At 43.1% G+C, this 144,179-nt stretch overlaps 5 protein-coding genes across 7 annotated transcripts in view; 1 reads left to right on the top strand and 4 right to left on the bottom strand.

Moving 5' to 3' along the window:
* LOC109866316 (tyrosine-protein kinase Fyn) overlaps positions 1-5,437 on the bottom strand; it is a 72,286-nt gene extending 66,849 nt beyond the window's left edge. For 2 of the 3 annotated variants that reach the window (XM_031800378.1, XM_031800380.1), the window contains exon 1: positions 5,261-5,428. The gene's annotated coding sequence lies outside the window, so the exon portion shown is untranslated. Of the gene's footprint in view, positions 1-5,260 lie in introns of all 3 variants that reach the window. The other variant, XM_031800379.1, reaches the window with a different exon arrangement.
* Positions 5,438-9,128: 3,691 nt separating this feature from the next.
* On the bottom strand, positions 9,129-23,361 carry si:dkey-119m7.4 (solute carrier family 22 member 6-A). The gene is made up of 10 exons (XM_020455282.2): positions 22,623-23,361; positions 15,311-15,414; positions 14,638-14,792; positions 14,290-14,458; positions 13,753-13,876; positions 13,340-13,446; positions 12,317-12,528; positions 11,681-11,789; positions 10,903-11,115; positions 9,129-10,381 (listed from the first exon to the last, which is right to left on the bottom strand). Exons 1-10 carry the CDS (start codon positions 23,028-23,030, stop codon positions 10,294-10,296), a joined length of 1,689 nt encoding a protein of 562 aa, XP_020310871.1. The 5' UTR covers positions 23,031-23,361; the 3' UTR covers positions 9,129-10,293.
* Positions 23,362-35,285: 11,924 nt separating this feature from the next.
* ccn6 (cellular communication network factor 6) lies at positions 35,286-48,740 on the top strand. The gene is made up of 5 exons (XM_031800177.1): positions 35,286-35,501; positions 42,655-42,937; positions 43,371-43,625; positions 44,267-44,460; positions 47,725-48,740. The coding sequence occupies exons 1-5, from the start codon at positions 35,454-35,456 to the stop codon at positions 48,004-48,006; spliced, it is 1,062 nt and encodes a 353-aa protein (XP_031656037.1). The 5' UTR covers positions 35,286-35,453; the 3' UTR covers positions 48,007-48,740.
* tube1 (tubulin, epsilon 1) lies at positions 48,257-59,423 on the bottom strand. The gene is made up of 12 exons (XM_020455283.2): positions 59,044-59,423; positions 58,695-58,768; positions 58,411-58,463; positions 58,205-58,265; positions 58,001-58,116; positions 57,574-57,695; positions 57,239-57,426; positions 56,938-57,110; positions 56,476-56,616; positions 54,059-54,199; positions 49,265-49,439; positions 48,257-48,997 (listed from the first exon to the last, which is right to left on the bottom strand). Exons 1-12 carry the CDS (start codon positions 59,066-59,068, stop codon positions 48,839-48,841), a joined length of 1,428 nt encoding a protein of 475 aa, XP_020310872.1. The 5' UTR covers positions 59,069-59,423; the 3' UTR covers positions 48,257-48,838.
* A 4,583-nt stretch (positions 59,424-64,006) lies between these two features.
* Positions 64,007-95,426, bottom strand: LOC109866715 (laminin subunit alpha-4). Its single transcript, XM_020455521.2, has 40 exons — positions 95,021-95,426; positions 91,398-91,499; positions 90,482-90,609; positions 89,989-90,069; positions 89,499-89,713; positions 88,693-88,793; positions 88,290-88,470; positions 87,051-87,134; positions 86,765-86,916; positions 86,331-86,441; positions 85,741-85,852; positions 85,292-85,456; positions 85,004-85,197; positions 83,654-83,770; positions 80,478-80,626; positions 80,002-80,143; positions 79,799-79,892; positions 79,588-79,704; positions 79,267-79,452; positions 79,009-79,145; positions 78,499-78,663; positions 77,619-77,764; positions 77,118-77,280; positions 76,762-76,895; positions 76,436-76,607; positions 76,122-76,253; positions 75,861-76,003; positions 75,545-75,674; positions 75,294-75,431; positions 74,071-74,204; positions 73,737-73,892; positions 73,199-73,352; positions 72,652-72,845; positions 68,673-68,862; positions 67,266-67,421; positions 66,615-66,774; positions 65,822-65,952; positions 65,641-65,734; positions 65,384-65,503; positions 64,007-65,184 (listed from the first exon to the last, which is right to left on the bottom strand). Exons 1-40 carry the CDS (start codon positions 95,135-95,137, stop codon positions 65,039-65,041), a joined length of 5,643 nt encoding a protein of 1,880 aa, XP_020311110.1. The 5' UTR covers positions 95,138-95,426; the 3' UTR covers positions 64,007-65,038.
* Positions 95,427-144,179: the final 48,753 nt, after the last annotated feature.

Raw genomic sequence — 144,179 nt, 5'->3', positions numbered from 1 at the left:
CCGCTGTGCAGGTATGATCCGCAACTACACTGTGAATGTTTACCCGGTGTGTTCAATAAAGACATGAAAACGTAGAATTGTTTGTGTGTTATTAGTTTAAGCAGACTGTGTTTGTCTATTGTTGTGACGTAGATGAAGATCAGATCAAATTTTATGACCAGTTCATGCAGAAATCCAGGTAATTCCAAAAGGTTCACATACTGTACTTTTTCTTGCCACTGTAAAAACCAATAGAAGAATCTTAAAATGAATTATGAAACTCACAGGCAGCCAGTACAGAGTAGAGGTTGACCGATTATGATTTTCCAACGCCGATACCGATTAATGGAGGACAAAAAAAAGCCAGTCAGACTGCTCTATCAAATCATAGACTTAATTATAACATAATAACACACAGAAAAGCGAGCCTTAGGTCATTAATATGGTCGAATCCGGAAACTATCATCTCGAAAACAAGACGTTTATTCTTTCAGTGAAATACGGAACCGTTCCGTATTTTATCTAACGGGTGGCATCCATCAGTCTAAACATTCCTGTTACATTGCACAACCTTTAATGTTATGTCATAATGGCAAAGTAGTTCGAAATGAGCCAGGCGGCCCAAACTGTTGCATATACCCTGACTCTGCGTGCAATGAAAGCAAGAGAAGTGACACAATTTCACCTGGTTAATATTGCCTGCTAACCTGGATTTCTTTTAGCTAAATATGCAGGTTTAAAAATATATATTTTTTTGTATTGATTTTAAGAAAGGCATTGGTGTTTATGTTTAGGTACACGTTGGAGCAACGACAGTCCTTTTAGGACACGCTAGATAAACTAGTAATATCATCAACCATGTGTAGTTATAACTAGTGATTATGATTGATTAAGTTTAATGCTAGCTAGCAACTTACCTTGGCTTCTCACTGCATTCATTTAACAGGCAGGCTCCTCGTGAGGCAGGTGGTTAGAGCGTTGGACTAGTTAACCGTAAGGTTGCAAGATTGAATCCCTGAGTTGACAAGGTAAAAATCTGTCGTGCTGCCCCTGAACAAGGCAGTTAACCCACCGTTCCTAGGCCGTCATTGAAAATAAGAATATGATCTTAACTGACTTCCCTAGTTAAATACAGATGAAATAAAGGTGTAAAAATAGTCAATAAATAAAATACATTTTAAAATCGTCAAAATCGACATCCAAAATTACCGATTTCCGAGTGTTATGAAAACTTGAAATCTGCCCTATTTAATCGGCCATTCCGATTAATCGGTCGACCTCTAGTACAGAGACCTTAAAACCGCTGTACTGTGTGCTCTCCATCTGGTCTTGGTCAGTACCCACGCTGCAGCATTCTGTAGGTTTTCCAGTTGACCAATGGCTTTCTTGGGTAGACCAGACAGGAGAGCATTACAGTAGTCAAGCCTGCTTGTAATAAAAGCATGGATGAGTCACTGTATCAGCCTAAGAGAGAAACGGCTGTGACTTGGCAATGTTCCTCAGGTGGTAAAAACCTATTTTGGTCACATTCCTAATGTTTGATGTGTTCGATACCATTCCATTGATTCGTTCCAGTGATTACTATGAGCCTGTCCTCCCCAATTAAGGCGCCACCAGCCGCCTGTGATGTCAACATACACCCCCTAGTGAAGCTGTCATACTCTGGATTCATCCATGGTTAAACATTTACTCATCTGTAAAAATCTGTTAATTTTAGCCCATCAGTACGTCAGTGTAAACCACACAATCGGAACAAAAAAACTGTAAAACACAGAGACAGATTTCATCTCCCCACACTAGATTTGTCACACAAATGGCATCATTGTTGTTGTGTGTGACCTTCGGAGCACTGGGCTGATGCTGAGCACAGAGCGGCTACTGAGCTCTGAGGTTAGGGGGACGACCCACGCGTGAGCCCCACATCGGACCGAACGTGGGCTTAGAGCAGAACAGCAGCTATGCGATTACATCAGCACTGAACACAACACAGGCCCCTGGTCATGGCCCTTTCAAAATGGCCTCTGCTATTTGAGGAGAGGGCGAGGCGACAGGAAATGTCACACAGAAGACCGTGACTACAGTGGCCCCAACCAGATTGTCAAAATAGAGTAGAAAGTGGTTGGGTTGTGTTATGCACATCCAACTAGCATAAATCCAGCCAAAATGACAATACAAAGACCTGGATTGATTTAGCTAACAAAGGTGGCGATGTTGGGCAAGATATGAACCAAAGCATCCCAGTTCAAATGAAAGCACCTGAAAAGGACAAAAACCCAGTCCAAAGAAGCGACTGTGTAGCGTGATTTACTGTATGAGCAGGTCAGAGCAGTTTTGTCTCTCTGTGGTGCGACAGCAGAGAGTAGCAGCATGCCATGCTGTCACAGGATCAACAGTGAGCAGCAACATGGTGGTTTGGCAGCTCTCTCTCTCCAGCAGAAGAATGGGAGTGAATGGGAGAAAGTGTACAGTTCTGTATATCTGACTTACAAACTGCACTGTATGCAGACTGACTGGGAGTGGGCTCCAGGTGCCAAGTGGTGAATTACACAGAGGAAAATGCTCTGCATACCTCATTACTATCAGGTTAAATTACCCAAAAGAGCTCGCCTCTGTAGGGAAGTTCATTATGACAAGAGCAGAATGCACTTGCCCTTTCCAAGCTGAAACTTCTACAAGGACAACAGTGGCTAAAATGCATTATGGAAAAGTCCAAACCTTTTTTTCAAAACTTTAAGGAATATTGAAGAGAGAGGAGGGAATATTTGCTCTATCTTGTGCTGAAATTAGACAAAACAAACCTCATCCGTGTACATCGGGGAGGGGCAAATTTGATGGGGGTGGGGGCTGCAAGATAATCTGAACTCATCATGAGGGGCCTCAGTTGCTCCCGAGTCTGCGTACCCACATGTGCAAAAGAGGGCCGCCGCCCATGGAACGTAACCTTGTGAACCACGTTGAGTTGGTGTGTGTGTGGCTTCTATGTAAGATGATATTTCAACATGAGCAGGGATTTCTGTAGTTTCCAAGGTTACCATTGTGGATCCTGCAAACAAAAAAAACACACAAAAAAAAAACGCAGGAGCACCTTGCAGACAGCTTTTCACACCAAACAATTACACTATGCATCCATGCCTGGCACCTGAAATCAAGCCGGCAATATAGGCCTATGTTCTGCAATTGTAATACGAGCAACTGTTCTGTGAAAGACTTGCAGTAAGTTTAGTCAGCGAGTTGCCGTGCCAACCCAAGTCATTGGTCAAAAACCAACAGCTACAGGAACTCTGGAAGTTGGGAGAATAGTACAAGCCTAGGCGAGTTGTCTTAACATTCTTAGCTTTAGTAAAAGAAAACAATAACACACATGAGAGAGTTATTCACATCAATACTGAAGAGCAGCATATGTGATATGTAGCCCAAGGGTTAGTGAAGAATTAAGCAACTTGTCTCGCCATCAACTAAGATGATGGAGAGACCAGATACAATCGTTCCGACATCAACTACCGTACCGGAAAAAACAACTGTAAGGTTTGGTAGAGGAGGAATATTGATCTGGGGCTGTTTTTCATGGTTCGGGCTAAGGCACATTAGTTCAGTGAAGGGAAATCTTAATGCTATAGCATACAATGGCATGACATTCTAGACGATTCTGTGCTTCCAACTTCGTGGCAACAGTTTGCGGAAGGCCCTTTCCTGTTACAGCATTACAATACCCCCGTGCACAAAGTGAGGTCCATACAGAGATGGTTTATTGACATCGGTGTGGACGAATTTGACTGGCCAACACAGGGCCCTGACCTCAACCCCATCGAACACTTTCGGGATGAACTGGAACGCTGACTGCGAGCCAGGCTTAAATCACCCAAAATCAATGCCCTAACCTCACTAATGCTCTTGTGGCTGAATGGAAGCAAGTCCCCGCAGCAATATTCCAACATCTAGTGGAAAGCCTTCCCAGATGAGTGGAGGCTGTTATAGCAGCATAGCAGCTGGCAACTCCATATTAACACCGATGATTTTGGAATGAGATGTTCAACAAGAAAGTGTCCACATATTTTTGGTAATGTAGTGTATCTAACCAGTCTTTGACAAAACCTTCCTACAGGGTATGAAGGAAATTGACCCAATATAGCTTGGTATGGCATCTGACCTTTGTTGACAAGTAGTTAAAGAATAAGAAACTAACAATACAACAGTACTCCCATTTGCTAAGGTAAGCATAATGCAAAACAATGAAAATGTATTGGCCTATGTAAACTAGGCCACAGCTATGTAATACACAACCCGTTACTATGTCTGCGACCTGTACTGCACAGAGGAATTTTCGTAAGTGCATTCATGACTTGATTTTTTTAGGAAGGATGCCTTGTATTGTATTGATAGAAGAATGTGGAGGTCAACCAGCACAACTGACCCCAACTAACAACGGAAAGTGGCAACCAATTTCACAACAATGGGTTGGTTTATTCTCAAAGACTGCATATTCTCAGGAGTATTCAATGGGGAGGTTACTATCCAACCCACTTCATGTAATTAAGATGATTTGAAATATGCATGAATAGCATTGTTATTCTGAATGAGTCATATCCAAGTCTTGTAATATTTCTAAATGATTGTAATGGAAAAAAAGTGGGTCATCAACAAAATGCTGTGATGAACACAGAGTAAAGGATGTGAAGGAATACAAGTTGGCAACATACAGTACGACGGTCTTCACAACCAAGTAATAGCAAGCTTGTTCACTGGTTGACTATAGCGCTTCACCATATAAAGACTCGTCAACCAATAGAAACCAATCAAGAAATCAACATTTGCTTCATTGTATCCTTCATCGTGATGCCATCTTTTATGAATGAATTGGGTAGAATGTTGATAGAGATGGTTATCACTAGGCTACTAGTGCTGTATGGTAAACAAATTCACCAAGCGGCTCAATGCGACAAGGCACGGAAGGTTGACTGTTTTTGCAGACACAGCACATTGATTTTTATTTCTAATGAATACACATAACGCGTTCGAGGATCGAGGGCAGGATACTTGCGACTGGTCAATGCAATTTGCACGTTCTTATTATGGCAACGAAAGCCTATACATATATTTCGGAAACATCTGATCTGTAACATCAACCTACAGACAAGAGACAAAATGCGTTAACCACAAGAACACACTAAATTGACCCCATTTGCTGTTCCAATTGATACAATCAAAGTAATTAATTTAGTTCTGTTAGCTATAGGGAGCGATTCAACCTAAACAGGATAGTAAAGGATAAACGTTTCCTTACCGATTCGAAGGCGTTTAATTAACCGGACGAATGTATTCCATTGTAGTTGTAGATGAGACAGACGCTTATAGTTTTTGTGAAAATAATGGCCAAATAGCTTGCAGAAATCCAGCGCTTTCTTCGTGCTACCCCACTCCCTCGCTGTAGCTGATGAGTGTGATGGCGTTGTCTTTGCAGGGCCACAATTAAACTAACGGGACCAGTGGAGTGATTGACAACACCGCCAGCCAATAGAATGGGAGGATTATTTTAGTGAGGAACAGGGGATTGTAAACAGGGCCACGTTCAGTTTCCAAACGTGCTCGAACGTTGCAGATAGAAATGGCATAAATAGAACCTCCGTGATTCCTTGTTCTACATGTCAGAGAGGCGTGTTTGCTTTAACATGTTGATATCTGAACATTCCAAAAATGTTGTGACCTACTGAACGCTCCCAGGTTAGATAAAGTCAACAGGCTAGGCCTATGTGGAGAGCGTTGAAGTCGAGATACTATTGCATTAGAAGTATTTCCATGACATCAGATTAATTTGGGGTCTAGACTAGGACAAGGCGTGGTTGACCATAATGAATGTCAATCAATAGATGGAGGGATGACGTGTGCCTACCTCACATTTAGGCTATGAAAAAAAAATGATTTTGTAATGGAAAGCTGGCATCAGTTCAATTAGGACAGTGCGTGGCCAATTAACATGCCTATAGGCCTACACGAATACCAAATGTTAGATACTTTTCGAGTTGAGAAGATACAAAATAACTGCTCAATACAAGGAAAAAGTGTAGGATAATGCAATGTCCTCCTCCTCACCACCATCATCATCAGTGTGATTCAATCAAAGGTTATTGGAATTCAGTCAATTATTCCTCGCGCTGACAACGCGCTCTTATAACCATTGCGTTGGGGCGCCCTCTGCTGCTTAAAGACAACAATTACCAGTTTTCATCACTCAAACTTCCCCCCAGTTATCCCTTATTATAAACCAGGCAGTTTGGGTCCTGTATACAGATTGGCTGAAAGCCATGGTATATTTAAGGGATAAACATTACCTTGGAAATAATGGACGACACACTCTGCGTCCTCCCTTTGCAAGGTTTATTTTTCAAAGGTAATGTACAGAACAGAGGTGTTTATCCTGCTTATACCACAGTTGCCAAAGACAAAAATACTCAAGCACAAATTTACAGGTAGAAAATAATAATTTGGTTGATATTTTCATTTTTATAAGCAAATTCACACTTTCTCATCTTTTGGTTGCTAGAGATGCGACCCAGTCGTTCGTTCAATTGGTTCTGTGTTTATGGGCACGACCCAGTTGTTTGTTCTATATGTTCCGTTGCCATGCTCGGTGGCAACCTTTTTTAGCCTTGCTTGCTAGCTAGCCAACTAGTTTGTTTAAGCAGTATTCTATTGACATTTGGATACATAATTTGGATACATCCAAATGAGTGATGATGCCTGAATTTGCCTGGCGTAGATAGACAAGTTTGCCTTCTCATCAGGACACTCAACACGGTTAATTACGAGGAAATCACAGTGCATATCAAACACTAGGCTAGAAGCTAGCTAAATAGTTTGTTGCTAGCAGAAAAGGCCTATATGACAAGCAAATAAAAACGTATCAGTTGCTGGAAACAGCTGGTGAAACTAGAAACGTGGGAGGAATGGGCAGCATAGTGCCACTTGCGTCATGACGGCAACAGTATGAACCGGAGAAATTCCCGTTCATCACATAAGTATATATACACCTTTTCGCTTAATTATACCTTGATAGAATTCAGGAAATTAGATCTGGATTATTCGAATACCAGTGAGACCCGATATGGAAATGTAGTCACACTTGTGAAACTTCTGTTTTCAATCTCATGTCTTTATTCTAGAAACAGGGATCTGGAAAGTAATTGCATAGGCCTAGTGTAAACATTCTCAGTGTAAGGGGGTGCGTGCTGGTGGCAGGGGAGTCAGGCGCAGGAGATCGAACTTGGTATAAAGGTAGCAGTTTAATAAATGCTCTAAAATTCCGAAAACCAAAATATACAAAATTAATACAAGTGGGTAGAAAACCCGTCGCACACCAGAACATAACTTGCACATAGTTTACAAACAATCACGACAAGGACATGAGGGGGAACAGAGGGTTAAATACACAACATGTTATTGATGGGATTAGAACCAGGTGTGATACAAGACAAGACCAAAGGAAAATGAAAAGAGGATCAGCGACGGCTAGAAAGTTGGTGACTTCGACCGCCGAACGAACAAGGAGAGGGACCAACTCCGGCAGAATTCGTGACACTCAGATAATACCAGAGCAAATGCCAGTGTGGGCATGATAATCTATGGAGAGGTTAGCCTACAGCTTGACCCTTGTTTCAGACTAGCTTCTCTGTAATTTCGAACAATGGAGCTTTTCACATCACGTTTTACAATGACAGTAGGCCTACTTTACATACATGCATTGCCACAGACAATGCCACCACAACCATGAAATATTCAGTCAAAGCTCTCACAGACAAAGAAGGGTAGAACAGCTCCCTGCATGTCAGTGTCGTGGGGGGTGGGGTCAAGTGGGTACTTGCAGCTGTTGCCTCAGAATTCTCTGTTATAATTGAAATGGCAATAATTGAAATGCCAGTTGTTTTCTAATGCCCCATGAGCAGTGAATCATTGACAGCCATGCTACATGCCTGTGCCAGCTACTCAGTCAGTCAGAGAGCACAGAACCTGCAGTTGTTCCCCACAATGAGGTGGAGTCTATTAACACTGGCATCTAGTCAACCCCTTAGCTGCCCCTCACCATTGGCTATAAGCCTTTTTGAAATGACACGCAGCATAGTGGACATTGTGTAAACAGAACTATCTTATATAAATGAAGTTGAATTCCTCTTTTGCCCCCCTCACAGCGTGGATACAATTTTCCAGTCGTACTTTGGTTCTGTACATCTGAAACGCATACGTATGTATGTATTATGTATGTATAAAAGTGCTGATTGCACAGAACAGTACTAAGGTAATGCACATATTGTAACACAATATCTTTGATCATAATGCTTGTGCTTCCTTGCAGTACTTATACTGTATACAGCACCTGATGTCAGAATAGAAGCAAGTACCACTTTTCTCCAGAGAGTGGCAGTGATCAGTAACACAACGATCCCCGACTCCTATTACTTAACACATATCACAGTGGGTTAGCCTACATGACTGCAAGGCAAACACTGTATTTCATCAAAAACAAGAATTTGTAGTTTTTCTCTCTTAAGCCTTACAATGACAACGGAACAATTCAGACCTGTCAAATCATTCACTGTAATAACAAATGATAAGTTCCAACCCAAACCACAGTCCTAAAATTACTTTTTTCTATCCTGCTCCACCCAATGTTGAAGATCACAAACTAGGATCTGTTTCTCTGCTGTTAGTGCTGCCGTTCCACTGCTTTACGTCATACACTTAGTGTAACCGCTCAGAATGAAAGCCTTCAGCAGAAGTATTAATAACGTAATGGAAATGTGAAATGTAAACTTCGTGTTTGAAGAGAGGGCACTGTCATGACGGTTCATCATTCAGTCCATCCATCCCTCACTTGTACAATGGCTTCCTTGTCTTGTATTTAGGTCTCGCCACAGCATATCTGCTGACCCTATAGAGACCTGTGACTGGGTCATCTTGGAGTTGACACTGGGACCTCGAGGTTCCATGGCCGGGTAGAAGGTCGCACGCAGATGGTTAGTATTTCAACATGGTAATCTGACAAACACTCCGGGGAGCAGCCTTGCTGTGCTGGAGAACGAGTCAAACTTACTGCACAGAAAGACTCATCATGATCATGGATCAACCACTTCAAACACATTCACGTCTAAAAGTCAGAGTTAGTCAAATACAAAATTCACAGAGTTTATTATCAAATAGAAAAAATGGTTCCCTATTCAACTTGCATATATGTGTGATATTTAGCATAATTGGTTCTCTCTTCTCTTTCACAGTGTGGACACTTGGGTCTTTATATGAAATCACAATGCATGATGAACAGTAAGGCATTTGCTGGCTGGAACTGAGTTCACATCTCAAGGTGAACCTGTTAGGTATGAGCGGTGCTGTAGGGGTGTGTAAACTGATAGGACAGGCACTCAGGAAGACCTACTAGATAACAGACAGGGAAGGGACGGGGGAGTGAGTTCCGGTTCAGGAAGCACCAGCAAATATTTGGATAAAAAGAGCACAAGGCTATTCGAACCACACAAAGGTGTGTCCATGACAGTATACACTGAGTGTTCAAAACATTATAATATCCTAATCCTAATATTGACTTGCTCCCGCTTTTCCCCTAAGAACATCCTTAATTCGCCAGGGCCAGGACTCTCCAAGGTGTCAAAAGCGTTCCATAGGGATGCTGGCCCAGGTTGAGTCCAATGCTTCCCACAGTTGTGTCAAATTGGCTGGATGGCACCTACTACCATACCCAGTTCAAAGGCACTGAAATATTTTGTCTCGCCTATTCACCTCTGAATGACACGCATACACAATCCATGTCTCAATTGTCTCAAAGCTTCATAGTCCTTCTTTGACCTGTCTCCTCCACTTAATCTACACCGATTGAAGTGGTTTTAACAGGTGACATCAAATCGGCTTTCACCTGGATTCACCTGGTCAGTCTGTCATGGAAAGAGCAGGTGTTCCTAATGTTTTGTACACTCATTGTATACAGAAGCTAAGAAATTATATTTGGTGCATAAATGAACTGTTTCTAGTGTACTTCATTATCAACCAATATATGAACTGATAGTCACCATAAATATCTATATACTGTAAATCTTTTCACAAAAAAATAACATTTTTGCAATATAAAACAAAACTGTATAAACATGTTAGTTAAGTGACACCATTGTCTTATGTACAAAATAGGAAATAGCTTTACGAGCTACAACTATGTTCAAGCGCTCTTAGCAGATAGCTTACAATGCACAGTTGATTTCCTTGGGCTAATGGTCTTTCCACGTAGAAGTCATCCGGTGCGGATTGGTGGCTTGTCCCACTCTAAGTTCTTCCGTTTATGATGTCTGGGTTCCTTGTTGGACATTTATCATAGAGGTCTGGTTTCATGTTCCCTTCTTCTGAGTCCTCACTAGAAGAGACAAGGGGATATCCGTGGATTACTATTAACATCACATGAAGATGACACCAGTTCAGCACCGTAATAAAGCAATAAGGCACAAGGGGGTGTGGTATATGGGCAATATACCACGGCTACGGGCTGTTCTTAATCCCAGCCCAGGCACTGTGGTATATTGGCCATATACCACAAATGCTGAGGTGCCTTATCGCTATTATAAACTGGTTACCAACGTAAATAGAGCAGTAAAAAAAACCATTTTTCATACCCGTGGTATACGGTCTGACTTACCACAGCTGTCAGCCAATCAGCATTCAGGGCTCGAACCACCCAGTTTATAGTAATAGGTATAGTACAATAATAAAGGTTGAAATGGCTACTAACCCAGGCTTAGATGTTCATCCCTGGTTTCAAGGCTGTATCTCCAGAGTATAATATTGACAGATAAATACTAAGGAATTTAAAGTGTTAAATACTATGTAATAGAATATTCCCTCTCTCTTCCCCTTCAGTGGACAAAAGAGGGTAAAGACCTGATGCTGGATCCCTCCACATCCTGGATGTTGTCAGCCAGGGGCTGGTGGACTGTCTCAGGCAACAGCAGGGTGAGGGCTGCCCCTAGCAGAGTACACAGGCCAAACAGAACCATTGGAGCCTTCTTACTGACACCCCTCAACAGGTAGATGATTGGGGCCAGGACTCCCCCTGCCCGGGCACACATGGAGCCCATACCGATCCCACTCTGCCTGAGGATCACATTGGAGACTTGTTCAGCCAAACTAACGTCACAACGTTATATTTAAAGTGCTGTAATAAAGACTGTGGCTCAAGATTAGTCTCGACAACATCCCAAAGCAATTACAGTATGTACTGTGATTGTTTACGTCAAGGCAAATGTATAACTTTGCATATCGAAAACAGAATACAATGAAAGAGGATTGTTAATACAGTCAAAACCCCCTTGAGCAGTTGTCTCAAACCTTATCAGAAGCTTGCACTGACCCTAACATAAATCTACTGAGCCCAAGTTGGCTATTGCAATGGGGGAAACAAGTTATGTTACACACTGATGCCAGTTATCTTGCTCAAGAAATACCTCAGCCCCCTGTCCACGACAAAAGAAAGGTCACAGAGATATTGACTGAGTAGCGGAGGGGATTATTTAAATGACTCCAAAGAGGGTTAGACTCATTTTGTGACCTCATGATCTACACCTGTTTGACTCTGCTGGGAACACACCCAGACAACAGCAGTCCATATTTGTCAGCAGAACACTACTTTTGACCGGAGCCCTATGGACCAGACGCTCACCTTATGACAGTAGGGAAAACCTCTGCTGAATAGACGTAGACTATGGACAGGGAGGCAGTGATCCCAAACTTTCCCACCATGGCCAGGATTGTTCTAATAATGGAGAGATCTGAGAGAGAGAGAAAAGTGATGGGGTTAGACGTTAAAGGGGTAAAGAGCTGTGTTGTGTATATGCATAGCACCTGCAGCTCAAGTCTACATCCCTGTGGATCAATTCATCGCGTTCCAACTGGAGACCGTAAACACCTAAGGAAGTGGCCTCGAGTGTGAGACTGGCATGACTTCCCTGAGGGCCACAGGTGGTAGTTCTTCAACAACTCTTACTCTACATCCAGGAGGTTACGCTCGGTATCTACAAATACATATTGTGGATGAATACCTTGAATACCCTTTTCAGTTTCAACCAAAAGCCAAGTGCCAAGCCACAAAGACTTTCCATTGACACTAGCTAAACCCTAATAAACAGGGCTATAAAACAACACAACTACGGCATCATTCAACGTCATCATTCAGTCAACTGGAGTATTTTCAGTGCTAGGGGGATACTATAACTGATCATGTACCTCAGGATGCTTATAAACAATACTTCAAAAGGCACATTAAAGGCAGCAGAGTTTCCTCTGGAAAGCTCCGTACCATCGGGAATGAAGACAGTGAGCAGGCAGGCTAGGCCTCCCACAGCGAGGAAGGCTATCTGGGATACCCTCCTGGAGCGGTTGAGGGTGAAGAGAGTGATGGTGCGAGCAGGCATCTCCACCAGGCCAAAGATCAGCTGGGTCAGGTAGATGCTCATCCCAAAGTCAGAGATGTTGAGGGACAGGCCATAGTAGACCAGCACGTTGACAAACCTGGACAGGCAGAGGTGGAATGGTAGGGGAAACACTGATGAGGCAAAGAAGGGGTTAATAACACACTACTGTCACAGCAGTGAAACAAGGACTTCCTTATTCCTCTGGTTTGCCACAAGTCTACCATGCAGAATAGGGAGCTACAGTACACAGGGCGAGAGATGAGAGGTTAATGTTGCATTGAATAGGAAATTAGAAGAAAGTGTCGAGGAAGCAGCAATGTCTCTCTAGCCACAGGCAGGGTAATACAACCCTGGCATAATCAAGGGACTTTTCTACAAGAGTAAAATGACAAAGAAGGCCTCCTCTAACTTGGACTGGATAGGGAATACAACACAACATTTCACAATAGTGAAAAATGTACGTCTATTGGCCATTTTTTTTCTTATTTCTCATGGCCTGGTAAGCTACGTAAAGTATTCACATTCGAATACTAATCCTCCAGTGTCACCTAAGTGAGTGACACACTGCAATTCGAATGGCTTACTCAACAAGCACAGTGACCTAAGGAGGCCTTGAGAAGCTTGGTCGGTGAATAGTTCTGCAAACTCCATTGGCATACCACATCAAGTGATCAACCCACAATGAAAAGACGAGATGAAGATTAGAGTGTGTTCGACTGGTTGGCAGAAGCCCAATTGAAACAGTTGATGATGTGTTACATTTCTTGTTTGCCCCCAAGAGGCATGTGTCCTGACAAAGATCTACTGTATGTCTGTTTCTCCCTCGATGACAGATTGTATTTGAGCCTTAATCGCTGTCAACTTCACAAGCAATTAGTGAACTGTGAAAAGAATGGCAGGATACACACCACAGGTAAAACATGATCAATGAGCTCCTCCTCATTTTTGGAGTTCGGACCAGGTCAATGACTGTGTGCTTTGTCCTCTCCTCTATCTTCACCATGTCTTTGTACCCCTGGAAAATAACAAGAGCAGATTAGCCATGAGCATTTCACAGTGATGGTTATACGTAAAGGAATGAGCTCATCAAAGCGATAAGCACACCAATGCAATTTATATCATGTTCATGCCCCCACGGCATGCCTTACAGTGTAGGGACAACATGCAAAGCAATTTAACATCCTCAGGCTTTAGCACTATTGCTCTTAACATTGCTTGTGTATAGAAGTGTTGTTTTGCAAGTGCTTTTTATCAAGGCTGTTGGAATCTCTCTCTATAGCAATTAGCCTGTGGACAAAACAACATGACCAACAAACCACACCTGACATATCTCTATGTCCTCCCGCAGGGGTTTGCCGTTCATCAGAGCTGCTTTCCTGACCAGATCCATGGCCTCCTCGTACCTCTGGTTGGCCATCAGCCACCGAGCCGACTTTGGTAGGACCCTAAGAAGGTAGAGGAGAGGTGTTCATTTGAGCCACACACATAATCAACTACATATGCCAATGGGCATTAGTTTGACCCCATGGGAACAAGAGATAAACATGAAGTTACATTTAGCCATGAGGTAGGAAGTAGGCCAATACTTGTCCTAGAATATCAGGGAAAATATGCACACAATCGTGCAATTTAGATATACTTAGATATTCCCAATTGGCATGTAATGACCCATCTGGCTTGGATTATTGAAGACAAAAGGGTTCCTCTTCATTCCCTTGAAATTCTCCTTTAGTGGGTTGGCGTGCTAGCTTGGAATCCAAACTGAATGATCCTTTCATTTTACTGAAGATAATGAAAGTGGGTGATATTCCGTTTGTAGTCCAGGCTATAGGCATACTGCAGCTGGCCAGTGACTCACCAAATGTAGAAGATGAAGAGGAAGCCTGGTGCTGAGATGGCCAGCTGGAGTTTACGCCAGTCTCGGATGAGGTAGGCCAGGCCTGCCAGGATGATGTAGCCAAACCCAAAGAAGTAGTCGGTGATGATCCCAGCTAGCATGCGGTGCTTTGATCCTGTCCACTCTGTGCCTTTGGGCCACAAACAAATCAGAATAGAGAGTAGAAAACTAGCACCGTATCATCTTCATTTTGCTAAGATCACAAGTCAATAACTTTATGAATATTTACTGTATGTGCGTGTTTGTGAGTGTGTGAGAGAGAGAGAGAGAGAGAGAGAGAGAGAGAGAGAGAGAGAGAGAGAGACTGACCTAAAACAAATGCGTTCATGATGACAGCAGAAATAGTGGTTCCAACAACAAAGCGCAGGAAAACATACACATAGAAATTTGGGGCAAACGCAGCTCCGACCCCACAGGTTGACTGGATAGTCAAACCAACCAGGATTATGTTCCTGCGTCCATACCTGAAACAAGAAAGACGGGGATTATACATTTTTAAATGACTAGAAACTGTTTCACTTGAGGTGTACTCACTCACTCACGGTACTGTACGGGTGTGTTGAGAATGAATTGGACTGATAGGGAGTGGGAAATGTGCTGCAAATTAGATGCACTCTTTAATATCCCGTGTTAAAATGTGTCAAATGCTTTTGACTTGGCTAGCCTGCAAGAGCTCTGAATATGACTGCTACTACTGAAAATAGTCTGTGCAGACATTTCTCTGTGTACTTTCTATAAATATTCCGAGTTACACAAATAAAATGTGCCAGCAAATGTAAATATCAATACAAGCTGCAAAGCGTTCATTGAGCTCAATTTTTGTTTTACTTCACCTAAAGTGGGACTGAGTTTGTGTGAGTTTCGTTTAGCATGACCCTGCATTAAGTTTGTGACCTACCTAGAATACATGTCTCATAGATCATCAGGCTAAATGAGTTTTTTTAAACACATGGTGGAAAATGCACAGTTGTTTTATACGTACTTATCAGCTAAGAAACCAAACAGCACAGCGCCAACCAGAAGACCAAACATGTAGATTGAGGAACCAACATTGTTTAGATTGGCGTGGTCACACACCAGATCCCACTGTCAAGGACAGAGGGTTCAAATTAGTTGAAAAGCTACGTCATATTGGCAAGCACCAATTGCACAGCCCTGTAACTGTATTTTGACTGTGGTGTCCAAATATTTTGCCCATGAGCTATAGAAGCCTATGAGCACATGCTTCTCAACAGATTACATCTAAGTGTCCGTCATGGCTCTCACATCAATAATAACAGATGAGTCGTTCCATGTAATATCAGCATGCCATTACAACCACCATCTCAGATTGTTCTGAAATCGTGTCTGTATTTACAAATCAATAAGATTAGCGTTCCGGCAACTTTATTTAGTTGAAAATCAAATAAAAGGGTCAAAAGCCACTGACGCACCCACCACCAATCTCACCCCTACAACCAGTGTACAGTATCAGTTCTCTATGTCTGACAAGTAGTAGGGAGATGCAGCTTGGAGTATTGCTTCTTCATCCTAAATAATGTATTCCCTGTGAATCTGATGTTTTTCACCACTTGTTCAGAGAACTTAGCCATTGGAGTCCCTAGTTTGCATTTCTTTACCAAAAATGTGTGTGAAAGTACAAGGTACCCTATTGCAATCATGTTAGCACATCGTGAAACTGTTGTACTGATTAAAGAAGCAATAAAAATGTCCTTCTTTAGACAAGTTGAGTATCTTGAGCATCAGCATTTCTGGGTTCGATTACAGGCTCAAAATGGCCAGAAACAAAGAACTTTCTTCTGAAACTCGTCAGTCTATTCTTGTTCTGAGAAATGAAGGCTATACCATGCGAGAAATTGCCAAGAAACTGAAGATCTCGTACAATGCTGTGTACTACTCCCTTCACAGAACAGAGCAAACCGGATCTAATCAGAATAGAAAGAGGAGTGGGAGGCCTAGAAGGCCAGCATCCCGGAGTCGCCTTTTCACTGTTGACGTTGAGACTGGTGTTTTGCAGGTACTAGTTAATGAAGCTGCCAGTTGAGGACTTGTGAGGCGAACATACAAATGCTGATGTTTTCAACTCTCTAGAGACAGCAGGAGCGGTAGAGATACTCTGAATGATCCGCTATGAAAAGTCAACTGGCATTTACTCCTGAGGTGCTGACCTTTTGCACCCTCAACAACCACTGTGATTATTATTTGACCCTGCTGGTCATCTATGAACATTTGAACATCTTGGCCATGTTGTGTTAAAATCTCCACCCGGCACAGCCAGAAGAGGACTGGCCACCCCTCATAGCCTGGTTCCTCTCTAGGTTTCTTCCTAGGTTCTGGCCTTTCTAGGGAGTTTTTCCTAGCTACCGTGATTCTACACCTGCAATGCTTGCTGTTTGGGGTTTTAGGCTGGGCTTCTGTACAGCACTTTGTGACATCAGCTGATGCAAGTAGAGCTTTATAAATCAATTTGATTGTTTGATTGATTGGTCTACACTGTATTTCTGATCAATTTGATATTATTTTAATGTACAAAAAAGGTGCTTTTCTTTCAAAAACAAGGACAATTCTAAGTGACCCCAAACTTTTGAACGGTAGTGTATATGTAATGTGATTGGTGACATTTAACATTAAAGCCAACCCTTGGAAGTTGTGGGAACATACGTTTTTTTCCCCCATTGGTTCTGGGAACGAAGCCAAGTTTCCTGACCCGTACAACTGAACGTTTTTTTCAACGTTCCGAGAACGGAAGAGAACATTTTGCCGCTTTTGGGAAGGTAGATTTTTAGTTGCAGGGAGGTTCTGAGAATGTTCTACTATAGTTCCTTAAAAGTTTTCATGTGAGGATTTAAAAAAATAAATAACAAATATTGCCTTTTTCTCCCCAATTTCGTGATTACGATCTTGTCTCATTGCTGCAACTCCCCAACGGGCTCAGAAGCCAGCCGCACCAATGTGCCGGAGGAAACACTGTTCAACTGACATCCAAAGTCAGTCTGAATGCTTCCTTGTCTCTTCGCTTCAACTCCCCAACAGGCTCGGCAGAGGCAAAGGTCGAGTCATGCGTCCTCCGAAACATGACTCGCCAAACCACGCTTCTTAACACCAGCTCACTTAACCCGGAAGCCAGCCGCACCAAAGTGTCGGAGGAAACACCATTCAACTGACGACCGAAGTCAGCCTGCAGGCTTCCTGTGAGGTTTTATTAACGTTCTGAGAACAGAAATGGTTCTTTTTAAGGTTTCTTAGAAATCTCATAAATCAAATTTCTCAACATACAAGTATTAGGCACCATTTTAAAGATAGAATTATCGTTAATCCAGCCACAGTGTCTGATTTAAAAAATGTTTTACAGAGAAAGCTCCACAAACGATTATGTTAGGTCACCACCAAGTCACAGAAAAACCCATCAATTTTTCCAGCCAAAGAGAGGAGTCACAAAAAGCACAAATAGAGATCAAATTAATCACTAACTTTTGATGATCTTCATCAGATGACACTCATAGGACTTCATGTTACACAATACATGTATGTTTTGTTCGATAAAGTGCATATTTATATCCAAAAATCTAATTTTACATTGGCGTGTTATGTTCAGTAGTTCCAAAACATGCGGTGATTTTTCAGAGAGCCACATCAATTCACAGAAATACTCATTATAAATGTTGACGAAAATTCAAGTGTTATGCATGGAACTTTAGATAAACTTCTCCCAAATGCAACCTCTGTGTCAGATTTTTAAAAGAAAATTACGGAAAAAGCATACCATCCAATAATCTGAGTACGGAGCTCAGAGCCCAAACCAGCCAAAATAAATATCCGCCATGTTGCGCAGTCAACATTAGTCAGAAATAGCATTATAAATATTCACTTATTCACTGATCTTCATCAGAATGCACTCCCAGGAATCCCAGTTCCACAATAAATGTTTGATTTGTTCGATAAAGTTCATAATTTATGTCCATACACCTCCTTTTGTTAGGGCATTTGGTAAACAAATCGAAACGCGCGTGCAACTTCCAGCGGAAAGGTCGGACGAAAATTCCAAAAAGTTATATTACTGGTCGTAGAAACATATCAAACTATGTATAGAATCAATCTTTAGGATGTTTTTACCATAAATGTTCAATAATGTTCCAACCGGAGAATTCCATTGTCTGTAGAAAAGCAATGGAACGGGAGCTACCTCTCATGTGAATGCACGTGACTGAGCTCGTGACTGCTGGCAGACCTCTGACTCATTCCCCTCTCATTCAGCCCCCCTTCATAGTAGAAGCATCAAACAATGTTCTAAAGACGGTTGACATCTAGTGGAAGCCTTAGGAAGTGCAACATAACCAATATCCCACTGTATATTCAATAGGGGCTGAGTTTAAAAAACTACAAACCTCAGATTTCCCACTTCCTGTTTGGATTTTTTCTCAGGTTTTTGCCTGCCATATGAGTTCTGTTATACTCACAGACATCATTCAAACAGTTTTAGAAACTTCAGAGAGTCTATCCAATACTAATAATAATATGCATATATTAGCATCTGGGACTGAGTAGGAGGCAGTTTACTCTGGGCACGCTTTTCATCCAAAAGTGAAAATGCTGCCCCCTAGCCCAAACAGGTTAACTGTTATGAACACCAAGCACAGGACACATATACATTAATTTTCTTATGCATTAATCATGCAAACACATGTATTTTTTTATTGTGGCACGGCATCAGGGAAATTCAAACCTACTATCTTATGTTCTCTACCCATGGAATTAGTTCACTGCTCCACCAGTATGGAGCTAACATGTCATGTTTCTTTTTATTCATACAAAGTTGTTCATTTTGGTCAACTCAAACAGACCCCATTTCAAAGGAAACTAGCACTCATTAAGATCAGGTGTGGCCAATTAGTGGCCAACACACTTAACAAGATAGAGGATAGTTCCTCAATATGTGCTGAGAATGTTCCAAAGCCAAGCAACTATGCTGCAACATTCCCAGAATGTTGTGGGAAGGTTATATGCAAAATAACCATAGGACAACCACACTCTCACCAAGCTCTAAGAAACATATGGTTCTCAGAACGTTATGTGCTTGCTGGGTGTGTGTTTGGGACTATATCCAGACCATTAAAACCATTAGAACTGCTGTAGTTTAATGGTTTGCTTGTTCACCAAGAATGGTTTAACTAATCCAGAAATTTTGTGAAGGGAATAAACCACACACAGAGCAGCCATTTCCTGGACACAGATTAAGCCTTAGAGAAGGACAAACTGAATTGCTTTCATGGAGGACTGGCTTGAATTGTGAGGATGACCACACATTTTATTTTCATCATGAGGTTTTCTACCCACAGTTCCAAAGAAAATGTTGTAATCCATTTAAACACAAGACCAGCTGGATAAAATGGTATGGCAGTAGCAGGGACAGTGGCATCTCCAATGGCATTGAGGAGTACACCACATCTGTCATTGGCTTCATCAATAAGTGCATCGATGACGTCATCCCCACAGTGACCGTACATATATACCCCAACCAGAAACCATGGATTTACAGGCAGCATCTGCACTGAGCTAAAGCCTAGAGCTGCCGTTTTCATGGAGCGGGACTCTAACTCTAAGCTTATAATAAATCCCGCTATACCTTCCGACAAACCATCAAACAGGCAAAGCGTCAATACAGGACTAAGATCGAGTCGTACTACACCGGCTCCGACACTCGTCGGATGTGGCAGGGCCTGCAAACCATTACAGACTACAAAGGGAAGCACAGCCAAGAGCTGCCCAGTGACACGAGCCTACCAGACGAGCTAAACTACTTCTATGCTCGCTTCGTGGCAAATAACACTGAAACATGCATGAGAGCACCAGCTGTACCGGAAGACTGTGTGATCACGCCTTCCGCAGCCGATGTGAGTAAGACCTTTAGACAGGTCAACATTCACAAGGCCGCAGGGCCAGACGGATTACCAGGATGTGTACTGCGAGCATGCGCTGACCAACTAGCAAGTGTCTTCACTGACATTTTCAACCTCTCCCTGTCCGAGTCTGTAATACCAACATGTTTTAAGCAGACCACCATAGTGCCTGTGCCCAAGAACACTAAGGTAACCTGTCTAAATGACTACCGATCCGTAGCACTCATGTCTGTAGCCATGTCCTAGGCTGGTCATGGCTCACCCTGGGACCAAACACCTCCCTCTGCAACTGGATCCTGGACCCCCCCCCCCCCCCCCCCGCTGATCATCAACACGTGCCCCTCAGCGATGCGTGCTCAGCCCCCCCCCCCCCAGTCCCTGTTCACTCATGACTGCATGGCCAGGCACGATTCCAACACCATCATTACATTTGTCAATGACACAACAAAGGTAGGCCTGATCACCGACAACAACGAGACAGCCTATAGGGAGGAGGTCAGAGACCTGGACGTGTGGTGCCAGGACAACAACCTCTCCCTCAACTTGATCAAGACAAAGGAGATGATTGTGGACTAAAGGAAAAAGAGGACCAAGCACGCCCCCATTCCCATTGACGGGGCTGCAGTGGAACAAGTTGAGAGCTTCAAGGTCCTTGGTGTCCACGTCACCAACAAACTAACATGGTCCAAGCACACTGTGACAGTCGTGAAGGGGTCACAACAAAACCTATCCCCCTCAGGAGACTGAAAAGATTTGGCATGGGTCCTCAGATCGTCAAAAGGTTCTACAGCTGCACCATCGAGAGCATCACTGCCTGGTATGGCAACTGCTCGGCCTACGACCGCAAGGCACTATAGAGGGTAGTGCGAACTGGGGCCAAGCTTCCTGCCATCCAGGACCTCTATACCAGGCGGTGTCAGAGGAAGGCCCTGAAAATTGTCAAAGACTCCAGCCACCCTAGTCATAGACTGTTCTCTCTGCTACCACATGGCAAGCGTTACCGGAGCGCCAAGTCTAGGTCCAAGAGGCTTATAAACAGCTACTACCCCCAAGCCATAAGACTCCTGAACATCTAGTCAAATGGCTACCCAGACTATTCACATCACCCCCCCCCCCTCTCCACACAACTACCGCTCTCTGTTTTCATCTATGCATAGTCACTTTAATTAACTCTACCTACATGTACATACTACCTCAACTAACCGGTGCCCCCGCACATTGACTGTGTACCAGCACCCCCTGTAAATATATATATATATTTTTTACTGCTCCTCTCTAATTACTTGTTACTTTTATCTTTTATCTCTTATTCTTATCCATATATTTTTTAAACTGCACTGTCGGTTAGGGGCTCATAAGTAAGCATTTCCCTGTAAGGTCTTGTTGTATTCGGCGCATGTGACTAATAACATTTGATTTGATATAGTGGGCAAAACCTGATACTTTCACACTCATTTATCGTAAATAATGTAAGTGACTTCAATTGGTAATTTCTCTGAACAGGTGAACAAAACATCACAAGATACACAGGGAAGCAATAATCCAAGAATCTCAGAGAATCTCATAGAATCTCAATTCTATACTACAATCTGAGAAGAATCTGAGATGGTGGGTGTCAATCTTTTTGAGGTGGAACCACACCCCATGGAATGTAAACGAACGGGTCATGAGTTGACATACATCCTATTTTTTAGACAGCCTTTAACAGTCGGCCTCCCGGTGGAGGTCTGATCAAATCAAAGTTTATTGGGTGCGTATACAGTTCTGCAAACGTTATCGCAGGTGCAGTGAAATGCTCATGTTTCTCGCCCCAACAATGCAGCAATATCTAGCAAAAAAATAAAGTACAATAAACTAAGACATTAAGAACAGGCAATCCTAGGTGTTTGTAAATCAAAAACCTTCAACATGTTCTGCGGGCTGGGACCATTCCACTATGGTTAGTGTCGCTGTGTGAAGGTCCCTCAAGATACACTAGACCCAATCAGTTCATTCAAGTATCCCCACATCCAACCCTGAACCACATACTGTTTACTAGTGGGTTATGGGGGGAATGAACTTCACTGGCCAGGCTTTAGAGAGAGAGAGAGAGAGAGAGAGAGAAAGAGAGAGAGAGAGAGAGAGAGAGAGAGAGAGAGAGAGAGAGAGAGAGAGAAAGAGAGAAAAAGAGAGAGAGAGAGGATGCCTGCACCACAGGAGTCTAGATCAGGTTCAGATATCACCACCACTACACAGTTACATAGCTGTAAAAATGAGTTCCACATAACCAATTGCAGAATGGCTTCAATTCATGTGAGAATGTGTGACCAGAAGGTGTTCATCACATTTGAACCCCCCAGACAGACAGACAGAGAGAGAGCCTGCCACGGCCATTTTCCTGCCGTGTCTCTTACTCACCTCGGTTGCCACGGTGCTGTGGAAGGTCTCCTTGCTGAATTCCCATCCCCCTTGGCAACCCTCAGTGGCGTGGCTGTCACTAAGGGCCAGGGCAGTGCTGTGATTCAGCTGGGCCAGCGGGGTGCCAGGGATCCCCCCAGGGGCAGAGCAGGACCGGCCTGGGTCACCGTCTGGGCCGGTCACCAGGCTGAAGTTGAAATTGGGATGGTCTGAGCTGGCGGTCAAGGGCCAGGTGGTGTTGGTGGAGCGACAGAGATGAGGGGGGACGGCCCCTGTGAATATGGATATCAGCATGTGGAACGCCAGCAGGATCTGGGGGAGGCAAATCCACACATACAGGCTCTTCTGGAACTTGCCAAAGCCCCCGATATGAGAAAGAATCTCATCAAAATTCATGCTTCTTTCCATGGCTGCTATTCCAATGCAGACCTTACCCTAACGTATCACCACGGATACAAGAAGTAGGCAGGCTGTTGCTGTCGTCTGCGGTGTTGTGAACCCGCAGCACTTCACTAGCAGGGTAAATATAACTGTCATCTGCAGGGGGAGAGGGAACTAGATCATGGGGTGGAGTCCAAGCTCAGAAGGAGGAGTTGCTCTTTGTGATAGCTGAGTGACTGCATTCGCTCGCTCTCCCTCTCGCTCTGTTTATTTGCATGGTGAGAATCTTATATTATGGAAACAGTGGTAATAAGTCATATAGAAGCCCATAACACAACATACAGACATAAAGTGAAGGCTAAGTCAAATGTATCAGAGGGACTCAAATTTCAAGAGGGATGTACAATAAAAGTCAACGCAAGCCCAAAGTTATCGTGCAAACAACTCCTTAGAAAGTGTGTGTGTGTACATGTATTTTTGCTTTACATTACGGTTTCAACAATCAGATTCCCAACAATGACGTGGGAATATTGCTAAGCTGTAAATCCACTTGCCTGTCCACTGAGACACCAGAGTTGCAAAACACCACCAAATGCCCCCAGTTCTAAAGAAATGCAAATTCTCTCTGGCACCCAATCATTCATCTGGCATGGGGATGCCAACAGGGGAGAGCTGGCTGGGGCTAAGCTGGCCAGACAAAAGCAGCAGATAAATACCATGGCAGGGGACTTGTACATGACACAAAATGAAAGGCGTGTACTCTGGCAACTCCATAACTACCCATTTTCCCTGGCTCTTATCATTTCATCTTTTCCCCTGTTGTGGTGTCACATGTTTGAACATGGTGAGCGCTCTTTTCTCCCAATGAGCCACAGCCCATCGCTCTCAACTAGGGAGGAACTCAATCATGTCTGGATGTTGAAATGACTGCCACTGACTAACATGATCATATTCCTCAGACTCACATGTGAAACTAGCATGTGAAGATTTCCTGTGTTTCTGGAGTGACATGAAGACAGCGTCTATGCAATAGATCCTGTGAATGGCAGTGTTGGGAGAACAGGAAGCCAATGAGAAACAATTAGTTTGTCAATTGTTTGTCCCTGATAATGATCCAAATGCATGTGTAGTTCCATAAAGGGCAAATGCTTTCTTTAGAATGATGGCTAGCGGAGTAGAACACTTGAAAAATGAAAGGGGAGCCGGCACACTCTAGGAGCTCAGATGCAATAATTGAATAACCTAATAACCAATGTTTCGACAGACAAGCTGTCTTCATCCGGGTATAATGAAAAACACTGCGGGGTGACCGGTTAATATGGTGTTTATATAGCATACTATCATAGATACAATTTGGCTACGTAAGCCTACAAACATTTACAATAGCAAAATCACAAGAATGGCTACGTTGAGACCGAAGGGAGCAAGAGTCTTTAAATTAAAGATCCAGGCAACACCTCGTTTTAACAATAAATTGTCGAGGTCACCCTCTCTCCTAGGGAGGGTGACATGTTTGATGCCGATATAACATAGGGATGAGATCGAGTAGTTTGCTTCCAAAAAGTGGGCCGCAATTGGGTAAGTTGAGTTTTTGCGCCTAATGGTGCTACGATGGTCCGAGATTCATTTTTACCACAAGGACAAGTTATAAGATAAATAACTGTCTTCGTGGAGCACGTGATAACACCTTTGATTGGGATCTTTTTCCCTGTTTGGGGGTGTTTGAAGGATCTACATTTATAAGTGCCATTACATTGAGCACAGCCATTACACTTGTAGTTTCCATCCAGTTGGGGCACAAATAGACGTTGTGCAGGGATATCTTGGGGTGGTAAATCAGAGTTTACCAATTGATCACTGAGGTTTCTGCCCTGTGAGAATATGATCAAGGCAGGGTCAGAAAACACATTACCGATACTGTTATCGAATCTTAGAATGTGCCAATGTTTGTGAACGATTCCCTTAATTTGTTCAGAGGACTTTGAATAGCGGGTAGTTAGAACGCAAGAATGCTTCTTTTTGCGAGACTGTCCTTGAAAAAGATCCTGTCTCGGTTTGTTTTGAATGTTCTCAATGGCACTATTAATCTGACCATTTTTGTACCCCCTCTCCTTGAATTTTCTTTGCGTCTCAGCCATATTCCTGTCGAGATCGGATTGTTTTGTGCAAATTCTTTTGATTCGACAGAATTGGCTGTAGGGCAAACTGTTTTTTGAAGGGAAGCGGGTGACAACTATCAGCCCTCAACAAACGATCAGTAGGTTTCCTGTAAAGATCAGTGTATAGAACGTTATCCTGACACAAGATCAGAAGATCAAGGAAACTGATTTGATGTGTGTCAGATTGCATAGTAAATCTCAGATGCTCAGAAAAAGAGTTAAGAAAAGCATGGAACGCCTGGAGCTGTTTTGCATCACCCCTCCATAGAACAAAAATATCATCAATATACCGTTTCCAAATAATGATGTTAGGCAAGAAAACGTTTTTGAGAGGATTGAAAATGGACTGTTTCTCCATGTAACCCACATACAAATTAGCATATTTAAGAGACATGGGGGATCCCATAGCAGTACCCTTCGTCTGAATAAAGAAATAATTTAGAAACATAAAGTAGTTGTGTGTGTGAATACTATTTCAGCCAATGTTATAATGCATGCATTGGAAGGTAGTTCATTAGGGTCACGTTGCAGAAGAAAATGTTCCATAGCTTCAATACCGCCCTCGTGTGGAATATTCATGTATAACGACTCAACGTCAAAAGTAACTAACAAAGTATTATCAGGGAGAGGATCAATATATATCATAATGCTGGTATCCATTACAAAGGCAGGGAGGTGTTCTACGAGTGGTGTAATAAAAAAAGTCGATAGAGGGGCCGTTACTGCATCAATGCCCGCTACAATAGGGCGCCCTGGAGGTTTTGTAACATTCTTGTGTAATTTCGGGAAAGTATAGAAAGTAGCAATTTTAGGGTGTTGAATAGCCAAAAAGTCATATTATGTTTGGGATATCTGACCAGAACTTAAATACCCATCTAGGACAGTAAAGATAGTGTTCTGAAATTTGGCAGCAGGGTCCCTTCTGAATTTCTTGTAAAAGGTGTTGTCAAGCAGTTGTCTATGACACTCATTTACATAAACAGTCCTATCCAAGAGTAAAACCGACCCACCCTTACCAACAGGGCAGGTAAGGACTGACACATCGGATTGTAAATCAAGCAAAACTTGTTTTTCATCCTTAGGTAAATTATGGAAAGATATGTACTCCTGTTTGTTCTTAAGGAGATGAACAACATATTATTCAACGAGTCTGCAAAATGCCTCAATAGAGTGATTGCGATTGTAATGAAGGTACAAAATAACGCATACTTCTAAAAGGAGAAAGAAAAAAATATATATATGTTTTTGAGGGTTAGAATAGTAGAATACACAAGGTGCAATTTCAAACTTTGCTTCTGCATTGGCAGTTTTTCTCTTGTGATGTCAGTCACTGACAGTCACTAAATTAGCCCATGTCAGCGAACATTTTTTAGAGGTAAATTAGTGTAGCGGCCAGCTATCTAAACTTATAGTAATCATGGTTGAATTAACGACTGGGGTCCCCCCCTCTCCCACAGATATCATATTAAAAACTGCAACCATTTCTCTCTACTCCATGTGTGGGTGTGGGTGTGGATGTGGGTACACAGACCCGTGAGCCACTGTGGCCCTCCATGATGAGTTCATAAGTGTATGTCATATCCATAAAATAATACATTTGTTTACAAACCATCAAAAACCGGTAGTCGAAACCGGCAGACCTGCCTTGAGAGCAGTCTTTGTTTCCACTTATAGCAAGATTGACACGTGAACATTCCTTGACGTTTACAATTATTTGCATAATTCCTCAAATCTAAGCGAATCAGATAAACAACCAATCTTACAACCTTTCATAAGCCTCATTATGTGAGGATGCATTACACTTCTGTTGAAGCATCATGCTGTTAGTTCTTCAGTCCAACATATTGTTGATCACAGATAGTTTCTATAACGGAAACCACTACTCTACTCCGGGTTTATTGTGAGATCCTGTGAAAGGTGTGTGTGTGTAATTTATGAGTGGCTGAGCTGAGAACAGCACAGCTTTGGACAGGAATGTCCCCCAGGGCCCCCCTGTCTAGGGGACCTGTCAGAGATGGCTCCTGGGAGGAAGAGGAGGTGGCCCTCTGTTTTGATGTTTTATAAAGTACTCAGTGAGGTCTCACCTACATTTTTGTTAAATAGTTTTTAGCGATCACCAACGGCAGAAACAGAAGTGTGAATAATTGCGCTGTAACTGTCAAGTTCAAGACATAAGGTAGTATATTTAAGACGAGAGTGAAAGTAAAAATAACTACTCAGTTTGAACCAGATACATTTACTGCACAATGGGGTTCATGAAAGAAGCTCTTTCACAAACAGATTCCTGTTTGTGATATAGGATTCCCTCTGGTTGTTCTGTGTGCCCCCTTGTGGTAGGAGAAGTATATTTTATGCAACAGGCAGCTACAAAACTGTCGGCAGGGTTACTGTTTCAAAAACCTTCCGGACGTTTTGCTGTCATGCACTGGCCATAAGAGAAACACTTTCATAACCCCATGCCATATGATATGAATATTTTGGATGAAAAGTAAAAATAACCATTATGTATGGATATTATGAAAAATAACTTTGGTTATTACTTTATCTTATAATCAATACATGACACTCTTGGAGAGATCATTCATAGAAGGAAGTCTTGCCTAAACAAGTGGCTGCATTCTATATCAGTGTGTGTGGGAAAGAGAGAGAAACTGTCTGTTAGTGTGTCAGGATGCCACAGGCCCTTCCACCACTTCATTAAGAAACTAATACATGTACAGTGGGGCAAAAAAGTATTTAGTCAGCCACCAATTGTGCAAGTTCTTCCACTTAAAAAGATGGGAGAGGCCTGTAATTTGGCCCCAGGCCTCTCTCATCTTTTTAAGTGGGAGAACTTGCACAATTGGTGGCTGACTAAATACTTTTTTGCCCCACTGTATGTGTTTGTGCATGTGACGCCAGCCTCAGCACCTCCGTCCCAAGCCCAGTATCCTGTCCACAGACCCCATCCTTGCGTACGGCACAAGACGAAGGGGGACACATCAGCAGCTTGTGCCCCCACATCCACTGGGGCCTGTCTCTGTCTGTCTGTCTCTCGATCAAGCCGGTCGGTTGTTTGTTCGATTGGCACCGTTGCCAGCCAAGCCTACTGGTCGTTTGTTCCATTGAGGTTTGTTCTATTGGCACGTTGCTATGCCAAACAAAGATTGTTGCTTTGCAGGCTCTTCTCCCTTGCTAGCTAGCAAACTACACAGCTAACACGATCCCTTCAAACTGATGCTGGAGAGACAGCAAACCAGCTGCATTTTGTTTCGTTTGAACTGTTATTCTATTGAGATGAAGTATACATGATTTTGCATGTCTTAGAAAAGCTGTCTGTCTTGTCAAGACATGTGGATTCTCTTTGGGCTGGTGGAAATCACATTTCAAAATGTTGCAAAGGTCTGTTTAAATCCCTGCTGTTGCAAACCAAATGCTAGTATACAAGCAAGGGGAAATAATGTTTATATGCTTTTTTACAATGGAGATCGAGTTTATGGATTGCCTGGCTGGGAAGACGAGTCAGTGGATCCACAGTGATTTCTCAGATAGAGCAGTAAACAAGTAGCCTATTTATGCGTTATTGGCCAACCCGTTGTCAACAAAAAAATGTGCCCCGCTCAACAAAATCCAACACTTCCAGACCGCCTTCAGCTCTTTTATTAGAAAGGACCGACTTTTTTTTAGTTTGTGAGACTTGTTTTTCCAGATGAAGTCAAGAAAGGATTTATTGATCTCTTTACAAGTAGCAGGATTTACACATAAAGATAATGAGGGGTACACAAAACGAGAGTCCCTCTGCCTTGGAGAGAAGTACTCTCCCAAGAATAGAAAGATCTCTTTGTAGTCAATTATTAAATATATATATATTTATTTAAATTTTAGGAGAGAAATTCATATGTTGTCTGACTAAATGGTTTTTTGACAGATGTATTCCTAAATATTTAACACAGTCCTTTACAGGAATATGTTCTATTTCTTTATCATCAGAGTCAAATAAACACAAGATTTCACATTTAGAAACATTCAGCTTTAATCCTGGTGCAATAGAAAAGGCAGTTATAGCATTAAGGGCATGGCCGACCTGGTCTTTGTCTCTTAAGAAAAGAGTAGTATCATCAGCCAGTTGGGAAATTTTCTTTGTTGAAAATGGTTAAGCCATATACATTTGCATTATTCAGAATATCTAGAGATAGTTCCACAACCAAAATGAACAAAAATGAACTGGTTGAAAATATATATATATATATATATATTTTTTTTTAACCTTTATTTAACTAGGCAAGTCAGTTAAGAACAAATTCTTATTTTCAACGACGACCTAGGAACAGTGGGTTAACTGCCTGTTCAGCGGCAGAACAAAAGATTTGTACCTTGTCAGCTCAGGGATTTGAACTTGCAACCTTTCGGTTACTAGTCCAACACTCTAACAACTAGGCTACCCTGCCGCCCCAAGTATTGATCAAAAGATGTTTGATCAATACTGATTCAATATGGTATTTAATTCCAAATAATGTGTTTAACAAGTCGGGAGGTCTTCAATTGTTACTGAAATGTAATTATATTCCTGAAAGATTACCTGCTAAATTGGCTAGGTTTCACCAACAAGCTTTAATGGCCTGGAAAATATGTTTCCTGCACAATTTTTCCCCACATAAAGCTCTTTTGTGGAATAATTCAGACATAACTATAAGGAATAAGTCATTGTTCTACCCCAGCTGGCATGAGAGGAATATTGACTTTGTTCTTGATGTTTTCGACAACAAGGGTAATATTCTCACATACAGTGCCTTGCGAAAGTATTCGGCCCCCTTGAACTTTGCGACCTTTGGCCACATTTCAGGCTTCAAACATAAAGATATAAAACTGTATTTTTTTGTGAAGAATCAACAACAAGTGGGACACAATCATGAAGTGGAACGACATTTATTGGATATTTCAAACTTTTTTAACAAATCAAAAACGGAAAAATTGGGCGTGCAAAATTATTCAGCCCCTTTACTTTCAGTGCAGCAAACTCTCTCCAGAAGTTCAGTGAGGATCTCTGAATGATCCAATGTTGACCTAAATGACTAATGATGATAAATACAATCCACCTGTGTGTAATCAAGTCTCCGTATAAATGCACCTGCACTGTGATAGTCTCAGAGGTCCGTTAAAAGCGCAGAGAGCATCATGAAGAACAAGGAACACACCAGGCAGGTCCGAGATACTGTTGTGAAGAAGTTTAAAGCCGGATTTGGATACAAAAAGATTTCCCAAGCTTTAAACATCCCAAGGAGCACTGTGCAAGCGATAATATTGAAATGGAAGGAGTATCAGACCACTGCAAATCTACCAAGACCTGGCCGTCCCTCTAAACTTTCAGCTCATACAAGGAGAAGACTGATCAGAGATGCAGCCAAGAGGCCCATGATCACTCTGGATGAACTGCAGAGATCTACAGCTGAGGTGGGAGACTCTGTCCATAGGACAACAATCAGTCGTATATTGCACAAATCTGGCCTTTATGGAAGAGTGGCAAGAAGAAAGCCATTTCTTAAAGATATCCATAAAAAGTGTTGTTTAAAGTTTGCCACAAGCCACCTGGGAGACACACCAAACATGTGGAAGAAGGTGCTCTGGTCAGATGAAACCAAAATGGAACTTTTTGGCAACAATGCAAAATGTTATGTTTGGCGTAAAAGCAACACAGCTCATCACCCTGAACACACCATCCCCACTGTCAAACATGGTGGTGGCAGCATCATGGTTTGGGCCTGCTTTTCTTCAGCAGGGACAGGGAAGATGGTTAAAATTGATGGGAAGATGGATGGAGCCAAATACAGGACCATTCTGGAAGAAAACCTGATGGAGTCTGCAAAAGACCTGAGACTGGGATGGAGATTTGTCTTCCAACAAGACAATGATCCAAAACATAAAGCAAAATCTACAATGGAATGGTTCAAAAATAAACATATCCAGGTGTTAGAATGGCCAAGTCCAGACCTGAATCCAATCGAGAATCTGTGGAAAGAACTGAAAACTGCTGTTCACAAATGCTCTCCATCCAACCTCACTGAGCTCGAGCTGTTTTGCAAGGAGGAATGGGAAAAAATGTCAGTCTCTCGATGTGCAAAACTGATAGAGACATACCCCAAGCGACTTACAGCTGTAATCGCAGCAAAAGGTGGCGCTACAAAGTATTATCTTAAGGGGGCTGAATAATTTTGCACGCCCAATTTTTCAGTTTTTGATTTGTTAAAAAAGTTTGAAATATCCAATAAATGTCGTTCCACTTCATGATTGTGTCCCACTTGTTGTTGATTCTTCACAAAAAAATACAGTTTTATATCTTTATGTTTGAAGCCTGAAATGTGGCAAAAGGTCGCAAAGTTCAAGGGGGCCGAATACTTTCGCAAGGCACTGTATGAACAATTTATAACATTTCCAATACCTTTCAGAGAGTTTATTTCTGTGATCAAAGCCGTTCCCAGTGGTCTAACTACACTAATGAAAACTCATCTTAGCTTTGGTAATGATCACAAAGTTTATCCAGAACTCAGATTGGAAGGCGTGGGCTTAAATGAGAAATCTTGTTGTAATAAATATATAAGACAAATTCTTCATTCACAAAACCAACTTACACCGACAGGAAAAAAAAATCTGGAACACGCTTATTCCTGACATTGGCTGGAAAAATGCATGGTTAAGGCCTTACAAATACTGTATACCAAACAAAGTTATGGAAGTGCACTTCAACATTTTACATAAGATGTAATTCTATGATATCCAAATTTGTGGCTATTGATGATATCTGTGTTTTCTGTGAAAAAGAAGGTGAGAATATGTCTCACTTGTTCTTTGAATGTAAATTTGTGTCAGAATTTTGGGAAAACCTTACAAAATACTTATTTACCATTATGAACAATGCCTATGTTTTTGACATATAATATGTTACTATTGCAATGATAATAAGACCATTGAAATGATTGTGCATTTTCTTATTCTTGTGGCCAAATACTTTATACACAAACAAAAATTCAATACCAAAATTACACTTTTTTAAATTGAATTGAACTATTTTATTAAAACATTAACCCTAGTGAATAAGAACAAGAATAACATTTTCCCCGAATCATTATAAGATATTTTCAGAGTGATTACAATTGCACTAGAATTGTTTGTTTTTTGATTACTTGATATTTTGTATATGTTTTAGTATTTTCTCGTTAATACCTGTGTTCTGTTTTGTATGATGTAACAATGCAAATTGTTGATTTGTATTTTTAACAACAAATGAAAAATAAATGTGTACCGCTTACAACACTTTAACCAATCACAATGCTTGTTTTGACCAACCCTTTGTAGAAACTACTATTACTACTACCACTACTACTACTACCCAACACCAGTCAGAAGGGAACATTAGGGCATACTATAGTGAACAAAAATATAAACGCAACATGCAATAACTTCAAAGATTTTACTTAGTTACAGTTCATATAAGGAAATCAGTCCATTTTAATAAATTGATTAGGCCCTAATCTATGGATTTCACATGACTGGGAATACAGATATGCATCTGTTGGTCACAGATACAGTGCTGTGAAAAAGTATTTGCCCCCTTCCTGATTTCTTTGCAAATTTTTCACACTTAAATGTTTCAGATCATCAAACAAATGTAAATATTACACAAAGATAACCCAAGTAAACACAAAATGCAGTTTAAGTGCTAATTGTATTTATTAAGGGAAAAAAAACTATCCGAACCTTCATGGCCCTATGTGAAAAGGTTATTGCCCCCTAAACCTAATAACTGGTTGTGCCACTCTCAGCAGCAACAACTGCAATCAAGCGTTTGCGATAACTGGCAATGAGTCTTTCACATCGCTGTGGAGGAATTTTGGCCCACTCTTCTTTGCAGAATTATTTTAATTTAGCCACATTGGAGGGTTTTCGAGCATGAACAGCCTTTTCAAGGTCACGCCATAGCATCTCAATCGGATTCAAATCCGGACTTTGACTAGGCCACTCCAAAACCTTATTATTATTATTTTTTTAAGCATTCAGAGGTGGACTTGCTGGTGTGTTTTGGATCATTGTCCTGCTGCAAAACCCAAATGCGCTTAAGCTTGAGGTCACTAACAGATGGCCGTACATTCTCCTTCAGGATTTTTTGGTAGAGAGCAGAATTCATGGTTCTATCAATCATAGCAAGTTGTCCAGGTCCTGAAGCAGCAAAGCAGCCACAGACCATCACACTACCAGCACCATATTTGACTGTTGGTATGATGTTCTTTTTCTGAAATGCTGTGTTACTTTTACACCAGATGTAACGGGACGCACACCTTCCAAAAAGCTCAACTTTTGTCTCGTCAGTCCACAGAATATTTTCCCAAAAGTCTTGGGGATCATCAAGATGTTTTTTTGCCAAAAGTGAGATGAGCCTTCATGTTTTTGGTCAGCAGTGGTTTTCGCCTTGGAACTCTGCCATGGATGCCATTTTTGCCCAGTCTCTTTCTTATGGTTGAGTCATGAACACTGACTTTAAATGAGGCAAGTGAGGCCTGCAGTTCTTTAGATGTTGTTGTGGGTTCTTTTGTGATCTCTTGGATGAGTCGTCGCTGCGTACTTGGGGTAATTTCGGTAGGCCGGCCATTCTTGGGAAGGTTCACCACTGTTCCAAATTTTCTCCATTTGTGGATAATGGCTCTCACCGTGGTTCGCTGGAGTCCCAAAGCTTTAGAAATGGCTTTGTAACCCTTTCCAGACTGATAGATGTCAATTACTTTGTTTCTCATCTGTTCCTGAATTTCTTTGGATCGCGGCATGATGTTTAGCTTTTTGAGACTTTTTGGCCTACTTCACTTTGTCAGACAGGTTCTATTTAAGTGATTTCTGGATTCAACAGGTCTGGCAGTAATCAGGCATGGGTGTGGCTAGTGAAATTGAACTCAGCTTTCCAAAACATTTGATTAACCATAGTAAATTCATGATTTAACAAGGGGGGGGCAATTACTTTGTCACATAGGGCCATGAAGGTTCAGATAGCTTTTTTCCCTTAATAAATACTGCATTTTGTGTTTACTTGGGTTATCTTTGTGTAATATAAACATTTGTTTGATGATCTGAAACATTTAAGTTTGACAAATGTGCAAAAAAACAAGAAATCAGGAAGGGGGCAAATACTTTTTCACAGCACTGTACCTTTAAAAAAAAGTAGGGGCGCGGATCAGAAAACCAATGTCTGTGTGAAGTTGCTGGATATTGCCGGGAACTGGAAAACACTGTCACACATGTCGACCCAGAGCAATGGGTGACACGTTTGGTGAGTATGCAGGCTATGGAAAAACTGGGACATTTTCAGAATCCCAAACAGATATAATATTTGACTAAAACATAACAATGTATACAGTCACATTTGTATATGATCAAGTGTCTCTCTATTATGCGTGGGAATACCTGGGAAAAGATGTCCAAAATTAAAATGACTTCCTGGTGTTTTTACAGAGAGAATGATCATAACCTGCTCTACAGTATCTCAGATGAGCACTACATTTAAACGAATGATTACGGTTTTATAATCATTTTTGATTGGATTATTTTCATTCAAAAAGTGATTTCAAAAATTCTAAATAATATGCTCATACCACAGTAAATTGAAGCAAAAAAAAGATCAATGACCTGTTATTTTCTGTAACTGTAGTAGTCGATTGTTGTGTTAGGGGTTTGAGGTAGGTTACTGGCTGTGAGAGGGACCTCTTTACACAGTGTAAATAATTAAGGAATGTTACCTTAAATATATCCAGGTCCACCAAAACAAGGACATGCCCAGCACCACACGAAAACGAAAAACCCTGTACACTCCTGCTTGAGAATATCACTTCTATATAAATTCATTCACATATACTGTCTATCTTTAGAGTATGTGTGTAGTGTAAACATGTTCATCTCAAATGTGTCCGTATAGTGTGGTTTCAAATACGTTTTTAACTGAAAGCTACAAGGTTTGGAAATGAAGCACAGATGAATCCAATATGAATGTGCTTGTGTTAGCCAATAGATCTACAGACTGGGGGATAAACAAGTGGGTCGGACTTGGAGGTCTAAGAGCATACCAGAAGTTATGAAGTTAAATATTTCTCCTTCGGATCAGTAAGCCACAGAAAGGTGTGCTTGAAGGAGACAGAGGGGTGCTTTGTGCCTCTCCACCAGGTCAGCTCCCTCGATCTCTCTTTCCCATTCCCCCTCCTCTCTCGGTCGCTATCCCTCCTTCCCACTCCTTCGTTCTCGAGCTCCCAGAGTTCACCCAAACCTGGGTACTTAAAAGATGCTATCTCTGCTCTGCTCTTTGCTGATGGTCATTCTAGCTCAACAGGTAAGAGCTGCGACTTTCCTTTTCTCTTAACAAAAATGATGGGTTGTGTCTCCGCGGTCTCTGATAGGACCAGGCTTGATGTGATACTCAGGGAGAACCAGGAAAAGGTGTTGACAACAAACCATAGAGAAAGGTGGTAGGGTTGATCTCAAAGTAAGGCATCAGTTGAACAGATGTTATTCACACTTTACAATTTCGGGTACTTACGTTACTTTCTAGGTTCAAGTGTTTTATTGGCCTTATTTTATATATACAACTTGATTCAAGGTTTTGTTTTGAATGAGTGGCTAATTCTACAGTGGCAGGAAATTACTATTGTGGCTTGCTAAGTGAGGTAACGTCACAGTAAAGTCGCAGTCAAAGGGGTTCCCTTCACGTCACTTTTTAAAAGACGTTCCTGGCAAAAGAGGGCAAGAGGTATGAGGTTCGCTGTGCTTTTCAAATGAGCGCACTCTGTAAACCTGGTAGAAAGGATTCCAATATTTGGCATAATTAATCAATCAAATGTATTTTATAAAGCCTGATTTACAACAACAGTTGTCACAAATTGCTATACAGATACCCAGCCTAAAACACCAAAGAGCAAGCAATGCAGATGTAGCACAGTGGCTACGAAAAACTCCCCAAAAATGCTGGAACCTAGGAAGAAACCTAGAGAGGAACCAGCCTCCGAGGGGTGTCCAGTCCTCTTCTGGCTGTGCCGGGTAAAATTATAAGAGTACGGCCATTTAGTAGAGAAAAGAGTTGAGATTGTAATCAGGGGTTGGGGAAATATTTTGGTTTTACAACGGTTTTCCACGATTGCAAAAACAGGGTACTTTGCCCTTGTCAATATCTCTGTTTTTATTGTCATAAAGTGCATGTCTAAGATCACACGGGACACCAGAAAGGACAAGAAAGTTTTGAGATCAGACAGTGCACCAGATAGGACAGACAGACCCTTGCCCCCCACACTCACTTCGCCAAAGCCCAGCCCTCACACCACCAAAGGGAAATCAACAGACCACTAACGTACTACCCTGAGACAAGGCAGAGTAAAGCCCACAAAGATCTCCTTAACCATACGAGCCCGAGGGGTGTACAAAACCGGACAGAAAGATCACGTCAGTGGCTCAAGTCGAGTATAGCAAAAAAAGCCTAGCATGTCGTGATGCGCCATAGGGATGGCATGGGAGGCCCCCGTAATAGGGTCAGAGGCAGAAAATCCATGTGGCGAGGGGAGAGCCGGCTAGGCAAAAACAGCAAGGATGGTTCGTCACTCCAGTGCCTTGCCGTTCACTTTCACACTCCTGGGCCAGACTACACTCAATCATAGGACCTACTGAAGTGTTGAGTCTTCAGTAAGGACTTAAAGGTTGAGAGACCGAGTCTGTGTCTCTCACATGGATCGGCAGACCATTCCATAAAAATGTTGCTCTATATGTGAAATCCCCACCTCCACCTGTTTGCTTAGAAATTCTGGGACAATAAGGAGGCCTGCGTCTTGTGACCATGGCATATGTGTAGATATGTATGGCAGGACCAAATCAGAGAGATAGTAGGAGCAAGTCCATGCAATGCTTTGTAGGTTAACAGTAAAACCTTGAAATCAGCCCTAGACTTAACAGCAAGTCAGTTGATAATGATTATCTGAAGTACCCAAAAAGGCCAATAGATGTCATCTGATAAAATTCCATACATTCCTTGAAAGTTACCAAAATTCCAGTAGTTTACTGGTAAATTTAGAAAGTTTCCAATAATATACCATCCATTTGCAGCCCTAATCATAATCAATGGACATTCCATAGAGTTGTACCTTTTTTATATAATACATTTTAAATCTGTGCTATAGAATTTCTATATGTTGGAACAGAAATGAATTGCTCCCAGTTAAACTGACCTAAATACTGCGACTTACTGCTAATGTACAAAGGAGCTACTTGTTTACGTCTGAGGGCTGAAGAGGTTTTTCGAGGGCTCCATGTTGATTTAAACATGGCAATTTATAGATTAATAACAGGTCACTGCTGATTATGGAATGAAAAAGACAAAGATTGTAAAGCAATTTACACATCAGGTATGTATGATATGTTGTGTGTATCAAAATGACATTCTGAATTCTATCACTATTAATACTGATATAATTTCTAGAATTTTTTGCCTAAGATCGATTTTTATCATTCACTAATGGAATTTGTTGATTATTTTGTAAGAACACCATGTTACTAGTCCTGCATTGTTTTGGTGTTCTAATCTTTTTATCCTTGTTCGTAGCCTCTTGACTGTTGTGAATGTTCTACCTCAGGTGACTTCTTGGTGAACTTTAAACTTTACCAAGAATTTACCAAAGGCAAAACTATATGAAGTCACATAAGGCAACACAGTCGCTGGCTTTGTTACCTATTGGGTAACGATTAACTTAGACTACATATCCATAACACATTTACAGTATTACACGTCTATAAGCATTTCATTACCATTTTATAACAGGTCCCAACCGCATTATTAAAGGTTATTAAAGTACATCCATAGTATATCTATTGCAGATTCATGACATGCTATGCAATAGCTAATATTTAGGTATCTTAATACAGTAGATGCAACATTACAATGAACGTGTAGTGTCATCATTATGGCAGTTGTTTTTATTTTCTATAAGAGTGCTTCTGTATACCAATGTTAGTCAATACGCGAAAAGGTATACACGGGTTGGCTGACAACATCACGAAAATGTTATGATGGTGCCGGACGCCGTGCGTTGTTATGATGCTGACCCGTCAGATAGCTAGCAACAATGACAAGAAGCTTCCATGTGGGGAATCGTAGGTGGCTTGTTTCAGCTAGTTCTATGTAGTTCGTGATACGTCTTGCTTTGAGGTGTTTTGGCTGATTTCATGACAATGCTAATATGGCTAAAATTCGCTAGCTTAGCGAACAAACAACTGTAACGACGTATTTGAGAGACAAGTGCTCTTCGTGCAAATGTATTTATCTTTTCAATACACATTTGGAGACTAAATATAGTTTACAACAAGCCAACTCTGTCTGTGTTGCCCAAAAGTGGTGCACATATCGGTTTTGTTGCTAAACAACCAACCCACCTATAGGCCCGTGACTTACCTTCTTCTCACCAATTCCTGTAGTTGAGGGTTGTAGTTGAGGGTCAAAATATAACTCATTAGAATTATTTCCAATCACTTGGCAAATTTTTCAGATATAAGTGGTATATTTTAAAAACTCTTACGTACAAAACCGATAAGACTTGTAATGCCCCCAATCTTATGTTCAGAACCTTCGATTGTGCATTCACCCATGAGTCATTCATGAAAAATCTACGTTTTCCGTGAAATACCATGAGAATATTTAGTTTTGTCACCAATACATCAAATAATGAAAGGCTCACCATTTAAGTCATTTTAACTACCAATTGAATCCAATAGCAAATAATACATGATACACATTTCAAAACTGTTATTTTTGAAGTGCTGAATACAAACAATAGTAGATGGTATCATTTTCCATACAGTATTTTACGATTACTTGACATAAAACTAAAAATAAATGTATGCAATGGCAGGTTGTGAGCATGTTGAGAAATATGTATGTTTTACAGTTCATTATCCTTTTACAGTAGATCAAATCATCAGAAATATTGGTTTTGTATGACATTTCTGCCCCATGCAACATTGTACAAGATCACCTTTCTATGCAACTGATACAGTACAGTATTGCCTGTCAGCCTACAGTGTATCAAATAAATGTATATAATGAATGGAATATATTGTTATATACAACCCAAGGATTTCAGCAGTGCATTGTACACTACACTATAATTCCAAAGGGCAGCACATAGTGACTCTGTCCACTTTGTCCTATTGAAGCAATGGAGAATGATGAAGTAGTATTTACAGCCACATCCATATATGATTTGGTGCTACATTCCAACATAACTTAATGTCCAACTTATACATTGATAGAATTGTACAGTGTTCATCAGTTAATAAACTATATACTTTAACTAGACACTACATCATTTGGTTCAGTAGTTATTCGTTTTGAGTAGTTTGATTAAGTGATAATCGATTATATTGTTAACAAATTACAAGAAAATCATATCAAAAGTAAAGTTCATTTTGAAAAGTAGATATTTTGATTGAATATGTATCCACATTGAAAGAGTGATTTGGTGCAGTGAACAAGTGACTTTGTGGATTTGTTTGCTGTACTCAGCAAATAAAAATGTGCTTAGTTTTGAAACCATTTTGATGTTTAGATTTTTGCTTAGAGTTGTGAAAATGTACCATGTACTTGTGAAAATTGCACCAAAGTGAAAAAGAACTGTAACAGCCCTGCTTCACATCATAATTAGACCTAAATTGGCCATACTGGTTTATAACGCACGCATGAAGGGTCTATGTATGAATTCTATTCAGTCAAAGTCAAGTTAAATCTATTTTCCCATTCATAATGCATTGATAGCTAAGCACTTCATGGTAATTAATGCTGCGTTCACGTGCTATCAGAGTTAGCGAAAGCTCCTAGTTCCCAGTGGGAACTTTCACTTGAATGACCCTCCAAGTCGGAATTAAAAGTAAAATTGGGAAACGGAGAAAATGTTGTCACCCGATTTGCTGTGTGACATTTTTTTTCACCTTTTCAACCAAAAAAATGACACAAGTTTGACAATACAACCGTATCAATATGGATAATGTTGCTAGTCTGACCATATTGTTAAGCAAGCTAGCTAACTTTATTATTAGCAATGTTAGCAACTTTATCAAGCTAGCTAAAATGTCCGACTTCAAAAGCACTTGAACACAATCATGTCTGACTTACCACTTCCCAGTTTCCTATTTCTCACGAGCATGTGAAGCCTGCATACCTGTGCAGTTTGCCACTCTGATCTATAACACCAACATTATAAGGTCTATGAATTCTATGCAGTCATTGTACTGTCATTGCTATTTTCCGATTTCTAAAGCATTTATAAACATGCCTCACTTATAAAAAATACTCAGCTACTAAATATACTTATAAAAAATACTTAGACCTGGCTACTTAGCTACTAATGTAGCTAGCTAAGCCCCTGGCACAATGTAAACACGTTCATCATCATTAAACTCATGAAACATTAAGTAACATTTTATGTTACTATTTACAGTGTACTTTGGGACATAAAACGTTTTAAAATATGACAAATAAAGAGACAGAAAGCTGTTGCTTTTGTTTTGACTGCAAAGAAGAGGAGAGCTGAGAGGTCAGTGACGTCACTTCCAGGTGACAGCCTACAGTGCATTCAGAAAGTGACTTTTTCCACATTTTGGTACGTTACAGCCTTATCCTAAAAGAGATTCAATTGTTTCCCCTCAATCTACACACAATACCACATAATCACAGGGGGAAAAAAGTTTTTTAGAAATGTTTGCAAATGTATACATTTTTTTAAACTGACATTTTACATAAGTATTCAGAACCTTTACTCAGTACTTTATTGAAGCAACTTTGGCAGCTATTACAGCCTCAAGTCTTCTTTGGTATGACACTACAAGCTTGGCACACCTATATTTGGGGAGTTTCTCCCATTCTTCTATGCAGATCCTCTCAAGCTCTGTCAGGTTGAATGGGGAGTGTCGCTGCACAGCTATTTTCAGGTCTCTCCAGAGATGTTAGATCGGGTTCAAGTCTGGGCTCTGGCTGGGACACCCAACGACATTCAGAGACTTGTCCCGAAGCCACTCCTGTGTTATCTTGGCTGTGTGCTTAGGGTACTTGTACTCTCTTTTATTTTCAAGTTAATTGATTTTAGAATAAATCTGAAACCTAACAAAATGTGGTAAATTCAAGGGTCTGAATACTTTCCAAAGGCACTGAGTATACAAAATAGGACGTAGAGAGAGACCAGGTAAATCCAGGTGAAAGCTATGATCACTTATTGATGTCAGTTTTTAAATCCACTTCAATCAGTGTAGATGAAGGGGAGGAGACAAGTTAAAACTGGATTTTTAAGCCTTGAGACATGGATTGTGTATGTGCGCCGTTCAGAGGATGAATGGGCAAGACAACAAATGTAAGTGCTTTTTAACCGGGTATGGTAGCTGGTGCTAGGCGCCTCCCTTCGTGTCAAGAACTGCAACGCTGCTAGGTTTCCTGTGTGTATCAAGAATGGTGCACCACCCAAAGGACATTCAGCCAACTTGACACAACTGTGAGAAGCATTGGAGTCAACATATGCCAGCATTCCTGTGGAACGCTTTCGACACATGCCCCAATGAATTGAGTCTGTTCTGAGAGCAAAATGTGTGTGTGTGTCGAAAGGGGGGGGGCAGTACGTCCAACTGGCCTCATAACCGCAGGCCACGTGTATGGTGTGAGACCGGCAAGGCTTTTGCATGACAATAACCGACTGACAAAATTACATGACCGTCACAGCCCTAGCTTGGCCTTTAGGCATATTCACTAACACTGGTATGGCAGAAGCACACTACAGTGTCATTGCAATTATGCATCTATTAAGATACCTAAATATGAGCTCTTGCATAGCATGACATGAATGCACTATAGATCAAATCAAATTCAATTGGTCACATACACATGGTTAGCAGATGGTAATGCGAGTGTAGCGAAATGCTTGTGCTTCTAGTTTCGACTATGCATTAAAATCTAACAAGTAATCTAATCAATCAAATTCACAACAACTACCTTATACACACAATGTATACTAATATGCGATGGATATAGTTCATTATGAATTAACATTTAACAATGTGGTTAGGACCTGTTAGAGCAAGTTAATGAAATGCTTATAGGCGTGTAATGAATGCATTATGGCTATGTAATCAAAGTAAATCGTTAGCCTGTTAATTCCACCTCCCAAGCAGTGGTCTTTTACCACTGCACCACATGGAGACCCTGAGTGGCGCAGAGGTCTAAGGCACTGCATCTCGGTGCTTGAGGCGTCATTACAGACACCCTGGTTCAATTCCAGGCTGTATCACAACCGAGCGTGATTGGTAGTCCCATAGGGCGGGGCACAATTGGCCCAGCGTCGTCCGGGTTTGGCCGGTGTAGGCCGTCATTGTAAATAAGACTTTGTTCTTAACTGACTTGCCTAGTTAAACAAAGGTTACATATTAAAAACCCTACAAGAACCCTGTCCTTCCTACCTTCCCTCCAGTCTCTATGCAGGGCTCAGAACCATGGTGGGCAGCTGTCTGGTCCGCGAGGAGGCAAGGCCGTGTTGGAGAGGAAACAGTTGTGCCAGTGGCCGTGTAAGTGCAAGGCCAAGCCCCAGTGTGCCCCGGGGGTCAGCTCAGTGCTGGACGGCTGTGGCTGCTGTAAGAGCTGCGCCCGGCAGATAGGAGAGGCCTGCAACGAGAGGGACATCTGCGACCCCCACAAGGGCATGTACTGCGACTTCTCTAATGACCAGCCGCGATATGAGGTCGGAGTCTGCGCTTGTGAGTGAACTTTTCGTTTCATATGTTACCCCTTCGGGCTATTCATAAGAGTTAAAAGTCAATGTATGACTGAATGTCTCAAGGTCAATAACTTTTTTTCAGAGGGGGCAGGAGCTGGATTGTGTAATAGGACCCAGCTACTTCAAAGACCTGGCTAGAAACTGTACTACAGCTAAATACTTTAATCCCATGCTACTCACTCAGGATTGTAGATTTGCATAAACCTGTAGTTCCATGGGATTGGTAGAGTCATTTACCTTTAGTCTCTTTGATCATGAAAAGAACCCAGTAGGTCGCACACATATATCAATCAGGCAAACACCCCAAGGCCACCCACACTAATAGAAACACACTAAGACCAGAAGACTGCTGCAAGCAGTGCACAGGCCAGTCAACCGAGTCGTGTTCAATTTCCCCATTTCCTTCTCTGTAGACTTGATGGCAGTTGGTTGTGACCTGAATGGGGCCCACTATGAGAACGGCGAGGCCTTCCAGCCCAGCCCGCTGTATAAATGCACGTGCATCGCGGGAGCCATCGGCTGCACCCCGGCCTTCATCCAGAAGCCCGCTGGTCTCCTGGGTCCTGCCCCTCTGAGGAGCAACGCACCCCTGCCAGCTGGCCTGCAGAGCGCCCCTGGTGCCTCCAGAAAACACCAGCAGGACACACCAAACATGGCCGCCATGCCAGGTGTGTGTTTGCAGGGAAAACCAGGGCCAGAACCGCCAGCTTGTCTGCCCTGGAATGCTAATTGCTGTAAAAGCTGGATGGAAAGAGGGAGGCGTTTTTGTTTACTTTGGCTGGGAAGTGCAGAGGGTGGATGGAGTGTGGCTGACTGACTGTGGTTAGCCACACAGAGGGAGTAGGGTGGATGGTTCCAGTAATGCACAAACGTCCATAGAGAGAGCTCTAGTTCACTTTCCATCAAAAGCACCAATGCCTCTTTTAAGTATGCTTCTTTTGATATATTTGAGTAAATGTTTGCTTTGCTTGGCTTGATAAACACAAACGTCCTGCTTTCTAGTGAATCTGAAAGGTTAGCCGTCACTAGGTGTTGATGTTTTTGATATTGCCAACACACAAATCAAATATGTTTGCAATCACTGACTTCAAACCTTACAAAGAGGCAATTGAAACCATCTTGACATCATGGCCCACCTAAAGATAATTTCTCTCCAACTGGGCTTTCCAATCATCTTTAGCAGGCAGAATGACTGAGGACCGAGAGCTCTTGATTCACTCTGAACAGCATGTGCTCTATAGCAGTATGGCGGCGTACAGGCCGGGTTCCTTCCTCTAGCGATGCCCTTTTAATACTGTAAAACCGAAAGCTTACAGGGATCCTCCTTTAGCCTGGAAGAAGAATTGCCTGATCCAGACCACTCCGTGGAGCCCCTGCTCCAAGACCTGCGGTCTGGGTATCTCAGTCCGGGTCAACAATGACAACGGCAAGTGTGAGATGAGGAAGGACCGCCGCCTCTGCCTGTTGCGGCCGTGTGAGAAGCGCATCATGAAGTCCGTCCAGGTGACTGACCACTGATCAGCCAGGCTCTTCTCTGAGAGATGATGTGTTCTGATGGTGATCGGTGAAATGTTAAATAACTGACTTGTAAGCCCACAACACCCAGTGATATTTCTAATTCAGAAAATATGACAATGGTCTGGGAACTACTGTATACAGTGCCTTCAGAAAGAATTCACACCTTTTGACTTTTTCCACATTTTGTTTTGTTACAGCCTGCATTTAAAATGGGTTAGATTGAGATGATGTCGTCACTGGCCTACACACAATACCCCACAATATCAAAGTGGTATTATGCTTTTAGAAATGTTTACAAATGAAAAGTTGAAATGTCTTGAGTCAATAAGTATTCAACCCTTTTGTTATGGCAAGACTAAATATGTTCAGGAGTAAAATGTGCTTAACAAGTCACATAATAAGTTGCATGGACTCACTCTGTGCAATAATTGTATTTAACATGATTTTTAAATGACTACCTCATCTCTGTACCCCACACTTACAATCATCTGTAGGGTCCCTCAGTCGAGCAGTGGCTTTTAGACATAGATTCAACCAGGTTTTCCAATGCCTCGCAAAGAAGGGCACATATTGGTAGATAGGTAAAATAGCAGACATTGAATATCCCTTTGAGCATGGTGAACTTATAAATTACACGTTGGATGGTGTATCAATATGCTCACTAAGAATATACAGGCGTCCTTCTTAACTCAGTTGCCGGAGAGAAAGAAAACCGCTCAGGGATTACACCATGAGGCCAACGGTGACTTTAAAACAGTTAAGAGTTTAATGGCTGTGATAGGAGAAAACTGAGGATGGATCAACAACATTGTAGCTACTCACTAAATGACAGATTGAAAAGAAGGAAGCCTGTATAGAATAAAAAAACATTCCAAAACATTCATCCTGTTTGTAATACGGCGTGAAAGTAATACAGAAAAAAATGTGACAAAGAAACAAACTTTATGTCCGTAATACAAAGCGTTATGTTTGGTGCAAATCCAACCACAACACATCACAGAGTACCACTCTTCATATTTTCAAGAATGGTGGTGGCTGTTGTTATGGGTACGTTTGTCATCGGCAAAGAATAGGGAGGGGGGGGGGGGGCAAATATACACTGGAGTTGCTTATCAAGATGACATGGAGTGGCCTAGATACAGTTTGACTTAAATTGTCTTGAAAATCTATGGCAAGACTTGAAAATGTCTGTCTAGCAATGATCAACAACCACCTTGACAGAATTTGAAGAAATTTAAAAAGATAATCTGCAAATATTGTACAATCCAGGTGTGTAAATCTCTTAGAGACTCACAGCTGTAATCACTGCCAAAGGTGATTCTAACATGTATTGACTCAGGGGGTTGAATACATATCTAATCAAGATATATATATATATATATATATATATATATTACCAGTCAAATGTTTAGACACACCTACTCATTCAAGGGGTTTTCTTTATTTTTACTATTCTACATTGTAGAATAATAGTGAAGACATCAAACCTATGAAATAACACATATGGAACTTTGTTCAAAATATATATTTTATATTTATATTTGAAATTCTTCAAAGTAGCCACTCTTTGCCTTGATGACAGCTTTGCACACGCTTGGCATTCTCTCAACCAGCTTCATGAGGTAATCACCTTGAATGCATTTCAATTAACAGGTGTGCCTTGTTAAAAGTTCATTTGTGTCCAAACATTTAACTGGTACTGTATATAAACTCAGCAAAAAAAGAAACATCCTCTCACTGTCAACTGCGTTTATTTTCAGCAAACGTAACATGTGTAAATATTTGTATGAACATAAGATTCAACAACTGAGATATAAACGGAACAAGTTCCACAGACATGTGATTAACAGAAATTGAATAATGTGTCCCTGAACAAAGGGGGAGGGTCAAAATCAAAAGTAACAGTCAGTATCTGGTGTGGCCACCAGCTGCATTAAGTACTGCAGCGCATCTCCTCCTCATGGACTGCACCAGATTTGCCAGTTCTTTCTGTGAGATGTCACCCCACTCTTCCACCAAGGTACCTGCAAGTTCCCTGACATTTCTGGGGGGAATGGCCCTAGCCCTCACCCTCCGATCCAACAGGTCCCAGACGTGCTCAATGGGATTGAGATCCGGGCTCTTCGCTGGCCATGTCTTGCAGGAAATCATGCTGGAGGGTCATGTCAGGATGAGCCTGCAGGAAGGGTACAACATGAGGATGCCTTCCCTGTAACGCACAGCATTGAGATTGCCTGCAATGACAACAAGCTCAGTCCGATGATGCTGTGACACACCGCCCCAGACCACAACGGACCAACCACCTCCAAATCGATCCTGCTCCAGAGCACAGGCCTGTGTAATGCTCATTCCTTCGACGATAAACGCAAATCCGACCATTACCCCTGGTGAGGCAAAACCCTGACTCGTCAGTGAAGAGCACTTTTTGTCAGTCCTGTCTGGTACAGCGACGGTGGGTTTGTGCCCATAGGCGACGTTGTTGTCGGTGATGTCTGGTGAGGACCTGCCTTACAACAGGCCTACAAGCCCTCAGTCCAGCCTATCTCAGTCTATTGCGGACAGTCTGAGCACTGATGGAGGGATTGTGCGTTCCTGGTGTAACTCGGGTAGTTGTTGTTGCCATCCTGTACCTGTCCCGCAGGTGTGATGTTCGGATGTACCTATCCTGTGCAGGTGTTGTTACACGTGGTCTGCCACTGCGAGGACAATCAGCTGTCCATCCTGTCTTAGGCGTCTCACAGTATGGACATTGCAACATATTGCCCTGGCCACATCTGCAGTCCTCATGCCTCCTTGCAGCATGCCTAAGGCACGTTCACGCAGTTTAGCAGGGACCTTGGGCATCTTTCTTTCTGTGTTTTTCAGAGGCCGTAGAAAGGCCTCTTTAGTGTCCTAAGTGTTCATAACTGTGACCTTAATTGCCTACCGTCTGTAAGCTGTTAGTATCTTAATGACCATTCCACAGGTGCATGTTCATTCATTTTTTATGGTTCATTGAACAAGCATGGGAAACCATGTTTAAACCCTTTACAATGAGTTTATATCCATTTTGACATAGTATTTTGTGTGGATCTTTAACAAATCTATTTTTATTTCACTTTGTAGCACAACAAAATGTGAAAAGTCAAGGAGTGTGAATTCTTTCTGAAGGCACTGTATGTTCACAAAAGGAGAGCAGAAGTATGATAGGGTTTCTATCAATCTATCATATGACAAGAGAAGATTTAACTATGTCCCTTTTCCCTCTAGATGCTGAGAGGAAAGACGTGCAAGCCCAAGTTCCAGGCTAAGAAAGCAGAGAAGCTGACCCTGTCTGGGTGCACCAGCACCAAAAGTTTCAAACCCACTTACTGCGGCATCTGCACTGACAAGCGCTGTTGCGTCCCCAACAAATCCAAAATGGTGACCGTCAACTTCAAGTGCAAGGGCGGCTCCAACGTGCACTGGAAGATGCAGTGGATAACGTCCTGCGTGTGCCAGAGGAAGTGTAATGACCCTGGGGACATGTTCGCAGAGCTACGCTTCCTCTAGCACCTTCTCCAGCATCTATAAATCAACCTCAGAGCCATGTCCATGCCCATAGACTAACACAGGCCTGGCCTATCTGCCTCTGTGCTGCCCGAGTCGGTATGGTATTTGTGTGTACAGGGCTGAGCTGGTCAGGGTTCGGCCTGGCCATGAAGTGCTACTAAACAGTGCCTGTGTTCTCTGGCGATATGCCAGTGGGCTGGTATGGAAAGTTTAAACGTAGAACCTCAACTCATGAAGACGGGAGAGAAACAACTTGTATATTAGTATATTGCTTGACAATTAACATAAAAGGAAATGTAATGTACGTGATGACAATGTGGGGTTAGACCTCAATTATATGGTTTTTACAGTACCTCATTAAACAATAAGGCTGTGAGTGAGGCCATTAGTGGCAACAAGGATAGATAGAGCTAACATGTTTGCTCGATCTTAATTCATCTCTGTGTACCAGCTGGATCACAATACATCTTCCTACCAGTTAATTCTCAACATAGTTTGCACCACAATACCTCATACAATCTCATGTCCTCTGATTCACTAGAAATTTAGATTCAGAATCAAATTAATTGTTATTTTTTTGTTGTATTTTCCCCTGTGTTGTTGACCCTTTTCAAGGCATACATATTCATAACTCAGTTATCCATTAAAAATAAATTACAATTAATAAGGAATATCATTTAGACAGGTAAGAAATGCTTTGTAACTTATAAAAATAAATCAACCAAGTTATCAAATTACAGTACTATTTTCTGCTAATAAAACACAAAAGTGCTTTGCACACACACTACACTCCACTATGTGTAGTCTGCTAGTGCGAACACACAGAGGACCTTCATGTGGCGATGTTGAGCCTGGCAGCGTCAGGCATAAGTCTGTCCTTGGTGGCATCCAGCTGACTGTACTCTTCTATCAGAGAAGAGAGGGAGGAGATCGCCTCCGTGAAGCAGCCCTGCTCCATCCCGTCCACATGCAGGTAGTGATGCATGTGAGCCTGTCAAAACAATCCATCGTGTCAGACAAGAAAACTCCACACGGATTGCAAAAGGAAGGACAAAAAGTGATTGGGAAAACACAGGGGCCTTTACAACCCTACTTAGAGAACATTAACTGTTGGTCTTTCCTTAGTATAACTCTGCTATTGTCCACTGTGAAATAGAAATGGGTCTTTTTGCTGTCTTTTAACCCTCAATCTTCTGGACCGTAAACACTTATTTTGCAACAGAGTTTTGGATTGTTGCGATTGAAGATTAGGATGTACCTTCTTCCTGTAGAGCTTGGTGAAGCGGTCTCGGAGCTCCATGAAGGTGGATTTGACACAGGTGTTGTTGGCCAGGGCTAGTAGTGAGTGGGAGTGACCCACAGGGGGCACAGAACACAGGCCTGTCTTCCATCCCTCCTGATTCCACGACACAAAAGGCAGCATGGGCTTCAGTCTGAGAGGAAGAAGGAAAGGAGAATAAATGCTGCTTTTCTATGAAGACAGATCCGCTTGTCCTTCTCCTTAGAGAATATGAATTAAAAGTGCATTTTAGGCTCTGGGAAAAATCAGCCCACAGGGTGTTTTTTATTTATTCATTTTTTTACTTCATCACAAGAAACCCATTAAGACCGGGGTCTCCTTTTCAAAAAGGTGCCCTGAACACAGCAATACAACAAAATGATCACTCTAACAAAGACAACAAAAAAAACTACAACATTTACAAAAAATAAAATACAACTCATATTCAACACATTTAATACTAGAGTAAAAAACTGCCATGGCGGCACCGGGGACTCAAGATGCAAAGAGTTTCAAGAATGGGGACCATTAAAATGGAACGCGTATTTACCTAGAGTGATAAGGAGTCGGACTAGTGGAATCTCGAGTTCACCACCCCTATGAATGGGTTTGGTGTCTCACTTTTTCTCTCTCCCCTGTGAAGTTAAGTAGGTTGCAAGCTTTTTCAGGAGAGCTTTGTAAACAAAAAGGAACTAATGAAGTGGTCTATGGGACTTTAGTGAGCACCAGCCGACCTTCTGACACAGGATGCAGTGATGAGTACTAAACCAGTCACCTGTGATAGAGCACTTCGCTTTATGGTTGACTGCATCCAAAGGTTTTAAAGTGGTGTCTGCTGCAATTTGATAAATGGTGTCACCATAGTCCAAAACAGTCAGGAAAGTTGATTTTAAAACCTGTTTCCTGCTGTTTAGAGAGAGGCAAGATTTATTTCTAAAAAAAAGAAGCCCACTTTAAACCTTAGCTTTTTAAACTAGCTCATCATGCTTTTTTAAAAACATGAGATCTTTAATAATCCAAAATGGCCAGACATTTATTGGCAGGAACACACACACACGATGAGAGAATCAGCCAATGAGTAAATACTGTAAGTAGTCCATCCGAGACATGTTTTGCATGAATTAGAGAACATATTTAGATTTGCCCGAATTAAGTCAACAAGGGCTTTCTGTAATGTACTGTAACATAATCAGATTGCAGCTCTAACATAGCTTGGTCAACAGTTGGTGCAAATGACGTACATAACCGTATCGTCTGCATACAGATTCATATTACAGGAGATTACAGGTCCCAGACACTGAAACAACCCACATATCCAGGGTTGACATTAAAAACGGTATCTTTATGTGCAGGCTAATTCAACAACCAAGGTGAATAATACGGTCGCTAATCGAAAGCCACTAAACGTGCCAAGAGGTCTCTGTGCTCCAGGAGATTTCCCCTCCTGATTTAGATGGTGGTCACACACACACGCAAGTATGTGCTCTCATAGAAGCTCCTGTTTCTGTTGCTCTTGACAACATGCCACGTGAAAAAGGTCTCTGCAGGGAGGGAAGAAGGTGGGAGCTGAATGGGCCAGTCATGAATCAGGGGCGTCTGTACTGGAGCACAAACACACAGCGGTGAATGGGAACACTATTTGAGAGAGTGAGCAGTCGGGGAAGGTCATCTCTGGGTCTTATGAGTAGTTATGATGCTGGGTGAACTGGCAGCCCTTTTTATTTGAGACAGGGGAGGGGAGGATAGTGCTCAAAGTCATTTCCCCCGTGGGGGATGAGTGAAGAATGGATTGTTCCATGTCATTTCAGCAAGCCACGACACCCACCATCTCAAATTGTTCTGAAGTTTGGTCCAACTCAGATGTTTGGTACGACACTGAATAAAAATATAAATGCAACATGTAAATGTTCTGGTCCCATGTTTCATGAGCTGAAAAACGATCCCAGAAATGTTCCATACGTACAAAAACCTTATGTCTCTCAAATTTTGTGGACAAATTAGTTTACATCCCTGTTAGTGAGCATTTTATCCTTTGTCAAGATATGCCACACCTGCCATGTGGATGGACTACGAAGAAGCTGATTAAACAGCATGAACATGACACAGGTAATGATCATGGGGACAATAAAAGGACACTTCAAAATGTGCAGTTTTATCACGCAACACTATGCCGCAGATGTTACAAGTTGAGGGTGCGTGCAATTGGCATGCAGACTGCAGGAATGTCCATCAGAGCTGTATCCAGAGAATTGAATGAGCCGCCTACCAACGTTGTTTTAGAGAATTTGGCAGTACGTCCAACAGGCCTCACAACCACAAGTAACCACACCAGCCCAGGACCTCCACATCTGGCTTCTTCACCTGCGGGATCGTCATAGAGGGAGGGCATGGTGCTGAGGAGTATTTGTCTCTAATAAAGCCCTTTTGTGGAGAAAAAAACAATTCTGATTGGCTGTGGGTGGGAGGGCCTATGCCCCTGCCCAATCATGTGAAATCCATAGATTAGGGCCTAATACATTTATTTATATATGAACTGTAACTCAGCAAAATTGTTGCGTTTTTATTTTTGATCAGTATATGTATGTATATATATATATATATATACATACACATACATATACACACAAACACAGTACCAGTATGAGGGCATTTTCTGTTAAACCATACCAATGCTTGTGCACTAAAATATCCTTCTTTAGGCATTGGGCTTGAGTTTGTTAAATAAACTAACTCATATAAGATAGAAAAGTATGTTTTGCATTAATAGAGGCCTGTGTGTGTAGAACGACCCCATGATGTCTGGGTGCTCAGCCAAGACAGAAACTAACTGGTTCCTCCTAGCTTAACTGGAGACAGAGTGAAGGTTAAATCCTGCACACCGGTGACAGAGCTGTTGTTCTGTTTGGAGCCTGTTTCTGGGCCAAAGTTTCATGCTTTGTGTGTGTGTGTGTGTGACCAGTAGGACCATACATCATCTTGGACGACAGTCAAAGGCGCTTGCTTGCCCAACTTGGGGGAACCGTTGAGCTACTGTTAGAGGAAGTATGTCTGGAGTGACTTCCTGTCACTTTGGTACCCATTGTCCTCACTCAGTTGTGACAGACTGAGACAACCTCTCCATTATCGTCTGTACCCTGTAACCCAGTTGTCTCCACACACACACCCTTGTTTTTGAAAGAAAAGTTTTTTTTTTGTCCATTAAAATAACATCAATTTGATCAGAAATACAGTGTAGACATTGTTAATGTTGTAAATGACTATTGTAGCTGGAAACGGCAGATTTTTTAAATGGAATATCTACAACGGCGTACAGCGGCCTATTATCAGCAACCATCACGCCTGTGTTCCAATGTCACGTTGTGTCAGCTAATCCCCGTATCATTTTAAAAAGGATAATTGATCATTAGAAAACCCTTCTGCAATTATGTTAGCACAGCTGAATTAAAGAAGCAATAAAACTGGCCTTCTTTAGACTAGTTGTGTATCTGGAGCATCAGCATTTTTTGGTTCAAAATGGTCAGAAACAAATCATTTTCTTCTGAAACTCATCAGTCTATTCTTGTTCTGAGAAATTAAGTCTATTCCATGCGAGAAATGGCCAAGAAACTGAAGATCTTGTACAATGCTGTGTACTACTTACAGAACAGCTAAAACAAGATCTAATCATAATAGAAAGAGGAGTGGGAGGCCCCGGTGCACAACTGAGCAAGAGGACAAGTACATTAGTGTCTAGTTTGAGAAACAGACGCCTCACAAGTCCTCAACGTGCAGCTTCATTAAATAGCACACGCAAAACACCAGTCTCAACGTCAACAGTGAAGAGGCGACTCCGGGATGCTGGCCTTCTAGGCAGAGTTCCTCTGTCCAGTGTCTGTGTCCTTTTGCCCATCTTAATCTTTTATTTTTATTGGCCAGTCTGATGTGGCTTTTTCTTTGCAACTCTGCCGAGAAGGCCAGCATCCCGGAGTCGCCTCTTCACTGAATTCACGGCACACTTAACCAGGATGGCTACCATAGCATTCTGCAGCGATGAGCAATCCCATCTGGTTTGCGCTTAGTGGGACTATCATTTGTTTTTCAACAGGACAATGACCCAAAACACACCTACAGGCTGTGCAAGGGCTATTTGACTAAGGAGAGTGATGAGTGCTGCATCAGATGACCTGGCCTCCACAATCAACCGACCTCAACCCAATTGAGATGGTTTGGGATGAGTTGGACAGCAGAGTGAAGGAAAAGAAGCCAACAAGTGCTCAGCATATGTGGGAACTCCTTCAAGACTGTTGGAAAAGCATTCCTCATGAAGCTGGTTGAGAGAATGCCAAGAGTGTACAAAGCTGTCATCAAGGCAAAGGGTGGCAACTTTGAAGAATCTCAAATATATATATATATTTGGATTAGTTTTAACACATCTTAGGTTTCTACATGATTCCGTGTGTTATTTCATAGTTTTGATGCTTTCACCATTAATCTACAACATAGAACATATTAAAAAGAAAGAAAAACCCTGGGATGAGTAGGTGTGCAAACTTTTGACTGGTACTGTATTTATTGAATATTATGTGAACCATAAAAATAAATAAGAAAGGGCCAATTTGCGTGCAATCAATTAGCTTATTTTCTCCGAGATCAAATACAATTTCAACGAATAAAAATGTTTCAGGAATGCGACTCTTACTTGTTTCTAACTACAGAAAAAATGTCAGGAAAATCTGAGACGGTGCGTGTGCTTTTTGAGGTAGAACAATCCTAGTAGCTCTCTCTGGGTCTCACCTCTCTATGTTCCTGCGGAGATCAGACACTTGCACGTTGCCACGGACCATGAGGGCACAGGCCAGGTACAGGCTGTGTTTGGGGTCAGCCCGGATCAGCTGGTGGTCTTTACTGAAGGCATCAGTGAACATCTGATCAAGCCTGAGGTAGACAGGGTACACAGCTAAGGAACAACAACTATACAGAAGGGATACATGCCATTTACATTTGACTCATTCAGTAGACACTATTATCCATGGTGCCAAACTAACAAAAAAAGTGCATTCAACTAAGAAATGTGAAATACCACACTAGCTCTTTTGCAGTACACTTAACATTATACAGGCTTGGACATGATCATTGGCACAATGTGCTGCTAATATATTTTCCACGTTCATCCAGAAAAGAGACCCACTCGAGTGAAAAGGAGTTCCTGTTCCGTCTTGTCCTGTACATTTTTGCCTGTACTACTGTCCCAATCGATCAACAGTTCTATTCCCCCACAACTTTCCTGTCCCGATAAAAATCACCTCCGCTCAATTTAAAACGCACAGAAATCAGAAATAACTTATTCCATTAACTGCACTCTGCTGCATGAGTTTCCATACCAATGGCCTCACGAGACAAGAGTGGGGGCTGGTAGCTAGCTACTATTTTGTTGCCTGCCCAGTTGGGTACAAAAACATTTATGCAGTAAGTATATTTTGATTTGTTTCACACTTTTTTGGTTACTACATGATTCCATATGTGTTATTTCATAGTTTTGATGTCTTCACTATTATTCTACAATATAGAAAATAGTAGAAATAAAGAAAAACCCTTGAATGAGTAGGTGTGTCCAAACTTTTGACTGGTACTGTATAAATAAATGGCATATATTATGTATAATATTGATATTTATTATGTGAATTGTTGGAATCATATAATTAAAAATGAGTAGGCTATTCTAATTCTGTGGTTGGTGTCATGAAAGTGAATGAAAAAGACAGTATAGTAGGAGTTGTGAAGTCAGTGCTTCCCAGGGGACCCAACCCTTTGAATAGAAATGTTATCAAGATTTTAGATGTTATCAAGCTTCACCTATTCTCTCTGATCCAGAACATGTTTGTTCATGCAACCTGCTGCCACCACCACTGGCAAGCACCTGTATTCAGTGATGCCAAGATTGAGCAACTTTTCAGACTACCCTGTATGAGGATTCTGTGTTACGCACTATAGCCCATTACCATACATGTGATTGAATATTATCTGCTGTTTGTCTTGTGTGGATGTATGTATGTGTTATGCACTATAGCCCGTTACCATATATGTGATTGAATATTATCTGCAGTTTGTCTTGTGTGGGTGTATGTATGTGTTATGCAACCCTAACACCTGGCAACTTTTTAAATTTTAAACAGCACCTAGCAACAAATCTACTTTTAAAAATGCATTTGGAACTTTTAGCAACTTTTGAAAAGTGACTCAAACGCTAAAATGCACTAATTTTCCCACTAAATGACACAAAAACTATTTTCTCTGTCACACACTCGGTCACAACACACATGCCTGGCTGCAAAAGTGCATTGTGAGTGATGTCAGTAGCAGGCGCTCAGCTCGTGCACAGCCAGCAGCAATGACTGCAAATTGCAAATCATTGTTGGCTGACTGCAGCTGCCTGTGCGCGAGCTGAGCGTCTGCTGCGAACGTCACTAACAATGCACTTTGCAGCCAAGCATGATAACTAATTACCAATACACTGCTTAAAACTATAATTGTTCAGAATGTGTAGGTTTACTAGATTAAAAGAAAATAAGTCAAATGTAATTATTCAATAATGTGTAAATGTTCAATAATTAAGTGTTATGTTTAAAAATAAAAATATCTGATCATATAAAAAGTCTTGGGTTTATTACTTTTACAAATAAAAATGTGATAAACAAAAAAAATCTAAACTAACAAATGTCAAATCGAGTAACGTTATTGTGTATTCTACGTAATGATGCAGTTTTACGTTATTACGCAATGATATCACAACGTCATTTAGCAACTTTTAGCAACAAATCGACCTGCCTCAAGCAACTTCCCCTGTAAATGAGTTGGCAACACTGCCTGTATTAGAGCTAACGTTTGCTAGCCAGATATGCCCTAGCTTCATATTACGTGCTAGCTCAATGCATTTACCTAGCGATTAGCATTAGCAGCTAATGCAAAATAATTATGTGGAGCTTGCTTAGACTAACTTACTAGCAGTTGGCAGAGATGAAGAAAATAATAGTACAATATAAAACATGTGGATTGATATGAAGAAGCAAAGTTGAAAGCAGCATCGTTCTTGTTTCTTGACTGCATGGGATTCCTGTTCCCTTGTCAATCCTGTTCCAAATATAATATTCTGAGTTACAGAAAAGTCTAAACAAAAGAGGAGTAAAATTAGCAATAGGGACAGCAGAGCAGACCTTCGGGTGGGGATGTTGACATCAGCCAGGGTGTAAAGAGGGGTGAGGCTGGGCACCAGGTAGTGCAGTCGAGGGAAGGGCACCAGGTTCATGGCTATCTCATTCAGGTCCATGTTGAGTGATCCCTCAAAACGAGCTGAACTGCAATAAAAGAGAAACAAACAGTTCATTGATATCACAGACATTTCACAATCAAGCAGACAGATGCTATCGCCTAAAACAATCAAGTGGTCTTCTTTATTGACATAAATAACCCCTTTAACAGTTCAATGACGTTGTTGCTGGTGAGATTTTTTGAAATTCGAATGAAATTCCGATTTTTCTCTTGATTTTTACAGTGGCAGTAAAATGCACTGGAGACCAGACTCCAAACACCTGGGAGGCTTAATGAAGAGAGTCTTGTCAAGGTAAATAAAAGGCCTAGTGCCACAGACAGCAGTCAGTTCGTCTCCAGTAGTCTACCTGGTGATATTGAGCAGCAGGTTGGCTATGATGTTGTTCATGGCATCAAAAGGCTTCTCGGCTCCACTGACCCCTCCCTGGCCTGAGATGATGGCACTGTCCTTCTTGATCACAGAACCTGGCTTCCCACTGTGGGACATGTGCTTGATCTTGTTCACTATGTCTACCAGTGACTGGAAAAGGAATCATAAGAATGGACAAATGGAAGGGAATTGTTATTTACAACAGTCAGTAAGATTGTAAAACATTGTCATGCATCGTATGCATAATACGGAAATACAACACACGCACGCAAACACACCTGATTCTCCACAGGGAGGACACAGTCGGCATGCTCGGTGAGCTCCCGCATGGCCAAGACACTGTTGTAGGGGGAAGTGACGACATCGTCCTCTGCTGAGGGGTAGACTGAGGTGACGATACGACATACCTCGGGGAACTCCTCCTCCAGAAGTTTCAACACACAGGTGCCCAGGCCTGATCCAGTTCCTGACCATCACAGCACAGGACACAACACATCATGGTTATCCAAAACGTTACACTGAAAAAGCAGAACACGCCAACGTCGTTCATGTAGTAATAATGCGTTTCAGTAGTTGTGAGACTATGTATACATTTGTACACTCGAGTCCTCACCTCCACCCATGGAGTGAATGAGAAAGAAGCACTGCAGGCAGTCACAATGCTCTGCTGCCCTCCTCAGCTGGTCCACAATCTGTTCCCTGTAGGCTGAGCCATACGTCCAGTGGCCCACTGCCCTGGAGAGGAATAAACAGGTGGCACAGTTGTTTTACAAATTCATGTTATCAAACATAAAATGTACCTGCAATTGTACTGATGGAAATTACTACTGAGTGCCAGTCTGGTGCTATCATGCCAAGTCCTTGTCACTCATAGTTATGCCATAAGAAATGGAGTTGGCAAGAGCACCAACAGATCTGGGACCAGCCTGGGAAATGACCATGTATAGCCTATACAGAAAAATAAATAAAGAGTTTCATAAGCAGTATTTTGAAGGAATGCGAAATGGCACCCCGCGAGGCAGGCAGGCACAGTCGCTAACCAGTTGTTGCCTGAGCCAGACACATCAGTGATGAGCTGAGTGGTATCAAACAATTCTCTCAGCGGGCCCTGTAGGATCTCATTCACCACACCCTCCTCCATGTCCACCAGCACCGCCTGTAGTGAAGACATTAGTCTTGTCAGAGTGTGTGAAGCCGACAAACAAACACGTCAAAGTGAAGCAATAACTGTCACTGGAATTTACCCTGGCCTTCAGGGATTGGATCCTCCCACCAGTGATGTCACAAGATCCCCCGACGCTTCTCCTGGAAATACACACATAGCAGGGAACCACAGCGGTCATTTGAGAAGGCACTCCATTTGTTTGTCTGAATGAACATGCACATTTCACAGCCATGTGGTAGCTAGGGTTGAATGGATCACAGCAAGAGATTGGCAGGATGGAATTACCTTGAGTCAACATTCCGAAAGAAGCTGCTCAGCGCCTCATCGTAGATTCCTTTCTAAAATAAATAAATGGGAAGGACATGCTAGCGATAATGCAGCTTGGGTAATGAATAGCCTATGCCTGTTGTCCAATGGAAACATACCAGTAGACTAACTTCCTGTCCCATTTCACACAACAAGTGAGAAGACAACAGGAGGCAAGTATATTTAGGTTACCAGCCTAGACTTTTTCCACATAAAATCAAATATTTTATCTTTATTTATTTTCTTTAAAAAGCATTACTTACTTTATTGACATGGGAATGTTCCCGCAAAGCAAGATCCCAAAACCTGCAGCCCACCTGGTTACCACACTGCCCAACTGCAGAACACAGACCATGAAAGCTAAGGGGATAGTCTGTCATAGAAAATTGTGAAACCAGCTGACCCATGTAAACATTAGCTAGCTCTTCCAGTTTCAAGTAATGATATTCCCATTGATATGCCTCACTCATCAGCCATCTGGGTAACACAACTTTCGCCAACATGGCGCTGCTTTGTTTACGAGACCACGGTAAACAATGAGCTCAAAATAGATCATCTTGGTCACTGCTCAAAAATCGTAGAAGTCAGATAGACAGTATCAAACAAACTCACCCTGTACAACAACTGATTGTGTCATCACTGGAAATAATAGCGGTCTTCTACGACTTTGTGCAACGTTCTCGTTTACAGAACATCATATCAACTTTCAGGGAAAATGTATACGACTGTAACAAGACACTTTTATATCCGCCGCGCACGTTTGTCGCATGTTGATGGCGTATATTTGTCATGGAAACATAAACCGTGGACCAATGCAACTTGTTTCTTTCATCATATTCCTCCCTTCAGTTTGACATCGGCTTGCATCTGTATGGCCGAGATGCAATGGCGATGAATGTTGAAGCAATCGAAGAAGAACGCGATGAATCAGCACAGAGAAATGTTCCATCAACTTCCATTTTCCACTGTCATCATACGCTAGATGGCAGTACACTGTGGTTGAAATTCATACCTCTCCCTCCTAGAATAATAAACAAGGTAAGACCTTATTTATTGCATTATATATACTTTCCATAACAAATTGTATGGAAAGCAATATATTTTCCATACAGCATTTGGGGTTTAAGGCCGCCTTCCTGATTCAAAATTTAAAATAAAACCATACTTGATGGTCAAAACCAACTTACTCCGCACAACTACAATAGTACATCGACAAAACTAAAACAAACTCACACTTCTTCCTTTCTCAAAGTTCCATATTTCCCCACTCAGTCTCTTGGGCCTGAGTGGGTAGTACGGCTCGTGACAACCTTTCATGTAACTCATTCATAGAGAAGTCCTCCAATCCCAGAAACTGCTCCACAATTATGTCCGTTTTTCTGGAGTTTTTCTACACTTCGGCAGTGATCACGATAGCCACAGACTACAAAGCCCACCATCTTAACATGTAGAATATCTGGGTCCTACTGATAAGAGGCAACCCCTTCCCCCTGCAGTGAAGGCCTACCCATCACCAGGACCATTCACTCCCCAGCTCTCTTGACAGCCACTGCATATGATACAGTATGTTCTGGTCAGTGGTGGAAAAAGTACCCAGTTGAGTCTTACTTGAGTAAAAGTAAAGATTCGTTAATAGAAAATGACTCAAGTGAAAGTCAGCCAGTAAAATACTACATGAGTAAAAGTCTAAAAGTATTTGGTTTTAAATATACAGTTGAAGTAGGAAGTTTACATACACTTAGGTTGGAGTCATTAAAACTCGTTTTCAACCACTCCACAAATGTCTTGTTAACAAACTATAGTTTTGGCAAGTCGGTTAGGACATCTACTTCGTGCACGACACAAGTAATTTTTCCAACAATTGTTTACAGACAGATGATTTCACTTATAATTCACTGTATCACAATTCCAGTTGGTCAGAAGTTTACATACAATAAGTTGACTGTGCCTTTAAAGAGCTTGGAAAATTCCAGAAAATGTCATGGCTTTAGAAGCTTCTGATAGGCTAATTGACATAATTTGAGTCAATTGGAGGTGTACCTGTGGACGTATTTCAAGACCTATCTTCAAACTCAGTGCCTCGTTGCTTGACATGGGAAAATCAAAAGAAATCAACCAAGACCGCAGAAAAAAATGTGTAGACCTCCACAAGTCTGGATCATCCTTGGGAGCAATTGCCAAACGCCTGAAGGTACCACGTTCATCTGTACAAACAATAGTATGCAAGTATAAACACCATGGGACCACGCAGCCGTCATACCGCTTAGGAAGGAGATGCGTTCTGTCTCCTAGAGATGAACGTACTTTGGTGCGAAAAGTATAAATCAATCCCAGAACAACAGCAAAGGACCTTGTGAAGATGCTGGAGGAAACAGGTACAAAAGTATCTATATCCACAGTAAAACGAGTCCTATATCGACATAACCTGAAACGCCACTCAGCAAGGAAGAAGCCACTGCTCCAAAACCGCCATAAAAAAGCCAGACTACGTTTTACAACTGCACATAAGGACAAAGATTGTACTTTTTGGAGAAATGTCCTCTGGTCTGATGAAACAAAAATGGAACTGTCTGGCCATAATAACCATCGTTAAGGAGGAAAAAGGGGGAGGCTTGCAAGCCAAAGAATACCATCCCGACCGTGAAGCACGGGGGTGGCAGCATCATGTTGTAGGGTTGCTTTGCTGCAGGAGGGACTGGTGCACTTCAGAAAATAGATGGCATCATGAGGTTGGAAAATTATGTGGATATATTGAAACAACATCTCAAGACTTCAGTCAGGAAGTTAAAGCTTGTTTGCAAGCTGGCTTTTAAGGACAACAATGTCATGGTATTGGAGTGGCCATCACAAAGCCCTAACCTCAATTCCAAAGAAAATTTGTGGGCAGAACTGAAAAAATGTGTGCAAGCAAGGAGGCCTACAATCCTGACTCAGTTACACCAGCTCTGTCAGGAGGAATGGGCCAAAATTCACGTAACTTATTGTGGGAGCTTGTGGAAGGCTAGCTGAAACATTTTACCCAAGTTAAATAATTTAAAGGCAATGCTACCAAATATTAATTGAGTGTATGTAAACTTCTGACCCACTAGGAATATGATGAAATAAATAAATAATTCTCTCTACTATTATTCTGACATTTCACATTCTTAAAATAAAGTGATGATCCTAACTGACCTAAAACAGTTTTTTTTAAGGGATTAAATGTCAGGAATTGTGAAAAACTGAGTTGAAATGTATTTGGCTACGGTGTATGTTAACTTCCGACTTCAACTGTACTTAAGTATCAAAACTATAAACCATTTCAAATTCCTTATATTAACCAAACCAGATGGCACAATTTTTTAGTTTTTAAAATTTACGGATAGCCAGAATTATTTGTGTTTGTGAGTCCGCAAGATCACAGGCAATAGGGATAACCAGAGATGTTCTCTTGATAAGCGTGTGAATTTGACCATTTTCCTGTCCTGCTATCCATGCAAAATGACTTTAGCTAGCTAAATTGAAACTGCTGGGGGAAAGGTACCTAGCTAACTCTCACCTTAATCACTACAGTGTAGCTAATGTTAGCTAGTTTTCTAGAAAATAAAAACTATAGCTATATTTTAAAGACTATAGCTATATTTTAAAGACCCTTTTTGTCAAAGTACTTAATTCCACTACCTGTTTATTTATTAATTGGTGACTGAAAAAGTTGCAAAGAAAAATGTCCCTACAAATTCCACTGCAAATAGACTAATAGGCTGTATTGGTTGGGTATCATTTGGCTGATGTGGACATTTACATGACAGGCTGACCACACCGCTGGTGTCGCGAGCGTTGCAAAATTAATTTAGAAGTCTATGTTATTCAATTATTGTACCCACACTGCTCGCGCACGCCAATGAGCGTCTGCGTTGCCAAGGGCTAAAATAGAAATCCGTTTTATTTCTGACGCAGATTGCGCTGCAAGTCCTGCCTCTCCTATCTCCTCATGGATTTATAGAAGCAGGTACCCACATGCAATCTCCTCATTGGTTATACCCACGTGGATGACTGAAAGACAAACGAGGTCAGTGGCGGTAATGCATCAAATTTATGAAATTTTCCAATTGCAATATAAAGTCAAGAGAATAAAAAGACTGTAAAGAAGAGAGATGACTAGAAATGATTCAGTTGACCGTTTTATGTGTGGATTAATTGGTAGAGTAGAGGACCTTGTGCCTTTACCTTTCAGGTAAAATAACAACTCAATGTTTATATCCCAAGACAAATTAGCTAGCAACAGCAAGCTAGCTAAATAGGACAAATTAGCTCGCAAGTGCAAGCTAACTAGCTAAATTGCCATAAATGTTTAAGGCTTTTCGACCTGTCCCCAAATTAATATAATTGGTTCAGATATTATAATTGTTTTGATATATTAACCTGAGTGTCGTGATGGCGTGGGGGGGACAAAATAAATTTGTGTGCGATGGTGCACGCGCTCAGCCGGTTTAGGTTCCGTGTGACTGTTTAGTTTTGCGAAGTTACTGACTTATAGGCATATTGTTATTCATGTTTTTGTTATTGCATTTTAGGTGGAGAGGGAGTAAGATCACTAGAAAGTAGCATGCTGCCACAACCACTGAATACTGGGGCCTGCCTTGGAGTATTGTTGTAATCATCTCCACCACGTGCCTAGAAATCATATGACGAACCTGCATAGACTAACAAAGGGAAATTGTGTATAGGTTTTTGTTCCAGTACTTCACTAACACCTCATTCAACTAATTGTGGTCTAAATTGAACAAAAACTTGCACAGTTTAGTCCCCTGGGACAGAAATCACCCAAGTCTGTGTTACTGAATGAGCTTCCAAAGTTACACGTTTCAATTCTGCATGATAGATTATAACATGTGTGGAACTATTTCCATCATTATTTTACTGGCAAATTTCATCCTACAAATTGACAAAACTTCCTTCAACGTGACAACAGTGACAGAACTCTGAGCGAGCGCAGATTCAAAATCTTCAAGTGTATTTTTTATTCACAGCAGAATATTCATAGTCGTAAATGGACGTGCAGTAATTTTGAATAAAAATTATGCTTTCAAATCTCATTGAATGTTTTCAAATGTAGAGTTAAAAGTTTTCTTGACCGTTGCTAAACATTTCACACGTCCTGATACCAAGTGTGCGAAATTAAATTACACATTTTGCGAATGGTACTTGCAACCACAAAACTCTATTTGCGACCACAAAATGTAAAATACAAATTCACATAGCTCTGTCATGATTATAATCCCATACAACATAAACTCTTTCTTATCCTCAGAAGTACACCAAATAAAAACTGTCCTTTTCTCATAATCCTCCCAGCATTTACTTTACCCATCACTCTTTCCACCAGATTGAATATCTCAAATGTATTCCACAGGTTTGGCAACTCGATATGCCCCTTCTCAATTCTCCCCGTTTCCCATTCTTTTGGACCATAGTCCAATCCTCCTCGCTTTCACCGCCATTAGTTCCAAGATCTACACCTAATCGTACCATCGTTTTCTCCTTTCCGACCTCTTTCTTTCTGTGTGTGTGAGGGGAATAAACCAATAACAGCAAGGATTTTAGAATATACATTTTATTAATCCGAAGAAAAGTAGAAAAACTGCACTGTGACAAAGCAATGAAGACGATTTTGTTACATACAGATGTGGCAGCATTGAGATGACAACATAGGGTGGTGGAAGCATTGTCTGGAACTGGACTTGGTTGCACTCCTACAGTACATCATAGCTCTCTGACAAAAATATAAACTATGCTTTAGGCTCCTATCAACCAAACCCAAACCAATCCCTTTGGAGTGGGAGTGGGGATTTATGAGTTCTGCCAATGTAGATTAAAGGCCCAATGCAGCCCTTTTATATATCAAATCATTTCTGGGTAACAATGAACTACATTACTGTAATAGATTTCCATTAAAATGGGCAAAAATAGCTTTTTTAGCAAAAACAAGAATTTGGCTAGTACTGTCTGGGAGTGGAAAACTAGAAAATAGCTGTTATTGGCAGAGAGGTTTGGAATTCTCTTTGTTATTGGTCTATTAATCACTGTACTGCATGGTGATGTCACCATGAAAAAACGAAAATGAGAAATTAGAAGGTCTTGTGTAGATTGTATTTTCAACCAGCAACTATCAGGAAATAACACTAATAAAAAATGTTCTCACACTTTTACAGTGTTAGTTTCATCAGCTGTTGTACAATATTATATAAACAATGCATTTTGACTGTACTGGGCCTTTAAGAAAATGAAGATACCTTTCTATAGGGTGATACAGTTACAAGCCTTCTTAAGTTGGCTATAATATGAGCAGTGGTCCTTAATCACATCATGTTGCAGTCCAACTCTTTTGGGGGGATATTTTCTCATGTGAAACTAATTCATATGGGAGGGTTGGTTACGTTGCCGGGTCATTTTCTTTTCCAAATGAAAACAAACATTGTTCTAGTTAACATCAAACAAGAATAGACAATTTAAAACACAATGAAAATGACTTTTCATGCTTTATTGACAGTGTGGAAACTTGTTAGGAAGCAGAATTTGGTCAGTCGTGTTGCTGGAGAGCTGGGCTGTATTCGTTATGACAGGGCCTTTAGGCAGCTGGACAGGAGCCCACACTGACGGCCCCGCTGACCAGGGCAGCTTTGCTGAAGGCCACTTGGCTCTCGTTCACCGCCAGGTTCCTCATACAGCCTGTGTAGGCCCTCCTAGTGGCAATGCCCTCTGGGAGAAGAGATTCTAGGAAGATATATAATAAACAACATTACAAACACATTTCCTTTTATTTTGCAAACTCAAGGTTGATAGTGCTGCCTCACCCTGTAACCAAAGTACTCACAGTTTGGATGTGTTTTGTTAGTTGGAATGTCAGATAGTGTCTAGCAAAAAACAATTTTGTGTGTTCAATCGTCTTGAAATGCATGGCTTTGCCACTGACCTGGAGCTCCACCAATGAACACAGGGCCCCTGGCATTCTGGGTACTGTGGTAGAGAGGTCCCACCACATGGTTGACATCTGAGTCCACATCCAGCTGGATTACATTGGCATCTCGGATCACTGAACCAGAGGCAGAAAGGACAACAGAACACATTGTTGTCAGCCACTGCACATAACATGGGCCAATCATTGCAAATGAACCGTGGTCCCATACTGTTTAAATCAGGGGCAGTCAATGCAATAAAGGCATCTCTTACCTGTGATCCTGTGCCAGCTCCCATCACACAGACCCAGTCTAGGAGTGACCTGAGTGAAGAACTCACGGACCCCATTGTTCACCAGCACCACCACCTGTGAGCATAGAACAATACTTGCATTGAAGATCTACTAATAGCAAATTAGCAAATTACGACTGATTGCTTTGTATTAGTCGCTTACCGCTCCTTGATGAATATACATCGTTAAGTACTCCTCTGCTGCTGTGTAGACATGCAGTAGTACCCCTGACGCCACACGAGGGCGCACCTCTACCACCAGCTCAAACTTCCGCCCCAGGTTGAATGTGTCATCTTGAGGGAGAAGGACAGAAAGAGTAATTCAAGTAAAGTCTGCTCTACCAGCCCCTCTGTCCGTTCGGAACCTCATCTTTAACGCCTGTAACCTGGAATGTTTCACTGCACTTCGGCCCAATGGGGTCGTGTGCACGTGTGAAACTTAGCCAGCCACAGTAGGGTGTGAAATTGCTCTGCACTCGTTCAAACAGCTGCAGCTTGGCTTCCAAGACCTTGGAGATTGCAGCTCTCCTCCGCGCCCTCAACTTTTCCACCAGGCCAAATTTTCACCACAGCTGCACTGGGCATATCAAATTCCGATATCCTGACTAGAGCCTCTCTGCTTCCCCGTCTCTGTGGTGATTGGTGAGCGGCCCAGGGGTTTTGTCTGCTTTCCAGAGAAAATCTGACATGGCGCGTGATATAACTGACACATTGTTTCCAAACAGCTCCAGACCCTGCCAAAGGGATCCGTGTACAATGATAGGATGGAGTATGTCCTGAAGATTGCAGGAAAATCAATGTTTCACAAGCTTTTCCTTTGGTATCATACTTCAAATTAATCTGGTAGGGTTCAGCCACAGTATAAAGCCAGAAGGGCCTTGAGGATAATCTTATGCCATTAATTTCTTAATTCCTAGCTAAATGGAGAGATTTGGCAAAGTGTGTTTGTGTCTTACCCAAGACGACATATCCTCCCTCTTCAGAGAAGTATGTCCCCGGCTCAGAGAGTCCCTCGAAGCACGGCGTCACCCCGAAGGCCTGGGACACGGAGGACAGCCATTGGCCATTCAACTGGAAGTTCTTCACACAGCCAGTGAAGCTGTACGCAGAGTTTCTCTTTTGGAGACAAATACAGCACAGGAAAGTGTAAATGGGTGGTAGTACAGATATCTGTAGGTAATATGTTCCACTAACAGACCCCAGAGAGGGGTCACATTGATGGTTTATTGTTTTCTGTGGGAAACGTATCGTCTGAGTACAGCAGTCTGAAGTGAAAATACTTGGATGGCTCCCAGTGTGAACATATGCCAGAAAAGACTAGAGGACCATAAATCATTCCAGACATCTCTTATAATGTTCTTTATCAAAAGTTCAGGATCTTCTTACACATTCTTGGCCAGGGTTTTCATATGTTTCCAGGTTTCCACTGTAAAAACATTCTGCTCCATTTCCCTTCAGTAGGCTATAAGGTCCTGCTCTGTGTCCCAAATTACACCTCATTCCCTATATAGTGCACAACTTTTTGACCCTGGTGAAAAGTAGTACACTACATAGGGAATAGGGTACCATTTGGGATGCAGCCCTGGGCACTAAGGGGTGTATCTTACCAGTATGTTCTGCTGGGCCCTCCCTGGTGGCACCCCTCCCACATAGAGGGTACTGCTGACGTGCCAGGAGACGTTGGAGCCCTGAGCTCTATCCTCCAGCAGTGTCAGCCCATCAATGATTAATCGGCCCAGATTCCCATCACGAATAAAAATAACCTGCAAGAGGAGAGACAAGACAGGGCTGTTACACTGTCGGGTAGAACTATGTCACTGCTGAAAACGAGTGGCTTATCCCATAGAACAATCTATTTATGTGTGACAGGTGTCAGAGGTAAAAGTTATGTATTTTAGTATATGGTTAATGGGGAATAAGTACACTACCGGTCAAAAGTTTTAGAACACCTACTCATTCAAGGGTTTCTTTATTTTTTTTACTATTTTCTACATTGTAGAATAATAGTGAAGACATCAAAACTATAAAATAACACATGTATTCATGTAGTAACCAAAAAAGTGTTAAACAAATTAAAAAATATTTTATATTTGAGATTCTTCAAATAGCCACCCTTTGCCTTGATGACAGCTTTGCACACGCTTGGCATTCTCTCAACCAGCTTCACTTAGAATATTTTTCCAACAGTCTTGAAGGAGTTCCCACATATGCTGAGCACTTGTGGCTTCTTTTCCTTCACTCTCCAGTCTGACTCATCCCAAACCATCTCAATTTGGTTGAGGTCGGGGGACTGTGGGGGCCAGGTCATCTGATGCAGCACTCCATCACTCTCCTTCTTGGTAAAATATCCCTTACACAGCCTGGAGGTGTGTTGGGTCATTGTCCTGTTGAAAAATAAATGATTGTATCGCTGCAGAATGCTGTGGTAGCCATGCTGGTTAAGTGTGCATTGAATTCTAAATAAATCACAGACAGTGTCACCAGCAAAGCACCCCACACCACGACACCTCCTCCTCCATGCTTTACGGTGGGAAATACACATGTGGAGATCCTCCGTTCACCCACACTGCGTCTCACAAAGACACGGCGGTTGGAACCAGTTTGGACTCCAAACCAAAAGACTGGTGGAAATTTGTCCAATGTCCATTGCTCATGTTTCTTGGCCCAAGAAAGTCTCTTCTTCTTATTGGTGTCCTTTAGTGGTGGTTTCTTTGCAGCAATTCGACCATGAAGGCCTGATTCACACAGTCGCCTCTGAACAGTTGATGTCCGAGAATGCCAAGAGTGTGCATAGCTGTCATCAAGGCAAAGTGTGGCTATTTGAAGAATCTTAAATATAAAATATATTTGGATTTGTTTAACAATTTTTTGGTTACTACATGATTCCATGTGTTATTTCATAGTTTTGATGTCTTCACTATTATTCTACAATGTAGAAAATAGTAACAATTTAGAAAGACCCTTGAATGAGTAGGTGTTCTAAAACTTTTGACCAATAGTGTATATTTACTTACATTGTGCCATGTTCCGTCGTTGTACTTCTCCGGGCTCTTGACCTTGACCTGTTCTTGACCCAGGTTGAAGGTGTACATCAGCTTCCCATGGGAAAGAAACAGAGCCATGTAGTTGTCCTCTGCCTCGTCTGATGCATAAAAGATGAGGCCGAACGAGGACTGGGTCTTCAGGGACAGGGAGAAGTGAGACCTGGGGGGTAAAAGGTGCATTATAAACTGGGTGGTTCGAGCCCTGAATGCTGGCAGAAAGGCAGAAAGCTGTGGCCTTATTGCTTTTATAAAATGGTTACCGTAACACGGTTTAGAAAAATATGAATAACTTTCTCAGTAAAACATGGGTACATTCGTTTTTGCATTCTGAAGTTGCTACCCAAGCGTGCTGGTCGTTAGAAAATAACTAATGTTTTGACCCAGTCGTTAATTCGTTTCATTCTACGTTGCTATGCTAAACAAGCCATTGGCTTGTAGCTAGCAGATAATCAATGATGATGAGACAATAACTTCAATAAATATTTATTTAATAAATATCCAATAGGCCTACATAGGCCGCACTGCTCTGGTTAATGAATTAATGGGATTCTGAGTGTTTACGGTTTCCATGGTGAATTATTAGTTTTGCGTTCATTTATGGGCTAGCTAGCTAGCTTACAGGCACGGGAGAGACCGCATTTGTAAAATGAAACATTGTTGCACAGGTAGTAAAGGCATACAGGTGTCACGATCGTCGTACGAACTGGAAATATACTCAGATCAACATGCAGCGTGATTTGGGTTCCACATGTTTAATAAAGGAAACTTACAAAAACAGCAAACGAAACATGAAGTCATGGAGTGCTCACAGGCAACTACACACAAACAAGATCCCACAAAAACCAGTGGGGAAATGGCTGCCTAAATATGATCCCCAATCAGAGACAACGATAAACAGCTGCCTCTGATTAGGGTCCGGGTGGGCGTCTAGCGTCGGTGGCGGCTCCGGTGTGGGGCAAAGTACCCACTCCGCTCGTGGATTCACCAGCATCGGTGGCGGCTCTGGTGCGGGACTTTGCCCCCGCCCAGACCACAGGTCCGGCCATGGAGCCGGGTTGTACGCCGCACCCGGAATGGGCACCGGCGCCGAATAAGGCTCCGGCCATGGAGCTGAGATGACCGTCATGCCTGGACTGGGCACCGGCGCCGTTGAAGGCTCCGGGAATGAAGCTGAGTTGACCACCGTGCCTGGACTGGGCACCGGCACAGAGGAAGGCTCCTGCCATGGAGCGGGACTGGATGCCGTGCCTGGACTGGACATCGGCGCAGAGGAAGGCTCCTGCCATGGAGCAGAACCGGACACCGTGCCTGGACTGGGCACCGGCGCAGAGGAAGACTCCTGGCATGGAGCGGGACTGGACGCCGTGCCTGGACTGGACATCGGCGCAGAGGAAGGCTCCTCCCATGGAGCGGGACTGGATGCCGTGCCTGGACATCGGCGCAGTGGAAGGCTCCTGCCATAGAGCAGAACCGGACGCCATGCCTGGACTGGGCACCGGCGCAGAGGAAGACTCCGACCTTGGAGCTGGACTGGACGCCGTGCTTGGACTGGGCATCGGCGCAGAGGTAGGCTCCTGCCCTGGAGCTGGAGGTCCCGGACCGTCGCAGGAGGTTCTGGGCCGTGGACTGCCGCCGGAAGCTCTGGACTGGGGATCTGGTGCTGGGGATCCGGTACTGGTGACATGCACTTCAGGGCGAGTGCTGGAAGCAGGCACAGGACGTACCTGACTGGGGAGCCGCACTTGAAGGAGAGTGCGAGGAGGAGGCACAGGACGTAATGGGCTGTGGAAGCGCACTGGAGACCTAGTGCGTAGAGCTGGCACAGATGGTGCCGGAACGATGACACACTCCGCACGGCGAGTGCGGGGAGCTGGCACAGGACGTACTGGGCTGTGTATGTGCACTGGAGACCTGGTGCGTAGAACCAGCACAAGTTGCCGGAACGGTGACACACACTTCAGGGCGAGAGTGTGGAGGAGACACAGGACGTACCAGACTGGGGAGGCGCACTGGAGGCCAGATGCGTGAAACTGGTGCAGATGACACAGGAATGGTGTCACGCTCCTCAGCACGCCCGCTCTGCAGCACTCTCATCACCACCACCTCTCTCCGGAATCTTTCCTTGAGTTCCTCCTTCAACTCACTGACGGTCTCTGGCTCATTCCTCGGCTCTGCCGACCACTCCTTGTGTCCCCCCCCCCCCCCCCCCCCCCCCCCCCCCCCCCCCCCCCCCCCCCCCACGAAGGCTTTCGTCTCCAGCCATAATTTCCTCCCAAGTTCAGGATGTATTCTCCTCCTTTATCTCCTCCCAAGCCCAGGATACCTTCTCCTCCAGGGCACGCTGCTTGGTCCTGTTGTGGTGGGATCTTCTGTCACGATCGTCGTACGAACTGGAAATATACTCAGACCAACGTGCAGCGTGATTTGGGTTCCACATGTTTTAATAAAGGAAACTCACAAAAACAGCAAACGAAATGTGAAGTCATGGAGTGCTCACAGGCAACTACACACAAACAAGATCACACAAAAACCAGTGGAGAAATGGCTGCCTGAATATGATTCCCAATCAGAGACAACGATAAACAGCTGCCTCTGATTAGGAACCATACCAGGCCAACATAGAAATAAATGCACTAGATCACCCATCCTAGTCACACCCCGACCTAAACAAAATGGAGAATAAAAAGGCTCTCTATGGTCAGGGCGTGACAACAGGACGCCGTGCCTGGACATCGGCGCAGTGGAAGGCAACATCCAACTGTTGCAAACCAAATAGCAGCATGGGAAAATAAAGCTGTAGAGGCTTTTTTCCCAGAGGGGATTATGACATTAACACGTCATGGTTGTCCCACAACTCCCGCATATCAACCAATCAGCATCCAGGATCCAAACAACCTGTTTTATGACAGACCTATACCCACGAGTGTGACCCAAAAATGCTTTACTGTCATTACGTTGGTAGCAATAAGGCACCTTGGGAGTTTATGGTATATGGCCAATATACCACAGCTGACTTCGCATTGCTTCGTGCTTAAGAACAGCCCTTAGCCGTGGTATAGTGGCCATATATCACACTACCTTGTGCCTTATTGCTTAATTATACTATACTCAGACCATTACTCAGAGACCCAGAGTAAAGTGCATGTGACTAGTACTTAGACCAAGAAAACAGAGTGGAGTTCATGTGTAGAGTGGGTTCATGATTGACCTCTGGTTGACTTCTTCTTGACCAATCACCTATGTTGTACCCCCAGGTTGTGTCCCAAATGTCACCCTATTCCCTTCACAGTGTACTACCTTTATACAGAGCCCTATAGATGCGGTGAAGAGGTCATTGGAATGCAGACCATGGGGGGATAGAGGAAGGATGCAGGATTGATCTAACAAAGTGGATATTTGTCAAATCCGTCATGGTTGATTTATTGGAACAGGCCCACAATGTGGTTAATAAAGTCTGATATGGATATCTTTGGTTGTTTCTGCATAACATTTAGAAGTTGTCCCTTTTCAGGTTGAGATGTGTCTGCTAAATGCTAACTCCCGTTCATATAAGCTGGTAGCATAGAGTAGCTAGCATACATCGGTGGTGGTAGTCAAAGTAATTTTTAACTGTACTGCAGTTGATTGGTGACGATGACATGAACATGTGTTGGGGTTGACATCCATAAAAGCATTATACTCTGATTTGTACCTCAACATAGTGTGAAATACACATATAAACACTAGCCTACATGTAGGATCATTTTGCTGGGAGGCAATGTGGAGATTGGGGATCTTTCCCAGACAGCATCTTTAAGCCAGGCGTTTCCATGGCATTTCCATTGTTTTGGTTGAGTTCCATTGACCTCTTTACCACATCTATGGGCCCTGGTCAAAAGTAGTACACTATATAGGGAATAGGGTGCTATTTGGGATGCAAGCCAGGTGTTCTTCCCTTTCCTGGCCTTACCTCTCAGTGAGGGACTCTGGGATGTCAGTGTACTCCTGCCTGCTGTTGGCGATACCCCCGTAGTGGTGTGCGTGGCGGGTGGCATGGGGCCTGGCGGACAGGTAGCATGGTGTCTCTTCTGTCTCTCCTGGCTCCTGGTCATCACTGTTCAGTCCCAACAAGCCTGGTGGCTGGTTGATCTTGTCTCTGCCCACCTTAGTGAGAGAATGGAAGTTATTTGACTGTTGTTAGTGGGTCAATGCATGCCTATTGTTCGGTATACAGTATCGTCTTTAAAGATCGAAATTGGGGGAAGCAGCGCTACTGTTTGCCCCAGCGCCTTTGTTATTGTGGGGAATGGCGCCTCCGGCAGCACGGGGAAAAAACATTGCAGTTCATATTCTGCTGTTCAATTACATGTGCAATGATGTCCGAGGTGTTTGTTGTTTGGGGTAACTTCTTAGTTAATGTATTATCCCAAACGGATGTGTCAGTATCACCAATTAAGGATTCCATATGTCAAACTCGGGTTCAATGACATGTATTTAAATGATCTTCATTTCTTTACCTTCCTAGTATGGCCCTGGTTGGATTTGGCAGAGTTTTTGCTGTGCTTTGAGAGCAGGGCAGCGGGTGGTCGCTCCACAGGGCAGTCCTGCAGGGAGGTCTGGACATTCTCAGTGTACTTCTGAAAGTCCTCAGGCTCAATGTCCCTGTCTTGTCTGGAGAGAGAGAGAGAGAGAGAGAGAGGGACTAGCAACTCAGTGCCAAAGACATAAGAGCCATAGAGATACTCACACACACACACAACTCTGTCTCCATGGAAACACACTCCATGTCCTCCCACTCGGCTCTCAACAGCAACTCTGCCTGGCTTTCTTCCTCTCATAGATACAGCTAGGCAGCAAGGTTTTCACCAACCGACCTGAGCCAGATGTCCAATGAGCTTGCTATCATAACAACGTTCTCTGGAGATAAGAGGTGTGTACAACCTTGGACTCGTTCACTTGCTAATATTAGATGCAATCCATTACACTCCATGACGTCAAACGCATTACACTTTTAATGTGATCTGTGTGCTGTCGCAGTGAGAGAGGGGCCAGCACCTGCTGATGTAGGCGTAGCTGATGCAGCCAGTGAAGTTCTTGATGCTGCTACTGGGAGAGCCTCCTAAGTAGAAGCTCCTCACTGTGGAGGCTGAGGCGGGGGAGGACGGACGTTTCTTCTCATGCTTGTCTTTGTCATCCACCACCAGCTCATATCTGATGGAGATAGATAGTTATCGGTCAATTGTTACAGTGAACAATTATAATACATTTTGCTAGTAAATCACACTTTTAAATATGAAGAAATATGTATGTGGCTTGACAGCGAGGCAATCCGTAAAAAAATACTTGCCAGATAAAGGGAGATGCTTTTTACGATACGTTGGATTCTTACTTGTCATTATTCGCTGAAGCTACCAGGAAATGGGTCATTCCATCGTTGTACTGCTTCTTGTGTGATTTGACTCTGGTGCCCCTGGAGTTCAATACCACTGCTCCGTTCTCCAGAGCGATGGTAAATTCATCAGACTGAAGGAGGAATAGAGTTTGGAGTTGAACAACAGTTGTATTTCCTTTGCAGTTCCTGTGGAACTCACAAACTCAGCAAAAAAAGAAACATCCCCTTTTCAGGACCCTGTCTTTCAAAGATAATTCGTAAAAATCCGAATAACTTCACAGATCTTTATTGTAAAGGGTTTAAATCCTGTTTCCCATGCTTGTTCAATGAACAATAAACAATTAATGAACATGCATCTGTGGAACGGTCATTAAGACACTAACAGTTTACAGACGGTAGGCAATTAAGATCACAGTTATGAAAACTTAGGACACTAAAGAGGCCTTTCTACTGACTGAAAAACACCAAAAGAAAGATGCCCAGGGTCCCTGCTCATCTGCGTGAACATGCCTTAGGCATGCTGCAAGGAGGCATGAGGACTGCAGATGTGGCCAGGGCAATAAATTGCAATGTCCGTACTGTGAGATGCCTAAGACAGCGCTGTGTGTTACAGGGAATACATCCTCCTTCCTCATGTGGTACCCTTCCTGCAGGCTCATCCTGACATGACCCTCCAGCATGACAATGCCACCAGCCATACTGCTCGTTCTGTGCATGATTTCCTGCAAGACAGGAATGTCAGTGTTCTGCCTTGGCCAGCGAAGAGCCCGGATCTCAATCCCATTGAGCACGTCTGGGACCTGTTGGATCGGAGGGTGAGGGCTAAGGCCTTTCCCCCAAAAAATGTCCGGGAACTTGCAGGTACCTTGGTGGAAGAGTGGGGTGACATCTCACAGCAAGAACGGGCAAATCTGGTGCAGTCCATGAGGAGGAGATGCACTGCAGTACTTAATGCAGCTGGTGGCCACACCAGATACTGACTGTTACTTTTGATTTTGACCCCCCCCCCCTTTGTTCATGGACACATTATTCAATTTCTGTCAATCACATGTCTGTGGAACTTGTTCCGTTTATGTCTCAGTTGTTGAATCTTATGTTCATACAAATATTTACACATGTTACGTTTGCTGAAAATAAACGCAGTTGACAGTGAGAGGACGTTTCTTTTGTTGTTGAGTTTATGAAACAAATAAATAAAATTCAGGCAAGAATCAATATACCCCCTCGGTGTGGTAGAACAGGAGACCAGTAGGCTGCAGTGTCCTGAAGTTCAGGCCACCCTCGAAGGCGTCGAAGGGAGATATCTTTGCTGCAGACCCCAGGTAGCTCTCTCCAGTGAAGTAGGCTTTACGGGACATCTGTTAGAATCCAAGACACAACAGAGACATTGCCAACTATTGTAGTTCAGTTGATTCTGTATACACCACCAATGCTTTGTCTAGTAGCATTTGCTATGGACTACAGTACATACAAAGGACTCCTCAGGACAACCGCTGCTGATGCCAATAGTGCCTGGTTCCTCCAGGAGGTTAAAGTCTTTCTTCTGGAACTGGAAGCCCTTCACACAGCCCTTCAGCCCCATCAGGGAGGATAGCTCAGGCCTGGGGGAGAGGGAATATGCTCATAGTCACATAGGGCCTGCCGTCCAACTGTACTCAGTGTAATGCTAATGTAACAATCTGTTGATATTGTGTTACAATTGTCAACTATGCTTACAAAGTAAGACCTCTTAAGGTCCTTGGATTGGTGTGAGGAAGTGCACATGTGTGATTAGATAACTGACTCACCTGGAGAGGAGAATGCGCGAGGGGGCCCCTCCTATGTAGATATCGGAGAAGGGCAATGTTTTTTTTTCATTCTCCATGGACTTCACGTGACTCTTGTCCACCAATAGAATGATCTTCTTGGAGTAATGATAGATGACTGACACCTATAAAAAGAACAGCACAGCTTAGATTGGATTAGGCCTACTGTTGAAAGGAAATTGATTGCATTCACAATAGGCACACCCCTGCCGACAGAAAGACAATGGGCTGATTTAGATTTACCTCATGGTATCTTGCGTCATTGATCTGTAGTTTAGGTAAGTTACTCTCCATGACGATCGGGCCTCCGCTGAAGCCAAAGTCGTACATGAGACGTAGGAAGCCATTCTTCAACTCTAACAGGAAGAACTTGTCCTGGAATGAATTATTGAACAGTTTTTTCTAGAGTCATTTTTCCCCAAGTAACATGACGCAGAAAAAGTATTGGTAAATCTCTCTATGCTCTCTGAAGAATTGCAAGGCATAGCATTGCATCACTGACTGACACTATGTCGCTTGTTCAAAAATAAAGGGGACATTTTCGCTACTATATTTACCCCGGTGACCATGAGTAACAGGATGCCGTTGTTTGCTACTGTCCGAACAGCAATGTCAAACCGGGTGACGATGCCAAATTTACCCCTCCTCTCCATGTTGTTGATGAGGGCATATCCAGTTCCGTCAAACAGGTAGCTGGCGATACGACTCTGCGAGAATGCCAGCTTATACCTGATACGGCAAAGAAAACAATTTTAGAGTTAAGTCGAAATGAAGCGACTTGCCTGAAGGAGCCTCAGATGGAGACGTGGACTCTTTAAGGGCAGAGGTAATATCTAATGTTCCCAACAGAAAACGTATATAGACAAGATACAGTATGTCATACCTGGGACAAGGTGTTGAAGCAACTACATCCATCTTGTGCGTCTGTTTGAAATTGTACAGACTGATGACATCATTATTTAAAGAGGCCAACTCGATGCAGCCCACAAAAGGAGCTAGGCTGAGTGCAGGTGGAAGCTACAAGGAAAAACAAAACATTCAGAATCTTAATCTTGGAAGGAAAAAAGTAAATAGAGAGTCATCGCAATACTGATTCAATTCTGCTGTGTCAGTGGTTCATGAGTGAAGTACAGTTTACATCAATATTGTACGATGGAAATGGTCTGCTACGCATTAGCCAATGCCACAGAACTCTGATCAGAGGTCGATATCACTTTCTAACAGGATATGACACCGTACCCTGACGTCAGCGGGGACGCCACCCACGAAGAAGACAGTGTCTTCAGGGTCCAGGTTGAACAGGGAGTCGGTGCCAAAGGCTTCGCCCTTTTGGATGAACTTCTGCTCGTCAGTGGATGTCTGACTGGGCACAGTCAGGAACACTTTTCCATGTCTGCCCAGCCTGTCAAAACAAAGACACAAAGAAGCGTGAATAATCAGTCCCATCAACACCATTACATACTGCATGGGCAGAACAGCCTCATAAATCCCTGTGAGTGGTTAGACGAGACAGATGTCTCGTCTGTGTGAATGGACGGACGGTCTTTAGCAAGGTTGCAAATCTGTACTGTATGTGCTTTAGCCAAGTTCTTTGTCAACGCTTGTCCTTCATGAAACATGTATGGCATGACGACAGACACAACAGATGTCTTGTCTAATAAGCATTAGTTGATCTTCTACCAGGCTATGCCAGTCTATCTGTGCGACTGGATCTGTTGCTTAGGTAACACACTACTGTACCTCTCCACTTTGATGAGGTTGAAGACTGGAGGCCATTGGCTGACAGGCTTTGAACCCAGCGGGATTTCAACATCTTCCCCTCCCAGGTTGTAGATGTACACCAGGTTGTCATTCTTGATGGCCAGACCCATGTAGTCCTTCTTACCCTATATGATATGTAGGAGAGAAACCAAGGTGACAGGTTTTATACAGCACAGTGCCTGTATTGTAATATTGAATCCCTGCCTGTGATCTTATTCAGGAAAATCTCCTAATCTTTGCTTTATAAAACCAACGAAGGGTCACAGAGCGCCATTTCTAAGCATCAAGCAGACTTACACAAACACCACTGCATAATTTACAGCAGTGGCAGAATCACCAGGGTAAGCAGCATCATTAAAGAGAACAGAGAGGCCCAGAGAGGAGAGCTCCTGTGGGTGGGAGGGTAACGGCATTTATGTTAAATGAGCCCCGACTTTGGCGGCAGTGGCGCACACAACAGGCGTCTCCCGGAAACCTTTTGAAAAAGGCAACTGTCTCAAAGGCCTCTTCTGCTCACAATGATCACAACAAACCATTCATCTGCACACAAGCTGCTCTCGCCCTTTTATCTCAAGCCATCCTCAGGGTCCAAGTCTGGGAACTATCATTAGCAGATCTGGGCCATTCTGCAACCCCCTTCTCCAACCCACCCACTTCTTTCACACAATAGAAAAACACGTCAGCATTACTATATGCTGGTCTATGCTAGCCTGATCCCAGATGTGTTTATGCTGTATGGCCAACTTCCATGGTTGTGGCATGACAACAAAAGGAGGCGGCTATACAGGACAAGTAGATCTGAACCTAGCACCAGCCCAGCTCCCTATTTCCTAACCCCCCCTCCCCCCAGCCTCCTCACGTTTCTGTCTCCCAGATAGAAGATGAAGCGGTCCTCAATAGGGTCCTTATCTGGGTCCACCCTGATGAACAGACTGATGGTGGTCACTGTCTTAAGGTCCGCCACGTTGATGTGGGGTTGCACTTCAACCGACGACTGACCGTTGAACTTCATGGACACTTGGACCTACAGTATGGTGTAACAAAACATGATATACAGTGCCTTCGGAAAGTATTCAGACTCCTTGACTTTTTCCACATTTTGTTATGTTACAGCCTTATTTTAAAATGGATTAAAGAAATGTCATTATGGGGTATTGTGTGTGTATATCGATGAGGAAAACAACTATTTTATCAATATTAGAATAAGGCTGTAACTTAACAAAATGTGGATAAAGTCAAGGGGTCTGAATACTTTCCGAAGGCACTGTATCTGTGTCATACAGGACTCGATTATGAACAAGACTTGGGATTATAGTAACACAACACTGTACAGGGTTTTTCATTGGTGGTGATAGGTGATAATATTGACCTTCTTGGCCACACTCCTGGCCTGGGCGATGAGCTCTCTGATCCTCATGATGTTGGTGGTCACGTTGTTCACTGGCTTCTTCTCAATGACACGCAGCTTGTCCAGCAGCTCAGGAACCAGCTCAGACAGGTTCTCAACTGAAAACCCCACCATGGATGGAGAGGATTACCACTTACTAGTTTGAGGGTAATGCTTAGTCATTTAGTCTTCTCTGTCGAGGATTGAAATACTGTAGAAGTGTTGATGACTATACTGTACCTGCTTTCCCAGCAGAGACTACAGCACGGTCAAAGGCTGCAGCAGAGTAATCTTGGTTCTTCATGTTGGTGGCCCACTCCTCCACCTTCTCGTGGATGGGGGTGATGGTCTGCAGGACCTCCACAGAGCGGTTCAGGGTGCCTTCAGCCACCTCCCTGGTGAGCTCCAGACGCTTGGTGGTTCTGCCTGGAAGATCAAAGTGGAATTCAGAACAACAAATTCAGTACCGAGATGAGGAGAGCAGTGAATGGCAGTGAATACAATGATGTGCATGTCAGAGACCCTAGATAGGCTATGGTCCAGAACAAGAATGTGTTTTACCTGGCTCAATTTCCTTGATGTCTTTCAGTACTTCCTCTAGTTTTTTGGTGTTGTCATCCATGGTCTCCTTGGTCTCCTCAATATATTTAATCTTGTCCAGAACCTCAGTTTCAACCTCTGTTGACACAATTCACACATGAATCATCGAGGAGAACCCGTACAGTCTAGTCTAAAAATAACCAGACAATGCCCAATCTAAAAAATGTCATACCAAGTTGCTCAGAATGCAATGAAATAGATTCCTTGAAGATGTTGTCTCTCTGGGTCTTCAGGAACCCCAGCTGTGTGTTGATCCCGTTGGTGGCCTGCCATAGACAGCACAGTTTTAGCTTATCAATTGAAAACCACTCTATATTAGCCTAAATACTGTATGTAGCTAATGTAGCTAACTGCTGCGCATTTCGGACAACCTACATCCTCAGCTCTTGTTGCTAAATCCAGTGTTGTCAGTCCAGTGATGTTGGCCTCTTCGATGTACTGGACTATGTTGTTGTACACATTGGCTGCAACCAGAGCCTTCTGCACGAATCCGTTGGCATCGCTGCCTTTCAGATCACTGGGTGGAAAGAAACGTAGAACAACGTCAAGGTCTAGTTGGAATCTTTGTAAGGCATTAAGGGTAAAGAACATAGCTGTAGTGTTGGCCTGCTTTTAACTGTGATACTACTACTGTACTACTCATTTGTGCTTCAAGTAAAGTGTGATTGATTGTTGATCAGTTTTGAATAATGTTCAGTGGTGGTTTTGTTCTTGAATGTAGTGTGCTTTATAATGGAATAAAGTGGATAATCGAGTCGTGTTTAGCAGTTGGTTGTTTGGTTCTACAATGTGATGTGCATTAGAGGGATGCCATTAGGAGATCATTACTATACGACATCACTACTACTCACTTCTCCAGCTCTGTAGCTTGACTCTGTAGATCCTTTGCGTGGTCCTGGGCTCTCTGGACTAGGTCTCTGTCTGCCAGGGACAGCGCCTCAGTCTTCTCCTGCAACAGCTTGCTGGCGCCATCGATCGCAGCGTGGTACTCAGTCACGTTCTACACAGATACAGAACCCATTCCAGGACTTAACTAACAAAGTTACGTCTGAATGATTCTATTTCACCACTGACTTAACCAATAGAGAGCCAATTGACTTAAAGGGATACCTTGGGATTTTGGCAATGAAGCCCTGTGCTTACCATTAATGCCCAGCCATTATGCTAATGCTAGTTAGCAATTGCGCTAATGGTAGTTAGCAACATTCTTCACGCAGAGACATACCAATGGCATCCAAAAGTTCATCTGACTCTGGGGAAGAATACAAAGTGCTTCATTTCGAAAAATCCTGAAGTATCCCCTCAAAAAGGGAATTGTATAACCTGTTAAACACTGAGCGATTGTTTTGTGTCCTGTACAGGGTCTGGCAAATGTTGGTGGGTTATAAGAATGAAGTTCCTACCTTTCTAACAGTACTAAGCATGTGTTTGTAGTACTTATAGTTTTGAAACCCGAAATGTACTTCATGAGGGTAGTATACAATATTATGAATCGTTTAGAAAATGCCATTAGAGGGCGTCAGAGTTTGCAGCAGCGTTTTTGATCTCATGCAACCTCAAAAAATACCCTAATATCATTTTTGGGTGTCTGTTAGATTTGTCATGGATTCATACAAAGTGCATTGACAATACGTGGTACTCTCCCTGTCATGCCATACAGTGCCTTTAAAAAGTATTCACACCCCTTGACTTTTTCCACATTTCGTTGTGTTAAAGCCTGAATTAAAAAGGGATTCCATTTAGATGTTGTGTCACTGGCCTACACACGATACCTCATAATGTCAAAGTGGAATTCCGTTTTGAGACATTTTGACAAATGAATAGAAAATGAAAAGCTGAAATGTCTTTAGTCAATAAGTATTCAACCCTTTTGTTATGGCAAGACTAAATATGTTCACATACAAGAGGACCACAATGGAAATAAGTCCCAGACTTTACTGTGTGTTATCCTCAATGATTTTATTGATTTTATTTTTCAATGATTTTATTCATGTGCATGTATGGCTTTTAAGTTTTATGTGTGCTTTTGTTTTTAAATGGTCGAATTAATAAACTAAACTAAACTAATAAGTTGCATGGACTCACTCTGTGTGCAATAATAGTGTTTAACATGGTTTCTGAATACCTCATCTCTGTAACCCACAAATACAATTATCTGTAAGATCCCCCACCCGAGCAGTGAATTTCAAACACAGATTCAACCACAAAGACCAGGGAGGTTTTCCAATGCCTCGCAAAGAAGGGCACCTTATGGTAGATGGGTAAAAAAGACATCGAATATCCTTTTCAGCAATGATTAATTACACTTTGGATGGTGTATTGATACACCCAGTCACTACAAAGATACAGGTGTCCTTCCAAACTCAGTTGCCGGAGAGGAAGGAAACCACTCAGGGGTTTCACCATGAGGGCAATGCTGACTTTAAAACCGTTACAGAGTTTACTGGCTGTGATAGGAGAAAACTGAAGATGGATCAACAACATTGTAGTTACTCCACAATACTAACCTAAATGACAGTGTGAAAAGAAGGAAGCCTGTACAGAATACACATTTTCTAAAATATGCATCCTGAATCAGGCACTAAAGTAAAACTGTAAAACATTTGGCAACGAAATTAGCTTTATGTTCTGAATACAAAGTGTTGTGTTTGGGGCAAAACCAACACGACACATTACTGAGTACCACTCTTCGTATTTTCAAGCATGATGGTAGCTGCATCATATTATGGGTATGCTTGTCATCGGCAAGGACTAGGGAGTTTTCTTTTGGATAAAACTAAATGGAATAGAGTTAAGCACAGCACAGGCAATCCTAGAGGAAAACCTTATTCAGTCTGCTTTCCAACAGACACTGGGAGTCCTATCAACTTTCAGCAGGACAATAACCGAAAACACAAGGCCAAATATACACTGAAGTTGTTTACCAAGACGACATTGAATGTTCCTGAGTAGCCTAGTTACAGTTTTGACTTGAAAATCTTTGGCAAGACTTGAAAATGGCTGTCTAGCAACTAACTTGAAAGAACTTAAATAATTATTTTAATAATAATTTGCTAATATTGTACAATCCATGTGTGCAAAGCTCTTAGAGACTTATCCAGAAAGACTCACAGCTGTAATCACTGCCAAAGGTGATTCTAACATGTATTGACTAAGGGGTTTGAATATTTTTATGAATTTTCTTTTTTACCCCCTTTTTCTCCCCAATTTCGTGATATCCAATTGGTAGTTACAGTCTTGTCCCATCACTGCAACTTCCGTACGGACTCGGGGGAGGCGAAGGTCGAGAGCCGTGCATCCTCCGAAACACGGCCCCGCCAAGCCGCACTGCTTCTTGACACACTGCTCGCTTAACCCGGAAGCCAACCGCACCAACGTGTTGGAGGAAACACCGTACAGCTGGCGACCGAAGTCAGCTTGCATGCGCCAGACCCTCCATAAGGAGTCGCTAGAGCACAATGGGACAAGGACATACCGGCTAGCCAAACCCTCCCCTAACCTGGACGACGCTGTGCCAATTGTTCGCTGCCTCATGGGTCTCCCGGGTCACAGCCGGCTGCGACACAGCCTGGGATCGAACCCTGGTCTGTAGTGACGCAGTCAGCTTGCATGCGCCCGACCCTCCATAAGGAGTCGCTAGAGCACTCTAAGGCACTGCAATGTGCCTTAGACCGCTGCGCCACTCGTGAGGCCCCCAAAATGAGATATTTCTGCATTTCATTTTCAATACATTTGCAAACATTTTTTAAAAACATGTCTTCACTTTGTCATTATGGGATAGATAGATGGGTGAGGGGAAAAACATCTATTTAATCCATTTTGAATTCAGGCTGTCCAAATGTGGAACAAGTAAAGGGGTTTGAATACTTTCTGAAGGTACTCTATCCAAAACATGCACTGAAGCAATCCAATCCATTGTAATTACATGTATAATGCAGGTGACCTCATTCAGTTGGTCCAAAATACAAAGCTTTCAGGCATAGGTTAATGGTGACTGTGGCGTGTACAGAAAGAGAACAGGCCTTACCTGCACCAGGAGAACCATCTCAGCAACAGTATTCTCAGTGTCCTTGACGAGGTCTTCAGCTGTCTGCAAGGTGTCATTCACAGCTTCGTAGTTCTCCACCAGTATCTGCTGCTTGGCCTGGGAGAGAGATGTTCAGTCATATCTTTGTTTTAGTACAGAGCAGAGGAGGCTGGTTGGAGGAGATATATGATGGACAGGTTATACATTATGTGTAGTGAGTACAGGTTATGCATGTCTCCCATATGAACACTCTTATCACAAAAGCACATAAATCATAGGAACAACAATGTTTTTTCCCCAAAGAGGCAAGATAGAGATATTTGTTGACAAAGATATAAGGATAGCACAGTAACATTGTCCTACCCCCAGAGTAACCCTGGCTTTGTTCCTGTTGCTATGACTCGTGTTGACCAATCTGCTTAGGGAAGGAAGAGCCCCAGATTATGGGAGGCCTCCTGTTTGGACAGTGCACCATTCATGTCATTGGTTTACAGCAGAGGCCCTGAACCACAATGGGCCCATAATGTCAACTTGGGCATGACAACAGGCCAGTCTGTGTGCTACAAAGAATCCCAATCCCTCAGTTTTTCACACCGTAATGAATAGGACCAACAGGCCTGTTGTATTGTATTTCGGATCTATAAACAGAACAGACATGCCCCAGACTTAAAGAAATGTTAAGGAGCTTTACAAAATGACTGTACACATGATACCCAATTCAATGTCAAGCAGCTGTATTTAACACTAAGGGGCATAGCCTCTTTATATGGGGATATGATTGTGTGGTGCAGTAATGTATCTCCCCCAGTTTGTGCCTCCTAACAATCCAATCCAACAGCTGTTTCTGTGTTACTGTTCTCTACTACTAAATACCACGGGTAATTGAGTTCTCTGGCAGACTTTGGGAACAACAACAATCCCCATCCAGACGGAGAGAAATATCTGGTCTATTCCTTGGCAGGAGCAGGACAGTGTTGCTTTCCAGTGATAAAGCCAAGCTGAACTCCTACAACATTCAGAGAAGAGATAGAGGTAGACTGCATTGAGGCAGAACTCAACAACATCACACTCCCCCAGAGCTGCACTTATCGTTTTAGCAGGGCGTTCTCACAGTGAACTGTAGTAATAAACCCAAGCGGACGAACACAGAGAGCTGGAAACCAGAGAGCCAGGGAGTCATGCCAGCAGGCAGTCAGTCACTCAGTCAGGCGGCCAGTCAGGAAGTCAGTCAGAGAGTCAGAGGGTCAGGGAGGCTGGGAGTCAGCTAGAGACATTTGGGGAGCCAGGACGAGAGCGGCTCCCGGCGGCACGGTTTGGGCCAAGCGGACCCCAGGGGTTGTGGGAAGTTACCTCACTCCTCTGGAATTTGACGGTGTTGGCTTTGTTCATGTCCTCCGTCTCCTGCACAGTGTTGGCAGCCTTCTGGAGGATCTCCTGGGCCTCAGAGAGCTTTTTGGTGAAGCGGGAGAGCACCTCCCGTACCGGGGCCATGCGGCCTTCCGTACTGATCAGCTTCTTCTCCAGCTGACGCACGTTTCTAAGGACTGAACGACACACAAATGGGACCCCAAACACAGCCTTTTGTAACAAACCATCAAAGAATGTGTGTGTGTATGCGCAAGCACGTGTTTTCCTCACGGTCGTGGGCCTCCGTGGATTCATCGGTGGCGGTGGGCTCTCGTGGGGACAGGTCCAGTTTCTTCATCAATGTCACCATGCCCTCGGCCATGGCCGTCTTCTTTCTGATGACCTCTGGGTCCAGGTCCTGATGGACACTGTAGAGCTCCCAGTCACTGATCATTTCTGTGAGACACAAACATAACAGGGAGCACAGGGTGAAGGAAGGCTGGGATATGACTGAGGCCGCGTTACCAGAAGTGCCCCCTCGAAAACTCAAACGCTGATAAATGGAAGACTGTAGGAAATACAGCAATGAGGATTTGGATTTCAATCTTAAGCCAAGGTGCCATTCATTGGAAATCACATATCAACATTTAGAACATACCTAAAAGCCTGTAATAATCTCAAGGAAGGTGGACAGTACTCAAAGAGGCATAGCAGTGTAGCTTTAGCAGACCTAAAATTACCTTCAAGGAGTACGTTGAGGGTGGTGAGGTTAGTGGTCAGCTCGTCAGCCAGAGTGACGCTTTGTAGTGTGTCTTCATCCACTCGGTCCCCCATGGATTTCACTACACTCTCCTGGCCCATCACAAACACCAGACAGATCAATGACATAGTCAAGACAAACACCACAAGAACACACAAATCAATCACACAGTCCGGACACTACCACTACAGCTCAATAAAATAGATGTGATGGCTCTGAGAGATAAGCTAACTGATCTTACACTCCCCTACGTATTTATTTGGACAGTGAAGCTAAAATATTCTTACTGGCTCTGTTTTACCGTTTAGAAATGAAAGCACTTCATGTATCTAGTCCCCCCATTTGAGGATGTCATACATTTTTGGGCAAATTCACTTATTAGTGTATTAAAATTGGTCAAAAGTTTAGTAATCTGCCCCATATTCCCAGCATGCAATGACTACATCAAGCTTGCAACTCTGCAAACTTCTGCAGGTGGACTTTATTTCACCTCCAGCGTAATGTAAACAGTGAAAGAGGGAGGAAGAGGAGTGCGAGTGAGTTAGATGAGCGATGAAGGTGTCCTCTTACTGTCTCTGCCAGATGGTTCATGTCTGAGAGTAGAGCAGCACTGGCCTCCTCCAGCTGCCCTGTCTGTGTCCTCATCATAGATGACTTATTTCTCCAGTTCATAAACTGAGTCTGAAAACAAAACGGGAGGAGTTAGATACACTTACACAATACTATTACAATACAGTCTATGTGTGTTAGGGTTGTGAGAAGAGAATTGTGTGATGTGCACTGTACAATGTTTGGTGTATTGGTTGCTTAGTTAGTTGGTTGGGTGGTTGGTTGGGTGTTTAGTGTGTGAGATTTGCCAATATCCAGCGGCTTTGTAATAGTTAAACTCCTGAAGTTGCTCATTTCTCTTGTTTAAATCAGAATGAACTGATAATATAGGTGTGCATCAACATGATTGAGTCCCGACTATATCAGCCTGAGCAGAAAGAGAGGCTGTACTCTACCTGCAGACGGTGGGCGGTGTAGTTGTAGTACTTGAGCCTGTCATTGGCTGCAGCCCCCGTGGAGATGTTCAACACACTGACCTTCACCTGGTCCAGCGTCTTATTGGACAGCCTCAGGTCACCAGTCAGGTGCCAGATACACTCATCACAACCTGATAGGAGGGAGGAGCCAAATGACGCCAAATGATTTTCTATGTCATTTCATCACATCAGTCCAACACAAATAAATAGTTGTTTAACGATGAACTGAAATGTATTTTTTTTATTTCTAATCAGGCCCTCTTACTGATGTTGCAGGGGTTGACCATGGCTGCTTCTGGCAAACACTCCCCAGTGTGCATGTCACAGTGCCCGCTAGCACAGTCACATTCTGGATGGAAGAAACAGACACACACATGCTCCTCATATATAGCTACAGTTGATTACATGTGGAGTTCCCTTCATCAAGTCGAATGCTTTATCAGCCGGACATGTGAGAGTCAGCCTGGGTACCAAAAATATGATGGAACCCATGGTGAGTATTATGGCTGGGAAGGAGTGCTGCTGCACGTGCTGAGTGGTTTGGTACTGGCTCTGACCGTGTACTGTATATAGCTTCCTCTCTTAGTTCTTATTTCTCATGTTTTGTATTTTTTTTAAATAATTGATACTTTTGAATACTGCGCTGTTGGGTAGGTCTTGCAAGTGAAAGGTGCAATATGCCAAAATCGCTCCGCTATTGCCTGGATGCTAAAATTCTAAAAGGTCGGACTCATTTCTGTTTATGTGACAAAACAATCTATGCATAGTGTAGAGAATCATAGTGCCATCTAAACCACTGTGGAATACCTTTTCAATAACCAAAAATATAGTATTTTCAGCTGTTTGAAGCTGGTGTACAAAACCGAAAGTAAAAGACGCAAAAACGAAAGTTAGGAATGGGCAGCATAGAAATAGCGCAATAGATCTACCGCTTCTTAGACTTGCTTTCAATGAGAATGACAGTTCTACAACTCACATTTCTATGTGAATTTGGTTGGGTCGCCCAAAAGTTACATAGCAGCTTTAAGCATTTCACTGTACTTGCGCATGTGACAAATAAAACTTGAATTTAGTTCCCTGGTTCTCTATACTGTGGCTGTGGGATGATTTTGGCAGCTGGCCAGATTAATTGGGGCTGGGCGGTGATGTCAGAGGAAAGTTGGATGCTAGCTGCAGTTTGTCCTTGTGATCGTGTACAAATGTGTACAGCTGGCCCCGGGGTTGCAGATTGCAGCAGATGCCTGCCTGACATCATGTATGAGTGGGTGTGAGAACAGTGGACTGACTAGCTAGCTGCAGTAAAAACTCTGGGGAAAACAATTTCGGTTCCGAATGTTTGACCAAACTGGTCTGAGTGGTTTATGTTCTTGAGTGTGTGAAACACAGAGAGAGAGAGAGTGATTATTATTATTATTTTTTACATCTATGACAGACACTAGCTTTTGATTCCAGGATTTCCTGCATGTGGGTGATTGAGATGGGAGTAGGGTCACACATGACTTACTCTGGCACCCTGAGGGGCCGTAGTTCCAGTGGTCTGGGAGGCAGCGCTCGCAGTATCGGCCTCCGGCCCCTGGTTGGCACTGGCAGCTGTGGGTCAGAGGATGACAAGTAGGCCGGAGACCGGCAGCCCCACAGTCACACCTCCGGCATCCCTGGCAACCGTTGAAACCTGTGTGACCCTCCTAAAGCACATTATAGACACAAGCCTTATAGTTAGTTTTGCTTGCTGTTGTTGTTCATGCTGTTGTTAACTATATACAGGTGTATTCACAGTAGCCTAAACGATTTTGTCTGCTCTCTTCTCCACCTGCTTTGCTTAGTTATCAGGGAAGACTGTCCAACAGTGTGAATGTGTGTCCACATGGTCGTACGGCTCACATTGAAAAGGCCCCTGAGTGACTCACCTCACATCGGTCACAGAGTCGGCCGGTGACGCCAGGCTTACAGTGACACGTCCCGGTCCTGTCGTCACACGATCCTGTCCCGCACTTGCTGCACTCACACGCTGTAACACAGGACACACACATAGGTAATACAGCGCGGGTCACAGAAGCGTGACATGGTCACAATGGAAAAGGTTATTTTTGCCCTTGCGGAGGACAATACAAATGCTAATCCTGCAACAGATTGACAAGGAGTCCCCCACGTCCATTAGTATTCTATGACGTTTTCTACAAGTGACCAGAAGATCGACTCTGTTGTCTCATAGAGTGACTAGAGCTTGACTTTCCAAGGATGCTGTTCTTCCACCGATGTGCACATGCCACAAGGTTATCTTTGTTGCACTGCACTGTCTCTGAGGCATGGAGGCATTAGAGCACGGACCAGCCCGCCAAACTATGTAAACACACAAAATGGACTTTGTTTCACATAGAGCTTTGTAATTGGCGTATGTCTATAACACCCATTATGAGCAACACAGGGGGGAATTGTCAGAGCTCTACCTGAAGACAACGCCATAGCAAGCCTTTTAAGACAAAGAGCAAGGTAAAAGCAGGGCTCAAATGCAACGTAAAGCATTTTACTGCTCATGAACACATCTTCACCCTCCAGACAAGTGGGTATCATCTTCAGATGTATAAATATCTGTTTTGTTCTCTATGTTTTTCCATGGATAGTCTTCATTGACAGTAGGGCTGACCTGTATTCGTGGAGCAAGGGCCTAAGGGTATGTCATGTTTAATAGTACTCTTGGCAAGTTGGCACGCACCTCTGCAGTTCTTGGCACTGATGGCATCACCGTAGAAACCCGGGGCACACCGTTCACAGTTGGCTCCAGACGTGTCCCCCCAGCAGTTCTGACAGAAGCCGGTCACGTTGTGGCACTCATTGAAGATGTGGTTGGGGTCCGAATTACCGTTACAGTCACACCTCTTACAGGAGTCACCAATCATCATGGGGTTGCCAGAGAAACCTGGAGCACATCTGGGTGAGGAAGACGCAAGGTGATTGCCAATAATTGTTTGACTTAAGATGTCTTATCACTTATACTGAAACATCATTATTTGTAAGCATTTCCAAATATTTTCCTTTCAGGTTCAGAAAAATTGGCCCATATTCAACATGTAGAAATAGGTGAAAATGCAAGAGTTTAATTTGTGGCTATTTGAGCTGATTTAATGTTATGAGTGTAATTGCTCCCATGGTGGAGTTGCAGTAACTCATGGTTGTGGCCAAGCCAAGTCCCTGTCAGCACTGACCTCTCACAGTAATGTCCAGCATAGCCCTCTTGGCAGTTGCACCGTAGGATGTTACTGCTTCTGTCACAGTGCTCTGCAAAGCTGGCCAGACACACAGGGGAAAGAATGTCAGTCAGTGAGCTCTGCCTGCCAACACACAGCCCACTGGGCACAGACGTCATTTTGACATCTAGTTCTGATTTACATTTGGTTGAGTCGTCAACTAACGTGAATTAAACATGAAATCAACACAAGATGGCACCATGTCATTGGATTTAGATGACAACTTGGGTGAGAGGAAGACTAAATTCCTTTACGTTGATGACTTTTGGCAAATTCAATCCGTTTTTTTTTCACGCTGATTCAACGTCATCAGTTTTGTGTATATATATATATATATATATTTTTTTACGACGTGGGAACAACGTTGATTCAACCAGTTGCCCAGCGGGAGGCTTCTCCCTGCAGGGCCGACACAACAGTAGGGTCTGGAGGTACATGCGCTGTGGCTTACTTGTTGGAGTGGATCGAGAGGGGACAGGCGCACGGCCGGCAGGAGTGACGTCCGTATGTGCTGACATCAGGCATGTATCCGTCTTCACAGATCTCACAGAAATTCCCAGTGGTGTGGTCCTGACATGACTGTATGGTAGGGGAGAGTGGGGTAAGTTGAGCCAAAGGGGTAAGTTGAGCTACCCTTGTTTCTAGAAAACCATACACAAAATTCATAATTTGACCAAATATTTAGGAAGATCCTATCCTTTAATGGAGCCTGTGAAGGGGGAAAAAACACATATAAAAGTGGTAAATAAGTTAGGGGTAAGTTAGGGGTAATGCCTTGGGGTAAGTTGAGCCAATGGTTGAGCAAATGGAAGTGTTTTCTTCCCAGGCAAGGCATTATCACTGGGATATGAGGTAACAACATGGCCTGACCTATGTTAAAAGTGTTAAAAAAAGTACAAAGTGTTTGTTTGCTGCTAAGCCGGTGTAAAAAGATGCTTAAAATACCAAAATGATTGTGATTGTGTTGAAATGTGTTTGGGAAATAAAGATAAACATGGTTTTTAAAAGGTAGGGGTAATATTTATTTCAGTACAGGAAGTTGTAGGCGGTTTAAGTTACCCTATCCCTCGGCTCAACTAACCCCATGCCCGGAGTAAATTGTGCCAAGAGACCACTTTTTTTTGGACAAGCTACATTTTCAAAACTGCAAAACTGCAATGTTTACATTAATTATTTCCAGGGATACACATCAACCTAAAATATATGTAGATATCTTTGTGAGAAAGAATACTATATTTCCCTTGATGGAGTGATGTTATATATATATATAAACTCTACCCTAAAGAGTGTAATCTAGTTGAAATATATTACTGATATAATAGTATTATGATTAATCAAGAGGAGGTAATACATGGGAAAATACTTACTAAACAAATACCAGTGATCTCCTCACAGGTTTCTGAATGGCCTTTGCAGTTACATGGTAGGCATTTGTTCTGTTTACTGAGGAAATATCCTTTTGCACACACCTAAGAGAGGGAACATGAGGGAGATGTTTGTAAACAGAGTACAACCCCAGTTTCCCACAAGTACAAATTTGCCCCTGAACCTGATCTGTCTAAAATGAACCAGTTTAATGGCTGCAGAAGTAGAAACACATTGACCAGAGAGCAGCTGGGTTCCTGACGTTAATGCCAAGTTGCTAACGAGGCACTCTATCATTCAACAGCAATTTCAGAAAGTAGAGCACCTGGAATCGTTTTGGCCAGCCTGGCTTAGGTTGGTCTGTCATCAATGGGATACAACGTTCCACTGTTTTCCACAACATCTCTCATCAAACACACTCACATTCCTTCGTGGGAGAAGATGCTCTCTTATTCAGCTACTGTAAGATGTGGAAGTTAAGCACAGTATATGACCAGGGGGGAAAAAGTATGACATACTCGATACTGCTCTGTAATATATTTACAGAATGTCAGTTACACCAAAACATTTGTGCCAAATTCACCCTGCCACTTTTTCTGCCACTGGTAGTGCTGTGGACTAAAGTGCAGGGATGTGGGAACGACAGTCCCAGCTCCGACACCTCTAGAGTTTCTCCCTCGCACGGCCGACACGGAATTTACGAGACAGTACTTTTAGTCATCCCACGTCTGGTACATGTAAATCCACTTCGAGGTGGTTTCCTGCTGCAGTGTGATGTCAGAGTTCAGTAACCCCTCTCCCCACACACACACACACACACACACACACACACACACACACACACACACACACACACACACACACACACACATCACTTTGATCTTCAGTCACCCCATTCAAAGAGCGCAGTGATCATACAATACCACTCTGTTCATATTGGCCTACTGTAAAGAATGCCAAGTTTGCCTCCTCCCTTGCTCCATCCAGAGTGGCTGGAACAAATACATCATACATTGCAGAGATACTGTATGCTCCCAGTTGTGATGCATATTTTTCCCTTGATTTATTCATGAGCAGGCCGCGAGACAGAGAAATGCCTCTCCAGTGAACTAATGTGGAACATCCTGTGAACAGCAGTGCTTTCATGACCGGGGCAGATTTTTCCCTGTAGCCCCTTCCTTCCAGTGGCTTTCCTGACCGATAGTACACAAACTAAATAAGAACAGACTTATACATCATATTGTTACGATGTTATAGGATGTCCTGGTTACAGTTCAATCAATTCTACTGACCTTATACACGCACACATACAGTATGTTTGCATTACATTTGATGACATACTTTGTTTATTGAACTTTTGATTGAATAATTAGCAGAGAAGAAGAACCTAGACCAGACATGATGTAAAATGATCTGACTGTGCACTGGGACGATAAAAAGTCTAGAGATCCATATCACAGATGAGGCCATTGGACAAGGGTTCTAAGTCCACCACAGAATGTTAGTCCACCGGTTTTAGCGGTGGCTGACAGTGCTGAAGAATGACCCTTCGTTGCTAATGACTGGATTTAGAATGATTAGCTGTGTGACATCCTGTGACGGGTCAAACAGCTGGACGATGCATACACAACCAGACCCGTGGGACAAGAGGTTCCTGGGAAAGATGGAGCAGAATCAGCAGATGGTTTAGTGTGGGATAGGCTGTGTCCAAATGGCAACCGATTCCCTACATAGTGTACTACTTTTGACCACCAAGGCCAATACAGTAGGGTTCTGGTCAAAAGTAGTGCAATATGTAGGGAATAGTGTGCCATTTAGGACTCAAGTGTGTATACAACCCAGTAGCCTTTACACCACGTCATATCTAATTACATTATTTCCTGTTCGTATTAATGCTTTCATTAAAATGTAATTTAGTTTCCAATCCCCTATCATTCAAAAACCAAGCCCAAACTTTGGGTGATATTTCCCCTGGGCATAGGGAGTAATCCTGAGATACTGAAAATGAACCCCTCAATAAGAATTCACAGCATGGTGAATGCTCTAATCCGCTCCTAAATGGCATGAACATTGAAATAATGGACATCTGTAGCCCTCTGGTCCACTATGAATGTCCTCGGTATGTGAGCAATTTTGGAACTTCTCCTCTGTGTGCCCACTACCGTAGAGAACAAAGATGACATTCACCACGCGGTATAGCCTCTCTGTGTTTCATATGCAGCAGCATGTTCCAAAGACTATGTCACTGGGGCTCCACTTCTAACAGGACTGAACACTGTTAAATGGTATGTGTTTATCACTAGCTGTTCATATCATGTGTTCAGAAGTGCTGTAGTAGGCCTATGTTATTAGATTCACAAGATTGACCATGAGTCTGCCTCTATCTCTGCCTCTGGGACAGCGCTGAATGAATACAGTGGGTTTTTTGCTCAGGCAACAACAAAAAAACAAGAATTGTCTTCAAACAGGAATCCAGTCCAAAATCTACATCTCTTCAGGTCTGAGGCTGTGAAATCTCGCTCTCTTTGCAATGGGAACAACAAACCATATGCCTCCCTGATTCCACTCCTCACCAATAAGGGGCAGATAGCTTATTGACTTTGGCCCTGGTGAAGGCTTCGGTCCCTGGCTTAGTAGTAAACTCCTCGGAAGACACTGGGGGGGGGGGGGGCCTGGTTAGGTCATGTGAATTTCATCAGAATCAAAAAACAGAGCAGAGACGATATGTCTGCAGTGGAGAGGCCTCATTCTCCTCATGGGACAATGGTATTCGAATGCTCACAGAACAAGTAAACAATCTTCACATTTCACAAGAGGCGGAAGATCGTCAAATCTCAATTGGAACACTATGGGGGGTCTGCTCCCTGCCCCTCCCCCACACAAATCTAGCTATTCAACTCATTGTTCTTACATTAGTCTAGCTCTGGACACATTGTTTTGCCTGTGTCCCCCTGAGATAGAAGAAGGCATCTTTAAGCTCGAGGCCCATTATAGGGGTCCCATTTGGCCCCACAAACAGGAAATACCAGCCTGTACCCAGTCTACCCACTATAAATGCATCAGCAGCATGTCACGTATTGTTTCTCATGCTCTTTCTACCCGCTGTGTTCCCTCTATGTGTGTTGCTCAACACTTGGCAGCTGGTTTCCATTAGGGCCCTATCGGGGGGCCAGCGGGTGCCAGTGGAGAATGGCACGGCCCTCATCGAGATCTCGGCTGGAGCGCCTCCGCTAACAGCCCGACCCCAGGCAGAAAACTGAGAGGGTTGAGAGGCAGCACCGAGTGGCCAGAGTGCGGCCATAGAGATATAGATCCACACAGCAAGATCCTCTCACACCCAAACCACCCCAGCACTTCACAAATGTCTACGAAGCACAATGACTAACTCACAAACCTGTCTGTCTTACAGTGGCTCTCAAATCTAAACCCGCCAGGGTTTAGCTACAGAGGCATTCAGCACAAGTCTTTGACATGACACAGTCCAAAGGAAAGCACTCTTTCCACAGTCGTGGAAAAGTTTGTAACAACAACAGGCCCTCTATATTTAGCTGCGATAAGGCACTGGAAGCCTGCTATGCATCCTGTACCAGCCAAGCAGAGGAAAAAACTAAAAGTCTGGTCTTACTTTTACCACCGAACGTTGTTCCAAATCTAAACCGTTGGGAGCCGCTGGGCAGACGATCCCTGAGAGGATGATGGAGAAAAGAAGGCAGAGGCATGGCAGAGCTCTAGTAGCAGACATGTCTGTGTGTAAGTCCAGTGGAGCACTGCTCCCTCTCTGTCTCTCCCTGTCCCGTCTGTCGGGAAGTCTCTCTGGGACACAGGCAGCTCTCTCTCTCGCTCCACTGCACCCGTTGGTTTCACTTTTCCACTGGTCCGACCTCCAGATGCGGTGCCTGCGCCAGCCCAGCCCCAAGTCCTGTAAACTGTGTGTACTTCCTCCTCTCCCTCCTCCCTCTCTCCTCTCGACTCCCCCCTACGCCTCCCCCAGTGGACCTGCCTCTCCCCAGAGCCTGAGCTTAAATCACATACATATGGGAAGTCTGGAGAGGGGGGGTTGAATTGAGAGAGGGAGGGAGGGAAAGAGAGAGGAGGGAAGAGAGAATGGGATAGGAGATAGTTGAATTGAGAGGGGGAGAACGAGAGGGGGGAGAGAGAGAGAGAGATGGAGAGAGGGGGGAGAGAGAGCAATAGAGAGTTCACTAGACTAGTGTGTATGTCCAGCAGACAGACAGACAGTGTAGTGTAGACATCCAGACGGCACATCTACCGCTGACTGTCAGAGTCACATTGAGTGTTGTCTGGCAGCAGTCGCCTCCGTTTGCAGGATCCGTGTGTGGCACCCTTTCACCTTGGGGGCCTGAGTAGCAGACACAAACCCCCTCAGACCCCTATCCCTTCCCCCTCTACTCCACTCGTCCAGGAAGAGAGGGCAGCCGGAATTAAGCCTCAGCACTCTGTCTGTAGTACAGGCTGAAGGAAAACCAGCTGTCCTCCCACCCCACCTCTTCCCCCTTCTCCTCCACCCCTCTCCCTTGCCGGCACCGCCTCTATGTTTGTTTACCCAGGTCAGACCGTCAAAGAAGGTGATTCATTTATGAAAAATGTGTAAGGGTCAGGATGCTTCCACACACCAGGAAGAGGCCGGTAACTGACTGACTGACTGACTGCTACTTTCAGTCACAACGGAAGTATTGTTCTGTGTACCTGTTTTGATGTGTATGGGCATTTTCAATGCAGAAACTCAAGACTATAAAGTGACATGTCATGCTGGACACTAGATTGTCACAGGGTGATTTTGTTCTCGCTTCATGTCTCTGCCTACAAAGAGCGTGTTGTAAGCCGTTTCAAATGCGGCTGAGTTGTGCCATTGGTCCTGACTGGACCATGTGGAAGTCATATGTCTCAGATGACCAATAAACAGGTTGTCAAATTCCATTGATGCATGTTAGGGATGTTTCTTCCCCGCAAGAACAAAACAACCCCACAACGACATGGCAGTTAACCGCTTCCACTTGAATGAGACACATCAAAGGAGAGCAAACCCCAACCTTTATAACATGCATAGGGTTTCTCTCTCTCGCACACAGACACAGCACACACACTGCCTTATGTAAAGTTTGGGAGAGGCTGAGAGCTCATAATATGTTATTATAACCAAAAGCAGCAATTCAGCGTTCTGAAACCCGCACGCTCTCAGCAAAGGTTTGTCTTAACTCAGTGAGCACCATGTAAACAAACTTCTCTGGCTGCATGTTGAAGAGGCTGTTGAGGATACTGTGAGTCTCCTCTTGGTCCCAGGGCATCGCCTTCTGGAATGATCTGTGGGCTTCACAGAGGTTCACTCCTTCATGGGTAAATCAGTCTGTGGTGGTCTGCCCCATTCAGCCCACTGAGCCCAGGAGTCACAGCAAGGCCATCAATCTGATGAAAAGCTTGGATTGAGGCTCCCTGCCCCTCCTCGCCCACTGACGCTGCTGCCCTCTGATCAAAAGACAGATAGAGATCTGATGCGTGGGGCTGCCGCCACCTGAGACACTCAGTTTTGCATTGTTCATTGGTGTTTAGTGATGTTGTTCTGTGTGCTCTACTGCTTTCAGGATCCTTTCACTGCCCTGAATAATAAGGAGATGAATTAGGTTAGACTACTTCAATGCTCTACTTTCCGGCTGCCCGGGTAAAGCACTAAATAAACTTCAGTTAGTGCTAAATACGGCTGCCAGAATCCTGACTAGAACCACAAATTTTAATAATATTACTCCAGTGCTAGCCTCCCTACACTGGCTTCCTGTCAAGGCAAGGGCTGATTTCAAGGTTTTACTTCTAACCTACAAAGCATTACATGGGCTTGCTCCTACCTATCTCTCTGATTTGGTCCTGCCGTACATACCTACACGTACGCTATGGTCACAAGACGCAGGCCTCCTTATTGTCCCTAGAATTTCTAAGCAAACAGCTGGAGGCAGGGCTTTCTCTTATAGAGCTCCATTTTTATGGAATGGTCTGCCTACCCATGTGAGAGACGCAAACTCGGTCTCAACCTTTAAGTCTTTACTGAAGACTCATCTCTTCAGTGGGTCATATGATTGAGTGTAGTCTGGCCCAGGAGTGTGAAGGTGAAAGGAAAGGCTCTGGAGCAACGAACCGCCCTTGCTGTCTCTGCCTGGCCGGTTCCCCTCTTTCCACTGCGATTCTCTGCCTCTAACCCTATTACAGGGGCTGAGTCACTGGCTTACTGGTGCTCTTTCATGCTGTCCCTGGGAGGGGTGTGTCACTTGAGTGGGTTGAGTCACTGATGTGATCTTCCTGTCTGGGTTGACACTCCCCCTTGGGTTGTGCCGTGGCGGATATCTTTGTGGGCTATACTCAGCCTTGTCTCAGGATGGTAAGTTGGTGGTTGAAGATATCCCTCTAGTGGTATGGGGGCTGTGCTTTGGCAAAGTGGGTGGGGTTAGATCCTTCCTGTTTGGCCCTGTCCGGGGGTATCATCGGATGGGGCCACAGTGTCTCCTGACCCCTCCTGTCTCAGCCTCCAGTATTTATGCTGCAGTAGTTTATGTGTCGGGGGGCTAGGGTCAGTTTGTTATATCTGGAGTACTTCTCCTGTCTTATCCGGTGTCCTGTGTGAATTTAAGTATGCTCTCTCTAATTCTCTCTTTCTCAGAGGACCTGAGCCCTAGGACCATACCTCAGGACTACCTGGCATGATGACTCCTTGCTGTCCCTAGTCCACCTGGCCGTGCTGCTGCTCCAGTTTCAACTGTTCTGCCTGTGATTATTATTATTTGACCATGCTGGTCATTTATAAACATTTGAACATCTTGGCCATGTTCTGTTATAATCTCCACCCGGCACAGCCAGAAGAGGACTGGCCACCCCTCATAGCCTGGTTCCTCTCTAGGTTTCTTCCTAGGTTTTGGCCTTTCTAGGGCGCTTTTCCTAGCCACCATTGCTTGCTGTTTGGGGTTTTAGGCTGGGTTTCTGTACAGCACTTTGAGATATCAGCTGATGTACGAAGGGCTATACATTTGATTTGATTTGAATTAGAGGCTACTACTAGCACATTATTTAGGTGTTTTGACAGAGACAGATGCTATCTAACCTCAATCTCCCATTTATCTAACATTTTGGCCTGTCTAACCTTCAGTATGGGCTGAGAATGTCATGGTACTGTATGGAGAAGGGAGTCTTTACTGCTGCACATGAGTGTGTGGTTGATTTAAAGTAACGATGCGTTTGTTACGATAGATATTTTCCCTGGCTGCCTGGGCTTACCATGTGCCTGGGCTTACCATGTGCCTGGGCTTGCCATGTGCCTGGGCTTACCATGTGCCTGGGCTTACCATGTGGCAGAGAGTGAAAGAGGATCTCCTAGGCTCAGCCACACGGCTTTAAGGGGCAAGGAGGGAGACAAACAGGGGTGCGGGGCAGTGAGGGTTGACCTGTCAGGGCTCTTTTGGACTCTCTGATCTCCTTCGCACTCCAGGAGAGACCGTAAAGCCAGTCTGCGCCCCTCCCATTCCCCCCTTACTTTATGTGACCCTGCTCAGCCTAACCCTATCACGGTGGAATGAGGCATACATTTCACAGGCGAAATGACTTGGGGTTAGGTCTAGCACCCAAACGGTTTTCAAAATGAGCTCGAGGACACTGCCTGCTCAGTTGACCATAGACAAGGAAGTTGCAGGAAATGAATTATCCATGTATTTGGAAATCATGTATTTGGAAATCCTCATGAAATCAGTTTTAGTTTCTCTCCTCACTCCCAGACAGTCCTGGCAAATGTCTTGCTTGAGAAACTGCTGTTTGCTAAGAAGCTCTTTTTTCATTTTGTTACCATTTTAATTTAAAACAATCACAGTAAGGTATTTAATTGTTACCCAGAAAGTATTGATATTGAGATAATAAAAAAAGGAATCCACCAATCTGGAGAAAACAGACGGCTCAAGAGGTACAGTGGCAGGAACAAGTATGTGAACCCTTTGGAAATACCTGGATTTCTGCATAAACTGGTCTTACAATTTGATCTGATCTTCATCTAGGTCACAACAATAGACAACTGTCTGGTTAAACTAATAGCACACAAAAGTATAGGTTTTCATGTCTTTATTGAACACACTGTGTAAACGTTCACAGTGCAGGGTGGGAAAAGTATGTTTTTAATAACTTTTTTTTTTTAACTTCTGTGTTTTGGGTAATTTTCCTGTTGCATTACCCAACTTCTGTTGAGCTTCAATTGGCGAGCAGATAGCCTTACATTCTCCTGCAAAATGTCTTGATAAACATCGATAATGGCAAGCTGTCCAGGCCCTGAGGAAGAAAAGCAGCCCCAAACCATGATGCTTCCTCCACCATACTTTTGATGTTGGTGTGCTGTGCCTTTTTCTCTCTCTACACATAGTGTTGTGTGTCCCTTCCAAACAACTCAACTGTAGTTTCATCTGTCCACAGAATGCACTTTTGCAAACTTCAGACGTGCAGCAATGTTTTTTTTGGATAGCAGTGGCTTCTTCCGTGGTGTCCTCCCATGAACATCATTCTTGTTTAGTGTGTTACGTATTGTAGACTCATCAACAGAGATGTTAGCATGTTCCAGAGAGTTCTGTAAGTCTTAGCTGACACTTTAGCTGATTCTTCTAAACCTCATTGAGCATTCTGCGCTGTGCTCTTGCAGCCATCTTTGCAGGACGGCCACTCTTAGGGAGAGTTGGTCTTCTGAGATCTAATTTTGTTTAAGGCATGGTTCACTACAGGCATTGCTCCTTGTGAATAGCAAACTCAAATTTTGTGAGTGTTTTTTTATAGCTCTAACCAACATCTCCAATCTCATCTCATTGATTGGACCCCAGGTTAGCTGACTCCTGATTCCAATGAGCTTTTGGAGAAGTCATTAGCCTAGGTGTTCACATAGCCCCAGCCATCCTCATGAGTTTTGTGCCCCCTCAGATTTTTGGAGTGCATTACGCCCCTGAAAGGTGGTGCACTATACAGGGAATATAAGGTGACATTTGGGATGCAACCACTGAGGCAACATGGGACAGGATGTAAAGTATGCATCACTTCCGGGTCATGATTATCACCACCAGATGATGACGAGGATCCAATCAAAGAACAGGAAACATATTTGTTTATATCACCGGTTTCAAGAGTTGCGATAGAATGCAATTCATTCCCACCTGGTCTAAACATATGTTCAGCATGGAAATAAATATTTTTCCTGTGTAATTACATGTTTTTGAACTTGTCTGGTATATATGTAAACATTCCTTTAGATAAATTCAGTACGTGTATTATGAGTGTATGGTTTTCATGAGTCATTCTTTCTCTGTCCTTCGGGAATTTTGAAAGGCTCAAATAAAATGTATTATGATTATTTATTGTCTGGTTTCTAGTCTGTCATGCAGTTTCTCAGTTTGTGAAAAGGCTACCATGGGGAATAGGAGAGAATTGGATCCCTGGGCCACTGGCGGTTAGCGTTGATTAGAAACAGATGCAGAGAGGAGAGGGGGTGTTTGGGAGAGGGATGGGGGGGGGGGGGGGAGGAGGAAAAGCGGTGAGTGGGAGAGGGATTTCATTGTGTAGAGAGGTCTGACTTGGTGGGAAAATTTGTAACACATTCAAGACTACTTTTACAATTGTTCCTGTCTACAGCAAAAAATGGATGCAATCGGACAAGTGACATTTCTCTAGCCTATAGGCACATTTAAAAAAAAATCCAGCCTGTGACTTTGAAATGTAGAATGTATTTTTATGCCTTTCATAATTAAATATACTGAACAAAAATCTAAATGTTAGTCCCAGGTTTCATGAGCTGAAATAAAATATCCCAGAAATGATTTATCTCAAATGAAGCTTATTTGTCAAAACTTTGGTGCACGTACATACAGCGCCTTGCGAAAGTATTCGGCCCCCTTGAACTTTGCGACCTTTTGCCACATTTCAGGCTTCAAACATAAAGATATAAAACTGTATTTTTTTGTGAAGAATCAACAACAAGTGGGACACAATCATGAAGTGGAACGACATTTATTGGATATTTCAAACTTTTTTAACAAATCAGAAACTGAAAAATTGGGCGTGCAAAATTATTCAGCCCCCTTAAGTTAATACTTTGTAGCGCCACCTTTTGCTGCGATTACAGCTGTAAGTCGCTTGGGGTATGTCTCTATCAGTTTTGCACATCGAGAGACTGACATTTTTTCCCATTCCTCCTTGCAAAACAGCTCGAGCTCAGTGAGGTTGGATGGAGAGCATTTGTGAACAGTTTTCAGTTCTTTCCACAGATTCTCGATTGGATTCAGGTCTGGACTTTGACTTGGCCATTCTAACACCTGGATATGTTTATTTTTGAACCATTCCATTGTAGATTTTGCTTTATGTTTTGGATCATTGTCTTGTTGGAAGACAAATCTCCGTCCCAGTCTCAGGTCTTTTGCAGACTCCATCAGGTTTTCTTCCAGAATGGTCCTGTATTTGGCTCCATCCATCTTCCCATCAATTTTAACCATCTTCCCTGTCCCTGCTGAAGAAAAGCAGGCCCAAACCATGATGCTGCCACCACCATGTTTGACAGTGGGGATGGTGTGTTCAGGGTGATGGGCTGTGTCGCTTTAACGCCAAACATAACGTTTTGCATTGTTGCCAAAAAGTTCAATTTTGGTTTCATCTGACCAGAGCACCTTCTTCCACATGTTTGGTGTGTCTCCCAGGTGGCTTGTGGCAAACTTTAAATGACACTTTTTATGGATATCTTTAAGAAATGGCTTTCTTCTTGCCACTCTTCCATAAAGGCCAGATTTGTGCAATATACGACTGATTGTTGTCCTATGGACAGAGTCTCCCACCTCAGCTGTAGATCTCTGCAGTTCATCCAGAGTGATCATGGGCCTCTTGGCTGCATCTCTGATCAGTCTTCTCCTTGTATGAGCTGAAAGTTTAGAGGGACGGCCAGGTCTTGGTAGATTTGCAGTGGTCTGATACTCTTTCCATTTCAATATTATCGCTTGCACAGTGTTCCTTGTTGTTGTTTAAAGCTTGGGAAATCTTTTTGTATCCAAATCCAGCTTTAAACTTCTTCACAACAGTATCTCGGACCTGCCTGGTGTGTTCCTTGTTCTTCATGATGCTCTCTGCGCTTTTAACGGACCTCTGAGACTATCACAGTGCAGGTGCATTTATACGGAGATTTGATTACACACAGGTGGATTGTATTTATCATCATTAGTCATTTAGGTCAACATTGGATCATTCAGAGATCCTCACTGAGTTTGCTGCACTGAAAGTAAAGGGGCTGAATAATTTTGCACACCCAATTTTTCAGTTTTTGATTTGTTAAAAAAGTTTGAAATATCCAATAAATGTCATTCCACTTCATGATTGTGTCCCACTTGTTGTTGATTCTTCACAAAAAAATACAGTTTTATATCTTTATGTTTGAAGCCTGAAATGTGGCAAAAGGTCGCAAAGTTCAAGGGGGCCGAATACTTTCGCAAGGCACTGTATGTGTTTACATCCCTCTGAGTGAGCATTTCTCCTTAGCCATCCATCCACTTGAAAGGTGTGGCATATCAAGAAGCTGATTTAACAGCATGATCTTTACATAGGCGTACCTTGGCTGGGGACAATAAAAAGCCACTCAAAAATGTGCATTTTTGTCACAATGCCACAGATGTCTCAATTATTGAGGGAGTGTGCAATTGGCATGCTGACTGCAGGAACATCTACCAGAGCTGTTGGCAGAGAATGTAATGTTAAGTTCTCTACCATAAGCCGCCTCCAAAGTCATTTTTAGAGAATTTGGCATTACAGCCAACCGGCCTCACAGTTGCTGACCATGTGAAACCACTCCAGCCCAGGACCTCCACATCCGGCTTCTTCACCTGCGGGATCATCTGAGACCAGCCATCCGGACAGCTGTGGATTTGCCCAGCAGAAGAATTTCTGAACAAATTGTCAGAAATCGTCTTAGGGAAGCTCATCTGCGTGCTCCTCGCCCTCACCAGTGTCCTGACTTTACTGCAGTTCGACGTCGTAACCGACTTCAGTGGGCAAATGCTCATCTTCGATGGCCACTGGCACGCTGGAGAAGTGTGGTCTTCACAGATGAATCCTGGTTTCAACTGTACTGGGCAGATGGCAGACGGCGTGTATAGGCGTCATGTGGGCGAGCGGTTTGCTGATGTCAACGTTGTAAACAGAGTGCCCCATGGTGGCAGTAAGATTATGGTATGCACAGACATAAGCTACGGACAACGAACACAATTGCATTTTATCGATGGCAATTTTAATGCACAGAGATACCGTGACGAAATCCTGAGGCCTGTTGTCGTGCCATTCATCCGCCGCCATCACCTCATGTTTCAACATGATAATGCACGGCCCCATGTCTCAAGGATCTGTACACAATTCCTGGAAGGTGAAAATGTTCCAGTTTTCCCATGTCACCCGTTGAGCATGTTTGGGATGCTCTGGATCGACGTGTACGACGGCATCGATCCTCTGATTCCCTTACATGATCTGTAGAAATTGTTGCATGTTGCATTTATATTTTTGTTCAGTGTAGAAGAACTGCAAAGGAAAACAGAAGGCATCTTGTATCAGGTCAGATGAAACCACATATCCTAGGCCCTGTCTTTAATTGGAAATCTCTTTTTAAAACTAACCCAAATAAAAGTGTATAGTTATGTATGACCGCCTCAGCTGGTGGGGCAGTGGTGAATATATCCTTACATAGCGCTGGCCTGCCTGCCTCCCATGGGCTTGGTTAGTTCAGCACAGTCCCAGCCATGCACAGCTGCTGTGGCCAACAGACCTCAGAAACACTACTCCACCATTAGTCAGTTGCTGGGTAATTTTCTAGGGTACACATTTACACAGCAATACCACGAGAGAGTACATTTGTTTATCAAATTGTACTACAGGAAGAGTGGTTGCACGATCATACTATACATGAAATGGCAGTGGAGTGAAAGTCTAAAAGTGTTTGGTTTGAAATATACTTACGTATCAAAAGTAAATGTAATTGCTCAAATATACTTAAGTCTCAAAAGTAAACGTAAAGCAAACTAGGTGGCACCATTTTTTATTTGTTTATTTATGGACAGCCAGGGGGGCACTCCAACACTCAGACATCATTTACAAACCAAGCATTTGTGCTTAGTGAGTCAGCCAGATCAGAGGCAGTATGGATGACCAGGGTTGTTCCCTTGATACATTTTTTGGGGTTTTATTTCACCTTTATTTTACCAGGTAGGCTAGTTGAGAACAAGTTCTCATTTACAACTGTGACCTGGAAAAGATAAAGCAAAGTAGTGCGACACAAACAGCAACACAGAGTTACACATGGGATAAACAAACATACAGTCAATAACACAATAGAAAAAATCTATATACAGTGTGTGCAAATTAGGTCAGATTAGGGAGGTAGGGCAATAAATAGGCCGTAGTGGCGAAGAAATGACAATTTAGAAATTAAACACTGGAGTGATAGATGAATGTGCAAGTAGAGATACTGTGTAACGGTTTTCTAGGTGTGAAGGAGAGTCGGACCAAAATGCAGCGTGTAGATTGCGATCCATGTTTAATAAACAAACGTAAAACACGAATCAATTATAAACACCAGACACACAACATAGAATGCCGACCCAGCTCACGTCCTGACCAACACTAAAACAAGGAAAACACATACGAACGATGGTCAGAACGTGACATACTGGGGTGCAAAGGAGCAAATAGATAAATAACAATATGGGGTTGAGTGAAGAATGCTTTGTTGTGAAATAGGAAGCCGATTCTAAATTTAATTTTGGATTGGAGATACTTAATGTGAGTCTGGAAGGAGAGTTTACAGTCTAACCAGACATTTAGGTATTTGTAATTTGTAAAGTCATAACCGTCCAGAGTAGTGATGCTGGACGGGCGGGCAGATCGGTTGAAGAGCATGCATTTAGTTTTACTTGCATTTAAGAGCCGTTGGAGGCCACGGAAGGAGAGTTGTATGGCATTGAAGCTCGTCTGGAAGTGCGTGAATTGGACCATTTTCCTGTCCTGCTAAGCATTCAAAATGTAACGAGTACTTCTGGCTGTCAGGGAAAATGTATGGAGTAAAAAGAACATCATTTTTTAAATGAACGTAGTCAAGTAAAAGTAAAAGTTGTCAAAAATATAAATAGTAAAGGAGAGTACAGATACCACAAAAAACTACTTAAGTAGTACTTTAAATTATTTTTACATAAGTACTTTACACCACTGTGAAATGGTGGCAACAGATAAGGAGAAATCATCATCTCCTATGAACATAACTGCATGTTTACTGAGTTGTTGTCTGTGATTATGCAGTGTGACTTTATACCATCCTAAATGACAGCAGAATGTTGCCATAAACTATTCAAAATGTCACTTAGTGACCTTGTCTGTATGCTAAGTATAATATCCCTAATGGTTGAAATTCAAACCTACTAATCGTTGTTAGTGTCCGGGTCCTGAACAGGGTACAGTGCTTCCCCAACACTCAACAGGAGTAGCACACACACAGGAAGTGTTAGTCTTCTGGATATGCGTTCCTCTACTATCTCAGTGTGAAAGGCCGGATAGCAACCAGTCTGGATACTAGCAGTGACACTCGGGACTCCCTCCTGTCCTGCTCTGTGTTCACACACCATGTCCTCCTGTTATCAGAGACACTGGCCCGGTTGGAGCAGCAACTGACAAGGACACGTGTCATATCCTGTCCAGTTCCTGTCACCCTATCATGGTCTCACACTCCTGGTTCCAAACCAAGTTCCTTTGAATACTGTTAGTCCATCCTAAAATCCTTAGTGGGAGTAAGCAGTCCCCCCAAAATTGTTGCATGATGTAAATTAGATAAAAGTCTGAGTAAAACGCTGCCTAATTTCTACTGTATCTTGTTTTAGGCTTGATAATCTTTGAATGAACCTTGTTTGATCGTATTCAACAGTATTTATCACCCAATGTAAGGAATCATGAAGTTAAGCTACTCAACTGTGCTGGGCCGGTTTCCCAAAAGCCTCTTAAGTCTAAGTTCATCTTTAGAACAATCTTAAGTCTAAAGTTAATCTTTAGAACCATAGGATCCTATGGTTCTAAGATGAATTTAGCCTTAAGATGCTTTTGGGAAACCTGGAATTGTATTTTAGTTATATGAGTGCCCCCTGGTGTTGATATACGAAACTACAGTTAGTTTCCCCCAGTAGAATGTCCTGAGCAGTCCCCACTTTGGACTCACCATCCTCATCTTCATTCAGAGAGGAGCATGTTTTTGACAAAAAGCATCTTCACACTATATAAACAAATATTTGAATACAGAATGAATACATCCATGGTTGAGGGCTTCTAAGATCTAGTAATATAAACTCCCCACAATATTTTCAAAAGCAGAAACATTTAACACTGCCACACGTAGTGGTCATTTCAATAAACACTGAAAATCCTTCTTCCTCTGTCGGCCCCAACTACCATGAAAAATACAAAAGCAGCAATCTTCAGAGGGACTGTCAAAGTCTCCAGTGGATATTAATCTGCTCCCTTCCCTTCTAGTGAGGTGCAGGTGCTGCGGAGAGCAGGTCTGTGGAGGAGGTGTAATCCTATGATACCTGACAGAGCACTTTCCCACAGAGACAATAAACCCTATCCATCACCTCCACCCACCTCCACCAGCGAACACCACGGCACGGAAAGATGACAAATTACATTGATTTACTTTTGGAACACAGCTACCGCTGCGCTGAGGTTCATTGCTCCTCACTTCAAAGTGATTATTTTGTTTGCGGGAGGACCAGTGGAGCGGTGTGTGTGTGTGTGACAAATGCTCTTCATCTTATTGGTGAGCTGGCTTGATCAAAGCAGCCCACTCCCCGGAACTGTCAGTGCCCAGCCTTCCATAGGCAGCCCAGCTCAGCCTGCATTCAGGGAGACAGTAAATTACTTTTTCTTTCTTCAGAGGCCAGGCAGACAATAATTGTGCTGTGATGGTCTGTCAGACTAATGAAAATACCTAGAGGGGAGTCACTGGCATTTTAATAACTTCATTATGTTTCATTCATTCATTAGATTAAAACCTTCTCCGCTCTGAGTAGTTTAAAAAAAAGAATTCCCACCCAGTACAGCTATTGTTAGGCCTATTGAGCTGTCACCTGTCTTTTTGGGCTCTACATGAGCAGAGAGTATGTTTCAGTAATGTTTGACGATACTTGAAAGACGATCAAGAAATGTACAGGTCCGTTAGGATCACCACTTTATTTTAAGAATGTGAAATGCCAGAGTAATAGTAGAGAGAATGATTTATTTCAGCTTTTATTTCTTTCATCACATTCCCAGTTCACAAGGTCCTTTGCTGTTGTTCTGGGATTGATTTGCACTTTTTGACAGAACGCGTCTCCTTCCTAAGCAGTAGGATGGCTGCGTTGTCCCATTGTGTTTATACTTGTGTACTATTGTTTGTACAGATGAACGTGGTACCTTCAGGCGTTTGGAATTTGCTCCCAATGATGAACCAGACTTGTAGAGGTCTACCATTTTTTCTCTGATGTCTTGGCTGATTTGTTTTGATTGTCCCATGATGTCAAGCAAAGAGGCACTGAGTTTGAAGGTAGGCCTTGAAATACATCCACAGGTACACCTCCAATTGAATCAAATGATGTCAATTAGCCTATCAGAAACTTCTAAAGCCATGAAATCATTTTCTGGAATTTTCCAAGCTGTTTAAAGGCCCAGTCAACTTAGCGTATGTAAACTTCTGACCCACTGTAATTGTGATACAGTGAATTATAAGTGAAATAATCTGTTTGTAAACAATTGTTGGAATATGTCACGAGTCCGACCGAGGGTGGCTTCCCTTCCCGGTCGGGTGGCGCTCGGCGGTCGCCGTCACCGGCCTATTAGCTGCCACTGATTGTCTTTCCTCCCCCTCCTTGTATGTTTATTGTTTGCACCTGTTCGTGAATGATTAGTTTGGCTTTATTAGACAGCCGGCCCGCCTGTTTCTTTGTGCGGGATTCATTATTGTGACCTTCGGTTCTGTAGTAGACGAACGTGTTTGTTCCTGGTCGTGTATTTCGGTTGTACTATTTCCCCCGTGTTTGGGGCAGTTTGGTTGTGAGCACCCTGTGTTGCGTTTGTGCCTTAAAGAGCACAGCATTGCACTCTCTGTTTCCTGCGTCTGACTCCACAGCTACAACACCCGGAGCGTTACAGAATAATTACTTGTGTTATGCACATAGTAGATGTCCTAACTGACTTGCCAAAACTATGGTTTGTTCAGAAGACATTTGTGGAGTGGTTGAGAAACAAGTTTTAATGACTCCAACCTATGTGTATGTAAACCTCCGACCTCAACTGTATATGCACATTGTTTGTACAATAGTTACTCCCAAATTGTGATATGAGTTCTAGGTTAGTTTATCTTTGCTAACTTTTTTTACAAGTGAGACATGAATCTATCTATAATGGTTGCCTGGCTATTTTACACCCAGTAGGTCTATATATGCTTATGGAACTGAGCTGAGACCTGTCATCTTGTGCTTTGGATGAACAGAACACATAATGTTCCAGTAACACAACTGTGTTGGAGAATAAACCTTGAGTACCATAGCAACATGCCTGCATATTGATTCCCAATGGACTCTGCAGAATAACATCTATTCATATGCTAATCAGCCGTGAAGCTGTTTCAATCTAAATTGAGAATAAAAAATAAATAATAATTTAAGTATGAAAATGTGAAATCTTTGCTTATAATTGTATGAAAAGAGATGGCTGGTGTCCATGCTAAAGGCAAGCTATTCACACTCGCTATCAGTTTTTCAATTTTTTTGCAATCTGTTTATAAGTGTGTCCGTGAGACAGTCTGTAATGGTTGTGAAAGCAGTGAGTGATGTAATGGTCTTTGAAGTAGAGGAACTAAGAGTGTACATGTCAAACCCTTGAACCCAGAGTCCCAATTATTTCAACTTTGTCATCATCGTTAGCTAGCAATAACATATTAAAAAAAATATATACGGGACATTTTACAAACATATCAGCCATCTTTGAACCCACCCACTCATGTTCACATGGTGTGTATCAACCAGACCCATTTCCCCATGAGCAAGATTTCACCACACACACACACACACACACACACACACACACACACACACACACACACACACACACACACACACACACACACACACACACACACACACACACACACACACACACACACACACACACGCCAGCATATATCAACATCTGCATGGTCAAACAACACACTAAATCTGACTCAGTCCCTAGGAGAAACGATCTGATTCGTCATTATCAGCAAACAAAGCCTGCAGTGTAGCACTGTTAGCCCCATCTCTCAGTCAGTCAGGCCGGCTGGGATGACTGGATGTCTGGCCCACATTTCTCCGTAGGCTGCGGTACCCTGCCAGACACTCTAGAGGGCAATGCCGCTCACAGGTTCAGGCCCGGACCTACCGCAACATCTCCCTAAGGCCTTCTATTACATGGAGAGAGAGGAAAAACAGGCTGTCTTTCTCTTCCTAGTTACTGCAGGATGGGACCCCTGCCAGCCTCCTCTCAAATATTACACACGCAGAGAGGAATGAGTGAAAACCCTATGGAGCAAAATACAGGCCACAAACATTCAGACCTGGCATGTGCCATTTCATTCCTGGCCTTGGAGAGTGGAAGTGGAAGTGTTTTTTTTCCTTCCGTAGGCCTAAATAATAGAACCTGCAACATTTCACAGTGGCAGTCAATTTGTCTGGTTGCATCAAACAATGATAAATGCAACTCAAAAAAGAGAGATAAGATATAGAAGGCCATAAAGCACTGCTTTTGATAAATCTGCCAAGCGCATTTATACTGTGATATGAAAATGTATATTTTAAAAGAAAAATAAGCCAAGGTGAAGGAAAGACCCTAAAATACGCACGAGATTGTCTCTTTAAATGCTATTGTCAAAGACGACAGACAGGTGTCAAAGGTTAACAAAGGAGATGTAAATACAGACGGCCTTCATCTCTCTGGTCCCCAAGGCATTATGGGGGAGTTATCCATGTCAGACAGATGCAAGCGGGTGGGTGTGGGTGTGGGAGAGCCGTGCTATCCTCGTGTGATTGGGTTGAAACGTCCACTCTACCCCAACAGCACACACCCACACAGCACATCAAAGCTGTCCGTCTCCTCATGCCCTTAGCTGTAAATCAAACACGTCCTCCAGCTCCCGGATCTATACCGTGGGATTCACACCCCAGCCCCCAGACTCCCATTTCTGACACATAATGAAAAATACATATTTCAAAGTCACTCCTGTCTAATAGTTTTTTCCCAACGTCTCAGGAGAGACTCGGAGACAGGGTCAAGGTTGAGGTGAAAGCAACCAGGCACAGAGATGTCGATGAAATAATGATTTGAGTTTCTAATTCGGAATCATCAATCATGTTTGGTCAGATATGTCTTGTTTGTTTTTATATTCAGTCTTTAGAGGGTGCAACAACAAAAGAACAAAACATCAGCAGAATGGGGGAAATTGCAAATGAAACGGCCGGGCACTCACACCCATAACAATCTAGTGTTGTATATACTTCTATTTCCTGCATCAAATATTCAAGAGCAGATTAAATCAGAGGAGTCCCTTCCCTGGAGTGACCCCTCCCTCCCCTGTGATTTCTGGGACTATGGCTACAAAGTGACCATACTGGTTATATGCACCGATATGATGATTGTAGATGCCCTATGACAATATGCTCACATATATGTCAGAGTATGCACACAAGCATAATAGCATGTGCATGTAATGAGAGTACCTCGAAAAAAAAGGCACTGAACTGGATGTGAGCCAGCTCACCGGCTCGCTTGAGGACAGTAAAGAGTTAACCATGTCCTTATCTGTAGAAACAAGCACACCGTTGAGGAGTATGCTTACGCTGCGAGAACCCCTCAGCCCTGTTTAGCAGTCAGCCTCAGAGCGAGGAGTCCGAGGCAGGGCAGTAGAACGGCAGACAACCGCTGCCTGCCATCTTGTCAATATTTGCTGTAATAATTGCCAGGTGCCGTATTATCCTCCAAATCCCCCTGTAATAATCAGAGTTCCTCAAATAAGAAGCCGTAATCTGCGAGCAATTTCAGTTTTTACTTCAAACAGGCTGTACTTTTCCACGCCTCATTTTTCGAGGTGTGAGACAGAATTCCTTTTCGTGGAAGTTTAGTGTTCTATGAGATGTGTTCAGGGTCTCCAAAAGAACACACAGGCAGGGGGAAGTGTACTGTAGTAGCCACCGCATAGCTTCAGGGTCGTCACTGCTAATGTCCAGGATACAGCTCACATACTGCAAAGCAACGAAAACATGTTCCCTTGATGAAGAGATGTTCCCCTCCCGCCCTACCATGCAGGTTTTAGAGTGTGGCCTGAAGGAAATGACCAGCAGCTCCCCAAACGACCACGAGATGACTTGTCTGCCGGTACAGTCTATGGCTGAGATGTCATTTGGTGGAAGGTGTGCTTTGCCTTACTTCAAAAAGGGGAGTGAACTTAGTGGCAAAAACAGATCTCACAGGAGAGTCATTACCTATTTGTTTCACACTTTAAAATACACACTTTGATTCTGCAAAAAAATGTTTTGTCGACTTTTTTCAATTTTCTGTTAAGTGACCACCGCTCCTTCTGAAACTTCTCTGACTGAGAGCACGTTGCCTGAGGAGGAATGTGCCCGTTGCTCTCTGGGTGCAGCGGAGGCAGCTGCGGTGGAGCCTTAACCATTGATTTATTATTCCCCAGCACATTCTACTGCTTTGTGTCAGTACACCATTTTGTTTTTGCCCCGGAGCGCTGAGCCTGATCTCAAAAGGAGACGTGTCATAAAATACAGTAAACACAATGTTGAAATGATTACAAAATACCCACAAAACATGTGGCTTAGAGATTTATGAAACCGTCATTCAATTACGTGTGTTTTGAAAAGAGGCCAGACTCCCACTAAACCCTACTGCTTTGGGTTGGCCAGCCAGTCTTTGTTTGCTTTTCACTTCACAGATTTATGTAATTCTAGTACACAGCGATTTTGATGAATTATGCCTCCGTTACTCTCCTTGCATTGTGTAGAGAGAGGGGACACACTTTCACCGTCTGTTTCTTCTCCCAAACGTAAAATCCATACACCTCTTCCTCATCTGTTATAGTAGAATCCAGACATGGTCACACGTAATACGTTATAATGGGAACTGACATTGAAATGCCCGGATGTTAGTCATAAGATATCTCCATGCAATACATCACATTCCACATTCAAATGTCTCTGTACTTCCTAGTTTCACCATGCAAGGCATTCTTTTTTTTTTTTTTAAGAAAAGAGTGCTCCTGTCCAATGTTAGTGACATTAAATAAAGTGTGTTTGGAGTGAGTGGCCTGGGTATAGGCTTGAATCCCAAATGGCTTCTCATTCTTTATGTACTGTAGTGTGCTTTTTTTCTCCCCCTTTAACCAGGGCCTATAGGGAATAGGGTGCCATTTGGGACACAGCCATGTTATGCAGAATGGACCAGATCAGAGGCTCGTGGTGCTAGTTGTGTCAGGTGAGGTCCAGCCAGCAGGACTTAAACAAACACAGCTGCTGGTTGTTATAACACCGCTGTCTCTAGACAAACATCACCATTAAACTGCATCTGATGGGCATTCTATTAATTAAGCAAATATTCACCCCAAGTTATTTCTGCAATGTATAAAAAAAAAAGAAGAAGATTTATGTTTATTCACATTCTAGGCATTCCACCCCTGTCTCTTCTCTCTTCACTCACGTCAACCTGACATTGTGCACCCAGTATCTTTTGCTGTCGCTGACGATTAATCCCACAAAAATGATGGCGGTGCTACCTGAAGCTATATGTAATAAAGCCATGCCCAACTAGAACATGACATTAGAGCAGCAGTCAGATACAGAGTTTCCAACAAGTTGCACTTGTGATTAGCCGGTGTGAAGGACTCCTGCTCCACTAATTCCTTGGCTCACTGGCCTTTTAATGGGATTAAACTACTACCACAGCCAGATAAACTGGATTCCCATATCACTCCTGGCAGGAGGGCCTAGGTTATTATCACTGGAGGAGCTACCGAGCGGAGGAGAAGAGAGGGAGCGAGGGATGGAGGAAGGGAGAGGAGGAGAGAATTAAAGATGGGAGGTGATTAGGCTAGATTAGGGCCCCTGGTGTCCACATCTCAGCTCTAATCAGTCCACAAGGAGAGAAAGTACGAAGTGAGAGAGTGAAGAGGAGGGAGGGAGGGAGGGGATGATGAGTCCAAAAAGCAATGGTGCCCCACCGAGAGGAAAGAGAAGTAACTACAGTAGTCAGTCCCCTATGAAATGGACTGAAGAATGGCAGTGGAGCTGTACTGTGGAAGTAGTGCCTTTGTAGAACATCATTGCTGTGATAAGCTTCAGACAGGTTCAACTATCGTACTACTTGAACAGAAGCATTTACAACTAACTGATAAAGGTGCTTTCTGGAACCTAAAAAGGTTATTCGGCTGTCCCCGTAGGAGAACCCTTTCAATAACCTGTTTAAGTTTGAGGTAGAACCCTATTGAGTTCCATGTACAACCCTTTTCCCAAAGGGTTCTTCATGGTACCCAAAACAATTCTACCTGAAACCAAAAAGGGTTCTACCTCGAACCTAAACGGGTTATTGAAAGGGTTCTCCTATGGTGGACAGCTGAAGGAACTCTTTTTTTTCTAAGACTAAGATAATGCTAATTTTATCTGTTATTTTACCAGGTAAGTTGATTGAGAACACATTCTCATTTCCAGCAACGACCTGGGGAATAGTTACAAGGGAGAGGAGGGGAATGAATGAGCCAATTGTAAACTGGGGATTATTAGGTGACCGTGATGGTTTGAGCGCCAGATTGGGAATTTAGCCAGGACACCGGGGTTAATACCCCTACTCTTACGATTAAGTGCCATGGGATCTTTAATGACCTCAGAGAGTCAGGACACCCGTTTAACGACCCATCCGAAAGATGGCACCCTACACAGGGCAGTGTCCCCTATCACTGCCATGGGGCATTGGGACATTTTTTTTTTCTTAGACCAGAGAAAAGAGTGCCTCCTACTGGCCCTCCAACACCACTTCCAGCAGCATCTGGTCTCCCATCCAGGACCAACTCTTGCTTAGCTTCAGAAGCAAGCCAGCAGTGGTATGCAGGGTGGCAATGCTATGAATCTAGTGTCTAGACCACAGTATGACACAAGGGGATGGATAGCAAGCTATACAATGATACCCTTCTGCTCCTATAATGCTACAGCACAATCACTTTCGCATGATACAGTATCAGCCTGATGATCCCCTTTAATGATCCTCTTTCAGGGCTCTTGGCAGTAGAGCGCTTCTCCCATAGAATGAAAGAGATCATATTCTCTGGCTTCGCCCCCCCCCCCCCCCCCTCCTTCCCACGTCCTTCAGCAGTGTGTGTTTTGTAGCAGTGTGTATTGTAGTACACAATATACAGTAAGTGGCAGTTGGTGCCGACCCCCCTTGGAGCAGTGTAGTAGGAGTGGTGATGGGTGATGCCAGACCCCACGTGAATAATAGGAACCCTGTACGATGGCCCAGCTGCTCCTGGTTGGCCTCTACACAGCCAAAGGCGAACAGCGGGGCCTCTTACAGTCGACGTTCCACACAGATAACACACTCTGCTCTGCCACTGGCCAGTCATAGGCCAGTACAGGCACACAGCCAATCATAGCAGAGCATGGCATGTGGCGATATCTCAGGCTTCTGCCCATCTGCTTCCTGGCCTATGTGACCTTGGAGGTGACCTCTCTTGACGGATGTGACAGACTAGACCTGGGATGAAGTCAGGATGATGTCTGAGTGCAGGACTGACCCCTGGTTAACTAACACACAACCTGCATTCAGAGGGAATATCTGAAACGTGGACTTGTATGACCGTTATTGCATGACATCGTCTTTTTTCCCCACAACAGCAAGCGTGTCAGAACTATTTGTACAACACAACAAGTTATTGTTGTAACACACCACTAACTCACACCTGTTTGGATCTCCTTCTCCTTCCTCTGATGAAAAACCAGAGGCGTGTACCTCAGACAGGTTTTCCAAACAGAAACCGAAAGAGACACTTCTGGTAATGAGACGCATGACACCGGCTGACAGTCAAAAGACAGCTATCGACCGGGTGTAATAAAACTGCCAGGAGCTTCACTACTCCCCTGTCAAGATGTGAACGGCGCAGAGCAGACTGACAGAGAGACGGTCCCCACTTCATTTCCCCTGCGTATCAGGCAGCCGTAGTGTGCATAGAGCAAATCGACAGGACGTCAACTGATACGTCAAGTAAACACAGAGCGAAGGTGACCAAACTGTCAAAAAGCAGAGAGCGGTGCTCTGGGAGAGGCCGTAGCTGAGGTCGGAATGCTTACCAAACACATAGATAGACCATAGAGCAGAAACATATCTCACACAGGTGGGGTGGGTGGGACGAGAAGTCCCAATTCCCTTGATATGATATGTTTAACCCATGGTGCACAGGGGAATTGCCTGGTGGGATCTGGAATGTGGGTGGATGAGAGGAAGCAGGGGCACCGCTAGAGACAAGTATTTCCCCTGGGCTCAGGTCTGGATGGTGGAGGGCGGTGGGATCAAATCAAATCAAATCAAATGTATTTATATAGCCCTTCGTACATCAGCTGATGTCTCAAAGTGCTGTACAGAAACCCAGCCTAAAACCCCAAACAGCAAGCAATGCAAGTGCTGAAGCTAGGAAAAACTCCCTAGAAAGGCCAAATCCTAGGAAGAAACCTAGAGAGGAGCCAGGCTATGAGGGGTGGCAGGTCCTCTTCTGGCTGTGCCGGGTGGAGATTATAACAGAACATGGCCAAGATGTTCAAATGTTCATAAATGACCAGCATGGTCAAATAATAATAATCACAGTAGTTGTCGAGGGTGCAGCAAGTCAGCACCTCAGGAGTAAATGTCAGTTGGCTTTTCTTAGCCCATCATTAAAAGTATCTCTACCACTCCTGCTGTCTCTAGAGAGTTGAAAACAGCAGGTCTGGGACAGGTAGCACGTCCAGTGAACAGTTCAGGGTTCCATTGCCGCAGGCAGAACAGTTGAAACTGGAGCAGCAGCACGACCAGGTGAACTGGGGACAGCAAGGAGTCATCATGCCAGGTAGTCCTGAGGCATGGTCCTAGGGCTCAGGTCCTCTGAGTGAGAGAAAGAAAGAGAGAAAGAGAGAATTAGAGAGAGCATACTTAAATTCACACAGGACACCGGATAAGACAGGAGAAGTACTCCAGATATAACAAACTGACCCTAGCCCCCCGACACATAAACTACTGCAGCATAAATACTGGAGGCTGAGACAGGAGGGGTCAGGAGACACTGTGGCCCCATCCGATGATACCCCCGGACAGGGCCAAACAGGAAGGATATAACCCCACCCACTTTGCCAAAGCACAGCCCCCACACCACTAGAGGGATATCTTCAACCACCAACTTACCATCCTGAGACAAGGCCGAGTATAGCCCACAAAGATCTCTGCCACGGCACAACCCAAGGGGGGGCGCCAACCCAGACAGGAAGATCACATCAGTGACTCAACCCACTCAAGTGACGCACCCCTCCTAGGGATCACATCCCTGAGAGGAACATAGGCAGTGTATGGGTAGGGGTGGATGAAGGAAGTGGATGGAGTGATAGGTTAATGATGTAAGGAGAGTGGGTGGTGGTTGGGGGTGGATGGTATAGAAGGGGTGTAGTGACTGTAGCTTGGGTGGTTCAGTCGACACACTGACCAGCAGCTAAAGGTAGAGCTGGAGGTGGAGCTGGAGGTGGAGGTGGAGGTGGAGCCAGAGCTGGAGGTAGGGCCAGAGCTGGAGGTAGGGCCAGAGCTGGAGGTGGAGGGGAAGCCAGAGCTGGAGGTAGGGCCAGAGCTGGAGGTAGGGCCAGAGCTGGAGGTAGGGCCAGAGCTGGAGGTGGAGCCAGAGCTGGAGGTAGGGCCAGAGCTGGAGGTGGAGGTGGTGCTGGAGGTGGGGGTGGACCAGTACCACACCACACTGCTGTGGCTCCACTCTCAGGAAGTCAGCTCACTCTGTCCCCACATTCCTCCAACAAAATATTTCCAGAGCTGGGAGAGAAGGAAGGGAAAATAAATGTTTTATGATATATCATACTGGAGGTAGAGAAAAAAATATAAAACACATACAAGATGATATTACGGTCAATTTACTGTTCTCACAGTCTTCACAAGTTCGGGCCAGAACACTATACAGTATGTCCATTCAGAGTTTCCGCAATCTTTCCCAGGTTTCACTGTGTCACTGCTCTGAGGTGTATTCCAGCTGATCTTTATCCATTCATCCATCCTTCATCCGCCAGCCTGGTGAGACGACTGTGCATGGGTGCATTCTGTTCAGGGCCCTGACACTAACAACGATTAGTGTGTTTGTCTACCACTAGGAATACGACACATACCTGTAGCTTATATGACTCCTTTGCACATTTTTTGCCTAACAATAATTTCTATTGGTTAATTACCTGGTCATGTGACTTGAGCTGTATTTAAACCTCCCTGTTTTGTGTTTCTTGGCGGCCGCCCACAGGAAGTGATGCGGTCTGGAGGTGTGGTTGAGAAGAGCATGTAATGGCGGCAATGGGTCAGAGCATATGGCTAAAATGGAGTTAGTATGATCAAATAGAATGTATGATGAAATGGTTGCCTGCCTGCTGGACTGTGCCACATTTTGTTTGTTTTGTGTTACTTTGTTCTGTTGTATTTTAAATAACTTGGTTTGTTAAGCTAAAAGTATAAGAAAATTATGCAAAGTGTGGAAATATATATTTATTTTTCACCGCCTTTTTTCTCTCCAATTGGTAGTTACAGTCTTGTCTCATCGCTGCAACTCCGTACGGAATCGGGAGAGGCGAAGGCCGAGAGCCGTGCGTCCTCCGAAACACAACCCGTCCAAGTCGCACTGCTTCTTAACACAATGCCAACTTAACCCGGAAGCCAGCCACACCAATGTTTCGGAGGAAACACCGTACACCTGGCTACTGTGTCAGCGTCCACTGCGCCCAGCCCGCCACAAGAGTCACTAGAGTGCGATTCCCCTAATCCGGACGACGCTGGGCCAATTGTGACTCGAGCCCAGAATCGCTAGTGGCACAGCTAGCGATGCAGTGCCTCAGACCACTGTGCCACCTCGGAGGCCCGGAAATGATTTATGGAACTTAACCGAGAACGAGCATGAACTTTGATTTCAACATGTGGAGAACCATGCCTTAAGGAAATACATGTTGACTTTTGTTGTCTGCCTCTGGTTCACTATGCCTGCTCAACCCATACCTAGAACTTGTCACTTCCCATCCTGTGACATTTACCAATGTAACTTTGTGACATTTGAATAGTTTATAGTTTAGGATGGTATAGAGTCACACTGCATAATCACAGACAACAACTCCGTAAACATGCAGTTATGATTACATAAGATGACGTCCCTTATTTGTTAAAAGCCACCATTTAGTTTACAGTTTGACCGTGCAACCAATATGATAAACAATTTACTGTCTCGTGGTATTGCTGTGTAAATGTGTACGCTAGAAAATTACCCGGCAACCGGCTGATGGTGGAGTAGTGTTTCTGAGGTCTGTTGGCCACATCAGCTGTGCATTACTGGGAATGTGTTGCTGTAACTTAACCCATGGCAGGCAGGCAGACCAGCATTATGAAAGGATATATTCACCACTGCCCCACCACTTGAGGGATACATTCAGGTAACTGCCAAAATATCAGAAACACCAACATAGTGCCATAATAGGGCATTGTACCACCATGAGCCAGAACAGCTTTAATGCACCTTGGCATAGATTCTACATTTGTCTGGAACTCTACTGGAGGGATGTGACACCAATATGCTTCCATGAGAAATTCTATAATTTGGTGTTTTGTTGATGATGGGGGAACATGCTGTCTCAGGTACCACTCTAGAATCTCCTATAAGTGTTTGAGATCTGGTGACTGAAACAGCCATGGCATATGGTTTACATTGTTTTCATGGTCCTTAAACCATTCAGTGACCACTCGTGCCCTGTGGATGGGGGCATTGTCATCCTATGGGGGCATAGCCATAGTAGCCAAAATAATTGCCGGCCCAGCATTTTTATACATGACACTAAGCACCTGCTTTTAATATACTTTATATCCCTCGTTTACTCAAGTGTTTCCATTTTTTTTGGCCGTTACAAAATTCGAAACTTTTATTTGGGTTGGTTTTAAAAGGTGATGTCCAAATCAAGACAGGGCCTAGGATATGTGGTTTCATCTGACCATATACAACATTCTGTTTTACTCTGGTATTTGTGTAATTGGGACAGCTGCAGTCCTTATATTTAATTACAAAATGCACCAAAATAAACGCCACATTCCAAAGACACAGGTTGATTTTGCCTAGGTTAGATGCAATGCTTCCTCAGCACTCAGCAGGAGTAGCACACACACATGATGTGTTACTCTGGAGCCAGAATAATGCAATGCACAACACATTCACTTCACTTTGTCCAATTGTATCTCTTTTCGCTGTAGACAGGAAAAATGTATGTAAAGTAAGTTTTCCCAGCATGCCCATGGACCCTACTCTGCACACTCCCGGTTCTACACCAAGGTCCATAGAGTTCTGTTAGTCCATCTCTAATATGTAACAAAGCAGTTGGATGGAATTGAATGCAGCAGTTGGATGACTTGATGTTTTGTTTTGGACCATGTCAGATGAGAGAAGCTAAGTGGTCTTTATCAGGCAGAATAACAGTGCCAGCCCAGTACAGGGTTTATATGGGAGACTGTGTGTGCTTCCTAAATGATACCCTACATAGGAAATAGGGTGCCATTTGGGATGCAGTTGTGGTCACCCAGAATACAAGCGCCAGCCAGCGAGCACGGGGTGCTTTATATGGGAGCCCCTCTCTAGGGCAGCATTTCCCCACCTTGGTCCCGGGGACACCAAGGGGTGCACATTTTGGTTTTTGCACTAGCGGTACACAGCTGATTCAAATAATGGACTCTTCATTAGTCTTTTTATTATTTGAATCAGCTGTATAGTGCTTGGTCAAAAAGCAAAACGTGCACCCCTTTGGTGTCCCCGGGACCGAGTTTGGGAAATGCTGCTCTATGGGGAGGCCCCAGTGCTCCGAGCTCTCTGAACAGAAACCTCATAAACACCAGGGACCAATTAAGCTCTATTTTCTTGGCTGTGCCTGGGCTGTTTTGATCCAAAGTGAATCGAACACCCTGCTGAGGCAACAATTTTCTCCTCTCAGAGAAATATGCCTGGTCAATTATCTAACCACTCCTAAACCATTCGGTGTTTTACCTTAGGAATTGAAGTCAAAACAACCGGTAAACAAGTTTCAGTTTCCGCCAGAATGTCGTCAACAGGCGTTTGTCTAAGGGACGAGTTGTATTTGGAAAGGCTGTAATACAAGACGTAGTCCGTTGGAGTGTTATGGTGTTTACATCGTCCTCTACATTTACCCACCGCCCTGAACCCTCTCCCTCTCTCTCTTCTGTGTTGTTGAGTTTGAACATCCTCATAATGGAAGGAAAACATGGGCTGGGAGAGATCAATATCCATTCTGTTATTATTGCTTCTGTGGCTTAGAGACGCTCGGGGAGAATGGCCAGAGGCAGCAGGCAGCATGTCACTCGAAAGACCAGAGAGGAGCATCCTGTCTGAGAAAGACAGTAGCAAAACCCGGATTGTCAGACAATGCACTATAACTCAACGTCGATGCATAGTGACGGAGTGTTGAGGGATGACGTGAGGATGATGTTGATGATGCTGCTGCTGCTGATAATCATCATTATTGAATAGTGTTGTCTGCCCAATATATAGTGCATGTTACTAAATGCTGTGATCTATGGAATGTCTTGAGGATGTGTGCTAGTTAGTACGCCTGCATGAATGCCCGACAACATACATCTTTGTCATCTTAGTCTTTTGCCCTTACCCTTGATAAATGTACTCCTAGGTGAAAGAGGAAAAGTTTACACATTTTGCCACTGATTCTTAACAGGGAAAATATGAGCTTCCTCTAGCCTCTAGCTGTTACCATGTTAGTCATGGCTGCTGACCGGTAGTGTCATACCCCCCACTCTCTGTACTGGTGTCACACCCCCCATTGTGTGCTGCTGTCCACACTGACCAGACAGTCTCCTTTCAGCAGCCCCGGTGTCTGAGCAGACTGCCCTTAGTCGGTATACAGTCACTATGCTAGAGCAGTGAGGACTGGCTAGCAGTTGCAGTATCAACTCTACTCTTGTGTTTTATTCAATGCATTTTTGGATTGGCTACTGCTTGATCAGACAGTATTGTACTCATTGAATGTATTACATTCACAACTCCAACACAACTCCAACAGTGCTTGATTCCAAGCGGAGGGTCAATATCTCCTGCTCATCCCATTGTTTTCTTCCAAATCACTAGGGCACATTAATCTCCGTCGTCAGAAACAACCTCTGTAATCTATCTGCACTAAAATATGCAGGGGCAGGATTGTAAAACAGGGATGTTAGGCCATTACTTCTCTGTGTCTCTGTGTTTGCCCCATGGTCATGGTGTTGCGTAAAGGTCTTCCACACCCCTGCTGACACTCAACACTCTGCTCCATCTCTCTGCTCCATCTCTAGATGGTTAAACAACTTCAATGTTTATTAGGGAAGTTGCTTTCTTCTCGATGGCTGGTACCGTGTTAGAAAGAAAAGTTTACAATTTTCTTCCTGTGTATGTCCCATTCCCACTGAGGATGTTGCACACTCACATATGCTATTGCAATTCGAGATGAAGCCCAATTGCATATTTTTTTGAAAAAACGAATAATAAGTGCACATGTGCGAATGTGCACGCACACCTATGCAGACAAGCACACACAAGCATGCATAACATGCATCATGTTATGGGTATGCTTGTCATCTTCAAGGACTAGGGAGTTTGTTAGGATAAAAAGAGACGGAATAAAGCAAAGCACAGTCAAAATCCCAGAGGAAAACTTGGTTCAGGGTGCTTGACATCAGACACTGAGAGACAGATTCACCTTTCAGCAGGACAGTTACCTAAAACATATAGCCAAATTATCAAGGCACAAGGCTAGACCCAGATGCAGACACAGGAGGCAGATGGTTGGAGTCTTACAATGTTTAATAATCCAAAGGGGTAGGCTAGAGAATGGTCGTGGACAGGTTAAAGGTCAAAACCAGATCAGAGTCCAAGAGGTACAGAGTGGCCGACAGGCTCGTGGTCAAGGCAGGCAGAATGGTCAGGCAGGTGGGTACAGAGTCCAGAAACAGGCAGGGGTCAAAACCCGGGAGGACTAGAGAAAGGAGAATAGCAAAAGGAGTACGGGAAAAAACATGCTGGTTGACTTGACTAAACATACAAGACGAACTGGCACATAGAGACAGAAAACACAGGGATCAATACTCTGGGGAAAATAAGCGACATCTGGAGGGGGTGGAGACAATCACATTGACAGGTGAAACAGATCAGAGCGTGACACAAATATACACTGGTGTTGCTTACTAAGTTAACATTGAATGTTCCTAAGTGGCCTAGTTACAGTTTAGACTTAAATCGTCTTGAAAATCTATGGCAAGACTTGAAAATGACTGTCTGTCAATGATCAACAACCAACTTGAGAGAGCTTGAAGAATTTGTTAAGGAATAATGGGCAAATATTGTACAATCCAGGTGTGCAAAGCTCCAAGAGTCTTACCCAGAAAGACTCACAGCTGTAATCGCTAGCAACGGTGATTCTAACATGTATTGACTCGGGGGGTTGAATACTTCTCTAATCAAGATGTATTAGTGTTTTATTTTCCATAATAAAAAAATCAAATACAAAAATGAATTGTTCTTCCACCTTCATATTCAGAGTATTTTGTGTAGATCGTTGACCAAAAAAATGACAATTAAATCCATGTTAATCCCACTTTGTAACAATTTTTTGTGGGAAAAAGTTAAGGGGTGTGAATACTTTCTGAAGCCACTGTATGTCAGTTCAGTAATTTTTTCCCTGTGACCTTTATGTGCACATTTTCTCTAGAAATGTATCAGTTCAAGCTAGAACTGCATGATGTAGTAGGGAGTTGCAGTTTCCAACAAGCCAATATTTTCCTAATAGTTTAGCACAGAAAATGTGGTAATTAACTACAATGACCATAATTCATTGCACACCCTCTTGTCCGGTCAGTGTTTTACACGTGCGATGTAAAAGAGACAGAAGAATGCGTGATGGAGGGATCGAGAGCAATTGCTTCACAAAATACATGATGACCTAAGTGATTGATAGTGGGTATTCAGCAGTCATAAAAGTATGCCTTGTTTACTTTGAAGAACTAGTAGTGAATAGTGATTTTGTCAGACAGCATAGGCAGCAGCTCTATAGAGATGAGATGACTTAGAATGAAATAATAAAGTCCTTAAATAAAACAAATCTATAATACACAACAACTGAAATATTTGACTAAGGTAAAGTAATGTGAATAAATGATGGTTAATAGGTGATCAGCAGCAATGTGCATCACTACCATCATGGGACTTTATTAACTATTTTATTCTGTGTTGTTACATACTGAATTTAATGTAACAAAAAAATAACATTTTTGAAACCAAAATCGAAAACCCAGATGATTTTTTTAATGATCAAACCGAAAACCAACCTCAAAGAGCACAAATCGCTCAGCACTATATGATAAGTCATTTTACCTTCCACTCTCTTGTACTCAGACAATGTGATTTGACATTAGATGTACAGGCTGAGTAGCTCAGCGGGATTGTGAAATTGTACAGGGCAGGTTCCCATGAATCTAATGACTGTTGTCATCTGACATCATTTCAGGGGGCCCTGCATTGTTGTGCTTTCAACACCATCCCTCCAACAGTAGTCAACTAACAGAAAATAGCATCTGTGTAAAGCCCGGCTTCTTGGCTGTAATTTTCTAATCAATAGTCAAACTATTTAGTAATTGCTGTTTAGTGATATTTGGAGAATAAAAGGCAATTTCCTTTTTGACTGGCAGGTCAGAGCTTGTTATAAACAGGATCTCCAGTCGACCTGGGGCCAAAATGTCTCCCAGCACGCCAGGAAAATAGCAATCACATAATATGCTGCTTCTCTCCGGATATGGGACCAAATCCTTACACTATACAATATTTCAGGAGAGCGAGAGAAAGGGAACATGAAATAGTAGATCAAGTTGGCTTATAGTCAAAGCCCAATAACCGACGTTGGAGCATTGCTGCCAGGTTCGGTTTTTCTTTCAACAGCCATGGTCGTGAAAGTAGGAGGCACAGTAGTACAGATGGTGAATGGGGTCGGGGGCCCGGCCGTGTCTCGCCCGCTCCGCTCATTGTCAGGTCCTGTTCAGTGCTCCATGCACGGGCTTGGGCTCAACCACAGCCTCCCTGTGAAAAGAGCAAGGATTAAGACAGTTAGAGACAAAGACAAAGGGGACACGTTGCCTCCCTTTCCCCTTAGAGCACCCCCGGCCACACAATGACAGTGAACAATGGGATGATGTGTTCTTTCGGGCCTAGGCCGGATGTGTCATCCCGCACTACTGTGCAGAACTTCCTAGCATTGTGTGCGGCCCTCTGCCATTGTGCCCGGGCCATACTAACACCTTACAGATATTTCACAGTGGGTGAACGCTTTCTTTCCGCCCAGGCTGCCTGGTGTTTCTCTGGCACCCAGGGCCAGGAAGCAGGGAGGACCCTGGACTCATGATCCAGCAGAGCCGAACACAGCCTGTTGGCCATCACCACTGTAGGTGATGTAGAGATCCTCTTCGGGGATCCTCTTTCTGGCAATCTGTCTGTCCATCCATATTTCCCTCCTCTATTGCTCTCTCTCTCTACCTCCTATCACCTGTCACATGTCACCTGTCACCTGGTCCCGTGTGGCTCAGTTGCAACGCCAGGGTTGTGGGTTTGATTCCTATAGGGGACCAGTATGAAAATGTATACACTCACTCACTACTGTAAGTCACTCTGGATAAGAGTGTCTACTGTAAATGTTAAACACTATATATTTTTTTAAGAAACAAACGTTAAACCTGTCAAATGGCTTCAGGCCTCTCAGTGTTTCAGAACTAAAGTGTGAGATGACATGCAGATGTCTGTCATATTTTTTCACGGCCACAAAGCCTTGTCTGGGGAGATGTGACTGGAGGTCAGCTGAATGGGCGGCCAGAGGACAGAGGACCTGACTGACTGGCTGATTGTGTGAGAGCTGAGCAGAACAGAGTGGGAAAGAAAATGGCCCCAGGGGGCTAAGAAAGCAACAAAAAGAAATCTCCAATGTCATGGAGATTTCTGTCTCTAATGAGTTGAGGCCATGGGCTATCAACTGGTTCCAAACTGCAGAGGGGGTGTTGTTCATTTGGTTAATTCAATTCTGGGTAATTTTGCAGCGGTAATGCTCAGAATGTGAACCGCTGTGAAACTGTCAGTGGGAGAAAAAAATTCTCCACACATTCTTGTTTGATTTGATTCCATGAAAGAGCTCAATGAACGTCTGAAGGATTAGATGATTTGTTGAGGTTGGTAAGCAGCATTTATATATTTTCACACTGAAAGTTAAGTGTGGACATTTGTCAATATTTAACCTTTCCCTCCCCACACCTCCAGCAAAGTCAGTTGCACACCCAAAGCATGACTTCTAAGTGCCCCTCTCTCCAAACAAAGGAAAAGTCAAAATTCCCAAACTAGACTCGTTGCCAAAATGGAACTATCCACTGGCTGAATCAACATTGTTTCAAAATAATTGAGAACAAATTGTGACATGGAATACTTTGATAAAAGTCATAAACAGTACTGTTTTCATCTCATTTCAACCAGTGTTGTAAATTAGGGTAAACCTTCAACTGAACTATATTTACTTGACTTGACTAATGATTTCTGCCTGAACAGTGACTCCTACTGGTTTGTGAGGAGCAATGCACTACAGTGACAACAAGTCTACCAGCCAGATGCCTACCTCTATGTACGCTGCTTAGCTTTGGAAACAAGCTGTGTTCGATTCAGCTGAGCTATCATGTCAACACATTCAGACACTAATCAGCTTCCATCATTATTTCTGTAGACTACCTATATAATATTTATTAGTTGAAAGTAACTCCACTAACTTGTCTAACACAAGCTGTATGTGATAGTAAATTCAGAGTGAGGTTGGATTTATGTAGGCTACATTGACATCTGATTGGACTAAAGGACATCATTTCAACGTGAAGCTAGGTGTACTATCATTCGCCCATGCTTGGTTGGATCTTTGGAAGTTTAGAAGTCAACATTAGACCTATAAATAGGATGCAATATTCATGATATTATATACGCTTTTGCCTTTGGATATTGTCTTTTATATGATGGATGGTTGGTTGATTTCAAATTTAATCTGCAAGTTCACGTCTCCATCTCAACCAAAAATGTAAGTTGAAGAAAAGGATTGAATCAAATTTGATTTGAAGTGCATTTAGAGTTTGACTTGATTTAGTGCTATTCATTAACTTTACATTTTTTGGGTTGAGATGGAGATGTGAATCCAACATATACATTTTTAGGCAAACTGGATATTGAATTTTGAACGCAACCAAATACCAACATTTGAAGGAGATATATCTTCTGTTTGGATAGTATATTAAGAATAACATATATGAATGACAATATCCAAAATAATTTTTTTATTATTATGATCATCAATTTAGCATCCTATTTATAGGGCTATACTACTAGGAATTACTGTTCAGGCAGGAATCGTTGGACTGTGGCTACACATTTTATTTAAATATACCTCTTTATTTAGGTCAGGGGTTTTTCTAACTGGTGTCCACAAATGATTATTTTATTTTTTATTTTATTACAAATATTTGTCGGGATTTTTTGAATGTGAGAAAGAGTTATTTTATGAATATCGTTAGCTGAAACAGAATACCATCGTGGATACCATGTTTATGTCTCTGTGTCCAATATGAAGAAAGTTAGGGGTAGTTTCACAAGCCAACGCTAACTAGCGTTAGCGCAGTTACTGGAAGTCTACAGGAACAGCTAGTATGCTATGCTAGTTAGTATCAGACTCTGGGGATGTAGATACATTGCATCATTGCCAAAATCTCGAACTATTCTTTTAATATGGAGGAAATTACAGTCATTGGAGCTAATTACAGGGTTTTTTTCTGTATAGAAAATTCACAAGTGGACCGTTTAAGTCAAGTGTCAAACTCCACGGAGGGCCGAGTGTCTTCGAGTTTTTGCTCCTCCCTTGTACTTGATTGATGAATTAAGGTCACTAATTACTAAAGAACTGCCCTCATCTGGTTGTCTAGGTCTTAAATGAAAGGAAAAATCTAAAACCTGCAGACACTAGGCACTCCATGGAATGAGTTTGACCCCTTGGTCCAAGTGGTAATTTTCAGAATTAGAAAAACAACTTAAAAAACCAAAAACAAATAGAAAGTGTGCAGAAAAAATATTGAATATTAGTAAAAAATCATTTTAAAACGGGGATTCGGGGCACATGCCTATTGATTTTTATATAATTTTTGGGCAGATGAACATAGCTTTGACGAAATGCATAGAATTGCAGGAAATGTGCTTTATAACTGCAAAATTGTCTCTCAGCTCAATTGAAACATTTGTAGAATTGCAGAAAATGTGTTTTACAACAGCAACATGTTACCCTTACCTTTCTAGTTAATAGACTATGTTACAGTTTACACTTACTTGTGAAAACGTGAAAAATCTATTATATAGTGTATATATATTTTTGCTTTCATATGATGGGGGTCCCTGGGTCACCGATTTAACTGAGTGGGGGTCCCGGGCAAGAACAGTTTGAAAACCCCTGATTTTGGTTGATGGCATGATGTTGAAACAATTAAGTCGATTCAAACATACCATTTTATTACTAACATTGGAAAAAATGTCAAATAACATACTGTATGTCTAATCAAATATGAAATTCATCATTTCAACCACTCAATATACACTACATGACCAAAAGTATCGTCGAACATCTCATTCCAAAATGATGGACATTAATATGGAGCTGGTCCCCCCTTTGCTGCTACAACAGCCTCCACTCTTCTGGGGAGGCTTTCCACTAGATGTTGGAACATTGCTGCAGGGATTTGCTTCCATTCAGCCACAAGAGCATTAGTGAGGATGGGCGCTGATGTTGGGCGATTAGGCCAGGCTCACAGTCGTCATTCCAATTCATCCCAAAGGTGTTCGATGGAGTTGAGGTCAGGGTTCTATGCAGGCCAGTCAATTTCTTCCACACTCATCTCGACAAAACATTTCTGTATGGACCTCGTTTTGGGCACGGCGGCATTGTCATGCTGAAACAGGACAGGGCCTTCACCAAACTGTTGCCACAAAGTTGGAAGCACAGAATCGACCCGGCGAACAGTTACTATGCTGACGTTGCTTCCAGAGGCAATTAGGAACTTGGGTCTTGCAAATGAGAACTGACCATTTTTCTATGTGTTTACGCACTTCAGCATTCGGCGGTCCCGTTCTATGAGCTTGCGTTGCCTATCACTTTACGGCTGAGCGAGCTGTTGTTGCTCCTAGACGTTTCCACTTCACAATAACAGCACTTACAGTTGACCGGGGCAGCTCTAGCAGGGCAGAAATTTGACGAACTGACTTGTAGGAAAGATGACATCCTATGAAGGTGCCATGTTGAAAGTCACTGAGCTCTTCAGTAAGGCCATTCTATTGCCAATGTTTGTCTATGGAGATTGCATGGCCGGGTGCTCGATTTGATGTCAGCAACAGGTGTGGCAGAAATTGCCGAATCCAATCATTTGAAGAGGTGTCCACATACTTTTGTATATACAGTATAGTGTACAGTATATTGAATATCGGGTGACATTTATTTAAAACTTTGCTATGTGTAATTTTCTACGCAATTTCAATGTATACATGTTGAAATTAGATTGATGTAACAACCTGTTATCCATGTTAAGTCAATGTATTTAAGTTGTAGTTTTAATCTAATTTCAGTGTTTGCAACGCTGGTTGAAATAAGATGAAAACAGTAGTGGTTAATGACTTCAAATCCATGGTATTTTCTACATTGATTCCATGGCAAAATATGTTTACAAATTACTTTACACAACTTTGACTCGACCAGTGTGTTCCCAGTTGGTAGATCTTCTCTTAGGATGGCTGTCGTCCTTCCAAACAATATTGACTGTGGCATGACATGTAACACAATACCCTCCACAGAAAAGCCAAACAGACTTTCATCCCATAACATGACACATGATCCTTGAACAATGCTTTGGAAAACCTATACACCTCAAAGAGCTCAGGCAATGTTAGCTCTGCCCTCGGGGTAATACCGATGGTAAACGTAATGGATCCCGGGCGACGAAGAGAAGACCAGTACAGTGAAAACAGCAAGGGGCTCAGTATCATATTGGTAAAACCACAACAGCCAGAGTAATCCCTCTCATAGTGCTGTCCCTCTGCTTGGCAGACATGGGATTGACAGGTAATAGGTCTGAGAACTTGGCAGTATTATCTCCCGCTCATCACCTCATTCTAAAAGTCTTTAACGAGTTGATGATGTATTTAGATACAGTATTTCAGTGTGGTCAGTTCAGGCATTTCCCTTGACAGCTTTTCTTAAATCGTCATCTTTCAAAGCTGACAGTTTACACTTCTCAAAGGATCTGGGGTACAGAAATAGTTCAAATGGAGGGGTTTACGCGAGTGCATTCACCTTGGCAACCTCGAGTCTACCACATTTCCTCTACTAATAGACCAATGAGTTTTTTTTTGTTGTTGTCTGAGAAGCCTTTGAGATGATGAAAAGAAGTTCCGCTTGAAGCTTAAGCCAACAGCTGTTTTAACAATGCGACAGAAGTGAGAATGCAACTTTTTCATGTTCAAGGCTTGCCCCTCCTGATGAAAGGGTTCTTTCATGGTGTTATATGTGTTCAAAATGGCCACTTGTATGCAGCAGACTGGAACTCGGGGGGGGGGGGGGGGTGGGGGGGATGGTTCCAGATGGTCACGGCTGGCACACAATGGAAAAACAAACTTGGTGTGGACCGGTGTTGTATTTACGTTTGTGTTGGTCCCCGGGCTCTTTCCCTTTCAACATTATATTGAGTGGTCACTCTGCTATTACTATCACAGGTGCTTTACATTTTTTATTTTTTATTAATTTAGCGGGAATATAAATTGGAAATGAAACTGCTCACATGCCAAATGTTCAGCAGACTGTAAGACCGCAGACTGAAAATCAAACACAAGTACTGTATTCTCTGTGGAGAAGTTGCAGCTTACAAAATATATAAACAACATATTTGCTTATACCGTATGGTATCACATAAAAACCTAAAATACAGTATATAACTATGTCACAGCAGTTACAGCAGTAGAATGCATTCCACAGAAGTGTCATAGCCCTGCTCAGCTAGATACCACTGCTGTCTCATGTTCAAAGTGCTGTGCTTTCAGACTTATCTCTTGCCACAAGGGACTTCATTTATGACATTCTGATGCTTAGCGGGCCTCATTTCCACAAAGAGCACTCACTCCAGATTTTCAAAGGGATTTGTTTCTTTTTTTCTTTCTTTTCCTTTCCAGCATATATTCCCGTGTTCAACTGTACTGCTCATACAATATCCAAACCACAAGCACATCTGTTCCTGGTCCCCTCTCAAAGCAGACACATTTGATCTGGTGGCAATATCCCTAGAGTACATGTGAAGTTGTAGGAACACATTATGATGAATGAATAGGTCAATTAATTCATAACACTAGTGGTACTCTACCCCGACAGAGTTAATGGTAGCAGGTTGTTTGATGAGTCTCTCTCTCTCTCTCTCTCTCTCTTTCTCTCTCTCTCTCTCTCTCTCTCTCTCTCTCTCTCTCTCTCTCTCTCTCTCTCTCTCTCTCTCTCTCTCTCTCTCTGACCTGTGCCAAGGCAGAGCAGAGGTTGTGTTTAAGGGGCAGGATTTGCTACCCTGCTCTGGGTTTCCGTGACAGCAGAGCTCCTGTCAGCGGCTAGCTGAAGCTGTCGTAAGTAACGCCTGCACACCCATCTTCTCGGCCTCCGTCAAATTGTCTCTGGCCATCATTGTAACATAGTTAATGAGGTTCTGAAAGACTGTGCTCCTTCTCGCCCAGGGGGAGTGGCCATACCTTAGAGTAGTAGTCTGTGCTAACAGACAGTGAGATTTCACTTTCAGTACTGTTGACATCTCTAAATATTGTTAAAATATTTTTGATTGGCCTTTATATCAAACAAGTCTGGACTGGGTCTGCTTCCCAAGAAAAACATGCTTATATGAATATAAGCATCTAAGCAGATTGTATCTGAACAGCCAAATCTGAGATAGGTAATGGCCAAAATAGGACTTATTGTTTTGTTAAGAGATTAAAATTAAATTAAAAAGGTCAATAGTTTTGGCTCATCCTTACAGTGCCTTTTTTATATTCAAAATCTGCACGTTTGAAATGTTTCCTTTTAATTTCCTGTCTGTAAGAAAAAGATGACATCTGGAAAAGATATCATCCACTCCCTTTGCTTTTGTCACTTAGTTACAGTGGTCATGGAAACAAGGCACAAGACAAGGCAGACAGCTACAGTTGAAGTCGTGAGTTTACATACACTTAGGTTGGAGTCATTAAAACTTGTTTCTCAACCACTCCACAAATTTCTTGTTAAACTATAGTTTTGGCAAGTCGGTTAGGACATCTACTTAAGTAGTAATTTTCCCAACAATTGTTTACAGACAGATTATTTCACTTATAATTCACTGTATCACAATTCCAGTGGGTCAGAAGTTTATATACACAAAGTTGACTATGCCTTTAAACAGCTTGGAAAATTCCAGAAAATGATGTCATGGCTTTAGAAGCTTCTGATAGGCTAATTGACATCACTTGAGTCAATTGGAGGTGTACCTGTGGATGCATTTCAAAGCTGACCTTCAAACTCAGTGCCTCTTTGCTTAACATCATGGGAAATTCAAAAGAAATCAGCCAAGACCTCAGATTTTTTTTTTGTAGACCTCCACAAGTCTGGTTCATCCTTGGGAGCAATTTCCAACCGCCTGAAGGTACCACATTCATCTGTACAAACAATAGTACGCAAGTATAAACTTTGGTGCAAAAAGTACAAATTAATCCCAGAACAACAGCAAAGGACCTTGTGAAGATGCTGGAGGAAACGGGTACAAAAGTATCCATAGTCACAGTAAAACGAGTCCTATATCGACATAACCTGAAAGGTCGCTCAGCAAGGAAGAAGCCATTGCTCCAAAACCGCCATAAAAAAGCCAGACTACGGTTTGCACATTGGGACAAAGATCGTACTTTTTGGAAAATGTCCTCTGGTCTGATGAAAAAAAAATTGAACTGTTTGGCCATAATGACCATCGCTATGTTTGGAAGAAAAAGGGGGAGGCTTGCAAGCTGAAGAACACAATCACAACCGTGAAGCACGGGGGTGGCAGCATGATGTTGTGGGGGTGCTTTGCTGCATAATCTGAATATATTGAAGCAACATCTCAACATATCAGTCAGGAAGTTAAAGCTTGGTCGCAAATGGTCTTCCAAATGGACAAGACACCAAGCATACTTCAAAAGTTGTGGCAAAATGGCTTAATAAAACAAAGTCAAGGTATTGGAGTGGCCCACAAAGCCCTGACATCAATCCTAGAGAAAATGTGTGGGAAGAACTGAAAAAGCAGATGTGAGTAAGGAGGCCTACAAACCTGACTCAGTTACACCAGCTCTGTCAGGAAGAATGGGTCAAAATTCACCCAACTTATTGTGGGAAGCTTGTGGAAGGATACCTGTAAAGTTTGACCCAAATGTAACAATTTAAAGGCAATGCTACCAAACAATGCTACATTTTGTGTATGTAAACTTCTGATCCACTGGGAATGTGATTAAAGAAAGGTGAAATAAATCATTCTCACTACTGTTATTCTGACATTTCACATTCTTAAAATAAAGTGGTGATCCTAACTGACCTAAGACAGGGAATTGTTACTAGGATTAAATGTCAGGAATTGTGAAAAATCTTCTGACTTCAACTGTAGATTTGAGTAATGCTGAATACCTAAAAATGAAACGAATGCCCAAAATGTAAGTCAATTATGTTATGCTTCCTTGGATAAAGTTCAGCTTTATCTTCAGTGCTTGAATGAAAATGTGCCGTGCAATCCAAGCTTCAGTAGACAAAATGAAAGCACAAAACAAAATGTCCTCAGCCGGCAATGCTTCTCTGGGTTAGACTCTTCATACTGTCTTTTTGAACAGTCATGGCAAATGAAAGCTCAGTCAGTTCTCTCTCTCTCTCACAGCCATCTTAAATCCATTCAGAGATCTCAGGGGACCAGTTTTCTGCATACTCAATATGCTCGCAGCTCCTTTAGACCACACAGTCGCCATGGCAACCGTGGACCACCTCTGGCTCCCAGTGCATCTGTCAGCCTTCCCCCACTACTCCCTCTGCCCACCCCGCCCGTGCTCACCGCCACCATGCTGCCCCACCTTACCACAGAGAACAGAAGGCAAGGAGCTCCATTCACCGTACGCTTTGTAGTATACTGTAGTAGTTAAACCTTCATTTGATTATGAAGACCTTAGATTTCCCACAAACCAAGAACTGCACTCGACATGGTTTTCAATGAAAGCCAGTGCTGTGGAAAATTGGTCCGTTTAATAGATCACAAACCTCCATTTTATTTCTGCACCTTCACTAGATACGGTTGGAGATGTTACTGTAACCGAGGGCTCTACTCTGTCTTTGCACAATTTGCAGTTGGTTTTCAGGTGCCATGCGCACCACCTGAAGAGGGCAGACTTGATCCTTTCTGTTGCAGCCGTGTGGATACTTCCTCACGTCCTCACCAAAACCATGCAAACCTGCTGTGTCACAACCACTTCTCTGAACCCAAGACCACCCATTCAGCACCAATATTCTCTGGCTGTGATTTAAACCCTTCGAATCTCCCCCAGAAACACAGAAAACTGTACTGTGTGTGTGTGCACGTATGCATGCTTTTGACGTTTGTGCGTGAGCAGAGGGGAGGAGAGAGAATGAGAGAGGGAGAAGGCAGCTCTCCCTCAGCACTCTGTCATGTTTCCCATAGGCTTTCAGAAAAAGGCGAAACAGCATTGTGCATTCAGCTGCGCCGAATGTATCTATTCTCTAGTAGCCATCTTCTCTTTCATGGGAGATTTATTTCCATTGTTGTCACCAAACCCTCCCCACCCTCTACAATCTAAAGTCCCCCACCCCTCCTAAAAACAAAACGAGGAGAGGTGGGGGTGGACGTGATCGGGCGCAGGCAGGTGGGGGGAGGGGTGTAACTAGCGCAGTTGTAATCTGCAATTGTTACAGTCTGTGGCCTAGCTACGCTGTCACCATTCCAAATTGATTTAACCATCAATGGCAGCAGCCATTTAGATTTGTTAGAGGTCTGGCCGGGCTGCTCAAACTCAACTGAATGTGCAATGAGCCCCTCACTCCCTTTCCCACCATCTAGGTATCAAAGGCCATTGTGTCCCAAAAAAGTGGAGGGGTCATCCATTCACCCCGTGGGTCAACTACAGGCTGAGATAGAGGGAAAGTGAAAGAAAGAGAGGGAGGGGGCTAGGGTCTTTAAGTTTTGAAGACAGCAGCTCCATAGAACAACTCTCTCTCCAATGAAGGAGATGACTGGCTCCCCCGGCGTCAATGGAGCCAATTAATCCAGCAGACTGAAAATATTTGGAATTCGAGGCATTTGTCTTCTATTATCACTGGGATGAATATGAGTTCCTGTTTAACGTCTCCTCGTGGTGGGTTCCTCTCTGCCTCTGCCGGCCGGCTCGTCTCCCTGGGGCCGTGTTTACAGGGACTCATCAGAGGCCATGTGAGGATCGTTTGACCCGCTCACAGACAAAGCACGGCTTTAAAGGGCCACACTCATAGCTTGTTTGTTTTGGCTTGGCACATTGGTTTCGCCATTTTTTTGTTTGCATGTGCACAAGCATTCATCGCCGATGAGGTTTCTTTCATGTGTCGGCTGTCGTAGCGAGACGCTGATTGACAGGAGCAGAGCGTGAATAAGAATGTTTTCATAATATCTGCCGAGGGGCTGGTGGTGTTTATGATCAACAAGAACATATCTTAATCTAAGCCTGTTGATGTTTAGTGGGCGGGTATAGCAAGCTCAATAATAAGATGTAGAGCCAAGATAGCTAATACACACACAGTTACTCCCAGTCCCAGCCCCCCCCCCCCAGCTCTTTTATTTTATTTCACCTTTATTTAACCAGGTAGTCTAGTTGAGAACAAGTTCTCATTTGCAACTGCGACCTGGCCAAGATAAAGCATAGCAGTGTGAACAGACAACACAGGTTTACACATGGAGTAAACAATTAACAAGTCAATAACACAGTAGAAAACAAAGGGGAGTCTATATACATTGTGTGCAAAAGGCATGAGGAGGTAGGTGAATAATTACAATTTTGCAGATTAACACTGGAGTGATAAATGATCAGATGGTCATGTACAGGTAGAGATATGGGTGTGCAAAAGAGCAGAAAAGTAAAAAAATAAAACAGTATGGGGATGAGGTAGGTAAAAATGGGTGGGCGATAGACTATGTACAGCTGCAGCGATCGGTTAGCTGCTCAGATAGCAGATGTTTGAAGTTGGTGAGGGAGATAAAAGTCTCCAACTTCAATTCGTTCCAGTCACAGCCAGCAGAGAACTGGAACAAAAGGAGGCCAAATGAGGTGTTGGCTTTAGGGATGATCAGTGAGATACACCTGCTGGAGTGCGTGCTACGGATGGGTGTTGCCATCGTGACCAGTGAACTGAGATAAGGCGGAGCTTTACCTAGCATGGACTTGTAGATGACCTGGAGCCAGTGGGTCTGGCGACGAATATGTAGCGAGGGCCAGCCGACTAGAGCATACAAGTAGCAGTGGTGGGTGGTATAAGGTGCTTTAGCGACAAAACGGATGGCACTGTGATAAACTGCATCCAGTTTGCTGAGTAGAGTGTTGGAAGCAATTTTGTAGATGACATCGCCGAAGTCGAGGATCGGTAGGATAGTCAGTTTCACTAGGGTAAGTTTGGCGGCGTGAGTGAAGGAGGCTTTGTTGCGGAATAGAAAGCCGACTCTTGATTTGATTTTCGATTGGAGATGTTTGATATGAGTCTGGAAGGAGAGTTTACAGTCTAGCCAGACACCTAGGTACTTATAGATGTCCACATATTCAAGGTCGGAACCATCCAGGGTGGTGATGCTGGTCAGGCGTGCGGGTGCAGGCAGCGAACGGTTGAAAAGCATGCATTTGGTTTTACTAGCATTTAAGAGCAGTTGGAGGCCACGGAAGGAGTGTTGTATGGCATTGAAGCTCGTTTGGAGGTTAGATAGCACAGTGTCCAAGGACGGGCCGGAAGTATATAGAATGGTGTCGTCTGCGTAGAGGTGGATCAGGGAATCGCCCGCAGCAAGAGCAACATCATTGATATATACAGAGAAAAGAGTCGGCCCGAGGATTGAACCCTGTGGCACCCCCATAGAGACTGCCAGAGGACCGGACAGCATGCCCTCCGATTTGACACACTGAACTCTGTCTGCAAAGTAATTGGTGAACCAGGCAAGGCAGTCATCCGAAAAACCGAGGCTACTGAGTCTGCCGATAAGAATATGGTGATTGACAGAGTCGAAAGCCTTGGCAAGGTCGATGAAGACGGCTGCACAGTACTGTCTTTTATCGATGGCTCAACAGACTCTAGAGCAGGATCCCAGATTACACCAGACGTGTTCCTTGATTTGCTAATGGTTGTGAAGTCCAACCTGACAGATTCTTGGCCATGCACAGTTCATTGCAGACATTTTAATGTAATGATGCTGTTTATGCCGTTTTAACTTTCCCCCATTTCTCAAGCCCAACGTGAATACATAAGAAAGAAAAACAGCTCCTAGAAAATAGTCTGAATGAATGCTTTTACAATACTTCTTAACAATAACAAAAGTTATTCGACCCATGGGGGAGAAACAAAATATTTGTTGTTTTAAAGTGTCTTTGGTAAATATGCTTTCTTGGAGTGATCGCAATTTTATAGTACACTGTACTACATATCATATCAATTTAAGATAATATCCATAATGTGTCATTTGTCACAATCAGCAAGCCTGTGATATTGTCAGAGACAATAAAACAGTCAACGGATCTTAATTAGCGTCAGCGTGAGTTGTTTTGACACTTCCCTTTTTTTGTTTGTGTGTGCCAACAGAGGTGTCTAAACTATGCAGCTTTATCGTCCAATCCGATTCCTCCCATACTATAGTACGTTGGGGTTTTAGTATCTGGCTGGTGAGTGTGTAATGTGACTCAGATCTGGATAACAAAGGCTTCGTTTACACAAGCAGCCCAATTCTTATCTTTTATTTTCACTAATTGGCCTTTTGATCAATCAGATCAGCTTTGAAAAAGATCTGATGTGAAAAGATCTGATGTGATTGGTTAAAACACCAATTAGTGGGACAGTTATCAGAATTGGGCTGCCTGTGTAATATCAGAAGCCAGTCTGTGTCCATATGACAGACTCATTGCTCAGGATAACACCACAATTAGCTGCACAGTCACTTTTTCATAATACCACATTTAGCCATCAAAATGAATGACTCTGGGAAGAGAGTTAGACAGTTCATTATGAGACTTAATGGTGTGTGAGGATCTTGAGGTGGGTTTTTTTCTCCACCTGAGACCAGTTCTCAGGTTTATCTCCTAATTGTCCAGGAAGAGTTTCATTTTGAGTGTTGAAGTTTAAATGGAGCTGAGGGGCGGAGGGGTTTGTGGAAAGAGATAATTTTTCTCCATGTAAGGTAGCCTTGGGAAACAACAATTATGCATAGGATATCTTTGGGTTGATACATCCACCAGAATGCAGATGAGGCTTCCTTTAGCATTCCTTCTACAAAGAGTATCACTCTCTCTCTGTCACCCAGAGAAGTACTGAGCTGCTGAGCACAGTCCCTTTATCTCTCAGTTTCGCTGCTCCCTGTGTTACCATAGTAACCTGGATACTATTCAGTCCTCTTCAGTGAAAGGCAGGCAGGCAGCCTTTGCAGGTGGCTGTGCTTTCATGCGAAGAATGCTACAAATGCAGTTCCTTCCTAACAACTGACTGTGTGAGTGAGGGGCCCTCCATTATTTGGACTAGCTAGATTCGTAATGTTTGTTTGAAATAGCGAAATATGATGAATATCGAACTTTACGTTGTCTATACCAGATTCCTGAAATGTAACTTGCTCAGAAAGAAATATGACTTATTATTCTAACCCTAAGGATGCATCGTTCAGGAGTAGATGCGTTTGATTAGAATGTGGATGTAATAAATAAACTTAAGCTAAAATGGATTTAGTAAAAAAAATCTTCAGCAATCTACTGACAATACCCCATAATGACAAAGTGAGAACAGGTTGTTAGAAATTTTAGAAAATGTATTAAAAATAAAAACAGAGATACCATATATACAGTTGAAGTCGGAAGTTTACATACACTTAGGGTGGAGTCATTAAAACTTGTTTTTCAACCACTCCACAAATTTCTTGTTAACAAACTATAGTTTTGCCAAGTCGGTTAGGACATCTACTTTGTGCATGACACAAGTAATATTTCCAACAATTGTTTGCAGACAGATTATTTCACTGTATCACAATTCCAGTGGGTCAAAAGTTTACATACACTAAGTTGACTGTGCCTTTAAACAGCTTGGAAAATTCCAGAAAATGGTGTCATAGCTTTAGAAGCTTCTGATAGGCTAATTGACATCATTTGAGTCAATTGGAGATGTACCTGTGGATGTATTTCAAGGCCTACCTTCAAACTCAGTGCCTCTTTGCTTGACATAGACCTCAGAAAAAAAATTGTAAGACCTCCACAAGTCTGGTTCATCCTTGGGAGCAATTTCCAAACACCCGAAGGTACCACATTCATCTGTACAAACAATAGTATGCAAGTATAAACACCATGGGACCACACAGGCATCATACTGCTCAGGAAGGAGATGCCTTCTGTCTCCTAGAGATGAACGTACTTTGGTGAGACAAGTGCAAATCAATTCCAGAACAACAGCAAAGGACCTTGTGACGATGCTGGAGGAAACAGGTACAAAAGTATCTATATCCACAGTAAAACGAGTCCTACATCGACATAACCTAAAAGGCCGCTCAGCAAGGAAGAAGCCACTGCTCCAAAACCACTATAAAAAAGCCAGACTAAGGTTTTCGAGAAATGTCCTCTGATCTGTTGAAACAAAAATAGAACTGTTTGGCCATAATTGCCATTGCTATGTTTGGAGGGAAAAGGGGGAGGCTTGCAAGTCAAAGAACACCATCCCAACTGTGAAGCACGGGGATGGCAGCATGATGTTGTGGGGGTGCTTTGCTGCAGGAGGGACTGGTGCACTTCACAAAATAGATGGCACCATGAGGAAGGAAAACTATGTAGATATATTGAAGCAACATCTCAAGACATCAGTCAGGAAATTAAAGCTTGGTCGTAAATGGGTCTCCCAAATGGACAATGACCCCTATGTCAGGAGGAATGAGCCAAAATTCACCCAACTTTTTGTGGGAACCTTGTGGAAGCCTACCCAAAACATTTTACCCAAGTTAAACAATTTAAAGGCAATGCTACCAAACACTAATTGAGTGTATGTAAACTTCTGACCCACTGGGAACATGATGAAATAAATAAAAGCTGAAGTAAAGCATTCTCTCTACTATTATTCGGATATTTCACATTCTTAAAATAAAGTGGTGATCCTAACTGACCTAAGAAAGGGCATTTTTACTAGGATTAATTGTCAATAATTTTGGAAAACTGAGATTAAATGTATTTAGCTACGGTGTGTCTAAACTTCCGAACTTCAACTGTATATTGCAGTGTTCAGACCCTTTGCAATGAGACTCGAATTTGAGCTCAGGTGCATCCTCTTTCCATTTTTTTATTTTATTTTACCTTTATTTAACCAGGCAAGTCAGTTATGAACAAATTCTTATTTTTCAATGATGGCCTAGGAACAATGGGTTAACTGCCTGTTCAGGGGCAGAACGACAGATTTGTACCTTGTCAGCTCGGGGGTTTGTCAGCTCGGGGGCTACCTTCCAGTTACTAGTCCAACGCTCTAACCACTAGGCTACCCTGCCGCCCCAGTGATCTGCCTTGAGATGTTTCTACAACTTGATTGGTGTCCACCTGTGGTAAATTAAATTGATTGGAAAGGCACACACCAGTCTATATAAGGTCCCACAGCTGGCAGTGCATGTCAGAGCAAAAACCAAGCCATGAGGTCGAAGGAATTGGCCATAGAGCTCCGGGACAGGATTGTGTCAAGGCACAGATCTGGTGAAGGGTACCAAAACATTTCTGCAGCATTGAAAGTCCCCAAGAATATAGTGGCCTCCATCATTCTTAAATGGAAGTAGTTTGGAACCAAGAATCTTCCTAGAGCTGTCTGCCTGGCCAAACTGAGTAGTTGGGGGAGAAGAGCCTTGGTCAGGGAGGTGACACTCTGATAAAGTCCAGAAGGGCAACCGTCTCTGCAGAACTCCACCAATCAGGCCTTTATGGTAGATTAGCCAGAAATAATCCACTCTTCAGTAAAAAGCACATGGTAGCCCCCTTTGAGTATCTCTGGTCTGATAAAACCAAGATTGAACTCTCAGTTTCTGGAGGAAACCTGGCATCATCATGCTGTAGGGATATTTTTCAGCGGAAGGGACTGGGAGACTAGTCAAGATCGAGGCAAAGATGAACAGAGCAAAGTACAGAGAGATCTTTGATGAAAACGGACTTGAACCCGATTGAACATCTCTGGAGAGACCTGAAAATAGCTGTGCAACATCGCTCCCAAAACAACCGGATAGAGCTTCAGAGGATCTGCAGAGAAGAATGGGAGAAACTCCCCAAATACAGGTATGTCAAGCTTCTAGCGTCATACCCAAGAAGACTCGATGCTGTAATTGCTGCCAATGGTGCTTCAAAAAAGTACTGAGTAAAGGGTCTGAATGCTGTGATTGAAATGTGATATTTCCAGTTTTTATTTGTAATACATTTGCTAAAATTGATAAAAACCTGTTTTTGCTTTGTCGTTATGGGGTATTGTGTGTAGATTGATTGTCATGCCCTGACCTTAGATATCTCTGTTTTCTATATATTTTGGTTAGGTCAGGGTGTGACTAGGGTGGGTACTCTGTTTTTTTTTTGTATGTCTAGGGTTTTTTGTATGTCTAGGGTTTTTGTATATCTATGTTGGCCTGATATGGTTCCCAATCAGAGACTAGTCAAGATCGAGTCTGATTGGGGATCATATTTAGGCAGGCCTTTTTCCCACTTTCTGGTGTGGGATCTTGACTATGTGTAGTTTCCTGTCAGCACTATATTGTATAGCTTAACGTTTTGTTTGTTAGTTTGTTAGTTTGTTCGGTGTTCATTCTTTTAATAAAGTGAATGTACGCATACCACGCTGCGCCTTGGTCCGATCCTTTCAACCAACGTGACATTGATAAGGGAAAAAAACGTTTTAATCCATTTTAGAATAAGGCTGTGAAGTAACAAAATGTGGAAAAAGTCAATGGGTCAAACTGCCTTCTTTGATCACAAATTATTTTTGTCCTCCAACAAATTTGCACTCTGAAATTTGAGGGGTGTGTGGAGTGAGATGGTTGGGGAGGAGAGATGGGTGGTGTGGGTAGAGATAGTGTAATGAGATTGATGTAATCTAATATTTCTATGCTGCGCTTGTCGCTGAGTAACGGGTTGCCGCGGCAACCATTCTCCTTCTTTCTTCCCTGCCAGCTCGCCTGCCCGCCTCTCCTTCAGTGGGTATGTGATCTTCATTACTGGTGATATTAAAGTGGCTTTTATTGAGGCTTAGGATAACTACCAGGCCATGGTCATCCGGGTTCATACACAGGTCCAGATAAACGATCCAGGGGACTGGTGTGTCATCCTCCATATGCTGGTTGTGTCATGTCACTGGTTGGGCTAATGGTTCTGCACACCCAAACCTGACTGAGGGCAGCGTGGCTGACTGAGTGAATGGCTGGCTGGCTGGCTTGGAGTGAAGGGGAGGGGCCTGACAGTGCTATGGGGAGTTGAGATGACAGAAAACACACTTGGTTTTTCATTAAAGATGTTTGAAATTCATTCAGTCACTAATGAGGCATGTGGAGTCAAAAAAGGAGGGTGTGGAGTCAACCTGTTTAAAGGGGGAATGTGACACAAAAAAATTATGTGACAATCAGTATTGAGAAATGTGTCAGCTGATGTCACCTTAAACATGTCTAAAGTACAGCTGTTTTGAGGTATGCATAAACCCTGTCAGGTAACGCTATTGCTGTTACTACAGTTATTACTGTAAAGTTACGTAGTAATAGGGGCAACATAATGTCAAGTGTTACCAAAGCTATTACGGATGTTTTAATGACAACTTACCATCATGGATATATGCCTAAAATGCATTCAAGTATGATCTAATAAACCTGATACTGCATTTGAATAGCATCACACCACACATTACATAAATGTACTGTATGTGATACCTTAGGCCCTTTATGCCTCAGATGTATAGACGTGCTGTGAGTGTCAATACCACAGTATCTGTGAGCATTCCTGCCTGTCTTGCTCAGACGCCAATCAACTGTGTCATACATAGCACCACGGTGTGTGATTGGAATCTACAGGCGATTGAAGTTCGTGTCGGAGAATGCACGGCTTGTTGACAAGAAGCTATCAATCTCCTTCATATCCCCTCCGCAATTAACAACTAGTTACAAGGACACACTTCATCTTTCCAGATAAAAATGTGTTTTTTTTTCTCAGCTGTTGAAACCTCTTGAGGAACATGAATATTTAGGCCCTAAAGTAGAGAGTTCAGGGGGTTGTCTTGCTGAACGTTGCTATACTTCACTAACTAGTCGTACTAGTACTGATAGCCACACATATTGATGGAGTTAAATGCCTGTTTCATGCCCCTTTCACTCAGTTTATTATGATTAACATATTGTCAATCAAACATATTCACTTCTGAGGATACATGGGGCCGGTATAGATCTAGCCCAGATTTCTGATTGGACCCATGTCAGAGGCAGAACAAATCAGATGAAATAATCAATGACCGCCAGTTTCCTTCCCTCATTGCAGAGTTATAATAATCTCACAACAGACAACATCAGAGGTTATTAAGGTTTGGCATAGCGATGGCGGCCAGATAAAAGCAGTTATTGTAACTCAGCATTTCTCATCAGTGAGTGCCGCCTCCTCATTGCAAACAGGGTTATTTGCTCCTATAGATGAACATATCCTGATGAAACAGGCAATCATGTAAACATCAGACTCCCACTTGGTGGAATTTGGATCTGTTCAGTAGTTATGGATCTGTTCATATGGTGAATGCTTTTGTCACTGTAATGGATATAGATATTAAGGCAGGTCTGATCTGAAGCAGGGTAGCTTGATTTAAACTTCCAAGAGAGGAAAGGATGAACTCATCTTAAACATTCCAAAAACCATTGAATTACGTGTGCACTCACTTGAACTTCCAAAAGTGTTCCGGATTCACAGTTTCCAGCTATCTGGATAGGCATATAAAATTATAGGCATATAAAATGATCTCTTCTTTTTAAAAGTGCATTTAAGTTTCTAAGTCAAACACTTGCTTGGTGGGTCTGAC

Source organism: Oncorhynchus kisutch, linkage group LG21 (genome assembly GCF_002021735.2).
Source record: "Oncorhynchus kisutch isolate 150728-3 linkage group LG21, Okis_V2, whole genome shotgun sequence".
Classification (NCBI taxonomy): domain Eukaryota; kingdom Metazoa; phylum Chordata; class Actinopteri; order Salmoniformes; family Salmonidae; genus Oncorhynchus; species Oncorhynchus kisutch.
The sequence above is the reverse complement of the archived record's forward strand: the minus strand, read 5'-3'. Positions and strand labels throughout refer to the sequence as shown.

What these genes read in the sequence shown, in the direction of transcription:
- si:dkey-119m7.4 (XM_020455282.2), bottom strand. Translation starts at nt 23,030, where the DNA reads ATGGAAAGAAGCATGAATTTTGATGAGATTCTTTCTCATATCGGGGGC. An exon ending in AGGACATAGAGATATGTCAG is followed by an intron (nt 13,447 to 13,752) that starts GTGTGGTTTGTT and finishes GTTATTTTCCAG; the next exon opens with GGGTACAAAGACATGGTGAA. An exon ending in GTTTTCCCTACTGTCATAAG is followed by an intron (nt 11,116 to 11,680) that starts GTGAGCGTCTGG and finishes TGTGATCCTCAG; the next exon opens with GCAGAGTGGGATCGGTATGG.
- ccn6 (XM_031800177.1), top strand. Translation starts at nt 35,454, where the DNA reads ATGCTATCTCTGCTCTGCTCTTTGCTGATGGTCATTCTAGCTCAACAG. An exon ending in TGGTCATTCTAGCTCAACAG is followed by an intron (nt 35,502 to 42,654) that starts GTAAGAGCTGCG and finishes CCTTCCCTCCAG; the next exon opens with TCTCTATGCAGGGCTCAGAA. An exon ending in AAACATGGCCGCCATGCCAG is followed by an intron (nt 43,626 to 44,266) that starts GTGTGTGTTTGC and finishes TAAAACCGAAAG; the next exon opens with CTTACAGGGATCCTCCTTTA.
- tube1 (XM_020455283.2), bottom strand. Translation starts at nt 59,068, where the DNA reads ATGACACAATCAGTTGTTGTACAGG. An exon ending in TCTGGCTCAGGCAACAACTG is followed by an intron (nt 57,696 to 58,000) that starts GTTAGCGACTGT and finishes ATTCCTCTCCAG; the next exon opens with GGCAGTGGGCCACTGGACGT. An exon ending in TCCTCCCTGTGGAGAATCAG is followed by an intron (nt 57,111 to 57,238) that starts GTGTGTTTGCGT and finishes TTCCTTTTCCAG; the next exon opens with TCACTGGTAGACATAGTGAA.
- LOC109866715 (XM_020455521.2), bottom strand. Translation starts at nt 95,137, where the DNA reads ATGTCTGCTACTAGAGCTCTGCCATGCCTCTGCCTTCTTTTCTCCATC. An exon ending in GCGTCCCCGCTGACGTCAGG is followed by an intron (nt 76,896 to 77,117) that starts GTACGGTGTCAT and finishes TTTTCCTTGTAG; the next exon opens with CTTCCACCTGCACTCAGCCT. An exon ending in GTTCATTGGTGGAGCTCCAG is followed by an intron (nt 65,185 to 65,383) that starts GTCAGTGGCAAA and finishes ATATCTTCCTAG; the next exon opens with AATCTCTTCTCCCAGAGGGC.